Source organism: Parasteatoda tepidariorum, chromosome 7 (assembly GCF_982258835.1).
Source record: "Parasteatoda tepidariorum strain Cologne lab strain chromosome 7, Ptep-v5.0, whole genome shotgun sequence".
Taxonomy (NCBI): domain Eukaryota; kingdom Metazoa; phylum Arthropoda; class Arachnida; order Araneae; family Theridiidae; genus Parasteatoda; species Parasteatoda tepidariorum.
The window spans coordinates 71,959,805-72,062,126 of NC_141761.1; the positions used below are offsets into that span (position 1 = coordinate 71,959,805).

The 102,322-nt window shown below is 28.9% G+C and overlaps 3 protein-coding genes across 6 annotated transcripts; 2 read left to right on the top strand and 1 right to left on the bottom strand.

Annotated features, from left to right (window-relative positions):
• The first annotated feature begins 877 nt into the window (after nt 1–877).
• Nucleotides 878–26,835, top strand: LOC107444880 (uncharacterized). Of its 2 annotated transcripts, none has more exons than XM_016059127.4 (7): nt 878–1,228; nt 5,577–5,629; nt 10,637–13,399; nt 22,398–22,586; nt 23,662–23,755; nt 25,501–25,550; nt 26,055–26,835. In XM_016059127.4, the coding sequence occupies exons 1-7, from the start codon at nt 1,201–1,203 to the stop codon at nt 26,088–26,090; spliced, it is 3,213 nt and encodes a 1,070-aa protein (XP_015914613.2). In that variant the 5' UTR covers nt 878–1,200; the 3' UTR covers nt 26,091–26,835. The 2 variants fall into 2 exon arrangements, with proteins under 2 accessions (XP_015914613.2, XP_015914614.2); XM_016059128.4 differs by having other exon boundaries at nt 1,217–1,388.
• Nucleotides 26,836–51,037: 24,202 nt separating this feature from the next.
• Nucleotides 51,038–63,194, top strand: LOC107441877 (transient receptor potential cation channel subfamily A member 1). Of its 2 annotated transcripts, none has more exons than XM_016055270.4 (4): nt 51,038–51,194; nt 58,677–59,613; nt 60,260–60,558; nt 62,624–63,194. In XM_016055270.4, the coding sequence occupies exons 2-4, from the start codon at nt 58,693–58,695 to the stop codon at nt 62,808–62,810; spliced, it is 1,407 nt and encodes a 468-aa protein (XP_015910756.2). In that variant the 5' UTR covers nt 51,038–51,194; nt 58,677–58,692; the 3' UTR covers nt 62,811–63,194. The 2 variants fall into 2 exon arrangements, with proteins under 2 accessions (XP_015910756.2, XP_015910757.2); XM_016055271.5 differs by having other exon boundaries at nt 51,049–51,189.
• A 13,754-nt stretch (nt 63,195–76,948) lies between these two features.
• On the bottom strand, nt 76,949–98,573 carry LOC107441670 (uncharacterized). 2 transcript variants are annotated; one of them, XM_043055571.3, is made up of 7 exons: nt 98,351–98,573; nt 96,582–96,809; nt 93,000–93,141; nt 90,901–91,011; nt 86,708–86,767; nt 84,223–84,420; nt 76,949–77,276 (listed from the first exon to the last, which is right to left on the bottom strand). In XM_043055571.3, exons 2-7 carry the CDS (start codon nt 96,645–96,647, stop codon nt 77,092–77,094), a joined length of 762 nt encoding a protein of 253 aa, XP_042911505.1. In that variant the 5' UTR covers nt 96,648–96,809; nt 98,351–98,573; the 3' UTR covers nt 76,949–77,091. The 2 variants fall into 2 exon arrangements, with proteins under 2 accessions (XP_042911505.1, XP_042911588.1); XM_043055654.3 differs by lacking the exon at nt 96,582–96,809 and having other exon boundaries at nt 98,351–98,571.
• Nucleotides 98,574–102,322: the final 3,749 nt, after the last annotated feature.

Genomic DNA, 102,322 nt, shown 5'->3' on the forward strand with positions numbered 1-102,322 from the left:
TGGCAGAAATTCCCCTCCTACTTCTTCAGGAGAGTAACACATGCAGACTAATGTGAACGCCACAATGATAGGAAAGGGATGTATAAAAGAAGAATGCGACTTTTAACTGGCCAATTTGGTGATTATCAAAACCTCGTGCAAAAATATGCTTATTTTATTCAGCATTTTCCCCCCATTAACTTCCTCTGCGATGTGCCGCCTATTTCTTTAGCTGTTTTTTTTTTTTTTGTTTTGTCGAAAGATTTAGATCAAAAGAGATAGCGTTAATGAGTTTTAAACCTGCTCAGAGTCTGATACGTTTGTTACCCTTATCCCCTTCACAACAAATGTGGAACAGAGAGTCTTATTAAGTCCCCACAACGTGGATTTAAAATTAAGCCACTCCAACCCCTCTCCTAATTTATCAATTTATGGAAAACTTCTAAATTACTACCATCTACCATTTTTCACACAGTGGAACTTTGACCAAAATCAGGATCAAACTCAAAGGACCTCGTTTGCGATTTTTTCATAGTGTTGCCAAAACGAAATATGAAATAAATTGAGATCGTTACTAATTTTATTATTATGCTTATCGTGGATTATTTTCATTAAAAACTTCAGTTTGAAAGATTTCAAATTTTTTACTATAAACAATAATAAAAAACAAGCTAAAACTACATTTATATTTTTTCTTTGAAATACAAAAAAATTTTTTTTGTTATTTTAGTTACAAAAAAATCAACATTTTACATTCCCCCAAAACATATAAACAATACTATAATCTTCACAGAATAATTTTAATTATTGAGCATTTTTTCTTATTTTACATCATCAATGAAAGTTAAAATATATAATTTTAAATATTAAAAAAAAAATAGCTTATTTAACAAATATAGCACAATCAAAGGCTCCATTATAATTGTCAGAACCTATTATGTGCATCCTTCAACGAAAATATGAAATTAGCGCAAAATAATCAATAAATTTGGACATTTTCATAATTTCGTTCCTCCTCCCCTTCACTTCATGTCGTCCAAGCCTCACCTCGATCAATCCATCCCATGGTGAAAGAGAAAAAAAATCCACGGGATAAACAACGGTTATGAGAACTTTTGTCTTCGCGCGTCTAATTTTATATTCTAGAACCCAGATGCTTATTTGTATTGTATTATTTATATAGCATTAAAGCAATAAAATACTTTGGTCTTTTATTGCGACATGCAAAATACATCACAAACATTTCGAGGTAAGCCATTGAAAAACTTATGTTTGCAAAGATATAGCTTTTTTTGATCATTTAGGATGATTATGTCACCATAAAATTTGGCGACTTCTGCTATTTTAAGCCTTACTATACTATTAAAAAGAAAGCGCCTAGTTCTGGGGGCATTTCTTTGTTTTGTTCAGTATGTTTGTCATTATAAGTAGAAATAATTTTTATTTTCTCTGCTGAATAAAATAGTCATTTTAACTATTTTGTTATGGTTACTCATGATATCACGTTCTTTTTCCAATACTGTATAAATGAACCACATTTAAGCCGTTTAAATACTTCTATTTTCTTATCCCTTTTTATTTATTTATTTTTAATCGATCAATAATATAGACACCTTCAAATACTTACATTTTATTTATTCAAGTTAGTCATTGTATTGCCCCGTTTGCTTTTAAACGAACATTATTCTTATAAAATTACATATTTTGAGGGTTAAAAATAATACCGTATTACAAAGTATTTTCGGTTATTTCTGCTTTTTTAGTTTTTGCATTTATGAAGCTTTTAAGCAAAGTTATTTGCATTATAAAATTTGCATACTATTTTTAGACCAATATTTTATTTTATTAACGATTTTCGGTTCCATAAATCAATTAAATTATACATTGATTGCACTTAGCATTAATACAACTAGATCGTCATAGTCATAAACTTTGAATAAAGCATTATTATCCTTGTACATGCATCGAAGAATTTGTGCAACAAAATTTTATCAATCTGTAAAATATGATGACCGAATTTAAAAACATCAATAATATGATTTATTTAAAAATATATCATAAAACTACTTTTAAACTATGTAGAGAAGATTTGACAATAACTATCTTAAACTGCAACAAACACAGTATAATGTCAGCAATGTAATTTTATTCAAATGAAACATTTATGAAAGACATATAACCATCAATAGATCATTTGTACTGGAATTTCTTCTAAACATCCTTTTATTCAAATTTGTTTCAAATCTATTAAGAAGATTATAATGTTTTTATATTTATGATAATCAATATTTCTAAAATACAATAACTTGTTTTTAAGCAGATTTGTTTAATTTGCTCATCCAAGAATAGAAACACCCTTGTTCAATTTTAATATTACTGTGTACAGTAAATTAACAAGAGTACTTATCAATTCTGTCAGCCCTAATAAATTCAGCTATTTTATTTTTTTAAATAAAAAAAATTATTAAAAAAAAATTATTTTATTTACTTTTTTTTCATAAGTGACTCTATCACCTGTGCCTGCAAAATAGATAAGTACCATGTTAACATTTTAATTTTTATCTTATTAAATCCTCAATTTTGTCACTTCGATTGACAAATACTAATAACTTAAAATTATTACAAGATAAATGAATTCTTATATTCCTAGATAGATTTTGAATTCTGATAATTTTCCTAAAAATTTTATTGATTTCGAAAGATGATGTACATTAAGACAAACATCTCGATTTGTACTCACACAATTTTAAAATTTCACATCATATTAGAGTATTTTTAAAATCAAGTAACTTGATCATGTGTTACTGATCATGTTATAAAATGAAGCATGGCGTTTCTATTTAAAGTGATTTAAAATTTGCATTATGTTATTCGTTTTGACGTGATTAATTTTTAAGAGTGGAGAATACTAATCCATAGTTAAAATAGAAAGAAAAAAAAGTTTCATGTCCAACCTACTTTCATTTCAAACCATATTAGTAACATTTATTTTTAATGTTCACATAAGTAAATAAAAAATTCTAATTCTAAAAAAATTATCATTTTTAAAAAATTATTTTTACTTTTTATTATTATTCAAAGGTAGTGTTAAGAATTGTAATCTCTATTAATATTGTAACAAAATGTAGGTATTTTAATTCTTCAAAATATTAAGGCTCATAATTTTCATGCATTTTGTTCATTTAGATTATAAAATGTAAGTATCAAAATTTCATAAAATAAGATTTTTAAAAAAAACTTTTATGTAAATGTTTAGGATAATGAAGATAATCAGATATTAAGACCTACTATTTAAGATTAAAGAAAAGAAAAAAAACTGGCTAGCAGCTATTGGGGAAAAAAAGAAATAGAAAAAATCCTCATAATTCTTGAACCTAATTTTAATGCAAAAATTAATGTTTTCTGGAGAGAGAAAAAATGTATCCATAAAATATTAAAAGGGATAATGTGAATCAGGTACAATTTTAAAAATGCAGTGTTATTATAAAAACAAAGATTAATAAAAATTGATCTAATTTTTGAAAGAAAATTTAAAAACAAAACATTTCTGTTTTCCTATTACTGTATTTTCAATAAAAAAGTAAAGATTAAAGTCTAATAGAGACCATCATAATTTCATGAAAACGTAAGTTTTTTGAAGAAGAAAAAAAAGCTCCCAAAAAAAATCATTTTTAATTTATAAAAGATAAATTTAACTCTAAAAATAACCATAAAAGAATAATTTTTATTGGAAACACACTTAAAAAAAAGCGATTATAAAAAAAAGTTAATAAAAAAATCAAAAGAGAAAAAGAAAAAATATTGTTCTTAGTTCTGAAATATAACTTTAATGCTAAGAATCACAGTACTCTATGTTACTAGTTATCTGTTTTACTATACAAGAAAAAATGACAATAAAATAATACATTTTATTAGAAATGTTCCCTTAACATGTTTTGCTTATTTTAAAACAGAAAAACAAACAAAACTGAAAAAAAAAACGAATTTTTTTATTATTTTCCAAAAATTATTTGCAAGAATAATTTTCCTGATAATGCTTTTCTGTATATTCGGCAAAAGAATTGTAGCCAAATTTTCGTTTGATCCCTAATCTCAATCTTTGATTCTAAACTCATTTGCTAATAAATAATACATTCTTTCATGTATTATATATCTGAAAATTTATTGAATTACTAATATGTAATATCAGCCATTTATAAAACCATTTTACCATTTATGAAGCTATATGTAATGGGATAAATTATGCCTGTCCCTTTTATATTCATTGAGAAAAAGCTGCATTTTTACTGACTAAAGTGAAACAAATAAACGATTTTACCTGAGACGAAATGTCATTTCTGCTGAGACATTTTCTAATTTTGCTGTATCATCGTTGCTCTTAAAAAAGGTTGTGCTTCTTGATTATGTGAAAATCCATGAAAGGCTTGTAATAAAATTTTGGATGCTATGGCGCAAAATGTGATAATGCATTTAGATCTATCAAATTGTACAATGCAAAGTAAAAATGTATGAAATTTTACTAGATTATTGAAAGATAAAAAGACAAAGCAAATAAAGATTCTAGTATAATATGATGGAATAATATCAATATTAGTACATCAGGGGTGATTGTATCCCGGATGTACTCCGGAATTCCTGGTTTTTATATCATTCTTCTGGGTTTAAAAATTAGAACCAGGGCAAGTATCACATCTCAAGACCCAACTTCCGCGAAACAAAAACTTATAATCTGACAACATTTTGAAACTTGCTGATATCATCAAATCTGGTTATATAATCATTCTTACTCAGGATTTTCATATGAACCCCCATTTTTGTATTTACCTCATTTAAAAATCGTGTAAATCGTGATTTCTATTGATGAGATTTGTACTTACGCATTATTAAAACACAGTATCACGATTCGTATTCATGCAAGTTTAAAATCCAATGTTGCGATTTGTATTCATGCATTTCTAAAATCCAATATTGCAATTCGTATTCACTCGCTTGTAATAACAAACATCAATTTTTTGTATTTATATTTAGTTTAAAAACTAAACATTGTGTGTGATTCCTATTCACGCGATCAAAAAATTTGTATTTATGGGTTTTAAAAACTCAAAATCGCAATTTGTATTTTCGTGCTTTTGAAGTCCAATATTTCGATTCATATTTGTGCGATTTTAAAATCCAATGTCGCGGTTCATATTCAAGTGATTTTAAAAGGGAATATTAATATTCATGTAAGAAGTAAGTTTTCCCTTGAATTAGTTACTATAAAGATGTCATATTCTTCATTAGTAGGTAATTTAATTATAAATGTTATATCATAAAATTATGTTAAATATGCGCCACGTATTGTGTATGAATTGTTATCTTGATATTAATTTTTTGCACGTCAAATTGTAGGGTATTTCACTGTATGATAAAATTACCCATGTTACATAATATTATATATAAAATAAAAATTGTTTAGGATGTAAGAATCAAGCACAAAAATAATTTTTATTAAAGTTAGTGAAAATGTTTTAATATTTCGAATTATTTTTATGTAATTTTCTTGTAATTTAATTATTTTTTAATAATTTTAATTTAATTATTATTTAATGTTTCAGGAGCTGGAGCCCCTGGTGTGAATTTTTCTGAGCACTCGTATGATAATCACGTTGTAAGTTGTGTTTATAATTACTTAAAAATTAATTTTCACTTTATTTAGGACATTTCTTATTTTCGCTGAATTCCTTATTCTAAGTTAAATATATATATATATATATGAAATTTTATTATATTTGATTTTTCATAATATTTGTTTTGTACTTAGTTTTATATTAATTTTATGCATTTAGTGTTTACTTTTTTTGAATAAATATTTATGTATCGATTTATTTCGATTTAGTCCTTTTTTAAGATCCATTCATGTCTAAATGGTTCAGAATCCGCTCTAATAGAATGTTTTTAGGGGATTTAGAACTAGAAAAGTCCATGCATAGTTGGGGAGTATGGTGCAGAAGCTGGTTGTGTGATGACCCCATCATCCTTCCAGTTATCATTGTGGTAATGTGTGTTGAGTACGCAAAAAAAAAAAAAAGATATTACCTTGAATAACTTTTATTTTAGTGATCGGGTATTCAGTTACTAAGTGTCAATCATAATGGTTCCAAGGAGTGACATAAACTACTAATTAATGCTAACAACAGGGTATCCATGCACCTGGAAAGTCATGAATTTCGATATTGAAGAAAATTTGTCATGAAATGTCATGATTTTAACTATTTTTTAAAAAAAGTCATGGATTTAGGTCGTCGAAATATCTAATTTTTAAAATAGAATTTACCCCCCCCCCCAATTCATGGTGTTGTTGCGTATCAAGCTGTATTAAAGAACTGTTCAGTTTTTTTTTATAAAAACTTTTATTAACAAACAATACAAACAGTAACAAATATGAATTACCCGTAATGCGATAGTGAAAAGACCATAAAACAACAAGAAAAACCCGTAATGGGATATAAGGAACTCAAATTCCAAACAAAAACTAATCTAAAGAGAAAGCTAAAAAACATTATTAAAAACATTGTGTTATATATTGTTAAAAAAAAATCTCTTCTTAGTGTCTAATATTTAATTTTGGTGTTTTTCTTTGGATAAAGATTGCAAATTGCATCCAAAATCGAGATTTTTCTATTCATTCTGCAACAGATTTTCCATTTAATGTTGCTAAAAATGTAGTTGATCTAATCTCTTTATTGACAAACTTATTTTACAATTCTCAATATTGTATCAAGATAGTCTCATTTTAAGCAGGTTTCGTAAGATTCTAAGGTTCATAAGAAACTGAAAAAGTGGCAGCATAATTAAGAAAGATACATTTTATAATGTTCACATTTTTTCAACATTCAATTTCAGTAACTCTAAATATCTAATTACAAAATCTTGGGTTTCAAAATTTAATTTTTAAGGAATTAAAAAATATTATTTAAAAGTAAAATAATTAGATATCTAATATTCCAAATTAAGTATCTCCGTAGTCAAGAGTAACAATTGATCTAGTTTTCACTATATTTTATTTAACTCATTATTAAACTTCTTTTTAAAAAATAATTCTATTTCCGTTTTCCCTCCTCTTACCCTCTCCTCTTCAATTTAGTTTATATCAATCTGATTGACATAAATAACAGTGACAATAGGAGGCCATAATTAAATTTTTTTTTCACTCTTGCTAGCAATTTTGTTGAAATTTTTATTATTAATTAGCGCTAGCCCATGTTTTCTTAATTTTTTGAACTTTCTATTTGAAATTATCGATTACAGTTTTGCATACATTCAATTTGAATAATAATATTAAGAGAATTTTTGTAAATGATTCAAAATTTTATGCTTATATAGAGATTTAAATTATAATATTTCTTGTGCTGCGTCCGTGAATGAATAATTAATAAGATACAAATCCAGGAGTGACTTATTTTCTCTAAATCTTTGTATGCAAGTTATTTTTACACAGTAAAATCTCCAAACAATGGTTCCTTTGAAACTGTGCCTATGTGACCACCTTTAAGAGATGTCCACTATTCGGAGATATAAACAAATTGGTTGTTCAAAAATAAAAATGTTGCAAACGGCATCAAAGAACAAAAATGTAAAAAGAATATGTAATTACAAACAAGATAACTCAATTGAATAGTTAATTAACCTATTATTTATTATCATTATTTATAATTACTTTTTTTAAACTGTCATTGATTTGTAGAGAATTTTCACTTGCGATAATCATATTTCGATTATTCATTAACTAAAGTTCTTATTCAAATATCTATTTTTCCAATATGTAGAACAGGAAGGGGGGAAATGAAATCCCTCTACAAATACTGGCCAGGCACATGCACACACTATTTCTTCCATGTAAGTGCTGGCAATTTTTACAAACTGCTTAAATTGAAAGCTAACCTATGACGCATCAACACTGTCGCACATTGAGTCTGTTAGAACGTGATTCGCGCAGAACACCCATGAAAGTTGCAACTTTTCTGTAGTAATCAAAACTATGATTGACTTCTGCATGAATACTTAAAAATAGTTAAGGATACTAGTCAATTATGAAGATGGTTTTTCCAAATATTTATATGTGTTTTCAGCTATGGGCCTGGAGTGGTGTTAGTGTCATGTCTGTCTTGCTTGTTGAAATTATTTGGCCAAGCCACCAATAGTTATGAAACAGTGCCGTTATCCACTAGATTTCTTCTAAAATTGTAGCTGATGTTAAAGCTTGTTGTTCTGAAGCTACAGCAAGTTTTGAAGGCAGTTTAGTAAATAATATAGCTGTGAACATGATTTGGGGACTAGAGAAAGAAGAATTCAAGGAAAATTCAACTGAATTTTGAAGTGTTTTAGGCGAGACAAAATTTAATAATCTCGAATGTAATAATCTTTAAAAAATATTAAATTATTTAAAATGATTTTTTATTTATTATAATGATACAACATAGCAATTGATAAAAAGAAATCCAATTTTTAAAAAAATATTTTAGCGGCTTTGTTTTAATAAAACTAAAAAAAATAAAAAAAAATCATTAAAGAGCAAACATGCTCTTATAACTCCATTTTTAAATACTAAAAGAAAAATTCAGTTTTTTCAGTCATTAATAAAGCAAATGCAATATATTTCTTAAAATATCTTGTTTAATTACATATATTATACTCTGACAGAAAAAAAAAATCCAAACACTAAGAAGGAGTTGTGCTAGATAACCTAATTTGGTTTGCTTGTTTATACAGCTAAAACATGATGTGTATTCAAATTTTGCGCTTGGCGCTAGTAGCGCCTCTTTGAACATGCAAATCAGGGTTACTTTAAATAAGTGTTCTACAGTTCGTAAGCATTGTTTTTGGCTAAATTTTAACATACTGAGTTGCTGTTAGTCAAGAATGTCTTTAAGAAGATGAAGAAGCCATTATCAACAGCTCACTGACTTTGAATGTGGTCATGTTATAAGGCTGCAAGAAGGTGGATTTTCTTTCCGCAATATTGCAGAAAGTGAAAGACTGGAGAAAAATGTATACACTGTGCATGATTTTTGGCATCATTGGTCAAGGGAAGGTATTCAAGATGATTGTGCTCTGGGCGACTACACAACATTACTCAGAGGGAAGCGTGGCGTATAGCTGTGGTGTACCACACTGTGTCTGCATCAGAAATTTGAGCTGCAGTGCAGTGACACAAAAAACAGTTACAAATAGGCTACTTCAAGTGCACTACTCCAAGCGAGACATCCTGTAGCTTGCATTCCATTCGCTCTAAACCACTGCCGTTTATGACGTGAGTGGTGTCGAGTTGAGCTCACTAGAGGACAGGGTGGAGATCTGTTGTGTTTTCTAATGAAAGTCTGTTCTGCCTTTTTGCCAGTGATAGCTGTATATTGGTTAGAAGGAAGCCAGGTGAGCATCTGGTACCGACCTGTCTCTGGTCTAGATACACTTGACCTACACCTGGTGTTATGGGCATGGGAGTAATTTCCTGTGATAGCAGGAGCACTCTCGTGTTATTTCAGGCTACAAATATTGTTGTAACATCCGTGAACATAAACAACTGATATCGGCATACAATATGTGTTCGCATTCTGTATCATTAAAACTCTCTTTAAAGCAAACTTTTTATCTAATAATAAGCAAGTATTAAATAAAACACATTTTTGGTTCTTGTTAAAGGGTAAAATGTTAACTTAATCTCAATTGTCATGACAATTTAATTAAACTAAAAATTTAAAATATCAAAGTTTCTCTTTATTTCTATTTATTTAAATATAACAAAAACTATATCTCCTTTTCAGTCTTTAAGTTCAGTTCACGGTTTGAACTGAACTAATCTTATCTAAAATCATAGAATATTTCTTCTAGTCCATCTGTCATAAGAAAAGCAGTGAACAACTGAGTAATGAAATGAGACATTTTGGCTTTCAACCGGTATTCTAAATTATAGGTTTATTGCAAAATAATGGGTTCAATATTCTAAACTGTATTTTTAAATATTTTGATTTTTTTTTTTTTGCATAAGGTACTATAAATGGAAACAGGTACAGTTTGTTATAGAAATCCTTAAATAAAATGGGGATGTTTTAGCGTCTTCTTTTAAAATACTCTTTACAGACAATTTTTTTTTTAACTGAAAAATGTATTTCCACATTCTTTGTCTAAATGTATAATATTCATTTTGAAATGTTAGATATATACAACATATATCCGTTTATGTATTTTAAAAATTTCTGAATGCTTTACCTATGGCGCCATCTGCTATAAATCCTAAATTCTGCAAAAAAAAAATGGTGTTTTGGGGAAAGTATTGGTGAATGATTTTTTCTACTGAAAAGAAAAATATATATTTCCCTCGATCCAGGGAAAGAAAGGTCAAAGTAAATTTTTCTGAATAAATCCTGTATTTCTTTTATTATATTACAGTAATATCCGTTGGATACATTCCATTACCAATTAGAACTATGTTAAGTCCAGATAATCGTAAGCAACAAGAGAGGTTATGCTCACATGAGACAAACTACCATAAAAAATTTAAGTCTACATTGTTTAGTCATATTTTTAGTGAATATTGCTAATACCACCTTATCAATATATGTATCACCTTAAAACATTTTTTTTGTGGATATCTATATATTCTTTTCTAATATTTTAGGGAGTTCATTGCCAGCCAACTGGGTACCAGCCCTACCCAAATCAACCCTATCATCCTTTGCCTTCCCCAAGACCACATCATTATGGAAACCATCAAATGCAACAAAATATGCCCTATAGACATCATGGAGGAGCTTATGCCCCTAACCAAAATCAATATGGCTCAAATATGAGCCAGGATATGTACCGAAATCACTCTGGCTACCCAGGTGGAAATAACAGAAATATGGCAAATAAACCTTGGACTGATAATAATTCTACCAATGAAATGATGTCACCTTATGGGCAACATTCCCATTCTCAAATGATGAATAATCCTCCTCCTCAGATGCCTGTTTCCACAATGCGATCACCACCTCATGCTACTTCTAATATGAATCCAGCTCCGCCCCAAGGTCAACAACATTATCGTCAAATGCAGTCTCCTGCTCACTCTCCTCATTCATGGTCTCAGGCTCAAATTCCTAGTCCAGGAGTTATGCATTCTTCAAGGACTACTCCTTCACCCTTACCTACCCATGTTCGCTCCCCTGGACATAATCAACCTTTTTCACCACCAACTGCCCATGCCATGAATATGCAGCCTCATCCACAACCACCTGAAAATGGGCAAATACCTCAACCTATTAACTCAGTTGGAAGTAGTGATACCCCAAATCCTTCCAATCCTTTACATTCTTTACAAAAAATGGTCATGCTAGATCAAGAATCTAAGACTCTGATACCTATGATGGGGGATGGTAGTGAGCAGTATGCAAATCATTGCGGTCCTCATAACTATGTGCCAGAGGACAATTTAAATCCTGAATCAAAAGATTCTATGTTTTCCACTTATTATAATATGGATGAAAATCGTTTTGAGTCAAAACCTGGTGGTTCAAATAATAATCCTTATTCTACAGTACAGCAAGCACCAAATTGCAATTTTCCATTACCAACTCATCATGCCAATTCAGAAGAAGTACAAAATAATCAAATTTTACCAAATAATTCAGCCAATCTTCCAGATTGCTTACAACCAGATCAAAGTTTATTAGCACCTCAAGATAAAAATTTTCTCCCTGCCATTGCTCATTCCCAAGCTAATCAGAATGTGGTTCAGAGTGATAGCATTGTTCCTCTATCAGAATGTCCACCTCATGCTGAGTCAGCACCAGTGTTTACAGATCAAACAAAAGCAGCTGTTTCAACTAACTCTGAACAGGCATTAGAGTCAAAGCCAGATATAGCTTCAATAGCAGATTCTAAAGAAATCAAACCACCTGATACTCCTAGCCCTAGTGTTGAAAAGCTTGAATCTTCAGGATCAAAAGAAAATTTATGTAAAAATGAAAATGAGATTGCTAGTACACAAAATGAATCAGCTGAAGTTTCTGATATTGCTAATTCTGATGATATGCAGTTGGACTTAAAGCATAATGAATCACCTAGTGAAAAAGCTAACAGTGATTCTTCTATTAATGAACTCGGTGATTCTGCTCAAAATAATAAAAATCTTGATAGTAACCCTTCAAATGTTCATATCTCAAAAGATGAGAAAATCTCCATTGTTGAATCTGCTAAAGAAGTTCTTACATTAAATGAATCAAATCAAAATAATGATTCAATTAATAATTCTAATGTTACAATAAAAAATGAAACTTTAGATGATAGCAATGACCCTGAGCAATCACTTACAATGCAAAAAAGCATTGAAACCTCAATTAAAGAGGAAGTTTCTAAAGATGAAAATCTTAAGAAACTACCTCCTGAAGAAAAACAGAGTCCAAAAGCAGCTGGTAATTCAAATGATTCTGTTACATTGCAAGATGATGTTGAAAAGTTTGGTAACTCTTTTGCTGAAATTACACAAAACCCAGTCAAAGTAGTAATACACCGAATTAGAAAAGATGATACGAATGATTCATGGCATGTTCCTTCTAACAATAAGAATGAAAATTCTGTTAGTGTAGTTGAAACGGCTAAAGAGAAAAAATCTAAATCTAAAAACCCAAAAAGTCCCCAGATTGTTGTCCTATCTCCTGCCACATCAGAAGCAAAAACTGGTGACACAGTTGATGACATTTCAGTTGTTACAGTGAAAGAAGAAGGTGAGAATGATGTTAAAATGGAGGTAGTTTTAAAAAGGACTCCAAGTACAGATTCTGACTGTGTAATTATTAAAAGTGAGAATAATTCCCCTAACTGTAGTACTTCCCGTAATCCTGACAAAAAGCGTGGAAGACCAGCAGGTTCAAAAAATAAAATAAAAACTAGTGGATCTGTTAAAAAAAAGAGAACCAAAAAAGGGAAAAAGAAATTTGAAAGCTCAAATAAAAAACCTGGAGAGGTTCTTCAAAAAGTTAAGAAGGGAAAAGTGTTTAATGGTCCTTATGTTCACATAACAGGTAGCAAAGATAATCCTTCTTCTATCTCTGTTGTAAATGTTGCTCAAAAAGAAGAAGAAAAAATCAGTAAAATCTCCACCAAACGAAATTTTGCTTGCACAGCCAATAGAATCAAGAAAAAACCTGTTGGACATTTAAGTACATTGTCTCCTACCTATGATGCCTTCAATAGAGACAAAACATGGTTGTGTATATTTTGTCATAAAGGCAGCCATCATGGTGGACTTGGAGATTTATATGGACCTTATTACATTAAAGATAAAAACTATGGTAGTACAAAATCTTCATCCACTCCAACCTCTTCAGGGGTTAGTTCTGGTCGTTCAAAAAAGCGCAAGTCTGATCATGATGATAGAGCTTCCAAAAAGAGTCGGCAGGTGAGTAAATTTATTGTTTTGTCATTTTTTAAAAATATTATTGTAGTTGTGTATTTTATTTTTAACCTAAATGCATGCATGTTTATGAATTATATGACCTAGATAATATTTTTGTAACTACTGTTCCCATTCACAAAAATTTATTTATTTTAAATAAGAGTTCTGAATGTGTTTGCTTACAAAATGTGCTTTTACTCAAGGTAATATGGGACTATAAGTGATACAAAGATACTTCTGCAAGGAAAGAGTAAAATGTCTTAATGTTTCTTTAATTCTAGGTACCATAATCTATTTTCTCAAAAATTATTAATTAAATTTTTCACTAAATATTATTTCAAATGTTATTCTTTATGGACTAATTTATTGATTCATAGAAAAAATAAATTGTTTTCTTTATGTGGCATCTAACCACCCTACATTTTCCATGCAATTACAACTTAAAACTGTTCCTAAGTTTTTATTTTTATTGTCATTTTATTGCTGATTTGTACGCTTAAATGTATGATCTCAGTGTTAAAAATTATTAACCTTAAGTTAATTATGAGAAATTTTTCTTGATTTTTTTGAGGCAAAAGTTAATAAAGTAATGAGAAAACTACCCATATATTTATTATGGCTAAATAATAAAATGAAATGCTTTAGCAAACATTTTTTGGTTATTCATATCTGAGATCATCAGCTTCATATCTATTGGTGCCAGCTGGTTTGAGAAGTAAAGGCAGCCAGTGTGCAGTGCTGACCACATTGCTACAATCATGCCGTTACTCACAGAATTATGGAGCCTTAACCCCCATGACCCCCCTGGCCCACAACTGTCAGTTGCAAGAATACTTTTTACATATCTGAGATAATTTAAGTGGATTTCATATTTATAATTATGCAAGTTAAAAAACAGTTTAAATATGATTTGAGTTGAACAACATGAAAATATAATAATGTACAAGCTTATCGTGAATTATGAATCTGCATTACTCTTCAAATAACTTCTTCCTTGTATTAAAAAGTAGTAACTAATTTTTGACTAATTCTCAAATTGATATGAATTGACATATTGTTCTGAGTTCACAAATAAATACAAGTTGATCCCGAGTCTGTAGACTAGTTTGAAAAGTTATCGACTCTTCTGTGAATTGTTAGTTTTCTTACTGATACAATTGGAATGCTTATTAAATAGATTTTTGGGTATTAATGCAAACTGAATACAAGTTTTTAAATATTTCCTCCATCTAGAGGCTTAAATAAGATTCAAAAGTTATTTTCATCAACTTCATATTTAAGAAATGAATTAATACAAAATATACTCACTACTTCCATGATGCATTTATTTAAAGTCACATATGGCCTGTATCCAGGGTTCTGTTTAGAAGAAATTTGGGTCCATTAACGGACCCTTCACAAAATATCATTTCATAAAAACGAACCCTTCACAAATTTGCTTATCTCTGTTATTGTTTTGTTAATCGAATAAATCCTTCCCAAGGGGAAAGATGGATGTAAACGAATTAAGTTTTGTCTTCGGCAGACGCTTCTTCCTATATTCGTCCAAAATGAATATTCTGCTTTCAGCAGTATAGGCTAAATACCAAATATTTCTATGTTGCATCTCTAATTTAAAAGCAGCAATTGCTGTTTATTTTTGAAAATGTAATTTTTTTTTAATTATAGTTTTACAGTGTTGAGCATAATCTTGTATCTATTTACAACTTAAAAACACCTTGAAAAGGTGTTTTGCAATAACAGGACCCTATTTGCACTAATTCATAAAAGCAGGACCCTGGTTGAAAGAATGCGCCTTAATGTTTATTTTATATTCACAAATTACGAGTAATTTTTTCACAATTTTACGCAAACGGACCTTTAACAAAATGTCTGGACAGACCCCTGGTATCAGATACACTGATACAGGCCCATCTCTAGTATTAATATATTGGCATTATTTTTGTACGAATAATGCAACGAGGTAGTATGTAAGTCTGACAATAAAAATTTATATTGATATCTGTACTTATGACTTTTTACTTTTCATGCTTTTAAGATTTTATTGGTGCAACCAATACCTATTTGATATTTTTCAATGTATATATATTGCGTTACTGTGCATATTTTTTACAATTATTGTTCTAGACTAGATTAATACAGAATTTTTTTTTCTAAGTATGAACCTCAATCTGCCACTTTAGATTTTGAAAAAGTTGTAAAATTTTATTTACATTTATAAATTTAATTTTTGATAGTGATTTTTTTTTCTTTCTTCTTTTTTGGAGGAAGGGGGAAAAAACAGCTTTCATTGTGAAAGTCTGGGATTCTATTCCAGGCAGGGGGCAGCTTGAATCTCACTCGGCTTCAGAGGGATGGGCAGATATGTAGATCTGAAAATGTAAATTTTTAGTTTGTTGTCAGTAGACTCTAATAACTTTGTAGCCACTTTTTTTTCCAAACCTGATTAGTCTGTCAAATAACGATAGGTTCTTTTAATTTTTAGCTATGTTTTATAAATGTTTTTTGCTGATATTAAATTATATATTTTTTTAAAGTTCATTTTCGAAATAATTTAAGACTTAATATAAATAAGTGACAAAATTTAGTTAAACATACTGGATTTTAAAGAACTTTATTTAAAAATGTTTAGAGAGGTAAAATACATTTAATGTATTCATTTCAACTTGGAAATATGTGTATTATCAATTTGTGAGGATTCAAAATGTTGAATGGAGATATTGAACATTTTAATAAAAATTCTGTTTTTCAGATTCTTTTTGCTTTTATCTATTTTTATTGTGAAAAGATTTTCAAAAAAATATAGTAAAAGGTGTTCTATTGCTTATTTAAGTCTCCGTTTTTTTATTTTATTATTTTTTGTTGACTCACCATATGGCTAGCAGGGTTCATGATTTTTTAAAAAAGAAATTTCACAAATCAGATTTTTTTTTTATTTAAATCAGATTTTTTTTTTTTTTATTCAAATACACTCTAAGAACTTTAATTTATGATTAAAAAAACTTTATAAATGTTTAATCAAAATTAAATTAATATTAAAACTATATTATAACAATATTTTAGAAGCTCTAACTTACTAAAATAATTTTTCATTATAATACATATCTTTGAATGCATAGCAACCATTTTGAAACAAATGCATGATTGAAATTTAAAGACTAGGTGAAATAGAGAATTTAAAGAATACTACTATAACTATTGTAAGAAAGTTTCAATTAGCAAACCATGATTTTAATTTAAAATTGTAATTTCTTTTTTTTTTCTCTTGATTTTTAAAATGACAAAATAAATGTAACAGATTGTGTATATAAATGTAGTCATTCATCAAAAAATAAATATTTAATCTACATATTTTTATATTAAAATATTCATTTTTAATTCTAAATCAAAATAGATAAGTTACGCTAAAAAAAAAATTTTTTTTTTTTTAAATCTATGTACTCAATGGAATTTTTTTCCACAAAATTTCTTCATAGAAAATCAGATAATGTCAAAGATACTGTAAACATGTTATGAGAAAAAATAAATACCAGTTAGTAACCCTACTCCTTCAAATAGATTTTGAAAGGGAAGAATGACACTATATCAGGAAAAAATATCTGAATTCATCAGCCTTTTTTTTTCTCTTTTTTCTTTCTATTTTTGGCTTATAGGGTAATTTCTTTTTAATATAACCTCAAGCTTCAGAAATATACATTTTCCACCAGAAAAATATAATGTGAATTTTAATTAACATTATTTGCATTATTTTTTGAAAAAAAATTATGTTTATTAATTACTTTCTACAGCTATGCAAGTCTGTATGAACACAGCATTAAATGTTTACTTTAATCTGTACTTTCAATCTCAAGAATCAAAAGATTTTTAAAAATGTTATTTCAAATGTGTTGAAATTTAACACACACCAAGAATGAAAGAAATTCCGTTAGCTAAAATTAATGAATGCAGTAATTTATTTAAAATAAATTTTAAAACTAAGAAAAGAAAATAATAAAAGTATCAATAATTTAAAACACTGTTTTTTAACTTTTAAAATTAATATGTATATTAAAAAAAAAATTTGATTTAAATCAATGATTTTTTTAAAAAAATCATTTGATTTAAATCAAGCTGATTTAAATGAACAAATCGTGATGTTTAGTGGTTATTTTCATGTCTACTTAAGATAAAGATATGCATAAAAGGCACGAACACAGTTTGCAAAAAATTTGTCATAATCACTGAAAAGTTTTCAGTATTTCTCATAAGGAAGAAATTTCTTTTACACTGTCAATATTCTACCCAATTCTACACCACAGTCAATATTTTTTGTATAGCAAAATGAGTACTGCAAAAAAGCAAGATTATTTAAGCTTAAAAGAATTGCAAAGTGATTCGTACCAAATGCTAGCAATGTAATTTTTTTGTGCAACTTAGATTTTGGATATATAAAGAAAGTCAATTATAAGGTAAAACAAAGTGAGTCAATTACTTGTTATATATATTCAAAGAACTCTTACAAGAATTATATGCTGGTATGCATAATCAATGCTACAGAAAGCCTTAACTTATTAAGACATAACAATTAAGATAGGTGGAAGACAGGCACTCAAGTTTTGTTATTGAATAAAGACTGCTGGGTATTTACAGAAGGAGAAGAAGAAGAGTTATAAGTTTTAGCTACTTAAAAGGAAAACGGGTATATGAAATTCAAGAATCGTCATGCAAAGATGGAGTTTTTGACTGGTTGAAATTTAAGCGTGTTAGGCATGATAGTGGTGATGAGTTCTGCGACAATCAAGTTGAACTACACTTAGAAGAGCAAGGATTCGTGCTGAGCAGATCAGTTATTACACAACAGAAGAAAATGGTGCCTGTGAAAGATTTAATAGAATTGCTCTGGATGTCGCTAAATCTATGTTGAAAGATAGTAACATAAATGAAGAATCGTGGAATTAAGCAGTATGCTTTGTTTGTACATGAAACATAGTTTCAAGGAAGAGGAGAAAGAAAACTCTGGTTAGATACTACATCGGTAAAACCACCTGTAATGTATTTCAAAGTATTTGGATGTAAGATTTATGTTGGTATACCTAAACAAAAGAGAAATTAAACTCCAAATGCAAACCAAAAAAGGGATGATGTTTTTTCTACCAATAGTTATGCTATCTACTTACCAGAGGATAGTAAAGTTATGAAAACAAAAAATTTTAAATCCAATAAAAATTCATTTGCAGCGAGAAAATCATCGTGGTCCTACGTAGAGAACCATCGAGAAGATTAAAATGGAATAAAAAAAAAGATTCAGATGATGAAGATAATATTCATAGGCAAGAATTTAACTCAAGTTGTAGTTTTGAGAGCATCAAGAAGGTATCAGATTTAAAGTGGTTAAGAAAAGCAAGTAATCGATCAGATAAATCCAGAAATGACATTCATTTTTTATAGAAGGGTCTAAAAACTGATTTAGGTCATCAAATGACATTGAAAAATATTGTGACAGTCAGGTAATAAAATTTGAAAAAGATATATTTGATTTTAGTGTTAAGATTGGATATTCTTGTAAAGTAACCAGAAATGAAGTTGACATAGTACAAGAAGGTACAAAAAAAAAAAAGTTTACTTCAATATTATATTCCAAAAAGCTAGAAGGAAGCTGTTAAATCAAGAAATTGTGAAGAATAGGAAAGAGAAAATTGAAATGAATAAGAAAAAGAGAAGTATGGTCATTAGCAGGGAAGCGAGAAAGTGCTAAAATAATTGGTAGTAGATGGGTGTACAATCTAAAAATGAATTAGTCAAATAAAATGTGAAATATTAAGCCTGACTCGTCACTCAAGGACATAAGCAACAACAGGGAATTGACTATAGTGAAGTGTACAGTCCTGTAGTAAATTTTTCTCTTAAGATTATTTTTGTAGGCTTAATGAACTGGGTTTATTGCCAAGTTGACGTGAAAAGTGCATATTTATATGCGGACTTTGTAGAAGAAATTTATATATCACAACCTGAAGGTTTTGTCAAAGATCTATCAAAAGTGTATAAATTGAAAAGGGCTATATAAGGATTGCGCCAATCAGGACTTTAGTGGTACACTGGAGTAACTAGTGTATCACACGAATTAGAGCTTGAAAAATGAGATATGTGCAATGGAGTATTCGCAGATGTTTTTCTATTGTTATACATAGATGATAATGTATGATATTGTGACATTAGGAAAAAGTCAAGAAAACATAGATATGATTTTAAAAGAGTTGAATAAAAATTTTTGATAAAAGATTTTGGGAGAAACAAGGAAACTTTCAGATAGAATTTGAAAAGATTAATGGTCATTTAGTAATCCACCAGAAAGAATGTATAGAGCATGCCTTGAAATATATTAACAAGTGGTACAAAATACCGTAGTATCATTGCCAATAGCAAAAAGATTAAGTTTGTCTTTGTAAGATTGCTCACAGACATAGAGTTGAAATGGAAAATATTCCATACCATAGTGTTCTTAGATATGTGTCTTTTGTAGCTAGAAGAACAAGACCTGAAATATCTTTTGCAGTCAACATTTTAACATAGTATCAGAAAAATCCTGGCATCAAGCATTGGCAAGCTCTACTGAAAATATTTGGATATCTGCAATATACAAAAGAAAAAAAAAAGCTAAACTTGTCAAAAATCTCTGATTTGTCAATAAAGTGCTACACGAATAGGATGAATTATTGTATATGTTGGTAATATTCCTATTGTGTGGAGTCTTAAAACAAAAAATGTTTTGAATTTCTAACATGGAGGTTGAATATCTCTCTTTATATGAGTTAGCCAAGCAGTTATTATGGTTAAAAAATATGCTGACCGATAAACTCAAATTGAAAATACCTAGCTATGAATTATTTTGTGATAACAGTGTTATTGATTTTTCTGTTTGAAATTGAAAACCCTTGAAGCAAAACATATTAATGTACATTACCGTTTTATGAGACAATATGTTAATGATAAATTCTTTGAATTATGTTAGAACTTTGAACAATACAACAAACTTATTCATAAAACCTACAGTTAAAAAACGTACAAGATTATTTTGGCATGAAATATATTTGAAGACACATTAAATTAAAGTCAAATGAAAAAAATTTTAAAACAGAAATTGTAATCCAATTAAATCAATGTTATCCAATTAAAAAAAAATCATTGAAGGAAACATGTTGTTAGCCAGGAAACTAAACTAACTTGCAGGCCGTTGAGCTACCAAAGTCAGGAATCCATCTCCTCTACTTAAGATCAAAATTGTGATGGCATTCTTTGGATCATCCTCCAGGATATTTTCAAGGCCGTTGTCCATTATGCTACTTAGTGTGACGTAAATAAAGTGCTACTACTACCGAGAACTCGATAGCTAATTTATTTCCTGAACGGCATTCAAAATTACTATTATTAAAAGGCGAATGCTCTTTCTTCATATATACATCTAGAATGGGCTGTCCATTATTTTATTTGACAGATGATGATTAAACTAAATATAAATAAATGACTTATCAAATAAGAAGTTTCATTTTAATTAATGATGTAGATTGTTGAAACTATGCATCTTAATAATCTGAAGATAGCAATTAAAGAGCGAAGACTTAAATTTTAGGAGCCACTAAGTTATGATTTAAAGAAGCAAAACGATTTTTTGCTTTCATGAAATTACATCAAGACAATTATTCGTTTTAATTTGTCTAAAGCTAGTGACTAGAAGTATAGTTTACAACTTTAATGCATAAATAATGCATGAACAATTATACAAGCTAAGAAATACAACAATGAAGTAAATAATGTTTAGAAAACTTTTTTTAAACCCAGGAATATTCAGTTTGTAATCATTATTTAAGAAAAATGAGTTAAATTTTATTAAAACATTGGGTTTCGGTGTCGATTTTTTAGACTCTGTGATGACCGAAATTTGTTAGTCCTCAGGGATTTTTGTATTAATCATGGAAAAAAATTATTTTATTGTTGAAGAAAATTTCTGTTTCATGTAAAAGACTGTTAAGCAATTCTAGAAGTTAAAGAGTGAACAGGAAATGTGGGAAACATTTTCTGTTTCCACTTATATGAATTTCCATTCTGCTTCCTTTCTCTTTTATTCTCCTTCAATAGTTTACTGCAATTATGTACCTACGTTTGGTTTAAAATATGATTAAATTTTATTTTTGTTACTAAATATTTTGCTAATTTCTAAAATTTATTGTACCGATTACTAATTAAGCTGTTAGATATAAATTGGTTGTGTAATATTTGTTTTGAATTTAAACAACTGAGGCGCTGAAACTATAAATAACCTGGCATGAGTAAATTGAAAGATTTTGCATCTACGTCGTATGCTGAACTTATTGTCTTCTCCCTAGCACGGAAGTGATTTGCAAGAAAATTTTCACCCCTCTGCTGTGAAGCCAAAATTGCAGGAATGCCTCTCAAAATCTTTATAATATGCTTCCATATTTATCTCTTGTTTCAGTCCAGCTCTGATGTTAATCAGAGCTGATTGTGCTCCGGAAAAAATCCGGATTTCCGGAACTTTCGCTAACAGTGATCCGGAAGTTTCCGGAGATCGAAGGTCCAGACGTTTCGAAAAATCATTGATCACAGAAGTTTCTGGAAATCAAATTTTCAAAGGTGGAACTCAAAAACACAGTTTATTTTATTTGTTTGTAAGAGAGAGCCAGAGAGATACTTTATAAGCTTATATTCATTTTTTATCAGTAAATAGTTCTTATCATAAACTCAAGAAAGAAAGACATATTTGTAAATTTTAATTACTTCTCCAGGTCATTATAGGTATGTGTAAAATTTTAAATATATTTTAAATAAACTAAGAAATATTAAGAAAAAGGAAAAAAAAACCTTGTTTAAATTTTTTTTAATTTAACCTTTTTTTTTTTAACTCAAGAAATTTTCCGAAATTTTGACTTGGGCTCACAATCAACCCTGTGTTTATATTTATTATCATGGTTTATATCTTAAAATGATTAATGATTTATAATTTCAGGCTGCTGGTCATTCTGCTGCAGAAACAACCCCAGTCAGTAGGAATTTGGAAAAGGACACTTCAGATCCAGATGCACATTTGAAAGAAACCTGGATTCACGAAGATTGTGCTATTTGGTGTCAGAGCATTTCCTTATTTGGGGAAGAAATCCAAGGTTTAGAAGAAGCTGTAACTGAAGCATATGAAAATGTAAAAATTCTAAGCTTTTTTTTTAATTGGTTTTAATGACATTTGATTGTTTGCAGTTTTTATTATTATGATGCATGTTTCTGTCCTAATATATGTTTATCTTGAATACCTGTGTATCTCAACTTATGAATTTTTTTTTTTTTATTGTTGTGAAATCAACATTTTGGTATGGATCTTTAGTGCTGAACCTGAAATTCTATACACACCCTATTTATTATGGCTGGATACTCACCTTTAAATAATAAAATAACTTTAAATTATTAGTAAATCTGAGATGCTTTTTTGTTACATAATAACATTGTTCGAAGAAGCTTCATCTTTGCTTGTTGTGCAGAAGAGACTTACCTTCCTTTTCTGCTGAATGGACTTACCCTAACTTTCTGCTGAATGGACTTACCCTCCCTTTCTGCAAGCTTTGAAATAGTTGATGGTATGATGTGAGATAGGCATTTACTAGGCATTTAATAGACTTTGTTAGAATCTCAACGATGGGTTACAAATAATCTTACTGTGCCTCTACTTGAAAACTATCACCATGCATTATAAATTTATTTTTAAATGTTTTTGTACATAATGAATATAGTTATTCATGTACATGATGAAAAAATGAACACAATTTGAGTTTTAAGTAAGTTTTTGTCACTTATGTTTTAAACACAAGCAATATCATACCAGAAATTGTACTATTATTATGTGCTATTATTAAAATTTTGCTATTATATTGTTATTAAGAGTTTTTAAATTGTGCCAAATTTGAAACTTACTTTTAAGCTAACAATATAGAAAGTTTTAATTTAAATTTTGTAATTTTAATATTTAGAGCTAAAGCCATTTATATTATTTTGAAAATAACAATTCTGACTTAATTTTTTACAGGAAACTAAATATGTTTTGTCCTTTAATTAAGAAAGAAAAAAGAAAAAAAAAAAAAACTAGAAATTAAAAATTAACTTACCTTCTAATATGAATAACTGTAATGTTACAAAATAAATAACAGAAAAGACCTTTGAGAGTGTGAAATAATTTTATTTAATTATGTTTGCTGTATTATAAACCACTTTTAATTTGTTTTCAGACATGCTGTAAATGTTCTCTAAATGGAGCAACTCTGGGTTGCTGGGGGAAAGGATGTAAAGAACTATTTCACTATAGTTGTGCCAAAGAAATGGGTAAACACCTTAATCTTAAGCATTAATATTATTAAATTATATATTTGTTCAAAATATGTTTTCTTATTTTAACACTTATTTAGTATGGAATAGCTATGCCATTTCTCAATTTCTTAAAAAATGTTCATGTCTCCCTGTTTACATCATAAATTTGACAGGTATCCAAGCACCTGGAAAGCCATAAATTTCGGTTTTGAACAAAATTTGTCATGATTTTAACTATTTTTTAAAAAAAATCATGGAAAGTCATGGATTTAGATTGTCGAAAAGTCTAATTTTTAAAATGGAATCCCCCCCTCTCATCTTGTTCCGAATATCTGAATTCATAACAAAGTCATTACTCACAGTCATATTTTATTAGAATATAAAATATTTTTATCATGTTCTTTAAAAATTATGGCATTCTTTCAAAAAATGAAAGAATAAACATCACTTCTAGAGCAAATTATCTTTTAAACTTCTGTGATTTAGGAATTTTTATTATTTTATTAATTTAAAATTCTAGCTAAAGCAAACCAGTCATTTTTTTTAAATTCCGAAATGAAAACAGAAAAATCAGGAATATTTCTTTCCTTTCCAATGAACAAGAAAAGTATCTTTAGAATAAAATTCTGCAGAAAAAAAGAAATGTTTATTTGCTTTCGTATTTTTCAGCTCTTTCATTGTTTCTTTACTCTGTTTTTTAAATTTAAATTATATAAATATGAAGATGCATAGTATATCAGTTTTGGTTATACCTATCATTTCAATTAGTGTTGTTATAATGCTTTTTTAAATTTATTGTTGTGTTTTTGTGGAGAAAATAGTAACTTTGTTAAGTCATGAAAAATTCTTGGAATTAGTCATGGAAAATCATGAAAAGTCATGAATTTGAAAATCTGAAATGTAGCAGATACCCTGATTTGATTTCTTCAAAAAGGGGAAAAAACCTTTCTTATAGGGATAATAAAAAAAGTGCTTGTTTTAAAGTCACATTAATTTTGAGTACATTTGAGTTTATAAACTGGCATATCTTTACTTGGGGCAAAAAAGGATTTCAAAGTTAAACTTCACAAACACGCTAATTTGCGAAATTACTTAATGCATTGACATTTTGTTAAGAAAACATTTTAATGCTACTTCAAATGTCAAAACTAAATGTCAATACATTTCAAATTTATCTTTGGCAGTCAAATCTTGCAGTCTAATTAAATTAAACTCTAAGTAACTGTAAAAGTGTGCCCTCAACCATCTTATGCATTCAGTAAGTAGGATTTGATATAAAATTGTCTCTTTTGAATATGTAAGGCATATTTTAGTTTAATTACATTGGAGATCCTTTTGATCCTTTTTTTCATTTGCTTTGCTACTTCATACCTCATATCTGTGTAAAGCTGGTTTTTAGCTATTGCTGTTATAAGAATAAATATCACCTGAAAGTAAATTTTTTGTTTTTTTAAATGTACCAAGTAGCTAAAATATGTTAATTCTACAATTTGAAAAGTTTTTAAGGAGCCACAGGTTCAGTCAAATGCACTAAGCAAATTAACAAATTCTTCATTTAATTCAATCTATTTGCATTCTCACCATCCATGTTTTTCGTTATGTACGAAACAAACATTATATAAATATATTGCGGCAATCGAATATTATATTACTGGGGAATGCTGCAAATTGCATAAGTTGAAGAACCCCTGCTATAAGTTTTATTTTTAGACATTTTCTTTTTAATCAGACATTAACTGTTGCATTTTATTCAAATACAGGTTGTCAGATGGATATTGAAAACTTCTCATTGCTATGCCCTAAACACCAGGTATAAAAAATTCTTAACTTTTCACCTAATATTGAGTAATGCAACATACATATTTTTAATATGAAGATTTCAGAGTTCATAGTTGTCTTTATATTTCTGATTTTTGTATGTCTACATGTTCATTTTCTTCAAATACAAATTTGGAGTAAAGACCCACAGTCGGTAATAGTGCCATAAAAGAAATATATTGGTTGTGAAAAAAAGTTGTTTATTTTTAAATTTTTAACGATAGTTTCAGTCAATGAGAAAAGTAGGTAGGCTCCACGATAGGCATGTTTTACTACATTTTTTACTATTGTTAGCTTGTTTCTCTAAAAGTCTGTTAGAAAAGCATGTAGAATTTTTTTTTTTTTTTTTTTTTTTTTTTTTTTTTTTTTTTTTTGACAGGCTGAACATTTTAAAGTTTAATATGTATTGTATTATTTTGAAGTTATTAGAGCAGTTTTAAATGTAAATTATCTTCTTGAGAATGATGGTTATTAATGTTTTCACACTCTTTTTCAGAAGCGATCTCCTGATCATCTTAATAGGTGCCAATAAAAATGTATGAGAAATAGGGTTCAACTTGCCGTAGTTATGTAGATAGAAAAAGCACATCATTCCATTGTATGAATTCAGTATTACATGTCATCAGTGACTTGTAGAATGAGTCATACATGTAAACTAGCATTCAACATCTCCATTACATGTGCAAATCATGTTATGCTTTTTATGACTGTACACTACTAAATCTACAAATTTGCTACTAACGTTGTGTAGCAAAATGACCATGTTTGTGTATTTTGTGTCTCGTGTAGGTCTTGGCTTAGATAAAGCATGGATTGAATTTTTGTTTTAACAGTGTTATATGATTTTGAAGAAATTATTTTGGAGAAAATTCAATGAGAACTCTTTCCATATAAACACTAGATGTGTAAACAAAAATTGCAATTCTTGTAATTTTTATGTGAAAGACTATAAAATTTGAAACTTTTTAATTAAAAGTAAATGAATTGTGCTATTTATTGAACATTCTCAAAACTCATTTCATTTATGTATTTCTGAAAAGTGCATCTGTATTCATCAACATTGACTTCACATGCTGTATATGAATGTATAAATACCATTGCTTACATTTCATTTTGGGTATCTTTTTAGGTTATATTACATATTAATATTTTCTACTTATGTGAAGTGTTAATTTTCTTGTGGGGAAAAAAAACAACTTAAAAATATGTTTTGCATGTACACCTTTAAATTGGTTTTTTAGATTCATGTATAAGTGTTTTTTTTTTTTTTTTTTTTTTTTTTTTTTTAAAAGAAAGAAAACATTCTACAACATAAATGTACATTTTGCTAATAATTTGAAGTGCAATCAGTTATATAAAGGAACAACAAAAATTTAAAGTTGGAAGTCTTTATTTTAGTGGAAGCTTATCAATAATGTTTCACAGAAAATTTCTGGTTGATAAAATTTTAGTGGTATATTGTTTAGATTTTGTGGTAACAAGTTATAAAAAGTGTTTCACTAATTTATAAATCTTTTATAGTTACTTTTAAAAAAATTAAAATTGTATTTAATTGAATTTATTTTTAAATCTTTAGCTGACTGGTGACTTTGATATTTTCATTTTTACTGCTTCCAATTGTTCAAGCTCTTTTTTCTTTATACAACTATGGTTCAGGCTAATTCCCCTCTTCTCCAATTAAAAACATTGCTATGAAAGAGCATCCCCCCCCCCATCTAATCCCCTATCAAATTCTAGATAGTTGGGTGTTTTGGTGCAAAAAAAAAAAAAAAATCTGAGGGCACTTTCTACATAAAGCACCATTTGTGTGCAAAAAATGGAATGTGGTTTTATTACCTGCACTGTCATTTGGGAAGATAAAGAAAAGTGCAACTTTCTACATGCAGATGTGCCACTGGATTAAACTATTGAGACAAAATCTTTTGCAATATATGTTTCTCTGCTAATTTTTTTTCTTCTTATTTTAAAAAAAAATAATAATCGGAGCTTATTCTGAACCAAGTTTTGAATTTAAGAGGTTAACCAATATAAATACTGTAGAGCTTTGTTAATCTGAATGAATTTAATTTGGACCATTGCTTAAAGATTACAAAAAATCGAATGTTCGAAGTTCTGATTATCCTTCATGTATGCAAATTTTTTTCGCTACAATCCTGACTGTGGCTTTCAACTGCGTTATATTGTGATGCATTGACATTTCGATGTGCAGTAACAGTGCATTTGATTACTTTTCTCCAATGCTATATTATTATGCAACTGATAGCAAATTGTGTTAATCAGTGATCAAAGTCTATCATATTGCAAATTTAATTAAGGTGATAAACAGAGGTGTAAAGACACGTGTGAGCCATACTTTTCGTGATATGCTTTACTGCAATTCATGTGGATTATGAATCTCACATTTATATTAGTGCATTTTTGACATTAAATAGTGCTCAGATCTGTGTTGTGTACGTTGTTACTCAAACATCACTCTTTATAATTTTTTAATTTATTCTCTGATCCACTATAGCAGCGGCTCCCAATTGTTTTAGGCTGTGAAACCATTCATGATCAACCTTCTTTTGGTGGAACCCAGAGACAAATAAATTTCATTAGCGGTTGTGACATAATAATTAACAAAAGAATATTAAATCTTTTGAAAATATGTAATGATTTAAATTTTTATTTATTATTTTGGTTACAAAATAGTGAATTGATGGAGAATGAAATGTTTTCATCATATATCATTTTTAGATGAGTTTTAAAATTGGGTTTTGTTAATGTCTAGACTTTAATTCACAGGTCTAGAGCAGCATCTACTATAGTTCTTAATTTGACTTTACTATGTGGATAAACTAAAAATGAATTAGCCGAGGTATGACTTTCGTTAAAATAAAAACGAAAATGAACGTCAAGATTGGTTATCAGGAATTTGATTATTTTTATTAGATGCAAAATACTCAGGTAATTTTTCATAAATACATATCCTTTTTATAATTCATTCATTATATTGTTATAATAAAAAACAGTTTTATATTTTCTTTCTTTACAAGCATTAAGAATATTTAATTTCATAAAAATAACAAAAATATTAATTAAATATTATAAATTCGATACCAAAATAATTACAGGTCTCAAAAGTCATAACTGTATTTTTTTTAAAAAGTGTCCTAACTCCTGTGTCCCTTCCTGGGTGGTGTTCTGCAGAACACCATTTGGAAACCACTGCACTATAATTCTCTAAAAAATATTTTTAATTTATTTAATCTTTCAGGGAAGACACTAGGCTTTCAAAATCCCGGGTCCCTGGGACCCATGACTTTTAAAAAACTGGGTCCTTTTGAAAAAAAATGGGTCCTTTACATAATTTTTTAAACAAATACAGTAGAGAACCATTTTTCCGGTATCCAGAAAACCGGGAAACCAGAAAACCGGGAAAAATTTTGCTCGATTTTCCCACCATTTTAAACTAGAACGAAAAAAGCGGAATTTGGACTCATCCTTGAAGTTGAGTAGAGGAAAATGTAAGGAAGGGGAAAATTTTTTTTCCCCGTTTACCCAGAGAAACGTCATTTCCTCTGTGACCTTGAAGGCAGGGAAGGGAGGAATGTTTTATTTTTTCCTTTAGGCCGTCAATCAAACTCAAGGGTGTGGCATGCTGATTTCGTTTTCTGCTTGATTTACGAGGGGGGTGGGGAAAATGCATTGCATGCATATCAGTGAACAGAAAAAGAAAAGAGAAAAATATATTTATTTGACATCAACTAATAAAAATAAAATCTTTTTCTTTTGAATAAATTCTCATTCTTTGGAAGTGCGGTATCAATTGGTTGCGGTTTTTCTTGGTGTGGAATCACATCTGCAGTAATTAAAAATGTTGTTTTTATCAACAAAAAAAAAATAAAATAAGAGGAGAATTGTTTATTAATTTAAACATAGGATTATTTTATGAAGCAGATTACAGTTTTGTTTTTCTGATTCCACTATGTTTGATTTTTTTTCTTTTCGCGATAAATTTCGCACTCAATAAATTAATTCTTTCTATTCATAAATTTTATCATTAGGTTTTTTTTTTTTTTTTTTGAATTCCGTTTATTTTGCCTTGTTCCGGGTTTTAATATTTATGCTAGTGCCTTTTTTAACTATCGTTTAAATCATTATTTTTATTTCATTGTCTGGCAAAGTCATACTTAAATAATATGTTATTAGCTTTTTAAGATTAAGAAATTAAAAGTAAATAACTAAATGTAGCACACATACTATAATGTATTTTTATTTGAAAGCTTATCTTTTACAATCACGAATAAAATTGGGAAAGCATTCAAAATAAAATAAAAGAGAGAAAAAATCTTTAGTACTCTTGAAAATATTCCTGTACGATGCGACCGCCAGCTATGAATTTTTCGCCAAAATGGAAACCCCCATCTTGGAACAAGTTTTCAGAGCCCAAACAATAGACTAGCTCTCTCTACCCTAATATCTCCTCTAAGTGCTATAATGGTCAACATTTTGAGTCATAGAACTGGTTTCCCACCTGTGTGTCTAACATGTGTTGGTCTAACTCTGGAGACAGGTTTTTTTTTTTTTTTTTATACCGAGGATGCATACCGATTTATTTTTTGCGTCCCAATTTTTCGATTTTATTAAAATGTTTCGATATCAAAGATTAAAAAGTCTGGAAATTTATAAACTTTCTTCAAAAATTTACGCGTCCCGCGGGACGCGTAGCGATCATTTTTTTGCGTCCGATTTCAATTTTTTGCGTATTTTACGCGCTATAGCGCGTAAATGTCTTCCCTGATAGATTTTGCCTGATCTTCAACTATTACAATTTATTTATAATTATAATGATTTCAAAGTCTAGATTCGTCTTGCGATTTAATAATAAAAATTACGGTTTTTGAGAGTTTCTGGAGCTATTTGTATAGAATATTTCTTTTTTCTTCCTAAACTAACAAGAGTTGTGAAATTTTGTTGTTTGCATCTACTCTAATAAATTTTTTTCAACTCTTTAAACAATTTCTAAAACCACTAAATAAGAGCAAAAACGAAATTATTAAAAAAAAAAATGAATAAAAAAGGCTATTCTGAAACTTAATCTTTTTTCCTTTTATAAGAACATAACTTAAACATAAAAGGCCTAAATTTATGGTTAATATTTATACAGTTAAAAAGCTCCACCCTTTGTGAACCACCTATATAATAACCAGAAATTGCATTCTGCTTCTAACAAAAATAAACTTTTTTTTTTTTACTACTATTTAGAAATATATATATTATGGTTTTCTCTTTTTCTTTGACATTTTCTTTTCTTTCAAATTCTTTTGACATTTTATTCTAGAAAAGTCTATTTTGAAGAGAAAGAATTGCATTCATTAGCCTAGAGTTGTCTATTTTATTGGGAGACTGAACTGATAAGTGAAAAATTTTAAAATATTATAATTAATTTAAAGTTTTCACACAAAAACTCAAAACCTTGAAGTTTCTATTAGTAATGAGGTATTAGTTTTTAACTAAAATGTGTACCCAAAATACATTTTAAATTTTTTCTTTTTTTTGTTTCTTTTTTTAAAAAAAAACTTAGAAATTAGGAAGTATTGCTATTTTTTTACAATCTGAAATGTCATGTCCCTTTAATGTAGTAAGATTTGATTTAGAACAGCGGGGTTTATGTATGTCTGTGTTCTTAAAAAATTGGTGGTTAATATACTGAAAAATTTTTTTAACTGTTCAACAACTAAGTTGATTTTAATAAGTTTCATAATTGGCTCAGTTATGATTAATTGATATTTTAAAAATTTTATATGTCATTTCAAATAAGGTTTTAAATTTTAAAATAAAAATTCTTATTGTGTGTAATTTACTTGGTTTGAAATCTTACTTAATGCTAGAAATCTAATTAGGATTTTCCATGTAATATGAGATTCTAACTTTCCTTTTATACTCCGTTGCTAGTTAAGAAAAAACCATTGCTCTATGGGATTTAAGTAATTATCCTTGACTGCATATAGTTCCGTTTTATTTTTGTTATCAAATTATACATAATGCTTACTAAACATTATAAACGTTTTTAAAAGTTAAACTCTTTAGACAAAGATTTAATTTGAGATAAATCTTACGATATACATAGAATTATTAAGAAAAGGTTATAGTTTTGTTGTCTTACTGGAATCTTAGGCTTGGTGACATATTTCAATAAATAAGGAGAACATTTGTCCTTGGAGGGAAAAAAAAACTATGATGTTGTAAGGGTATTAGATTTGGTTGGATCGTTAAAATTGGTGCATTTTACACTGATATGCCCTAAAAAATCAAATGCGAGATAAATAATATTTTACTTTTATTTCGCTGTAGAAGAAAATTCATCTGCAATAAATAATTATTATTATTCCATCGGTTTCTTTAAATGGGAACAGAAGGACTTATATTTGTTATGAGTTTTAGATATCATTTTTAGTAATTCTTTTTGCTTATTAATTGATTATTATTGTTAATAACTTACTAGTTTGTTATCGTGTAGAAAAAAAATAGTGTTTATTCAATAAGTTTTGTTTTCCTCATTATTTAAAAAACAAAGCTGTGCAAAAGAGTTGACGCTGTTGATATAAGCTCATGTATCTTGCATTGACATAAGTTCATGTTTATGCAGAGCTTAGCATCCATGTGGTGTGCACTTAGATGCAAACAGGCTCTCTCCATAGTGATAATGGTTTTTTTCTTAACTTACAACTGAGTATAGTCAAAATCAATTCCATAAATCATAAAGTGATTTTTTGGAAACATTTATCGTCCTCGAACACCATAAGAAATTTTAAGTCTATTTTAGTTTAAATGTTAATCCAATAATATCTATTATTTATCTGAAATCATAACTGAAAACAAATTAGTTCTTGTACTCATTAGTGTGCGCAACTTAATTTTAACCCTATCGCGACGAGTTTTTTTTTTTTTTACAGCAGAACAATTTTGATAGCATAAACTATAAGTAGGGCAGAATTATGTACGGTAGTGCCATCTATGTTCTGTGAATGAAAATACCTTCAAAGATATTGGCAGGACTGGTGGGAAAGTCTCCCATTAGACAGAGAAATGTTTCTGTCCCAAAAGATTATTTTGAAATTTCCTTGGGACGTATGTGTCTCTTTGGGCGCGAAAGGGTTAAGTTCAAATGCACACCATGTTATGTTAATGTATGATTCGGGTGCATTTTTGGGGTAAGTTCTCTCATTTGGAGCTCAGCCCAAGATTTGACACTGCTGTTCGAAAACACGCCAAGAAGTTTAATCTTAAAAGAAGAGTGGCGATATTCCATCCTTCTCTATTTGTTATAGATTGTCTTCAGTTAAAATAAATGTTTAGAAAATAAACTTTTTATTTTAATACAAAATATTTTCCAATGCTGTACTGACTTTATTTCTTATTGTAACGTTTTCATCAAAATAAAAATTTAAATGAAATATGCTTTGAGAAATTGATTGGTGCATTTTAAGCAAAACTATCAAACCAGATTCTGGAAGAATGTTCCCTAAATTTTTAAAACTATTGACTTATATTTCATTATTTTGTAATATTTTAACTTTTCTTAATTTTTTTTTTTTTTTTTTGGTTGAATTATTTAAAATATGGACAAAAGAATTATTAAATAAAGAATAATGTCATAAACTACAAACTGGATAGTTCGTAAATCGCCCGTCGAATAATTTTTCACTTTTAAAAAGTTGAAGGAATTTGGAGTAAACTTCAAAAGCTCTGTATTGCAGAACTCACCCATTATATGAAAATATATCAATTATGTTGCTGCTGGGTGTTTAAATTTGGGCTGATTTATAATTAAAGGTTTTTGTATCTTGTAAATTAATAAAAAAAACTATGTGGTAATTAATGAAAAAGTCAAATTCTTTTTCTCCCAAGTATGTTAAGAAAATTACATAGTTCCAATATTCTTAAATAATCTTAATCAATAAATGTTAACTTGATAAAAATTGGAATGCACCATTTATATTAGGTATCAATCACTTTTATCATTTTTTATTGATGTTCTCTGTGTTATAGAATTACTTTTATGATAAATTAATTGAAAATTTTCCAAGTTTTTTAGTAAAGTTTACTCTAACTCTGAAATAATAATTTAATTTAAAATTTATTGATTTAAAATCCGCTTAATTTAAAAGTCATTTCATTTTTGGCATGTTTTAAATAATTTATCTAAGTATTTTTTAAAATAGCAACTTTTGAGTATTAAATATATTAGCGTTCTAAAATTTCAGTGTAATTTTTAGTAAAGGAAATTACATAATACATATAATCACATATTGTTTTAGTTTTAAAACAGTATCTTCGTATGCTGTGGAATGTATAAAAATGTGATTGACTGATTGATGAAGCCCTCTTGTTTTATTTCTGGTATTGGAAACACTTGTAGTATGGCAGCAAGCTGTAGATTTTTTTTATCTGTTTTATTTATTTTTGTGGGGCTTTAAAAATGCTGAATGAAGAAACAAGTAAGATCAATTTTATTAGAACAACTTAGTTTATAAAAATAACAAGCAATTTATTTTTGTTATTATTTCAGTTGTGTATGAATCTTTGGAAAAAGTACACAAATCACTCATTTCGGAGAACAAATGAATTGAAAGTTGTTTTATTATTTTTGTCATGCAAAACTTCAATCCACTTAAAGCAATTGTATTTAATTGTAAAAAAGAGGGATTATATTTGAATTTATTGTGAAACAAAGCATGATATAAGAAAGAACTATTACATTTAAAAATTCACAAAAAAAAATTTTAAATATATTTTAGAAACATCCTTTTAAGTGTTAGCATCCGAGCATTTTGTGTTGATTTGGAAATTTTTATAGTACTCCTACCCACTTTATATTTGTTAACTATATAACGAATCATAAATTATTTGTAGCACACATATTTAGAAAAGTTCTTTTTTTTTTTTTTTTTTAAATGCATTTCACCTGTTATTTTATTTCACTTTAATTTTATTTATCATAAACAGTATTTCTATTAAATTTAGTTAGTCAACTGTATAATTTTTTTTTTTAATAATTAGTGCTTTGATATTTGTAATCAAAATTTTAAGTTAGTTATGTACAAAGTCAAAATTTTATTTGCAATTTATCTTTTAAGTTTTATTATTTTTTTTTATTTATTCTAAATACACAAAAAAAGGAATCCATTATTGTAGAATTTTTTTATAATAAATAATTAAATATTGTATTCTACTTTTTATATAACTCTAAAAGTTGTCAATCACTTTGTAATATACCATTGATGTAATAATAAATATCTATTGACTGGATTTTTTTTTATATCTATAATGAAAAGTATTTTCTTCTTAATTTCTATATGCATTCAAACATTGCTTAAAATTATAATAATTTATTGACTAATTTTACTTTGTATCAATGATAGACATTTCTGTAAAATTTTGTTATTTAAATTGTACTCCTATCTAAATCTCTGTATTATACCTATTATTCCTTTTGAAAACTTAAGTTTAAAAAGTGCTGTGTATCTAAAGTCAGAATATAAGTGAAAATTTTGTAAATAAAGTACAGGATTCTGAACCAAAGAATGCATTTTGTAATTTTTGCAATTTAAACCATTTTACTCCTACATCATTTCTAGAATTTGTGCAATTCTTAGTTAAACATTTTGTGGGGTCTTTTTAAATGTTCTCCGATTATCCGAGTTAATGTCGACCACGACTAACTTCGATAATCGAAAAACTCGTTTAAAGCGAAGAGAATTAAAAAGGAAAGATAAAGAGTAGGTATAAATGTAATATATTTGACAAATATAAAATTTATACGAGTACACCACATACAATTCAAATTTAAAAGCTTACTTAAAAACACTTTAAAAGCATACTTTACGAGAATTGAGGAGATTTAACTTTAAAAAACTCCTTAATCGTTTTTTGTTTAAAATTACTTCGGCTCTTTTCAGCAGCAATGTTTCGCCATTTTTTCAGGGATAACAGGAAGGCTGGTGTCGCCTCTTGTTCTATAACAGGGGTTTCCAATTGGCGGAGCGGAGGCCGCATCCGGCCCGCGAAAGCCTTTTTTTGTGGCCCGCGAACTGAAATATATTAGTTGTTATTTTTTTGCGGACAATTTTCGTAAAAAATCTATATGAGTTTAAAATACTTTTCTCGTTAATAAAAAACCTAATCTCTTCGTTTCTGTGAAATTTAACATACCAACAGTGCCAAGAAATTTATTTCTCAGGTTTTGCATCCAAGAAAATATTTAATTCAAATACAAAAATAATCGTGTATGTTGCTCTTTTTTATTTCAATTTTTTGTATTTTGTGAATATAATTTAGCATGTGCGTTTCAGAAATTTTCTCGAAGAAATTCTCCGATTTAACTTTTTGAAACCACTCATTTTGGACGAAAATATTTACTCACACATTTGTAAATTTAAAATGTAAATATCTATTCACTGATGGTTGCAGCAGACAAGCCTTAATTTTCGTATTGAATATTTTGTGTGCTACCATGTAAGTTTTAATACCAAACTTTTTAAAGTTTTATATCTTAACAATTACATATCTGCTGCACATTAATTGTTGCACTGCATTGGTGCACATTACAGTTATTGTAGCCCAATTTTTTATTATTTACTTAATATTTTTTTAAATATTATTAATAACAAATATTTTTGAAAATCTTCTTATTTTAATTTGTAACTCAATACTTTTGTTTTGTACAACTTGGTGAAAGACTGACAGTAATATTTAATGTTCCTTCAAACATAAAAGAGTCCTACATAAAATTTTGATAAAGTTGCGGCCCGCCATTTGATTTGTGTCTTTAATTGTGGCCCCGGCCTCTTGTAAGTTGGAAAGCCCTGTTCTATAATATTCAATAGCATTTTCGAGTCCATCTGTATGAGAGATTTTGAAATGTTGATTTTCATCTTTGCTAGATTCATTAACGATAATTAAGTGTTGTCCGTCAGCGTGTTTTCGTGAGTGTTTGTAAGATAAAATTCAGAACTTTTTTTTTGGCGGTAATTTTAACAATAAACTAGAACAAACAAAAAAATCCTTGTAATATTTTATAGCTCAGTTAAGGTGAAAACTCGGATAATCGGGACTCTACTGTGTATGTATATATATAAAAAAAACTTTTTAATAAATTGCAGTTCTAAGTCGTTCCTTCCTGTCAGAATTTTTTACCTCATTCGCTACCATGATACCTTATCCAGGGCTCCTAGTTTTCCTGATTAAAAATATTTTGTCCTGTTTTTTCTGAATGATATGATCTTTGGAACATTTCATTTTCCATGAATACAAAAGCGGATTTTAAAAGAATCGATTTGAAAGATTAGGATTTCTAATCCAGTGTCTTTTTATTTTAATAATTAATGATAGTAAAAATCTAAATTTGATAGTACTACTAAATTATAATTGTGTGAGATATAATATAAAAACAAATGTGGAGGACTAAATTATTGTATAAGGAAAAGAATAAACTTTAAATTAGAAAGACTATTTTCATGATGGTATTTCAAACTTGGATTTATTTATTTTTTATTAAAAATTTTTGTCATCTATTGAAGTATTTTTAATCCGTCTTAAGGTTTATCTATTTTAGATAGATACGTGTCGCACGAGACCGAGTAACATAAGTTTTTTTTTTCTTTTTGTTTGATTTCTCTATTCTGACACCAGATGTAGTTTTTAACTCTCTCTGATTGTTTTTCATTGAATACACTATAACAGTTGCATTTGGAGCACTATAACCACTTTCCTCTCCTGTAGTAATTTTTTTACATATAGCCGAATCATGATTTTCCCATGATATAGATGTCGGCGTATGAAAGTTTAATAAGAATTTTAAACAGGATGAATGTATTGTGAATTTCAGAGTTGCATTTTTATAAATAAAGATTTAATTCGTCGCAAAAACATAATTTCCAGAAAGAGTAAAGATGAATAATTGTTTTAAAATTTGAAATATTGGATTTTTCAAGGAGAAAAGAGCTTTTGTTTCTGTTATAAGTTTTTAATATAAATTAAAAATATCAAAATAGATGTTTTATGAAATGTGTTTATTTTTGAATACTGCTTTTCAAGGACTTTTATCTGTTTCCACCTATTTTTCATAGAATGATTACCCTATTAGAAATAGAAAAAATAATCAATTTCGCTTAGTTAAATTTATTCTTTCTATCTTTTCGTATGTTTCTTCAAATAAAAACTTTTCGGTAACTTCCGATATAAAAGCTTAAAATCTAGGGCTGCATTAATATAAGGAGAAAAAAAAAACTTGACTTTTAAACTTTATTTTTATGTATAATTTCTTTGCAACCATATTTCAATGAAATATTTTAACTTTAAAATAACTTATTTTATTTGTTTATTAACTTTATTTTTACTTTTTTCAATATTTTAATTTTTCTGCAAGTTAACTCAAATATTTTAATTTCTCATATATTACGTAAAAGAATTTAAATCAGAACCGATTTTCAGTTGTCAATCTGCAACTTTGTTTAATTACTGTATGTTTATTACTTTATTGATCGAAGACAAATTTGTTTTATTTTCTTAATCATATGTTTAGGGTTACTGCTTTTGTAAAATTTAGTATCTTTTTATTTTTTAATTATAGTAACACGATTGATTCCTCTGACATTTTAAATATGATACGGCTTTCGGTATAAAAAGACAAGATACAAGAAATTAAAAATTTGCAAGCTTATTTTGGAAGTATAATTATGTAAAAAAAAAATTCTTGATATAGATTTTACAACATTTTTAATAATCTTGATATTTCTATGCCTTTTTACTATTTCTAAAAAAAATTACGTTTAGAGGTTTTATTGTTGCAATGACGATTTTTCTCCTCGTTGTACACCATAGTAACTGATTTTTTTAAGAATCTGAATTGAGTTTTTCACCATTAAATAAATAAACAATACAAAAAGAATAAAATAAATATAGTATTTATATCAATAAGAAAGAAAGAAGGGGTGGAGGAGAAATGACCTTGCTTAAACAACTCCAGCGGCTTCTTCCAAGGGTTTTTTTTTTTTTTTAATTTATTATTTTTTTTTCTTCTCTTCTTGGTTTTCCAATCTATATATAGAAGCCCAACACTGTGCGATATGTTATTCCAAAAACACTTTTTTATCTTAACAAACTTTGCTATAAATAGATTCTCTTTACTTATGAATATAAACGCTTGTCTTTGGAGGTGTTGATCTGTTCATTTGTAACTATTACAGAAAATATCGTGACTAGAAAAAAATGAGGGGGGAGGCATGTGTGTTGCATGTGCCCGCCCTTTCAAGCATCAAGAATTTAATTTCGGAGAGGGGTTGATTCAAATTTCATACATTTATCTATTTATATAATAAGTAGTAAGGGAGAATAATGTAATTAATTTGTAGTTAAAGGAGAATAATGTAATTAATTTGTAGTAAAGAAGAATAATGTGTGGAAATAATATAGTTATACAACAAATTCAGAGAACCAAATGTGGCGAATGTTATTTAAAAAAAATTTTTTTTTATAACCGTCGTTGAACAGCCGACTCAATTTTATGGATTTACGACTACTTATGTTCAACTCCGTAGCCTTGTAATTTTGAACCCAATCCAGAAGACAAGGAAACTCCTGGATCGAGTATTGGGAGAAATTTGCCTTCGTGGAGAACTTTTTGATGGAGCTAACCCGCATTTACGTTACATGGAGAGGAAGACCACGAGAACCTACTTCGATTAACCTGACGGCAAGGGGACTCTTACTCATGATCCGTCTACTACTGAGGATATTTCACGTCAGCACTGTGGTCGGTGCAAGCTGGAGGCAGAATTCGTATCGACTGGGATTCGAACCCGGTGCGCCGCATTGGAAGGTGAATACTCTAATTCTGAGCCATCGCGGCTCTATTAAAATTGTTTGGTCATATCTATAAATATGATAATTGCTTGTCATCTATATAAATATGATAATTGCTTGTCATATATATAAATATGATAATTGCTTGTCATATATATAAATATGATAATTGCTTGTCATATTTATAAATAATGAGGATAAGAAACTCAACCTTCTTACAAGGCAGACGATAAAAGAGGTAGACCTCGTACAAGATGTAACTTGATTAAAGCACTTAATTCACTTCAAAAATATACTGACTTGAAATAACAGTCGACATGTTTCAAGCTTCTTGAAAATCGGCACACGTTTTCAAGACTTCACGTTTTATATTTCAAATCACTTTTATTTCTTCTCATTCACGTTTGGCAAGTCTTAAAAATGGATGCCTATTTTTGTGCGTTTAAAACATGTCAACTGTGATGCCCAATCGATATATTTTTGAAGCGAATGAAGTTTTTTTTATCTAGTAATATCTTACCGTTGAAGTTTCTTGGAATTATTTATTTAATTCGCGTTCATGATGGTAAGATAATATGGAAAAGTGTTTTAGCAGTATAGAAAGAAAGTATTGGAACTAGAAAAATAGTAGTGTTTGATAAACCAAGAAGAATAAAGCTGCTGGCCATGGCTGGAAAACGAAGATTCCTCTAAGAGCTATTTTTAGTTAAAATCGCCTTATATGTATGTATTTATTCCTTCTATTTGATTTTTCAGCTGAATATTGGAACCCTCATATACAACTACATTTTAATCAATGTATTCATTATCGTAAACATATTTTTTATTTTAGCTTTGAGATAATTATTCAATAAATTTACGGATTATATTATTCTTAAATATAGCTTATTTAATATTTATTCTCTTAATCCTTTGGCACAAATGGGACACCGGTGTCTCTTTGCGCTCTAATTACAAGCAAAAGCATATTTTGGTATATTTTTTGCTTATAAAAAAACAGTCTAACTCTAATAGTTACTAGAAAAATCTGTTAGATAATTAAAACTATATTTGTACTAAAATATAAAATCCACAAAAAAAGCAGTTTGAAAAATTGTTTTTCATTCATATTCAAAAATTTATCAATAATTGATTTTGTAAATTAAAGATATTTCAATGATGAATTACTGTTTCTCTTAGATCTAAATAAGGGCAAATTTTAAAAATTATTGTTTGGAAGTGAGTAGTGTTTGAAAGATTTTACCTTTAGCTCAGAAAAAGATACCGGTTCATGTTGTATTTCATAACCATAAATTTTTAAAATGCTAAATATAATATTTTTCACTTATTTTGCCTTAAATTAATACGAAATAAAGAAAATATTATAAAAAATATATTCATCAAAAATTCTGCTTCAAAGGTTTAAGATATTTTGATCAGAGGAGTATAAAGATTTTCAAGTTTCATGTTATTCAATTCGTTAAATGATAGGAAGATCAAACAATATTGTATACTAAGGTATTCAAAAATTATTACTCGTAAAGATATCTTAATTTCATTAAAAATATTGATGACGCATGATGTCTGCTACCATTTACTGATAATTTAAGGAAAAAAATGTAGTGCGTGGAGTCCCTCCGCGCGGTAGGAGTGAAACTTCGTAATGTGGAAATGAAAATAGGAAGGGGCAGAAATTGATTTTTAGCGAAATCATATTGTTTCTTTAAGACAAACTTTATTAACATTGCTTACAATTCGCAATTGATCGCATCTTTTAATTATCATTTTCGAGTGGAGAAATATCCAAATCTATAACACTTACAATGGGATTATGATAAAGTAAGATACGAAATGTTTGAGTTCTATTTTTTCAATATTTCTTGCAAAATCTGCATCAATGGTAGTTCCCCCTGTTGGATCATTCCTACCATTTATCATTTCCAATCCAAATTTGTCTTTAAGGAAGGTTAATAATGTTTCAGGTAACGAGAAATTCACATTAAAATCTCGTGCAAGGATCACAGGCTGCTCGTTGCCATGGTAGCGTTAAACGTTTAACGCAACCTTGTTGGAAGTCGCATTAGAAGCTTCACTTCAAAAAATGAAAAGTTTTGTTTTAATAAATGAGGGTAACAGTAAAGGTTAGCGTGGGGTCAAGAAGAGAGATCAACACTGGGGAGCTATTTTGTGTGTACGTAGATTTGATCATTTCTCATCGAGTTTCTTTGTAGTTAAAAACACAGAATTTATTTTTCAGTTCGTATAGGCCTCAAAGTGTAACATACAACAGTTAAAATTATGAAATTTTCCTAAACTTTCTCACCAAAATAATAATACATAAATGAATGGTCATAAAAATCAAATTAATTTTAGGCAATAAATCAAATGATTTTTTTTTCTTCATAAATCTATCTGGAAAATATGTTAGCATACATTATTTGAGAAAAATAATCCTATAAAATGGGGGTTATTGAAATGTTGTTAGTGTCTTTTAGTCTTCTTACAGTACTGGTAATTACTTATACTATTGTCTTAAAAAGTGTTAGTCTTGGCAGAATTCGTTTCTATCTTTTTCACTCTCTCTCTCTCTCTTCCTATTGAGTATTAATAATTGGGGTCTTGTGAAATTTGTAGCAGCAACTGTTCTAAGTATTTAAGAACATTTACCTTTTATGTCATGAACCTTAAAATGAACTTTCAATTAATCGCAACAGTCGCACAACAAATGCATCTCTTTGTTTTCCGCTTTCGTAAGCACGGAAGAGTGCGAGCTAAATATATAACGAAGCAGTCTTTGTCTTTTCTCTCTTTAAAACTAAGTTTATAAAAACAAATACGCATTAAATTCCTGCGACGCTTTTAAAAAGAAAAGAAAAATAATACGTCTGAAAGCTGAACTCTTTAAGTTGCCTAATATTTCAGAATTATAATTAAATTAAATAAAAAAATATATGGTTACGTTTTAGCATGGCAGACCAAAAAGCTACCCTAAACTAAATCATTTCTTGTGGTAGAATACCATAGTGGAAAATATCGAAAAATCTATTTTCGTTTCTTTTTTCTGCCAATCCGGCTGAAGGCTCGAAATTTAAATGCCATTTTCTCAAACTAGCATACCTGTCAATTCTTTCTATTCCAATTGGATTCATTGAAAATTTATCAGCCTGCAGAAAACTCAGAAACTAAAATCTGATGGCTTCAATTCGAAAGGAAGTATATTTTTGAAAGATAAAATGCATGTTCGGATCATTCGAGTTGAATATCATCCAGTTAAAAAAAGTTTCAGGAGCACTGCAACTTTGAAATTTCAAATGGATGGCCAAATCTCTTGATACAAAGAAGAAAAAAAAATTTTAAAAGTTACACACGAAAAAAGTTTTAAGTTTTTCATCCTTTGTAAGCTAAGTTTCTTAATTCTATTTCATCGCAAATCTAGCCTTGGACGCAGCCTTTCCGAATATCTCTAAGATAATAAAATACGAATATAATTTACATAATAAGAAACTATCCGTTGTAAAAAGTCAGTAGTAAATTTGAAAGGAAAGGAATTATATATTTGAACAAAAAAATACGTATTCAATCATTCGAATTGGACATTATTCAGTTAAAAAAATTTCAGATGAACTGCAATTTTGAAATTTCAAATAGAAGGATGAATCTCTTGATGTATATATAAAAAAAAGAGACTGTATTAATTACACACGAAAAAAGTTTACATTTTAAAATTCCCCTCCCCTTGCTTGCTATGTTTGATTGCACAGTAATAATTTGTAAAAGGTCAAAAGTAAATTTCAATTACGCTTTATCATAGCAACGTTTACCTTAACAACTTATGTGTTGATGTAATTTTTTTGCTATGTTTACAAAAACAACACTTTTTGTTCTTTTGTTAGTGAAGAAGTAAACTTCATTGACTGTAATAGTTAATTTTATTGTTTTGCAACTTAAACTATTTCACAGATAGGGAAGTGAAATATAAAAAGAAAAGGCTGAAAGTTTTGTTTCGAATCCTTAAGATCGTCTGCCAAACCTTGCGCCGCAAAAAAAGAAAGAAAAGAAGAAGAAAAAACCGACGCAAGTTTTGTATACGAAACAGCTGGCAGAAGTTCCTTCAAATAACTTATGTCCAACATGAGTTGTAAATATTTTGAAAATAGCATATTTGTTTTTATCAATTTAATGTTCTCCTAACTAAAAAGTGTACTTACAGTACTATTAATTGAAAACGCAAATTCTCGAATCAATTAAAAATAGCAACCGAATACAAATTGTTCTGCAGAGTGTTTAAGTTATGCATTTCGTCAAAGTAATACTGAAATATAGACGCGAAGTAAGTGGTTATATTAATCAAAATTAAATTTAAACACGCTTTAGATTAATTATTTTTTAATTGATTAATTTATTAAAATAAAAAGCCTTAAAATAAACCAATATATGATGTTAAAAAAAACTAAATTTTTCATCCTTTCGAAATAAAAAATTCGAGAGAGGGCTATAGTGAGTTCAGTTATCATTTCATTTAGTATAATTACCAGAATTGACTTACAACTAATTTTCCGTCGTAAATTTGTTCAATTTATTCAGTATATTAGTTTTTGTTTTATTTACTTATTTTAAAATTTGAGATGCACCACGTATATAACAACTCCGAATAGTCTGCACCACATTTGGAATCGATTTGATGCCTTAATAGAGTACTGAATTAATTTATTAAGGCTAGGGGGCTACGCCTTTTGCTCTCTCCGCTCGCTTACCCCAGTAGCTGATTTTCATTCAACATTGTTTAGTTCTTCTTAAATGTTAAATGTTTTCAAAAATTGCACTATAAATGTTAAGATTAATATCTGGCAAGATGTAATTTCTCTTTTTCTCTCTTTTGCTACTTTTGAGTGACATCTACTCGAGCGCAAACTTTCTAAAGCTCCGTGAGGGGTAAATAAATTTTCTATAACAATGGATAATCATTATTTAAAGCGAAAAGTCCTGAAAAAAATCCCGAAAAAGCACCTAAATTTACAATAACTATCAAACAAATAGGAATTTCGCAAAAAACTCTTGTTTAAATTATAATACAAAATGGCCTTATCAGTAACTCAAATTTTCAACAGTAGTTCTATTTCAGCAGGAATTAATAATCGAATCGTAATTTTTTTTATTCCATCGAATTCTTAGTACATTTTTCTACACGACATACCTTCGTAATTTCAAATTTCTAAATCTTATAGATTTAGAGCAGCAAAGCAAAATGTAACATATAAAACAAAAGAAAATGCGAAAAAAAATTGCAAAAAAGCACTTAAAATTGCAATAACCTTGGAGCAAATTGGAATTGCCAAAAAATAAAAAACTCTGTGTTAAGTTCATAAACAAATGTAGCTTTTTCAGCGTGCCAAATTTTAACTCAATAGTTGTATTCCCGCGGCCTGTAGATCGGCCCGTATGGTATTTTCTCCCCGACAAATTTAACAGTTAATGATTCGTAAACTAAATTTTTTTATTTAAACGTATTCGAATTTTTATACTCTCTCACCTTATTAATTTCAAGTTTCTAAAATCTGTACTCTTTGCTCAGTTGAACACCCAAAACAGCGCTGACGGCCCTTACGATTTTTTAATATGGAGAGACATTGCCTCACAAAACTGTTAAGTCAGCATATTTTTGTAAACAAAAAAACTCAGAATCGTTTTTTAAATTTGAAAAAATAAATAAATAAATAATAATATTAAACTTTCTCTACTACTAAAAAAACTTTATGTTTAGATCAATACATGAACCACAAAGTAATTATAATATTAAAAACAATAAATGCACGTTCCACAAAATAAATGAACTAGAGGTGTAATAATTTGTGTAACTTTTTGTGTAATAATTGAAGAGAAACTTTTTCTATTAGAGTAAAAAAAAAGTGTATAGCAAAGAATTGAACTGACGTACTCTAGTCAAAAGTTAAAGCACTTCTAGTACCATAAATAGTGAAAAATGAAATAAAAAAAGTGCATGCATCAAGCTCTCAAATAATTATTTAAGAAAGGAAGAAACAAAAACGCTCTAGCGAGGGGAAAGAAAAAGGTTACATCAGTTGATGAAACTAGGAGGTGTTTCAAACAATCGTCTGTCAACTTCTCCTTGTCTCTTTCAGCAATCAAATCAGTTTTGGTGGTGTTTTCAGTCCCACCTTTCTCAGTAGTGATTCGTTAGAATAAATATACATAGTGATTGTAAAATAACTTTGCCAGTACATGACTGCCTTGCCAGGATACAATTCTAAGGAACGGATTAAAATTTTATAATTTTGTGTAAAAGCATAATATTAACAGAATTATAAACGAACTAGGAGGATCCGCCCACTGCTCGCTAACGCTCGCCAACCCCCGAGAATTGCTACGCAATCCTATGTGGTTCACGCCGTGAACCATGGCTCGCTGCGCTCGCTCGCCAATGAACACAATGTTCTAGCACAAAGACTTAATATATTGTCATCAAAGACATAGTATTGTACTTATGTAGAAGAATTCTACAAGTGTTCTTATTGGCTTTTAAAAAAGTATATTAGCTATTTAGATTGTACATGGTGAAAAAATCAAAACATTAGCTAAATAAGAAACATATTAGCAAAATAAATTATCAAATATTGCTTCACTAATATTCTGCATTTTATAGCGTGAAAATTCAATGCATAAATAAACGCGAAATATAAAAAAATTCAATGCATTCAATACAAACACTTAAACGTTTTTTAGACGTTTAGGTAGCTCCCAGTAGAAAAATATCAATTCAACAGCGGCCTTTTAAAGCATTCTCACTTCAATTCCTAATTGAGTTTAAATTAAATATTGTCATGTTTTTAGTGCATGAATCTGAATTGAACAACCTGACAATGCTCACTCTGGTTATTGTTATCTGGTTGCTCACTACGTGCTCTTGCGCGCCGAATCCAATCAATTAAAAATGAAAACTGTTGCCAGCGCGAGAAAAGAAATATCATCGGTTTTATTGATACATACATACATACGTACGTATTACCGTTTTATATAATAGATAGATATCTAACTCTCACGGTTACAGTGACAAAATCCGTCAAAGCTTCAAATTACCACGCTTACTTTTTATTTTAATTAAAACGCGATTCTAACAGTAAAAAAACTTTCCAATCGTACAATTACCATCAAATCTAATTATTTTGTTTTAAATTTGAGAATTAATCCACGCGATTCATGGTTTTCTGTATCTCAATCAAGTTTCAAGGTTTTAAATGCAAGACTCTCACGCAGTTAAGCAAAATATAAGACGATGTTAAACATTCTAAAACAGTGGCAAAACTTAGTTCTTTTCACATAATTAGAGAGAGAGAGCGAGAGATGATTAAACAATATTTCCTTGAGGAGGTACGTAAACAAGGTTACTTGTGACGTGGGAGAATTACTCATATTGTCTCTATCAAAACAGGCATTTCTTAGTAATTTAGGGGATGCCCATTAATCATTGCTATTTTCTGCTTTCTTATTTTATCTTCTCAGCAACGAATGATGAAGTAGCGGCCTTAAGGTAGAGTTAACATAGCATTATGATATTCCTAGTAAATAATAAATAATTCATTTACCTGGTTACCAATAATGAGTAGTAATGAGTTATTCTATAGATCAGGGATGGCGAACCAATGGCACGCGTGCCATTTATGGCACCCGACACAATATTTCGGGCACGCCACCGATCACATTTGTTATTACACAAATGGTATTACACTATAAAGCATATGTAATAATTAAATTAAAATGCACAAAAACACACAAAATAATAAACAATTATTAATAAAAAATTAACAATTAATGCTAAAAAAAACAATTAATAACCATAAAAAATAAGCTAACAATAAATAACTAGCAGAAAAATTAACAATCCTGCTTAAACTAACATCTTACGATCTAATATAAGTTATTTGTCATCTAATCTGCAACAACAGAAGTCACAATGATGTTACTTTAAGTTTAATTACGCGTATAACTGAGACAGTGAAAAAATTTTCCCAATGTAAATAAAGAGTTTTGAGTTGATAGTATTTAGTATTAATATTTTCCCAATAATTACGAAGTCAAAATTATTTGACGGCACGTCTATGACCTCATCAAACAATTTTTTAGAAAAAATGGCACGTTGGTGTATAAAGGTTCGCCACCCCTGCTATAGATTCTCTAGCTCAGCGGTTCCCAAATGGTGTTCCGCGGAACCCTAGCGTTCCGTAAAAGGGTAAAAGATATTCTGTCAGAAAGGGCTTGTTTTTTCCTCCCAATAATGCTTCTTGAAATCTGTATTTATAATGGGATACCGGCAAGGGCGCCGGCAGCGGGGTGCAATTGCACCCCCTGGCTTTTTTCTTAAACAATTAAAGAGATACAGAAAAACAATTTTGTTATAAAATTTTTTTATTAAAAATATTTTTATTCAAAAACAAATAATTAAGTAATTATTAATACATAACAATTAAAAAATTGTTTAATCATACAAGAATTGTAATCGTCTTGTTTGCTGTCCAAATCTGTTTATAACTTTTTCAATGAATTCTGAGTCATCTTTGATTATTTTCTTATGCACACTGAGCATACACAAACTTGGCCGATATCTAAGCTATATTTTTAAATTTTATTCAATAAAATATAAATAATATTATATTTTCTATTAGTTATTTAGTTTAACAAAGGTGTATAACACAAAATGACTTCTCACAACTGTAAAACTTCATCAACACAATAAATATCAATGTTAAGCATGCACAAACACGTTAGTATACGAAACTACTGTTCGTAGTTATTTCTGTTTCAAAGTCAGTAGCTATGCCAGTGCCATCAATTAAGTTTCTCGTGGCAAAATTTGCAAGTACAAGAAATTCATACTTTTTTTTCAATATCTTGTTAACAATGAAGAAATGTATCTTGAAAAAAATTAACAGATGAAAGTAAATGCAATAACAAAACAAAATGTGATAACAGAATATTTTTTTTTGGGGGGGGGGGGGTAGTTTGTTAGAGGGTTGCACCCCCTTTTATATTATTCTGCCGGCGCCCTTGGATACCGGCAAGTGATGTAGTGAGGGTATCTCGATTTTGATTGGTTGTTGAAACGTGACATTTGCTTACGTTAGCAACTGTTCTTTCTATTCTGTTTCGAGTAAGCCGTGCCCGACGACGTGCGATACGGTTCTGTATTTAATTAACTTATCGTTAATTAACATTCTAACTTATGTAGAGAAACGTAGCTCAACCTTAATATGCTATTTTGCTGATAAAGATTAGCTGGCGCTGACGTCATAGGTCACATGTGTAGGTATGGGAGGTGTTCTTCTTCTTGAAGTGCAAGTACCCAATTAGACCGATCTATTAATATATTATTTTTTTAATATTTTGGTTTTCTTTATGAAATTAAAGTAAAATAACAATGATTTTTAAATTACAATTTTTTTAATAACAATATTTTGAATTAATTAAGTTCTGTATTTTTATGTTGTTGTTGTTAATTTACGTCGCACTAGAGCTGCACAATGGGCTATTGGCGACGGTCTGGGAAACATCCCGGAGGATGATCCGAAGACATGCCATCATAATTTTGATCCTCTGCGGAGGGGATGGCACCCCCGCTTCGGTAGCCCGACGACCTGCGCGAAGTCGAGCACTTTACGGTAGCACAGTTTAACGAGGACCAATACCGCACACCCTCGGTCCCTACGCAGACTGATCCAAGTGGTCACCCACCCGCACATTGACCGTAGCCAGTGATGCTTGACTTCGGTGATCTGCTGGGAACCGTGTCTTAACGATCAGTCCACTGCGGGACCTGTATTTTTATGAAAAACTGCATTAGTATTTCCCATCGCACTTTCAAAATAAAATAACTAAATTCGTTAATAAAGAAATATGTTTCCCTAGTAACCATTTTTAACGTTTATAACAGTTCTTTTAGCTTTCATTTCAACGAAAGCCATAATTCTGGTCATTTATTTCATTTTCAGTTTATGTATTTGCACTAAATTAGATGCAGCTCCAGGAGTGCGAATTCAACTGTCGGACATAAAACCTAATTTAAGATAAATAATGAACAAAACTATGAAAAAATTTCATTTCCCTTATTAAATATTTTCGAAATAAAGTATTATTTTATGAGTAATACCCTCCCAATTGTTTTTATATACTCTATTTTACATTGTTTTTGTATACTTTATTTTACATCGTTTTTGTATACTTTATTTTACATAGTTTTTGTATACTTTATTATTTACAAAGTTGGGGTTCAGCAGAAAGGAGGTTTATCAGAGGTTCCATAGTCGAAAAAATTTGGGAACCGCTGATCTAGCTAATGTGTGGATTAATTAAAATGATCAATTAAAATGCCAAAAAAATAAAATGCTTCTTTTTTGAAATTACCTAGTATAATACAAAGAATCAAATGGTTTAAAATATTGATAAAAATAAGGAAATTAACATGTCATTTATTTACTTATTTTTCTTGTTTCTGAAGAATCGAGTCAATACAATCAGTAAGTAAACATATTTAATGTGGAGAAACAAGCTTTTGAACTTTAACGATACGGAGACCATTACTATGCACATTACCTATGTAAATTGCGGAAAATTCTTTTTTCTGCATTTTAACGGATCACCCTTGTTAATTTGCTGATTAGCTTGAAAATTGATCGATAATGTGCATATTAACGGCTTTCGAGCTTTGGTGGCACCATATATATAAATAAAACACGCTAGTGGTTTATTTTATGTAATTTTTTATTTATTTTATTAAGTCTGTGAAAAAAACAAGCATTTTTGTCTATTAGTCTGCAAACGATTTTATTCACAGACTTCTTGAAAAATTAACCATACAAATTAGTCAATATTTGGGTTTTGTAATTTAAGATCAATATTTTTGTACTTTAAGTAATCTTAAGTTTCAACTATCTTTTTTCTTATAATATAAAAAAAATCTTTTTTTTTTCTGAATAAAAAAGGGAATAACATTTTCCTCCGTGAAAGGGCAGACAGGGTGGGCCATCCTTCTAAAAAATGCTTAGGTACAACACCTGCATTATCTCTGCCCTACTCAGAATTTTTTGGAGAGATAATTTTAAAATATACTGCCTTTTGTGTAGTCGTACTATATCTTCAGCCGGTTTAAAACTTAGCACTATCTATGACTTACTCTTCTAAGAATTTGTTAAGAAGGAAAGTTTTAATTATAATGCCTTATCTTTACCATCTACCATCTACCATGTCACTGTTAGAGATGTTTTTCTTTTCTTCAAGAGATCATACGATTTCGTCTAATTTTTTCTGAACACTAGAGGTTAATCAATCAAGAAAATCTTTTCTTTGAAGAGTCCTTAGAGGGGGACTGACCTTATGTTCGACGATCGCATTCGATTTCTCAAGAAGCACCTTTTTACACGAGCGTCAAACTCCTCCGGGATCTTTGAAGATTCTTGCGTCACAGACCTCGAGTATGTTGCCAAAAAATAAAGCAAAGGAACAAATGAAAACTCTACACACTGCGTCACGTGTGTTTAAAATCAGCTGCAAAAACGCAACCAGCATCACGTGCTATTGTTTACAGCCAAGCAACCTTTCGGCGGAATCGCATACAAAGATTCAAAACGTTTACTGCGTCATATCAGACCAGACAAAGTGGCCAGTGGTGCGAGCAGATTTTGTATTATCCTGTACCATTGTTTCAAAGCGAACACTTTTTTAAGTTAATTTTCCGATAATTTGACTTAAAAGTTGAGGATTTACTGCAATAAGAAAGAATTTTGAAGATTTCTTTGGTAAGGTAAGTTATAGCTGTTGCCAATACGGAAATGAAAAATTAATAACTAAATGTGCTTTATTTTTGAAACTTAGTAACAGCAATAACTAAATTTCAAAAGATTCTCTCGGACTAATAATAGTTTTATGAAAGGGTTAACTCATTTATCTTTTATAATTCTATTGCAAATATAATAAAATGAATTCAGAATCATAATTTTCATAAATGCAAAAACTAATCTTCGATTTTGTTAAGTCCGAAATTAATAGCGCTGTATACTTAATTTTAAATGATAATAAACTGATTTTTCAAAAGTTAATTTAATGTTTTCATTTATTCTTTCATTTTTTTTCCTCGAAAACGATATTTGAAGGGCCACAAAAAAATAAACGTAATTCAAAACATTTTTGCTTCCAAGTATAAGAAAGTTAATTGTTGTTTAAACATATTCTTTTGGATAAATTTCTGTTATTTTTTCTTTTTAAGATACAATTTTCACTTAATATTATATATTCAGATAAAGTGGCCTAGACATAATTGTCGGAACTACCATATTTCTCTATACTTCTAAGGGCATCTATAATAATGAAATGAAGAGTTTTATGTGCCTCTCTTTAAACTCCAAACCCATTTGCTCTAACGTCCAGGTATTTGAACAGCGGCTGCAATAGAATAGAACTGATTTTATATAGCCCTCGATCCTAACGTTTCTTTGAAATTTTCAATTAGATCGTTCGGAAGAACCACTTGAAAAATGGAATTTTCTAATTGGTTTAAGTGTTTTTTGTTAAGTGTTAAGGGTTTAAGTGTTAGCCATCGTTTTAAATTAAAGTGCAGACGATTCTATATTTTTTTTTCGAATATTTTTTTAAAATAACATCTATGATGTTTGCTAGCTTATTGTTTTATTTAATCAAAAAAAAAAAAAAGGAGTTTACTGCACGTTCCTTAATATTTAATTATTTTTTATTTGCTGGGTTAAATAAATTCAATGATCAACGTGAACGTGGTACTATACGGATTACGCCACGAAATTAGTATTCCTGAAGTTGGAACCACGCGTTAATTTGTTTATAGTGATTTTTTTTAAAACAAGTTTCTATAAACCTAAATAATGTAAAATTAACGGTAATTAAAATTTTAAAAAAATTAGTTATATATTGAAAGGAAAATTATGGAAAAAATTGTGCTAATTCGTTTAGAAGAAACATAAAAAAATCGCCATAAGGTAAACTACAAAAAACGTGTTTTGTTTAATATAATAACGTAAAGACACTGGGAAGAGCAACATATATTAATAAGTAAATAAATACTTGAAATTATTTTAGCTTTATTAATTGTGTCTGAATTTTTTTATGTTGTTCAAAGCTGATTTATTGATATTTTTTTCTTCTTATTTTCCGTTCAAAGGACGGGTATTCAGCTAGTATTCTTAAAATTATAATATCACAATCTAACTTCCAAACAAATAAACACCAAAACATATTTTCTCTTAGGGGTCGTATTTCACCTAAGTATATATCTTATTGCATGTATTTTTTGACATATACTGAAGTATGCACATAAATATATGTATTGACATACTCACATTTTGGTAAAAAAAAAAAAAAAAATGCATTTTTAAAATGTTATTTTTGGAAACTTGTAAACAAATTGTGAGTTAGGTTAACATATGAATGTAATAGTAAATCAGAATCGGAAGAATGTAATAATTCATCAGAATCAGAGAAAAGAATTAATTACTTAATTCTTAGCTTGACAAATAACTTGGAACAATTAGTTATTAATTATCAATTAGTCTGAGTACCAAAGAGAGATGAGAATAAGATTCATTTACCATTTTTATACAGGGTGTTTATAAAGTCCTGGACCCATTTTGATGTTTAACAACACATAAAACAATAAAAATAGATTTAAATTAATGATATAAATGGTTAGATAGACTCAAAAAGTTTCATGACCCTTGTCAATGAACTTCCACGCGTGGATGGAGGATCTTTTTGGTAAATTCTTCTGAAATTTCTCTGTGCTTGCACTATCGATTTCGTTTCTATGAACCACCATGAATTCTGTGCTTTCTCTTGTGGTGTATGCATTCTCCTTAATATCCGCTCGAAGAAAACATCACATAGAAAAGTAATACATAGAACAAACACTTCAAAAGTAAACATAACATTGCAATAGTTGCCAAAAACAAAAGAGAGAAAAATGCAATTAATAAGCAGACGATATTTAGAAAAATACAGATATTTAGACAGGAAAATGAAATTATCTTAAATTAACCACGCGCGCAGACGATATTTACAAAAGTAAAGATATACAAACCTGAAAGGGAAAATATATGAGTTATTCCATCAATAAATGCCATAAATTTGTTTATATCTTCATTATTTTATGAGTTATTAAACATCAAAATGGGTCCGGGAATTTATAAACACCCTGCACTTTAACAATTGATAAGTAATTTTTTAAATACGTAGTTGTATAAAATGCACTTTATGTAAATAAGTAGATCATGATCAAAATGTTAATATCTATATATATATCCTCATTCACAAATTTTAAATCTAAACAAAATGTGGCGGTCTATGTGTATATGCCAGCATTGTCTTGGAATCCAGATTTGAATGACTCACTGCAGGTGTTGTGCCAAAATTTCTTCAGCGAGTGTCTACCGATTTCCAGACAAATCGACGCAAAGAGAATGGAATTTTCATTCAAATTTAAAAAAATGAGTACCGTTAATTTAAATCTTACATTTATAATTGAAGCTGAAGTTTACCAGTGGAAATCAGGTTATGAGAACTATATTACTACTAGCAATTAATATATATATATATATATATATATATATATATATATATATATATATATACATATATATATATATATATATATATATATATATATATATATATATATATATATATATATATATATATATATATATATATATATATATATATATATATATATATATATATGATTTGTTGGTGAGAAATAACTTAAAATAATCAAAAATATTACTTATTCAAAAAACAGTTGTTTTAATAACGAAATAAAACTAACTCACAAAGAATGAATTTAACTGAGAAAATTTGTTTTAGAACAATATATTCACAAAAGACTAAATAAAATGAACTTAAATTAAAACAAAACAAATAAACAAAGAGTTGTTTAAAACAATTAAAATTAATGTTGGGTAAATGTTTAGTAGGGAAAAAATTGTTGAAATGAAAATTAAAATTTTCAAAGTAATTTCAATGAAAATATGAATACCATAATGAAGTAATTCATAACATATCATTGAATTCTACATTTTTGGGTATGAAAAACAGATATGGTAACGCTGTAGTATGATTTATGTAGTCATTTCTGCCCTTAGAATGTTTACTCTTCCTTTAAGAATGAATATTAGTAAAAAATTTTTATTGCAACACAATGTGTGTGTGTTAAATCTCAATGCTACTTAGTTGAGAATTAATTTTTGTTTAATTACTTCCTTTAATGAGTTTGATTTGATTTTTTAAGAATTGTTGATAAAAGTGAAATCATTAGGAACTACATTATAGACGTCACACATGATATCGAAAAATTAAAAAAAAAAATAACAAATCATAGCGGAGGACATTTTGAAAGGACAAAATAAAATCATTAATTTTATTTTTTTATCAATATAAATCTAAAGTCAATCCCTTTAATTTCTTCTAGTTAGAATAATTAAGAACCAGCATTTACATCATTATTAAATTCAGAATTTGAAGAGCAGTTTTAATTGATTTAAATGTAACTTTAAATTGATATATTTTTATATCATAGATTTTTCTATAAAGGATTCAAATTTAATAATTCAATAATTTTCATTTATGGCATTTATTTTCGATAAGCAACCACTCGATAAGCATTTTAATAACACTAATTTATCCATTTGATTCTGAAATCTTGTGAATGTTATACTTAAAATCCACTTATATCTTAATGAATTCTGTTAATTCGATCACAAATGTGCTATTAATTTTTTCATAAAGATGTTTTTCTCATTATTTCAAATTGTGAGTCCGGCGAGTTATGAAACATGAGAGTTTTCAAGGCTGAAATGCCAAATGAAAAAATTATTTGCCAAATGTATAATTCAGATTTTTAGTAAAAACTTTTTTGAGTGCCTGATTTGGTTAACTTTTCAAAAATTATTTACAATATAAATATTTGAACAGTTACCTATCTTCGAATATTGCTAATCCATATTTCAAGAATTTCAAATATTATGTTTGAATAATAAAGAATATATTCAAATACACAAATCTTTTCTACGTTTGAAATTTTATTCTTGTATTAGCAACCAAATTAATTTTTATAAAATAATCAAAATAAAAAAATTTGAATGGTATTTTGTGGAATAATCGTTTCAATTAAATTCAAACATCTGATATTTTTTCCTTACTAAAAAAATATCTTTTGTGCAAAAAAATCTCTTCTACGTCTCATTTGTAAAAATAATCTTACGTTTAACAAATCTGTTACGAAAATTCGCTTTTTTTAAGTCTTCTAACTAATTTTTAATACATTTTTCGAATGTGTCTGGTTTTAAATCATTATTTTACGATAATTCCCCGTAATGTAAGTATTGTGTATGTGTTTAAAATATCTTATTTTTACATGTTAAAATTATTAGAACAGAAATAATTCATTTAAAATAGATTATTATTATTATCACTATTAGTGTTTAAAATGTCTTAAAAGATGTGTAAAAAAGAGAAAAAGGTTGTATTAATAGCTTAATACATATTTATGATCTAAAATTAATTTAACAAATGGAATGCCAAGCAAACTTTGCCACGTGTATCAAAAATTGATTTTGTTTATTACGCATTCGAATAGCATTTGTTTTGTAAATAAATTTAAGAACTAAAATTAACTTAAAAAAAGAAAAATAACGATTAAATACAAATTCTAATGATGTAGACAGCGGCCTCCAAATAGTGTTCCGCGGAACCCGAAGGCTCCATGCAAAAGTTAAAGGGGTTTCCAGAGTTAGCACTTTTTATAACCACTGCTGAGTTTTTTAAAACCTTAGAATATATTTAGATCCAACGTATAATTCATACTTTATTTAATCTTACTGTTGCTTTTAAGAAATAATTTCAAAAAGAAAATATAATGGTTCTAACAATATATAGAACAAATTATGAAAAGAATAAGTATTTATTAAATATTGCTTTAGTATTTTCCATTACGCTTTTCAAATTAAAATAAAATAATTAATATCTTTAACGAAGAGATATGTTTCCTTAATAACCATTTTCAACGTTTATAGGGCTTCGTTTAAGTATTCAATTCGATAAACCATAATTTATCTTATATTATTCATTTTCAGCAAAAACACCAAAAACAAATTCATAATCAGGCTAGATATAACACGACTGCAAATTCAACAATCGGACATAAAACATAATTTATGATTATTAATAATAAAACAATTAGAAATCTTCATACCTCGAAATTAAATATTTAAAAACAGACTTTTATAGGTTTTATACGTTCACAATTACCATAATAAAATCGGGGTTTCGCCGAAAGAAGGTAGATTATTTAGGAAACCGTAGCCGAAAAAAATTGCGAACCGCTGATATAGTGGTTAGAATGTCGTGTGTGATGCTAATTATATAGTGTTACGCGACGATGGTTTAACTAAAAATTTAGTTACAGCAAAGAAACACTTTTAACTTGCTTTAGAAAATAAGAAATGTAAATAACAACAGATTCTATATAAAATCACTGTCAAAACAATCTATAGCCAAACATATTTTGATGTTTTTGTTTACACATTCAATTACATAAAAAATAACATAAGCCTGTTTTTTGGATTAGTTTTGTTAACACCTGGTTACTATTTATAAATAAGAAAATATGTATGTGTTATCCAACTAAAGATTACACGTGGAAAGCACAATATACCAACAACGTCTACATTCGCCAGGAAGCGAAAAGAAAAAAAAAATGCTCAGGGAGGACTTAGCCAGGACTTGCGTAATTTCTCATCCCTTTTCATGAAAATTAATGGATTGAGGCCAAACTTTTTTCACGGAAATTTAGCGGCCACGACCAAAGTTCTAAATATATATCATTTTCAATTGCCACACCTGAATATATTGGTGCTAGACGAGATGCGTATCAAGATTTTTTTTTCTTCCCCCTTCTCCTTAGTCAAGCCAAAGGGGTTCAAGTACTGTTGAAATAAGGGGTTAGATTAAAACAGTAAAGATCAACGATCTGAAGGAAAAATCCTTTGTTTTCTCATCTTACCTGGATTGTCTAGAACGTTTTTTCTTCTTCTTTTTCTGCTGAATAAAAAAGGAGGGCAGTTACAGTTTTCTTACCTGCGGAGTAATGTTCTTTCTTATAAAGGGTCTTTGACTCCTGATGCTTTATTTATTTTTTAAATTTTATTCTATTAATTTACAGAGTATTTCGAAATTGAAAATTTCGTTTGGTAGTTGTTTGCGCTAAATATCTCATGGGCTTCTGTTGTGTATAATTTGACTTTTTTTTCAGTCTTTAATTTAAAATTTTAGTAAATTAGAAAAGAATAAAACTTAATTAAATTTAGAAATGAAAAAAGAAATCGGATGTGATAATTGAAGATAAATCTAAGAGTTTAAAGAAATAACATTGAACACAAAAGTCTGCCACTTTTTAGCTCATAACTAAGTCCTCACAAAAAATAATGATTGTAATAATAACAATATTTAATAATAATAAATATATAAATAATGTTTTTACTTTACTCGAAAGTAGTGAAATTTTGTTTTAAGATTTGGAAAATGTTAAAAACATAAAAATTAGAGAATTCTTTTTGGTATCTTTAGAAAATCATTTTGAATTATTAAATTAAAAGAAAGAAAGAAACTACTCATCATAAATTTAAAGATTTACTGTAACATTAATCAAACCACCCCGGCTTTTTCTGTAAATTGCAACAGTTCTTTTTTCCCAAAAATTTAACTACATGTGTGACACTTCTTAACACTTTGCTGACTAGTAATTTTACAATCACCGGCTATTATTCTATATCGCCCTGCGTTTCAGAAATTGAAACAAATAATGCAGTTGCAATGACGAGTTAACTTGTCATTGGTCAATATTTGGGAATGAAAAGACGAGTTAACCCGTCACTGGCCGACAATGTGTTAAGATGACGCTATAGAGCAGAGTAAATCCTTCATGGCAAATTCTCTATCAAATACATAACTTTATTGTTTACTTCATATTTACCTAAGCTCACTTTTTGCTAAATTTTTAAGTACCAACGAAGGCGAAACAGAATATGCGATGAAAAGTTTCTCTCGTAGTATAGCGTCCTCTTATTGCAAACTGCAAATGGAGCATTAAGGGGTAAGGGCAAAGTAATATTTCATTGGCCATTCATCCGTATAATTTTACAAAACTTCTTTTTAGAAAAGATTTTCTTAATAAGAAAAAAAAATCTAAATAAGATTTTATTTCCAGGCCCTTCAGTGCAGCCATGCCTTCTATTGCCTGCCTTCAGACCTTGCAAAGGGAGTTGGCAGACAGCATCATCCGATGTGCTCCTTTGGATGACATCAGGATTCTTCTGGCTTGTGGAGCCAAAGTCAACGAACCAGTGTCCCAGGGTTTGCGTCCCATCCATTACGCAGCCTTCCAGCAATATTTCGAAGCACTCAATCTTTTACTCGTCAGGGGATGCGATCCCAATGCAATGGACGAAATCGGTTACACAGCTCTGCATTTGTGCTCAGAGCGTGGATACATTGACCTTGTCATCTTACTTCTGGAGCATAAAGCTAGAGTCAGCTTTACGGAGTTTGATGGCGATGAGAAAACTCTGGGCAATCCACCACGATCCACTATCGCTGATGAGCCGCTACGATTGGCAATTGTGAACAATCATTATGAGATAGCCGAACTTCTCCTACATCATGGGGCTAATCCCAACGCTAGATATTTCCTCGGAGCTGAAATCAACCTGATTAGCCCACTGAACACTAGGTTCTTGGAGTTGTTGCTGAAATATGGAGCGGATCCTAACTCAAAGGATCGAACAGGCATTACACCACTGATGAAAGCGTGCAGACATCCAAAAGGATTACAAGCTGCACAGATGCTTATAAAGTATGGTGCCAATGTCAATGAAATGACACCAGAAAGGCACGATCACCGAACTGTTCTGCACTACGCCGTTCTAAGTGGGAATATGGACATCGTAAAGCTTTTACTTAAACATGGGGCTACGGTGAAATTTTCTACTGATTATTTGAAACCAAGTCCTCTCGACTTTTCAATTTTAAAAGGCAATCCAGAAATGGTTAAACTGCTCATAGAATCAGGTTCAGACGTGAATTTGGGGTCTCCCATCATTGGTTGTCCACTACACATAGCACTATCTGAGAAAGTCGATAATAAAGTAAGTTATAATCACCATTAACCTTTTTAAAAAAAATTAGAGTGACCTGTAAAACTTCTATTACACGGCGTAATTAAGAGTCTAGAATATATGTCGGAAAATTCAAATTTTCATGCGAATTAATGAAATCTTTAACAACTTCCACAAATTTATACAACATAGTTAAGCATGGGTCGGGAAATTGAAGTTCCATGCAGTTTTCAAACTTTATACAGTTTAAAATTAAGACAGATACTGACATCACGCTAATGGTGAAACCATGGCTAGTGTTGCCATAAAGATGGATGAATTCTACTATGCTCCACCAGCAGCTTATTTTGATTGCCAATAGTAGAATTTTTTAGCTTATGTCTAAGTATGTTCAAATACATAGATTTGTAGATATATTCAGATTTTACAAAATGAAGAAAAATATATCAATGTTAAAAAACTTATATTATTTGAAATAGCCCTATATAGGTGTTAAATTTGAAAAAAAAAAAAAATGCTTACATTTTCCCCCAATAAAATAAGTTTTTAATAACATTCCTAATGAATGAAATATGAATTTATACTTTTTTTCCTTCAAGCAAATAATATATATTTTAGCAATATTTTTTACAAATGAAACTTGCTTTGATAATTAATTGTAGATAAATTTTTCTAGATAGACATAATCAAGATGCTATTGGAATGTGGAGCAGATCCAAATGCTGTGTCTGTATTCGATGATGGACCTTTAATAAAACCACCCATCGGAGAATACTTTAACTCATGTGATCACCCTACAGAAGATGTAGTTAGGTTACTCCTCTGTTATGGTGCAAAAATTGTACTGAAATCTCAAATACATCATCCATTAGGAATTCTGAAATCCGTCCATAGACTGCATCCGGAAACACACCCGGAAGTTCTAGAGGTTATTCTGGACGCTGCTGAAGCTTTCAGTACTTCCTCGATAAATAGGTAATTGCATTATATGCTAATTGTAAGAAACCATTTTATTAATTTTGAAAGATTTACTTTCGGCTGCACAATTGTAAATTTAGAAACAAAAAACGTAATTTGATAAGACAAGATTTAAAACATCCGTAAGCATAAATAATTCTTTGGATGTATCTGATAGTCAGCCTTACTAATTCAATACGTAATTATAATACTTAACTTGCACATAAACTTTTGTTTGGATGTGTCTGGCAGTCAACCTTACTAATACATAATGCATAGAGTCGTGGTAGCTCAGGGGATAGAGCATTCGCCTTCCAATGAAGTGAACCGGGTTCGAATCCCAGCGATGGCTGATCAATACGAATTTCGCACCCGGCTCGCGCGGACCAGAGTGATGACGTAAAATATCCTCAGTTGTAGACGGATAATGGGTTAGAGTCCCCTTGTCCAAGGACCGATCAAGGCAAATTCAGGCCCAAGGCCCACCAAATTTTCCGGGCCCCTTATAAGATATTTTGAAATTAAATTACTTAAGAGTAGTCCTAATAATGAAAAAGAATCTATTGAACTGCATGATTCAAGAGTGACATTCCGAGAAATTTTGAAAGCAGACAATTAAAGATTATTTTTCGAAGATAAATTTTACGTATCTATAAATTAAAGCAAAATATAAAACAACAAAACAATGTTATATGAAAATAAAAATAGTTTGGTGGCCACAAACAATTGAAATCAGTGATTTTTGCTACAAGTCACTGATTTTTATTTAATACTGTTTGTTCTAACAGTGTTTTTTACTTAATACTTAAACCAACACAATGCTAGCCCATTTTTCATTAAACTTTTTACTAATTTTCGAAGCCCCTCAGAAATTGTGGGCCCTAGGCCCCTGCCTATTGGGTCTAGGCGATAATCAGGTCCTGCCCTGGCCGTCAGGCTAACCGTGGGAGGTTTTTTCGCTCCATGTAACGCAAATGAGGGATAGTTCCACCATAAAGTCCTTCATGAAGAAAAATCCCTGCCAATACTTGATCCAGGAGTTCCTTCCCTTGTCTTCTAGATTGGTTCAAAATTACAAGGCTACGGAGTTTAACATCGGTAGTCGTAAACTCAAAAAATTAGGTTGGCTGTTTAACGAAGGTTATAAAATAAAATAAAATACATTATGCGTAACCTATGTTTAGATGTGTCTAGTGATCAGCGTCGCTAATACAATACTTAATAATATTGGATGTGTCTAGTAGTCAGCTTACTAATACAATACAAAATAATAATACTTAACTTACGTATAAAATCTTGTTTGGATGTGTCTGAAGTCAGCTTTACTAATATAGTACATAATAATAAAAGTTGACTTGACAATTTATGCATATTTGAGAGTATTAGTATAAATTTAAACTCTCATAAAGATAGTTTAATAAAGTCTCATAAAGATGAGAGAGAGAAAGAAACCTGGATTGATTCACAATAACTTATTCATTTTTCAACAGATATAACTTAAAATTATATACAGAGTGTTCTATAATGATCGCCCTTAATATTTAGAACCCTTTTCAGAAATTAAGTCTAGCGTATACACACTCGGGGACACAACTTAATGTTTAAACGATGCAAAGCAAAAAATGAAAATAAATCTTAATTTCAACAAGCAATCTAACTGGTTTTAATATTTTTCCTTTCGCCTTTCACTTACAAGTGCAACAGCCGACTCAATTCTGAGTTTACGACTAGCAATGTTCAACTCCGTAGCTTTGTAATTTTGAACTAAAGTCAGAAGACAAGAAAACTCTTGTGGATGAAGCATAAGCATTCGGAGAAACTAAACTTCGTGGAAGACTTTTTGATGGAACTACCCCGTATTTGTGTTACATGGAGAAGAAAACCTCCTACGGTTAGCCCGAAGGCAGGGAGAATTTAATCCATGATCCATTTACAATTGAGGGTATTTTACGCCAGCACTGTAGTCGGTGCGGCAGAATTCGAACCTAGATCACATTCCCTGAGCACCATTTAACTTATATGTTAAAAAAGTGTTTTCGTTGTAGTTCAAAGACTAAGCCACTGAAATTTTTTTCTTTTTTAGGTCGCTTTTACTCACAGATCAGCAGCGGCAGACTTTGCTGAGTCACTCCACCACACCTTTACCACTGAAGCATATTTTGAGGCTTTTCATCCGAAACATCTTCGGTGTTGGTCCAGTCGTTATCAAGAGGATACAGTATTTACCTCTCCCAAAATTCATAAAAATGTACCTTCTCTACGAGATATAGCATATGTGATCCCCATTTTTATACTTGTTATTCCCTTTTTATACTTCAAAAGCTCTTCATTGAGTGATTGGGTACAAAGTTGAAAGAGAAGCAGAAGACGATAGGCTTTGTGCAAGCTAAGATCACTGTGGTGAAGATAAAACGAAGTAGGAACGTGCTTGGCGATTTACGCTTTATCGTTCTTTTATTCATCAACTTTTGTTCAAGTGGAGCACAATCAAAAATTACATACTTATAGGGAAAAGGTTCCTAACATGACTCACTTTTTTTGAAATTAAGAATTAAAGCCTAACAGTTACTATATCTAATGTACATATAAATGGTGTAAATTACAATAAATAAGGTACTTTTGAGGTTGGCAAATGTAAAAAAAAAAAAAACAAACATCTGAGGGCGAAAATGAGGTTATGTTTTGCACCAAAACTAATCTCATCAACAAACCCCCTCATTTTCAACCTCATGTAGCTCAGCGATACTTTTATTTTAAATCGAGTGAAATTATTCACATCCGATACATACATATTCGTTTGAAGTGTAGAAAAAATAACTTGTATAAAAATAACCTCTCTAAGCTGGCTGCTCTAAGGTAGATTTCTATCAACCTAGTAACAACCTCAAGTATGAATAAAACAACTCTATACACCCTGATTTGTATGAAGATATTTTATTCACACTAACCTTTGGAGGTTGATTTTTTTAGGTTGGTTTTGAACTCAACTTCAATTAAATCTCAAATTAATCTAAATACTTCACAACAACCTCAAAAACACAGTATTTTATTGTAAACACATTACTTGCTTCAAAATAATACTTAAATGACGAACTTAATGAATGCTCAACAAAAGCAATTTTTTCAAGCACCACCTATACTCGCAATCGCCTTCACACGTAATTTAGATTAATTTTGGTTGAATGATCAGACATGTAGCGGAACCTGTACGTCCCTGTGAATTATTCGGCTACTATAGGGATGTCGCATACTAGGAACCCTTCTCTATGTGCAGTTTATAAAAATATAACGTTTTAAGTATGTTTTTAGAATCCTTGCCGAAAATGAAACAAAAAATAAACGCATTCAGTGTCGCAAATAAATATTTATGAGGAAAAAAAATTTATCGTAACCTAATTATGAACGTGGAAGACGATCTTTGAATCACAGTTGCTCGCCTGAGGAAATTGAAATGTCGTTATTAGAAATAGCTTCGAATTCAATACGGTACTCAAACTGGATTTTAATTTATCTAATTACATCTTTCTAGGCAGTTATTATTCAGCTTACAATAATTTGCAATGTTTCAATCTTACTTTAGATAAGGGTTCATTAAAATATATTTTAAAGGCGGTGATCACAAAGCACCTTGCATATTAATATAAAAAATTGCATTAATTGATTTTTAAGCTGCTGCACTTCTATTAGCATACATCCAATGCGGGAATATGTATAACTTAACTTACACTAATTAATAATAAGGTTAGAAGCACTAATATACCCAAAATTATAGATATATAAGTTAATCAACGGAAAAGTTTGATGGTAGTGATCTTAGCTTTTGTGGAGAGTTCAGCTGATTCTTTGTGCAATGAAGGGAATGGTATTATTACGCGAAATCATTCCCTGAATAATCAAAGTGGCTTATTATATATGTGTTGACATATCTAGTCTTGTGTGTTTTGGATGTGTTTTTTTTTTTTAGTTTTATATTCATATTTCTTATGATATTACGTATATTGAAACATATCAGTAACATTTAAGGAAACATTTTGTTTGCACCTTCTCTTTTGTATTGATTTTATTTTAAAATAAAATAAAATTTGCATTACGGTAATGCAGAATTTCGTGGTCTTATAAATAATCCATTTTTATTTGGTAAAAAGACAGCTGTAAATTAGATGAAAGAGTCGAAAATCTTTACTTTAAAACTATTCTTTGCCGGATTTTTAATTAATTATTCATCATTCAATATTGTTTTTAGATTGGTCACACTTTTTTTTTAAAACTGAGATTTCCATTTGGAAGAAAAAGAAAGAAAGAAAAAGACAGCTGTAAATTAGTATGATGAAAGAGTCGAAAATCACCACAGGAGAACTATTATTGGCCGGATTTTTGATAAATCATTCAGTAATGTTTTTTGATTAGTCACACTTTTTTTAACTGAGATTTCCATTCAAAAAAAGAAGGTTACTTTAATTAGTAAAATAATAGAACACAAATAAATAAATTACCTGAAAAAGATTATACAAAATAAAACTTTTGTCAAAAAATAAATAAATAAGAATTTAATTATCCTATATTGTATGAAATTTTTTTTATCCTAATTTATGATTTTATTTTTCAGCTCCATTTATGTTTTGCTTTAATTGGCAAATCAATAAATAATATCTAATAAAATAAAAGGGTTATTTGGAAATTAAAGCCTGATTATCGTGGGTAATCGAATAATCCGCAAATACTGTAACGCGCATTTGTGCAGTCCCAGCATGTCTTGTTTATGAAACGACACAATTTGCACTGCCCGCAATATCGTCAGTGATTTGGCAACAGAGAATTAGCGACGTGGCTTTTTTGTGGCTGCATGACAATGCCAAACTCCATTTTGCTATTTATACCCAAAACTTAAACTGATCTTTTAGATAAGAACAAATCGACCATCTACCATACAATTCAGACATCGTTCCCAGTGTTTTTCACTTCTTCCGTTACGCCGCAGACGAGGTGAAAGAAGTAGTTCAAGAGTGTTTATCTTCACTGGCGATAGACTTCTAGAGCAAAAGTTTATGCAATGTTATGACAGACGCTTAAACAAATGCGGACACTATGTAGAAAAATAGAGAAACAAATAAAAGAATTACATAAAAAAACTTTTTTCTTTCGAAAAAATAATTCTGTAATAGTTTATGTTTTATAAGAAATCGGACGTTACTTTCCGAATAACCCTTGCCATTCTTTCGTTAAACATGATTTTATAATAAATTGCTGAAAAAAAATTTACAGTTTACTCCTTTTTTTTCCATATCAATTTGATATGCATTTTTTCCCTTAAAAATAAAGAAAAAAATAATATTTCTGTTTTTAAATTTCAGCAATAAGAGAATTAAGAAATGTTCCTTAAATATGTGTTAATGATAATGAATATGTTGTTTTTTATGATTTATTTTATATTTGTATTTTGAATTGTAGAAAAATAAAGAAATGAAATTTTGAAAGATACTTATTTTTTTTATTTATTTAATTGTGTTTTAAACAAATGGAGTAAAGAGAAAGAAAAAAAAAAGATTCAACTTTGGTTGTATATAAATAACATCCATATACTTAGAAGTACAGACATAGGCCCCTGAAAATTATTTAAATTAATATAGAGCTATACTGGTTCAAAAAATTTAAAGGATTTTTATAAATGCGGTTTTGCATTTACATTACACTCTATAAAGTATGAGGGTTATAGTCATGCCTAAAAACAAATACTCACTTCTATTGCTATGTTAATGTTTTTCCTGACACTCCATTTGTATTTAAAAATAATCACTATATTTATTAAGGCCATGTCCAAAATTAAGACTGAAAATTTTGTAAGTAGAAACAGCTATTAACTGGAATCATTTTTAGATAACCAAAATAACATTAAAAATTATATTTTAAAATGTTGCAAATTATACTTTAATACATAGTTTCCTTTTTTTAAAGAACAAAAAATAATAAGTAATTAACTTTATATTAAATTTTTTTTATTAGAGAAGTAAAAAGATTTTAATTTTTACCGTTAATTATATTTTTCTTTTAAAAAATAACACTATTTTTTAAAGCTTTCAAAGCCTTTTTATTATACGAATACAATGTAAGTTATTTATGTAAATCATATGCTTATAGTTTATTTCCTACTTACAAACTTATTTCAGTCCAAGCTCAACTTTTACTTGAATAAATTAAAATCTAAAAATAAATTTAATAGTTATAATTAATTCAAATAAAAAACATTTTTAAAACATTAATTTATTTCAGCTTTCTACAATTTTTATACAAGTCATTCTTAAAACAACAATAAAAACAATAAATTTTAGCAAACACTGGAGTATAATAAGAATATTTTAGAAAAAGTTCAGAGCATCTGATGAAAGCTTAAAACCTTTACATAATATGCACAGGCTTCATGTGGAATGCAAATCGAACATTGTAATGAAAATATCCAATATGACTATGATTATAACTTTTCCAAGTGAAATTAAATGGTACATTAAATCAAACAAGTACAAATACTGGTTATATAAGCCTATTTTTTTCTTAAAATGAAACAATAATGCACAAAAATTGTTTCAAATACTACAATAAACAATTTGTACATCAAATTAGTAAAGCAGTTAACAACTGTAATTAGGTTGGTTTAATTTTCTTTGTAAATGGTAGCTAAAAAGCAATAATATCAATGAAACATATGTTATTTGTTATCAACATTTTCAAGTAATCTCATTGATAAAAGCATAATTGCTTGATCTGGAAATTAATTAACCTGTTAACTGGGTATGGCAAAATATTTTGTCATGCACCAACTATTGTTATAAAGGGAATTGCAAAATTTTTTATCATAAAAATTATAGGTGTGATGATATGACTATGAAGAAAAAGGTCACCACTGTGAAACGAGTTGAACTAAAGTTTATTCCTTGGATAACAGGTTAAACTATATGTTCTCTAAAAAAATATTAAATTTAAATATCTAAACATTTTTAAAAAAATAAATGACAAAATATTTAAAATGTCTGAAGAATGATTTAATTTAAATGTCAAAAGATTTAAATTCAGATAATATTTAAGAAACAATAGCAAAACCATATGCATGTTGTTTTAGCTTGTATTTATGAACAGAATAGCAGAAAATGCACAGTTAATGCATCTCCCAATTTTATCTAGATGTAATCAAAGTGTTAAATGTAATCAAAGTTAAAGAAATGAAAATCAAATAGTCAAGTTATTGGTTCTGCTTCATTAATAAAAAGTAAGCAAATCATTTAGACAAATAAAATTTTGTATTTTTGGGATAAAAAAAAGAGTGATTTTTAAAAATCTCAGTTATGTAAGAATGGCATAGGAAAACACAAAATAATAAATGTTGTACAATACAAATTATGTGTTACCTGAAATTAAAATTTATATAACTCATTGTACCTATAAGATTATTAATTTTTAAAATATAAAAAAGAGCTAATAGTTTGCAGTTAATGACAAACATTGCGATTCAATTTGTTCATGACAGGATTTGTTCAAATAATTCCCTCTACATAAAAAATACAAATCTTGATAACTTCAAATGATATTGAAATCATTCAAATGATATTGGACAAAACTTGATAACATCAACTGATATTGAAATCATTAAAATGATATTGAAATCAGTTAAATGAGAATCGCCAAAGCTAAATAACATCAAATAATATTCCTATCAACAAACTGAGAATGTTTCTTTTCATAAAAAGAATAGACCTCCTTAGATCATAATATAAATAATTTTAAAAAAATGATTAAAAAAAAATGATTAAATTTTCCCTGTTTTTAAATTTGAATAAAAAAAATTCATATTCACTACCAAGCAATAACAAACATATATATAGTTCTTAAAAGTAAAAGAATAATCTGGATAAGCAAATAATTGAAAATGAAATAACTATATCTATGTTAAAACAAATTTTTATTCTCTTTGGTTAACTGTGCTAAAAAAAAACTGTTAAGAAATTTCAAAAATAATTAAATATTCCAAATTAAATGAATTAAATCTTTAGAATCGTTCTAATAATTAAAATGATAAAAATGTAAACATTGAATTAAAAATCAGGCAGCCAGGACCAGTTAATATATTTAACTTCAATTTTCTATCAAAATAAATTAACTTCCACCCAAAATTGTTATGTAACAGGTATGCCTTAATTATAATTATTGTTTCTAAATATCTGTTTTGCAGAAAATATGAACACAGAAAAATAATAAAATAAAAGTACTCCATAATAAAATAAAGCTCTAACAGAAGCATTAACAATTTTAAATGCACAGGTTAAACGAAATAATAATAATAAAAAAAACCAATGAATCATTTATTTTAAAATCAAATGTATAGCTCGGTGTTAATAATCTCAGAAACACAAAAGCAAACACATTTATAAAGACTAGATAACAATATATACAAATATATAAACAGTAGCAATATGTGGACAGGCAAAAATAAGCTATATTGAATATAGCTACAAAATGGATAGGCATTTCAAAAGCAAATCCGTAAAACATGACAAAAATATGAAAGTATTTGTTTTAATAGATTTCCAAGCTAGAACATTTCACAACATATAACATTTGAGCATTATAAGAATCTCTAAAAGCTGGAAACATTTATGCACTTTTTACTTTGAATTTTATAGACTTAAAAACTATGGTTACAAACACAATAAGGTTTGTTCATTTATTTGACAAGAAATATATCTTAATCACAAAATTTAAATGTTAGTAAATGTATGACGGCAATCATAAAGGAAGTTTAAAAACATTTATAAAGCACCATTTCATACATATCCTTAAAAATTACATCTATTGGGAAGGGGGAACAAAATATTACTTTAACACTATTTTTACGTTGTTTTATACATGCCGGTTTTGACGAAAAAGTATCTAGACACTTTTCATTTGGAATGCAATTAACAGTCAGCATTGTCAGGATTTTAAATTCAATTTCTTTAGAATTAGTTCCAACACTAAAAATTAAGATTACGAAAACAAGAGAATGCCTACTAAAGTATGGAATAATTAATTTAGCTCTTGTTACAACTACAACCAAAAATCAGGATTTTTCAATGTGATTTTTATCATTATTATTGTGATGATGACCTGGGCAACAGAGGCATAGGTGTTATGGTTTAGAAATTTTAAGAATAGATACATTTAGCAGCACTAGGCTTAGCTACAAAGTGTTTAATAAACATTTAAATAAGACCTAAGTCCAGCACACCATCACACATATAAGAACTTAATTATGGAAAGCATAAATGTTAGTGCAGAAAGTAAACAAGCTGGAACAAAATTTATTAACCAAACAGGGAGCACATTTTTTTTTATATTGATTAAGCTAAAAACAAAACATAGATTTTTGAACTCATTTGGCCAACAAAAGCTCATTAAAACAACACTATTAGTATAAGAGGTTTTGAACCAATGGGGCTAACAGATCATTATAAGACACTATTAAATTATAGAATTATGCAAAGGTAATTAAACTTGGAATAATTTGAAGTTAATATTAGAAATATGTCTTTTGATATAGCTTCACAGTGTTAAAAAAGTCTTATTCATAGATATTCAATAGAAATATTAAAACACAGAGATCTAAAGTTTACAAGCAAAGGCAAGCCTTTTAAACTTTAGTATTTTTACAAGACATGGTTTTCATTTCTAAAAAAGTGCACATCATGTTAATTGCAATTTCATTACTGTCTTCTCAATTTATACAAAAAAAAAAAGTTTTTCAAAATACCTTTATACATTTCTATTTTCCCTAATTTATTATCGGACGAATTCACAGCAAACTTAATGTTATTATTCAGTTAGGCTTGATTAATATACATTTAGCCACTAGTAAAATTGAAGAAATAATTGATAAAGACTTAAATGAACTCTTTGTCCTGATAATTTAACCCACTGACGGTTCTGCACGTAAAAAGTCGCATTTTAACATGCAGTCTTCTCTGCATAGCAAAACCGGTTTTCCCATTTTAATAGATAGGGGAACTGTGTGTAGGGGATAATCATTCTCCCAATTTTGCCCATTTCCTTAACCGCCAGTGGGTTAAGAGAATATTCTAATCATAAAATAAAACAATGACTTTATAAAAGGATGATATTATCAATAATGAACATTTTGTTAAAAGTGAGAAAATGAAACAGGCAAGATTATAAATTGAGAAAGAGACACAAGCCATGAGAATCTATGCAGCTAAATTAGCAGAACACTTTATGAAAATATATAAAAACATATGATCAGGCCAAGAGACAGGAAATAAAACAATATTCAGATCAGTATAAATATATTAATTATTTGTTTCAAACTCAAGTACAAAAAAATTAGATTTGGTGCATTTTAAAATTATAAGATTTTAGAAAAAGATTTTTCATAACACTTTGCAAACATTTAAATTAGTAATGAAATCATACTTTTTACAAACAAACTATTATTTTTTCAAACAAACATTATTAACAAACTATTATTTTTTCCCAAATACTACCAGATTCAAGTTTTGAACTAAGTTACTTTAAAAGCGTATAAAAAATATTGAAAAAATAATTAAATTGGGGGTTTTCCTATTTTACTCAATAATTTATACTATATAATTTTTTTAATAATGTTAAAATACAACAAATGTTTAAAATCACCGGTGATTAAGTCTAATAAGCTCAATTATGATAAATGATACCCCAAAAGATGATTTTCAAAAGGAAAACATCGATTAAAAACATTTTGTGAAATATTAAAACACTTTTATAAATGTAAACAAACTAAATCTACTATAACAAAAAGGAATAAATGCGAAATTTTATACCCCTATTATAGCATCAGTAAAAAAGAGTATTGCAGCACTGGTAATACAGTTAAACTGTTTGATTTTGAACCCTGATTTAACTAGACCTCTGGTTTAACAAGGATAAATGGGTCCCTTTCATGATAATAAACTATTTAAAATTTTGTTGCTATAAACATAAATTAGATTTTAAGAAGGATTAGATTTTTAAAATGCTTAAAAAAAAATTATTTTATTGAAGATTCTAGGAAAAAAAATAGATTTTTTTTCTTCAAAATCCAAAGAATCAACTTATGGTGGATTTTAATCTAAGATAATTGTAAGGATGCTATGGTGAATTATAAACAAGGCTTACTCATGTTTATCTTTCATGTACTGAAAAAATAAAAGTTATACATTATTTATTTACTTATTTGTATGGGCTGTAACTTTTATGTTTGATGGTTTTAACGAAATTACTTTTAACGAGCACCCTGATTTAAGGAGCAAAGTTCTCTTTGCAAGTGAGTTCGACAAAGGCGTTGATAAGAGCTCCGTTTGAGACATTTCTTTGATCAATTTAAACAAAGTTTCACAACGCAAATGACCTCAGCAACTTTGAAGAGCCTGCAATGGGTATTAGCAATCAAATATTTAAGAATGGTAAGAAGTTTCATCTTTGAAATTGCTGAGTTTTAAATTAAACCACATACACTTATCTAACACTGCTACATAGTTAAACTACATAGATTATTGAGTCTCAAATCAGAGGCACCAGAAAATGTTTCGAAACCCTATTTTGATTTATTATAATAATCGAAATAAATAAGCATCTAATACGTACTTTATTTTCTTTATGGTTTCGGTCATCAAAAGGTTATTCATATTACTTCTGTTAACGTTTTGAAAATTGTTCATATTTTTCAGGAATGTAAACTAGCAATAAACAAGAGTTTTAGTCTGGCTAGTATCTTTAAAATTAAAATTTCGTACCCTAATATATATATATACACCGAAGAGCCATTCCATTATGACCACGCTCCATCTATAATTATGGGCTCGCCCAGGTTTTCATGGTTTCTCGCCTAGAAACAATGTTTTCATGGGGCACATTAGGACCCATAATCCTCATAGAACAATCCCTGACGCCTGTAAGCTACTTGAACATAGTTGCAGACCAGGTTCACCCATTCATGGCAACAGTTTTTCCTGCGGGGGATGGTGTTTACCAACAGGATAATGCACCATGTCATAAGGGCCGAATCGTCATGGATTGGTTTGAGGAACATTCCCGTGACTTTCAAGTCATGTCTTGGCCCCTAAATTCACCTGACCTTAATCCAATAGAGCATTTGTGGTCCTACTTGGAAAACCAAATTCGTGCGGCCACACTACCCCCTCACAATGTGAGGGAATTGCAGGACCAGTTGGTGAGCGCTTGGTACCAGATACCTCAGACTACTTATCAGCACTTCGTGGAATCAATGCCAAGGCGGGTACTAGCAGTTTTGAGGGCTAAAGGTGGTCCTACATGTTATTAGCAGGGTGGTCATAATGTAATGGCTCTTCGGTGTATATATAAATTGATAGTTTATTTATTTGCATGAAACAAAAAATACTATTTCTTGCATTGGTAAGTGCTAAGATTTCTGACACAAATGTAAACTTTTACTTACTAGTGATGCAATATTTTTTTCTTTATTAATAGGGTAGTTATGACAAAACTGGCAGGATTTTAAATATTATTAATAGATAACAATCTGGCCAACTTTTTTACAGTAATAAAGAGATAAATGGGATTTTAAAGAAAAATGTAATAACATTCTAAAGTATATGATGAAAAAAAATGGCATCAATAAAATTATCAAATGATACATATTATACGAAAACATAACTATTGCGTTAAATTTGATTAGTACATGTGTCTTAGAAATTGAGCTCCAGAAATATTAGTTAAATATTAGTCGCCCTCTAATAAGCAAGATTTTTTAAAAAAATTAATGGCTTATGCAATAGCAATCACTGTTTATGCAGCTCGAAAAATACAGTGAAAGTCCAAAGTATCAGGAAAGAAAGAAAATTTTTTTTTTTTTTTGAAAAACAAAAATTTTAAAATAATCATTTCTACTTTTTGCCCATTTGTAAGCTTATGGAATTAATATTTTTTACAGAAAACATGGCTTTTATACAACACCTAGTCTAATTAATAATCATCTTATACTACCAAGCTAATCATTTTGATTTACAATCTATCAACAATCAAATCATTAAAAATAATGAGAAAAAAACATAACAGACAATGACTATGTTCTTTTCCTGACAATCAAAAGTACATTGGTACACTTTAAAAAATTTTCATAACTTCAAATTAATTTTTTTCATTTCGTATTTCAGACTACAATATGTTTAAGACATGAAAAGAAATTCATATCTTTAACATAAAAAAGTAGGACTTTCGCAGAGAAAAAAAAAAACAGTGAATTCTATACTCATCAGTAAGGATATTCCTCATAGAATAATACTATACATTGAACTGTGAATACTATAGTTTGATATTAAAGAAAAGGCTGCAGTCAAAAAGAATATGTTTAAGACATGAAAAGAAATTCATATCTTTAACATAAAAAAGTAGGACTTTCGCAGAGAAAAAAAAAACAGTGAATTCTATACTCATCAGTAAGGATATTCCTCATAGAATAATACTATACATTGAACTGTGAATACTATAGTTTGATATTAAAGAAAAGGCTGCAGTCAAAAAAGTAATTTACTCTGACTTTAATGACAGTCAATAATTCAGTCAGTCATTAATGACTATCAAATAATTCAGACAATGCTATTAAAATAATCTTAATACTTATTTATATATATATATATATATATATATATATATATATATATATATATATATATATATATATATATATATATATATATATATATATATATATATATATATATATATATATAATAAAAAAATAAATACAAGAAAACACTAAGAAAATTAAGAAAAACAATAAGTAACATTTGTTACAATACAATAGTGTGAGTGCTCCTCACACTATTGTATTAATATATTTTGCTTTGGCTTTATTGATACAATATCAGAAAGCACTCTGTTTTGCGGATATAATCGTGTGGGCTGAAGAAAAGATTATATCTTTTTTTTTCCCGGCTTTTTTACCGTTTTTTTAATTAACATTTCACTTTTTTTTTTTTTTTTTTTTTTTTTTAAAAAATAAAATATTGTTTGTTTTTTTTTTTTTTTTTTTTTACTTATTATTTCCCACCCCCTTTTTTTCATATGTCTATAATTTTTCTTTGTTTTATTCTTCATTTTGAACTTATATATATATATATATATATATATATATATATATATATATATATATATATATTAGACTTAAAAATGTCCACCAGAAACCTGGTGAGTGAACAAAAAAAAAAGTGGTGGCTTAAATTAAATAAACAGTCAGTTACTTTTTCTTTTCTTTGAAAATTGTTTGATGGTCTAAGTACATCAACTGGGTGCGTAGTCAAATCTTTCAACAAAAAATAATCATCTTTTAAGTACTTTTTAAGCACTTATATACATTAACAAAATGGAAAATATTTTTCAAAGACTTTATATGGTCATGATAAAATAACCAGTATTTGACAAAGAACTCTTTTTTTGATTATACAAGCCAGTACGAAAAGATGAAGAGGTTTTCCGATTCGATATCAAGACGGTGAAAAAGTTACCCTGAAATTGGGAACATATTGCAAAATGAGTTCCACATGAGAGTGCAAGAATCTCACCGAAACCCAGCTCAGTAGATGCACATGTGTACTCCCAAGTTTTTCATCAAATATGTAAAATGATTGGCGCTTTCATACGCCGAAATAGATTGTGATTGAATGAATTGTGAAAACGTTGAATAGGACAACTTTTGCATAATTTGTGGTGAAAATCGACAGGGTAAAGAAAAAAAATTTCATTTTCGAAAAGGGAAAATTAAGCACTTCTTAGAAACACCCAATGAAAAAAGCACAAAGGTTCTCTTTTCATTGGCTGTTTTAATGGCTTTTAAAAAACAAAAATAAGCACCATTAAGCACTTTTTAAAAATGCTGCGCTCCATGATCAATGCTGAAAGACTCTAGAGAACAGAATTTTCTTTAAAGTGTCCAATGCTTCTATTCAAAATTTTGATCCTTCAGAATCTACCAATTTTGATGGAAAAATTCATGTGGAAGAAGAACTCTTTAACAATTAGCATATTTCAAAGTTGTAAGATATACATTAACTAATTTTACCTCACCAAATATTTTTAAATAAATTTCTTTAAAGTCAGTATGTCTAACTAAATTTTGTATTATTTTCATTGTCGAATTAAATTTTTATAGCTGTAGATCATTTTTAATATATATATTTATTTACAAATGTAATTTAATCCTAAAAATGGTTTGCAAAAATAGGCTATTAAATGAAAATGATTGATCAATCTCAAAATCATTAGGCTTGATAAAAAGGGGGTTACAAAGTTATAAGAGTCTACAGGCCACTGGCTACTAACTGAAGCTCTAAATTTTCAGGTCTAATTAATATATATATATATATATATATATATATATATATATATATATATATATATATATATATATATATATATATATATATATATATATATATATATATATATATATATATATATATAGGAGAGTCCCAATTATCCGAGTTTCTGTTTTAATCAAGCTATAAAACATTTAAAGGATTTTTTTTGTTGTTCTAGTTTATTTTTTATTTTAAAAACTACCCCAGAAAAACAAACAAACTGCATTTTATCTTCCAAACACTTAGGAAAATGAAATCAAACAACTTGATTCGAATTAATGATTGTTAATATTGTCAATAATAAAAATGCATATAACAAAGACGATGAAGACAGGGCAATGATGAAAATCAACATATAAAAATCTCTCATACAGATGGAATAAAAGCTATCAAAAGTGTTATTGAATATATAGAGCAAGAGGAGTAAAAAAATGGCAAAAAATTGCTGCAGAAAAGCGCCGAAGTAATGTAAAACAAAAAACGATTAAGGACTTTTTTTTCAGTAAAACTCTTTCATTCTTGTAAAGTATGCTCTTTAAGTGTTTTTTAATAAGCTTTTTAATTATAATATGAATTGTGTGTGGTGTACTCATATAGATTTTGTATTTGTTATATTACATCTATACCTACTCTTCGCTTTAACCGAGTCAGTAGCGGTCCACAGTCGGATAATCGGGACTCAACTGTATACATTATATGTTATGTATTTACCTCATCATGTTCTCAATTTCTTTTATTTTTAAAAAGAACTTATGGTAGTCAAAGTTACAAAGTTCAAAAAATAATTAATAGAAGTTAGTACTGAACTATGAAGTAAAACAATAAAAATAGTTATATTATTAATTATGTACTGATAGGATAAAAAATTAAGGAATTAATTATGTATGACTAGTACAAATTAAATATAATGCATCTCATAACAGTATAAACTTTAACAAAATTGTTAACGATGAAAATGTAACTAAATAAAACTGTAACCATTTTTTACCTGTACAACAACCTTTTTGGCTAGAGCACTTTAAGTCTCTAAGGATGGCAACAATTTGGACTTTCACTGCAACCACCAAGAGTTGGCAAGTGTATTTAAAAAAGGTAAAAATTACTAGGCATATCATCTTGAGATTCAGGATTATGTACAACCACATGCATTTGCTGTCTATCATTCAATGTTTGTAACTACAGAAGAGACGATGAAACATGTGCAGAAAATGGTTAAAAGGCCCGACAGTATAAAGGAAGCTGTCACAAGCCAAAACGCGAACAGATATAATGTTTTGTTACAGTAAAATGGGCTGGTTATATCTTCATATTCTGGTTCATAAACTCTGTATGTCCATATGCATCCTGTTGAAGGATGAAAAAAAAAAAAATTTAATTGCACAAAATAGGTACAGTCAACCCTGCTTAAAGGAATACCATTGGTTCCAGCCAATACTATTCAATTAAGTGGGTCATTTAATTGAAAGGGAAGTGCATTATTCAATTTTAAGTGCTTAATCTAACGGAAATTTTACTTTTTAATGGTATCTAATGCATAGTACAGTACAGAGCGAAATTCGATAAATTTTCCCGCCAATTAAAAAAAATTTTCTTTTTTCATCATAAGATTTTAGGACTTTTCTTTCTTTTTTGAAAGATGTTTACTTTACCATCATTTTGGAAATAATCATTAGTGTATTACTTCATCGTTTTTTCTTCTTTTTAAGATTATTTCCAAAAATTTTTCTTAGTTGGGCTTAACAATAAAAAAAATGGCTTTTGTAGATATTCAGAAAACCGGAAAAATCAGTTATCCGGAATAGCGATGGTCCCAATCGTTCCGGATAATCGGTTCCCTACGGCATAGTGTTTTATCTTAAACTCAATTTTATGATAAATAAACAACCACAATTTAAACTGTCTGTGTTAGTATTATAAAACATAAATCTCATTTAAAGTTATATAAAAATAAATCTATGCTGATGACAAATAATTATATAATATTATTTTGCTCCTTTCGAAAAAATTTGTCAATTTATTAAAATTCGATTTTCTCTTTCTTTTTTACTAAGAATTTTCATTACTTGCGTATTCCTTTCGAATACTTTAAATATTTTTTTTCTGTCCTTGAAATTTAAGAAACTCCAAATTAGTTAGCTATTTCAGTTTGAGATTTTTGAAATTTATTTCTCCCAAAACTTTTATTTCTTTTCTTTTCTGATAATTTCAAATCATTCCTTTTCACACTTATCTGTATTCACTGGAGCAAGCAATGATTATTCTACTTTAAAGAAAGATGCTATAGGCTAGTGTGTTAAGATTTTTGAAACCTTTTCTTATCAAAACTAATAGCACAGCAGGAAGTGAATAACCATAAGTGAATAACTGTGCTTCACTGTGAAAGAAATCATTCTGTACCTTTTTACATTCTAAATAATGTGAGAGTGAATTAAGTCAAGGATGGGGGTAAAACCCCTTCTTCCACTCCAAAGTATAACTGCCAGCAAGATATTAATTCTTAAATTATATTCCTAGCACCTATTCAGAGCAGCAAATGAACAGTACCTATTGAAGTGACCACTAATTGCATTCTTATTTTGACTTAAAATTTCATGCTAGCTGGTAAAACATTTCTTCAAAATAAACAGATTTTTTTCATTTCCGTACCTCTTCTTTATGCAATTAAGCGAGAACTAGAAACAACAGATATAAATTTAAGTGAGGAAATTTAACATTAGTTTCATATAAAATGAATTGGTTCCATTAAATTTTATTCGTATCAACGGATTATTCGATTATCCGATATGCAACTAAGTGGGACGAAGGTATGTAAAAATTGATGAGGAAAAAATCATTCTACAAAACACTTTCACATGTACTTTTCCAAAAATGAAAAATCAAAAATAAAGGTTAAAATTAAAAAATTGGGAAAATAGTGTTAATGCAATAGAATATAAGAGATTGGTTTTAATTTATTTTTTACATTTCATAAAGAGCTCATGGGATTCAAATGTTCATTCCATAAAGTTTTTTGATACAATAATTCTAAAAAATTTCATAAGGAAATAGCATGCTTTGTAAATTTTCTTCAAAGTAAAACTCATTCTATCAATAATATCATAATAATATTTCACATTTTCACTCAACTATTTTGAATGCAATAAAAAAAAAAGATCAAATTAAGTGAACATTCAGATTTAAGGAGTAATTTCAATGTAGTAGTGTTTTATACTCAAATTATAAATGGGAAAAATATGTATTTAGTATTTTTATCCAGTCATTAATAATTTGATATTTATGAACAATAAACTTCCAAATAAATGCACAAAAAATAAATCAGCAAACAATTAAACAATTTTTACAGGGGTGTCACCAACACAAAAGTTTTGGTTCAACTTATCTATCTGATATACCTAGTTATAGATTATTTATGAATTTCAGGAAAAAGGCTCTAATTTAAAAATAAACAAAGCTCATAAATATTTCTTTTCAGTGTAAATAAAACAATTAAAAGGTAACCCAATTTTAACCATTTCCTAGGTCATTAGCGAATATTTCAGCATGTATTTTAGATAATTTAATGAGCATCTCAATTTAATGCGTGGATTGCTTCTTACCCATGTCTACAGATGATTTCAGTTGAATTTTAAAAATTAATTGCTTTACCCCCATTCAAGGTCCGAGGTCCAGAATGATTTTAAAGTTAATAAAGATTGCATCACTGATGTTTCAATTTGAATGGTTTTTAAACAAGAAATATTAACACTAGATTAACAACAACAGATTAGAATCAGTATTTATTGAGATCATCATCAACAAGATTTGCAGTCTGCCGGCCAGGTGGCCGAGCGGTTAGCGTGCCTGACTGCGAAGCCATAGGCTGCGGGTTCGAATCCCGCTCTGGGCATGGATGTTTCCCTCTCTCTTTGTGCTGTCCTCTGTTGTGTGTGTGTGTATGATGTGTGAATGTGGCCCACCCTATAAACGGGTTTGTGGCAGTGTGGCGTGGGCAACGGTGCTCGCCTCCGTGACTTTGGCTCACAGGTGCCCACTGGGTAACGCGAAATGAGCAACAATTCTGGCATAGTATAGGCAAAGATACAAATTCAGTGCCTGCCATTGGAAAAAAAAAAAAAAAAAAAAAAAAAAAAAAAAAAAAAAAAAAAGAAAGAAAGAAAAAGATTTGCAGTCTTTATTCAGATTTGTGACGATGCCTAAAATAAAGTTCTTACACCGTTTCTAAAAAATTGGAAGTCACCCAACGGTATAAGGAAAATGGTTCAGTAACACACCGAACTTCAAGGCATTTCGGCATTGACAGAAAAACGATTTGAGAGTGGATTACTAAAGAAGTTTCATTGGCTAACGATTATGGCGAACAAAAAAATGAGGAAACTGATCACTGGGAGAAAACTTTTATACGAGGAGTTAGATGATACAGTGCCCGCCGCTAATAAAATCACCGGATAATAAAATCAGCCGCTTTATAAAATCAAATCGGCAAGACCCGAATCGTTACAATATTAATACATGTTAAAAACATCCTTTAATAAAATCAACACCGCCGCTTTTTAAAATCAAAATTTTGACTACATAATAAATCAAAAGTGCAATATTTCAGATTTTTTTGTTCTTATTTATAAAATTTTATTTTTTCGAAGTTTAAAGATTTTTTTAGAAGAAGCACAGTTACTCACAAACCTGTGAAACAGGTGTGGTTAGCACTTTCCTGTGATATACATAGTGTAAGAGTTAAGGAAAAATGTGGGTGGTAAGTGGCGAGTTCATAGAAATCAATTTAACAATGTCAATTCCTTGACTTAAATGAAGTTTGGAGAAACCTATCTCACTCAACAGGGGGTTGAATTCTTATCTTACTTCGTATTGAATGAACCATAGAAGGGAGAGAAGTTTCTTTTCTTATCTATCTTAACAGAGAACATGAATAGATTTCCAAAAACTGTCTGTGCGCATGTTCCATATTATTTAAGCCATTTGAGTAAATTGTAGTTAGAGTTAGAGCACATATCATTTTTAAGTTCGTTTGGTGTTAAATTTTATCAGCATGCCGAAAAGGAAGGATTTGAGTCTTAAAGATAAATTCGAAGTGTTGCAAAACTATGATAAGCTTCCTAAATGTAGTCAACGTGAAGCTTCAATTAAATTAGGGATTTCTCAAACTGCTCTTTTCAACATTCTGAAACAAAGGATAAATATTTCAGAGGAAATAAAAAAGAATGGAAATCTGTCAAGAAAGCGTAAGCGTGAAGGAAAATCGGAAGAAATTGAAATGGCTCTGTTAGAATGGTTCAAAAATGCACGCGACCGAAGAATTCCAATTTCCCGTGGAATTTTATTTCACAAAGCACAGGACTTTGCTAACTTATTTGGTGATTCTGATTTTAAAGCTACAGATGGGTGGCTAACCCGATGGAAAGAACGCAACAACATTGTCTATCGTAAATTGCATGGTGAAAAGCAAGATGCTGATTTTAGCTCTGCCGCCGATTGGGTAAACGACGTGTGGCCAACACTCATCAAAGACTATAAACCAGAGCAAATTTTCAACACAGATGAAACAGGATTATTTTTCCGAGCACTTCCTGAACACACACTGCTGTTTAAAAATGAATCGACTGGTGGATGTAAAAAAATGAAGGAAAGACTAACCGTGCTGCTAACATGCAACATGACAGGAACTGTGAAAAAAAAACCTTTAGTGATAGGAAAGAGTTTAAAACCTCGATGTTTTAAAGGAGTAAAACACCTGCCCACCAGTTATGCCAACAGCTATAACGCATGGATGACATCCAGCATCTTCACAAAATTTCTTCTTGAATGGGACAAGGAGCTGAAAAATGAAAAGGTCGTCTTACTTTTAGACAATTGTTCTGCGCACCCTGCTGATGAGGACTTGAGTTTGAAAAACATTAAATTAGTGTTTTTGCCACCCAACACTACAGCTATTATTCAACCCCTTGATCAGGGAATCATAAGATCATTCAAGTTTCATTACAGAAAAATGGTTGTTCAAAAAATCATTAGTGACATAGACTGTGACAGCTCTTCGGAACTCTTAACTGCAAACAAACTATCGAAATCCCTTACGATTTTGGAATCAATGCATTTGATTCGTAACTCATGGGACATTGTTTCAACCCAAACAATATCAAATTGCTTTAAAAAGTGTGGATTAAGCACTGGTGATGGAGCTGATAACTGTTTCGAAGAAATGCTCAGCAATGAAAAAAATGAAATGGACGAGAATTTTTCACGTTACGTAGCTATTGACGATAACTTACAAACATCAGGAGAAAAATCTGATTCTGAAATTGTTACTGACATCAAAAATTGCAAAGTTATTTCCAATCAAGAAATGGAGGAATCAGACTCAGAAGATGAAATAAACTCATCAGTGCCATCTTCAACGGAAGTCAGAAAAGCACTTAATGTATTGCGGCAAGCTTTAGAACAAAGAGGAGGAAATATCGAAAACTATGAAAACTTCTATAAACTCTCAAATGATGTTGAAAAGTTAATTTCAAATAGTGCAACTCAAGCATCCATTGATCGGTTTTTTGCAAAAGTTTTATAAATTTAATTTTATGTAGGGTTTTACTTTATTAAAATAATTAAATTAGTTGAATAAAGCATTAATGTTGTCATTTTAAAGTCTATGCATTTAGAATATATCGTAAAAATGTGATTTTTTTTTTCAAATGTTGAATCGCCTCTTAATAAAATCAGCCGCTTAATAAAATCAAAAGAGCATAAAACGAAATTGATTTCAATAAACGGCGGGCACTGTACCCTCTTCGAATTTTTAGAAAAAGTATGGTAAATTGGCTTTACTGTATCCAGCAGAATATTCAAAGAAGCTGTGAAAATAGCAGCTACTCTTGAATTTTCAGATTTCAAGCCATCGTCGATGTACATAAAATGAGGGGGGAAAGATATGGTATTTCAATGCGAAGAGGTCAGCTGATCACGTGGAAGCTGCAAATGGCTTCATTCAAGCTATCCGTTCATTGAAGATGAAAAATGATTACATGCCATATAATATACAAAATAAGGATCAAACTTCGAAAGGGTTTGATGAACCATACACTCGACAAATGATACTGTCGGAAAAAGCACCGTAAGAATCTCTAACAGCAGATGCAAAAAGCAAGGATTTACAGTCCTGCTAGGAGCAACTGCACCTGGACATCAACTTCCTATAAATGTGATTTAAAAAGAACCGACAGGACACATCCCACCTTGTTTGCTAAAGACTTAAATTCCACATAATGTTAAAGTTACCTGCTCTCTCAATTGATGGATGACGACTAACCTTTCGGGAAGTTGGGGTACAAATGAGAATGACATAAGTAGATTAATTATCTTGGATCTCGGTTCAATTCATGGAACCTCAAGTCTCTGTAAAAAATTAAAAAATCTGTACACAAATATAGTTTTGATTCCGGCAGGGTGCAAAAACCTTCTGCAGCCAGCAGATGTTTCCTGGACAGCATCCTATAAAAGTGCATTGCGAAGAGAGTAGGTGGTCTAGGAACAAACAAAAGAACCTTGCCGGGAATTTAAAAAATCAACTCGACAAGATGTGATTGGTTTCGTGTCAGCCGCTTGGGAAGCCGCCTCCAAAGAGGCGGTTTCAAACTCGTTTAAGCACTGTGGTATATCCAACGCATTGGATGGAAGCGAAGATGGGCTATTTAATTTCCAATTAGCAGAAGTTAATGTCACATCTATAGACAATGATGTTACTGATGAACTGAATGAAGAGTGCATTGACCTTATTTTGGACCATGACTCTGATATTTCTTTCGATGGATTTTCATATTCTGATTAATGTAACTAAATAAATTATCTTTCTTTTTATGAAATATTTTGTCCTCCATATTTTTCACCAATTTGCATGTGCCGAGATTTAAAAATAAAGGATAGCTGTAAAGGTAAGATAGATTTACTAATTAAAGTTTACATTTACTTTCTTTTGCTATTATTATTTTTACTGTATATTTTGTAATTCCCACTTAATAATGCCAGACCGAATATAGATAATTTTTTTTAAAATGGCACTCTTCATTACCATTTATTCCCCCCTCAACATCGCGGTGATTATCAGCAAATTTTGGGGTGGGGATGCTTTATCAGTATCTTACAGTACTCGTATTTCAATCGGAGAAAATATTTAAATAATGATAGTAATAATTGGAAGAAAATCAATTTTATTTTAAGTAATTCTACAGATTCAATATAAATAAAAGTAACTAATTAAAAAAACACAAAGCAGAATAATATAACTCACCAGTAATGAACCAGGCAAATAAAAAGCAGTTTATTATACTGTCTCGAGATCGATGGATAATATGTTCTTGCTCATCATCATTCTTTTTACAACGTGCAATGTACCCCAATAAATTTTTAAATATTCCAAAAGCTCCCCCAACAATTAAATAAATAGGAATAAACTGTTCTACAGGACATTCTCCAAAATATTGAGTGCCTGTAAATGAAAATGAGAAATTATTATGACTAGACAAACATTTAAAATAAATCTGAAATAAAAGAACTAAATTATTTCAACTACTACACAGGCTACTTTTTTTTTTATGATTAAAAATATACTTTTTTCTAACATAAAGATTGCTAATAAAATCGTCAACATAATCTAAATATAAACTATTTAAAACTAATTTCAGTTCATTGTAACTTAATTAAAAAAAAAAAAGATAGTATGTGTATTTCAAGATTGATAACTTTAATACCGGTTTGGAGGCACACACACTGCGATTAGTTTAATTATTATTGTAGGGTGACCTGGGGTAGATTCTATTTTGCAACATCTATTTTGTAAGAAAACTATTCAAGATAGAATTATAATATTTACTGGAAGTTTGAGGCTATATGAGATGAGTCCTAGGATATCTTGTTTTGTTTAAAAATCTAATTAGAATTTAAAATATTTTAAATTTTTAATGATCAGGAATTACCCCTTCTTGATCCTTTCTGGGGTAATTCCTGATCACTTCTGGGGTACTTACTGATCACCAGTTTTTATCATAAAGGGGCTGTTTAAAAATAATTATACAGTGGTAATTAACAAATAAGACATCAAGATCAAACAAGTAAACCAAAAATATATGCTTAAGCAGCTAATAAAACGATTTATTTAAAAAGCAGAAATAAAGGTTAATACTTTAAATTTTCCAAAAATCTTTGAATCGTGCCATACATTTTAGGCAAGCAGCCAACTCATTTTCATGTTCTGCTGGAATATAAGAAAGAGTTCCCACATGGGGTACTTTTGCTGGATTTTGTAACTTCATTAAGGGAGAGTGTAAAGTTAAGTAAGGTATGTCAACAGCTCTGGCAGCAGCTCTCACACTGAAATTTTCATTTTCAATCATTAAAAGAAATTTACTAATTAAGAAATTTTAATTACTAGAACTAATTTTGCTTTCTTGAAGCTGAGTATCCTTTTTAGGCTTATAATTTCTCACCATATTTATATTAGGCTAATTTATTAACTTAAAAATTATTCTAACAATGTACACACGTAAAATTAAGATAGAAGCAAGGTAAGACAAATCGGAACACATTTGTCTAGCATACGGTTAAAAACAAATTTTTTGATTAAATTGAGCTAAAATATATTTTATAGTCGTTCCACTTGATAAATATGAACTGTTACTTAAGAAAAGACAATTAGCTATTTATTAGCTTATTTTAATACTATTTATGAAAAGAAATGACAATGATCAGGAATTACCCCAGTGATCAATAATTACCCCATCTGTAGGGGGCAACATTTGATATAGTTTCCTATAATCAATTATAATGTTTACAGTAGATGTGAAACAATTAAACAAGAGCTTACACTATTTTCATATCAAAGAAAAAGAAAGTATCTCAAAATATTTATTATTAAGAGAAGGAAGGATATCTTTGCAGAAATGTGCACTTTTTGAAACCCATCTTTGAAATGGAAAATACAGAAAGCAGTTTAAAAGATACTTATTTTGTTAGATTAAACAAAAATTATTATTAAGTAAATGTAGTTATACCTTAGTAAAGGGTACAAGCTTTCTTGTCCATGTTTCAAATTTAGAAAAAAATTATTTTTTAAAAATAAAACTTAGGTGATCATTATTTACCCCAGAAACAGAGTGATCGTGAATTACCCCGGGTCACCCTATTTGAAAAATTTATTTTGCATCATAAATATTTAAGTACTAAAAAAAAATAAATAAATAAATAAAAACAGATCTAACTGGGCATTAGCATGAACCAGTGGAAATATGTACAAACCAGTGAAAATGCCAGTGATAAAATTTTCTTAGGATATTATAGTGCTTAAAATTTACAATAAAATAATATTCTTTATAAAGCTTTAACTGTAATGTTTCGCCAACAAAAAAAAAAAATTATTTAACTAAGCAAATAATTTTAAAATGTATTATTTGGGAGTAAATGTTATTAGCTGTGAAGTTTCATTTCAAAAGATTTTATTTTTGCAAAATATAACAATGAATATTTTAAAATGTATTACATTCTTTCATATTAATAAAAAATAAATAAAAATGAAGAATAAATCAGAATGTAAACTAGAACAGTTTAAACAGAACAGAATGTTTCAAAATAAAAATTTTATTTAAATTTTAAAAAAGAATATACAAAAGATAGACAATTGGATTAATTAAACAATTATTTAAAATATTAAAATTTGATGAAATAAAAAATTTTAATGATTTTATAAAACAATCAATAAAATAAAACAGTATGCCACTTACCAATTATGACCATTGAAATTGGTACAACTATAGTAATACCCAAAATTATACTGCATCCAACTAAAACAAAAATACATATAAATCAATTGACGTCTTATTTTTTAGTTGCTCTAGATTTTAATCAAATATATTAAAAGAGTTTTAAAGTTCAGCTATTTTTTAAACAGCTAACTATTATTGCTGTATATTGAAATATAAAATACATAATGCTTTACTTTATATGATAATCCAATCATCATATAAAGTAAAGCATTCCCACAACTAGGGGAGCCATTGAGGTTAAGGCTCCATAATTTCATGACCAATGGCATAATTGTGACACTGTGGACAGCATTAAGTACAGGTCGTCTTTACTTTTAGACAAAATGGCATCCATTGATCTGAAGCTGGGTGGGCTTCAAGCCGCCATTGGGGATCGAACCCCAGTCTCTCCCAAACATCATATACAGTAATAAAATTAGGAGCTCATCTGTATCTAATTAATGAAAATTTTAAATAAAACTGTTCACCAAAAAAACTAGTAATTAGTTTTATTTAAACGTATATTAACTATACCAAAATTAAAAACTCTTGATAAAAATTTCACTGTGAATAAAAATGCATCAGTTATACTACAAATGGGCTAACAAGTAATCTAACATGTAAGAATTTTCAAACATTTAATCCTTCATTTGCCACCACATATTCAAATCTGCATTAATGACATTTGGGCTTATTTACATAAAGAGTTTCTTTATCCCTCTATCCCAATTTAAAAATTTTTTTAAAGGCTACCACTAGGCTACAAAAACAAACAGAGACATTAGCGTAGATTGCAGTCTTTGTGTGATGTATATTTAGTAAATTTCCCTCTTTATGTCTAAAACTATTGCTCTGCATTTTTAATATTTGTGAACTGAAAACTCACAACTCTATAGTAGTTTGAATTGAGACACATATTTTATAAGATAAAACTTACTTACCACAATGAAATATTCGGTCGTAAATGGAGCATTTGCGAGAGGTAATGTCTATGGCTATTAATGCTAATATCTGAATTTCGCGTTACAGATTACAACTTTGAAGTAGACACCCTCAAGAATGTATTTATTTTATTAAAAAAATTTGCAAATTATGAAGGTAAAAAAAAGAAGAGGAAAACAGTCACCAAAAAACAGAGACGCCCAGGGGATACTTTTGGAGAACGCCATGTCCTTTCAAGAAGAGAGAATCTTCAATAGCTGCTTTTTCTCTCATCTAACTGTGAAAGATGTACAATTGAAAGATGCCTTTATATTATAACTAAGGCTTGATTGGTAAAATGCAGAATACCCCGCATTTATAAAAATTCTTATGCTGATATTGCTATGCTTTGGTCATCTATTTTTAAGGGCTTTCTGTGTAGACATCTACACTATAATTGCATGGCTAAAACTCCAGTGTTTTAGGCTTTTTCTGTGAAGCTATGAACTTTTTACAACTGACAAACAACTTAGTTATGATTTATGCTCCTCACAACTTTTATACTAAGAAGGCTAATTATTTATTGAGCACCAAGAAGACTTATGGGTGTTATTACTATAGACTGTTTTAAAATAAAAAAAAAAGAAAAATTAAGCAATAGAAAATTGATTTGCATTTAGTAGTGGCTTGCTTAGAAGCTCATTTAATGTTTAGAATTTCATATAATGAATGTGTTTTAAACAATGAAAGAATTTGTATTTTAGTTTTTAGGTAACAATTGTGAATACTAAACTGATTAGAAATAATATTCAAACACTACATTGCAAATAAGAGGTAACTATTTAAAAGATTTTTGTTAGATTTTGATAATCACAAAATTTAAAAACTGAAAATGAAATATTATTATTTCCAGGTACAGCCTCATAAAGACAAGTCAAAGTATTAACTGTAATACATACTTTTTGATATTATTATTGAGGTTTACTAATATTTATGTTAAAATTCATTTTCTACAATGAAACTTTTTGTAGAAATATGTCTCAATTTCAGATTCAGTTTATAGCTATCAATAATTTAATTTACTTGTTTAAAGCAAAGTGCTAGAAAAATTTGATCTTCCTTCAAAATTTAAATTTGATTTTTTCTTTTAAAGTGAATTATTGAGTAAAAATATCCAATACTGAAGATTTCAATTTCAGATTTATTTTAATTAATTTAAAACTTAAATTGTATAAATTTTAAAAAAGAATCTGATTTTTGTTTATTTTAATATTTTTTTTTCGGACCTGAAATATTGAGTTAAAATATGAAAGATTTAAAATTTTAAAGTTATATGGTTATGGAAAGATTATTCTCTAAAATCAAAAATTAAATTTATATAATATATGATTCTTTTAGAATAGCAGATAAAGTTGATTTATAGCTTTTATGCTCTTTTTTCCATTTCAATTAAAATATTATATAAACACACACAAAGAAATACAAGAAGAGACTGAATTGCATATAACATCTATTTATATCTTATTTAATTCATAGCATTAAAGTAATATTTAAAGTTTAAAATATGATATTTTCATGTATACAGATGAGAAAGGAAATCACTTTGTTCTCCTAAGCGTTCTTAGAAGACAGCCTGCCCTTTGATCTCTATAAATGCACCCTTCTTGTCCTTTCTGTAAAAATCAGCCACCATCTCTTAAAAACACAGACCTTTTATTTTATTTTCTTCAGGAAAAGGTTGTTTTCTTAAACAATTGTTTGACTGAAAAGTCTACTTATGATTTATTAAATTATTGATAATTATTTAACTTTAATTTCTAATTTCATTCCTTCGATTTTTTAATTTCATTTTTCTTATGTTGTCTTGCTATACAGTTAAAATTTCAGAGTTAGTGCCCAGAGATCTTCACATCTTTTATGTCGGAGGAGTGGTTATTATTGAGTTTTTTAGTGATTTTAAATTTTACCATTATTTTTTTTAATAAATAATTTTTATTCAAAAATTGCACCTTTAAATGTTTATCTTCTCACAATTTTCAGTTTAAATATAAAAAAAAACCTTTCAAGTTGTTTATAGCTTATTATTTTTTTTTGAAGAAAATTTATGCACAGAAATTGCTTTTTAGCTTGACTTCTATTACTTTTCAAAGTTTCAAATTATTGGGTTATTTTGATAAAGAGTGAGATTAACTTTGTGAAATATACACATAAAATAGTATAAGAGGGTAATTTAAAAATTGAGGATAAAATTCAGTTTTTTTATAATATTACACATTTTGATAAATTTAAATGGTAATAAGTGAGTGTTGTTTTCTGTGAGGAAACACCTTGCCCTTTTTAACGCTTAGGGTGAGCTCTGAAAATCACTCTAACGCACACATGCATTCTGACAGTAAAACAAAAATATAAGAGAAAGTTAAATATTTTTATTACTTATCTTTGTACTGCCTTGGAAAAAAAAGTTTGCAATTTTTTTTTGTTTTCAGAAAATATGTATGAAAATGTTATATGGCTTATGTAAAATTTTCAAACCATTTTGTAAGTTTGGAAGGAACTCTTTTCTTGCTATTCAAAATCTCTCAAAAATTAAATTTTAAATTAAGGAGTTATAAAGAAAAAAAAATATCCTAATAATCAAGATTAAATTGTCATGACTTAAGTTAACACTTATTTCAAGAAGTCATAGATGACTTCTTAACCTCTTCAAGCAAGGAGGGAGACCCTGTTTTCCCTTTAGATCGAAAATTTCACCCAAGCATGCCTTTTGCCCCAATATACATAAGTTTTTAAATTAATATTATGAGTCTCTTAAGAATCGAGTAATTTTTTGTGAAATACAATGACCTCTTTTTGTGTGGATAGAGTGCCCTTTCAAATTTTTAGCACCCTGCCCTTTTTAAGGTTAGGAATGAGCCCTAGACATTAAGTAAAATATAACAATTAAAGAAATATATATGCATATAAAATAGATTATATGCATACTAAAAGCCATCCTATTTTATATTTAAAAATATCTTTAAATTTCCAATAAAAATATATTAGACAATAGATTGCATAGCAAACAATAACTAAGAATTAGCATTTTTAATTTGTATTTTCCACAAGCAATTAGTGAATAAGACTTTCAGAGAAAACAAAGCAATTGGCTTTAATAATTCTTTCTTAAAATAAAAGAAACTTTTCTTTTCTGTGTTACCATTATGTTATGTTTTTAAAGTAAAACATTTTGAATAAAGTAAAACAATGCTTACTTGTCCCAAGTAAAATAACAATAACTTTGCGCAGAAAATCTATAAAATTGCTTGAATTTTTTCGAGCTTCTCGTACTTGACCAAAGAGAGACTGATAGGTTGGAGGAGAAGCTATATTTTAAGAGAAAATAAATATTAAATCACATAATTATTTTTATCAAAATAAAGATCAAAAGACCAGTATTAATAATTAAGAGTTTCATGGTAAATGTTTACTAATAACATTTACTACTTAACAAGAAGCATTTTGAGCGTAACTTACGACAATTAATTTTTTTTGCAGTCATAAAAAACTTGTTTTGCACTTTATATGGCTACAGGTAGAGAACCTTGTTATTTCTTTAAAAAATAATTTTTTTCCCTTCCTCTAACATAATATTTCATCACAATCTAAAGACTGAAGTTTTCCATAATAACATTAAATTGGGCAAAATATAATGAAGCATCATCATTTAGATATTATCAAAAACTAGATTGGATTGATTGAATGAAAAATTAGATCAGAATTACTTTCTTTTCTTTATGACTCAGGGCAAAATTTTCTTTTTTGTGAGCTCATTTTTTTATAGAATAGCATGTAAGAAACAGTCTTATTTCAGGAAAGTCACCAGCTTTACAGCCATGAAAAGTTATGACTCAATAATAATAAAAAAATTCTTTGATTTATGAATCATCCAGGTTTTGCAAACATTTATTTTGGAATATCAAGATTTGTGAAAAAGTTTGCTTCTCTGGACCACATTTTGAGAAGGATCAACTTTCAAAATTTGCAAAACAGTTAAAATTAATTCAGAATTGCTTATTTTATAACATAATTTATGTCAATTATTTAAAATGCGTATAATTATTTGTAATATTAACAATGGTAAAAAAATGTGCTGCCAAAAGAAAAACTTTCTTTATAAAAAATTAGAAATCAGTCCTTAAATGGTAAAAATAGGATTTTTGTAAAAGATTCATTTTTTAAGTTTTAATTCACAAGTTTTTTTTTTTTAAATGAATTCAGAGTTAAAAAGATACACAATTTGATTTCTAGTTTTGTTAAAGTAGTTTTCTGTTTAACTATTAAAGGAAGCATATATCACTAATAAAGAAAATTAATAAGTACTACAGTCCATACTGAAAATGTTAATATCTGATATATTAGTCCCAGTTCATTGATTTACTGTTATTTCAGGACAGATTTTAATGCCTTGTTCTAACCGTTGATACCAATATAGTAACCCAAATTTATATAATGTTGTATTTTCTTTCATTTTCAGGAGAATAACTTCATTGACATTAAGTAAATTAGTACCAAAGATTTAAATATTTAAACTACCAATTTTTGATGTTTTGACACATATTACATGCATCTAGAATTATCTTTGCATGGCTTGAAATTAACAGTAGTCTGGAATCGATAAAATTTGACTAACACTAACATAAAATAAATTATGAATAGTCACCTGGACTAGCAATTCATGTAAAGATCTTGTATATTGCTTCAGTGTCATATTTTTGTCAGAAAATAGAATATTTCGTCGGAATTTGATTTTATAATCAGCACTGAGCTTATGACTACCAGCATTCAACTCAGTCACCTTATAATTTTGAACCCAATCCGGAACACAAGGGAACTGCTGGATCAAGTATTGAGAGAATTTGGCTTCATGAAGGACTTTATGATGGAACTAACCCGCATTAGAGAGGAAAACCTCCAATGGTTAGCCTGAGAACAAGGGGACTTTAACCCATGATCCATCTACCACTGAGCATATTTTAAGTCAGTAATGTAGTCGGGGTGAGCAGGGTGTGGAATTTGTATCTACCAGCCATCACTGGGATTCGAACCCAGGTCACCTCATTGGGAGGAGAGTGCTCTATCCCTTGGACCACCCTGTCTCATTTTATCGGAATTGTGAATATTTCTCTATTGCACAGATTTTCAATAAAATTTAACTTTTTCTTAAAAAAATATCTCATAGAGATATGTAAACAGCATAGTAAGAATGTGTACCTTCTGAGCAAATTTTACTGGTGCAAGACCACCATTGATATCGAGCTGTGATATCAATAAAAGAATTTTTTTTTTTTGTATTAGTTTCTAATAAACCAACCTTCAGGATCAACAACATCTTCATAAGAAGGAGGAGGACCACCTTCAGCTCCGGTGTTAAGAGGTACAGTACCTGGGATTTCAGAGTACAGGGGTGGTCTCACATTCACAGATAACGAATCAGATTGATGATTCTCAGATTCCTAAAAATATGAAGATACCATAAGGAAAAGTTACAAGGCTCTAGATATTTTAGAATTTTCAACGAAAGCTTCAATTTTAATATCTCTCAAAATTTTATAACTATACAAGTTCAGTATCCACTATTAATTTAAAAATTGACAAAAATAATAATTTTATAAAATAAGCATTAAAAAATAGTTGAGCTGCTACATTTCAGGGGTGAAAAAAGCCTGGGTTTCTTCAAAAAAGCCTGACTCAGGTGGGCTTTATTAGGGTTTAAATTTTTTTGGTATATAACATAGTGTATTACTATATAATTTTATTACACAGTATATAATTTTATTACTAAATCTATAATAGTATACAGTTCATATATTGGAAGATAAATTAAAAATAAATTTTATTTTAAAAAGCTTGACAAACAAATTAAATTATTATACCGCTTTATTTCATTTTTTATTGGATGAGATATAGCCAAAAATGTTTCTCAATTTCAATTAATTAATTTTATTTAAACTCTGTCTTATAGATATTTCAAAATATAGTTATGTGACAACTAAAAGACAGTCCTATCAGAATAAGTCCCAATAATCTTTCCAACCCAGTAGCTCTTCTTTTTTCACTTTTTACAATTTAGTTTTGACTATTATCAGCATACAAAAAATTAGATGGCCTTTAATTATTACTTATCAGTCACACAAAACTTTTTATTCTAAAAGTAACACAGAACCAGAGCTTAAACCAACCAGAGAATTGAGAATCAAAGTCCTTATGAAAGAATTATTGAAAAGCGGAGAAAAGCCCGTACCCCTTTCCAATTTTTAGCTAATACGCTGAATACGAAATACAGTACAGAACCCGTTATTCGGAAATCAGAAAACCGGAAAACCAAAAAAACGGAACAAAATTCGATAAATTTTCCTGCCATTTTTTTAAAAAATGTTTTTTTCCTCATAAGATTTTAGGATTTTTCTTTCTTTTTTGAAAGATGTTTACCTTACCATCATTTTGGAAATAATCATTAGTGTATTCCTTCATCGTTTTTTTCTTCTTTTTAAGATTATTTCCAAAAAAAAATTTTTTTTGTTGGGTTTAACAATAACAAAAAGGCTTTTTGTAGCGATTCAGAAAACCGGAAATATCAGTTATCCGGAATAGCGATGGTCCCGATCATTCCGGATAATCGGTTCCCTACTGTACAATGTAAAAAAACTTTCTAAACACATGAGGAAGGAGGCAGAGGTTTGGGTTTCTAAGAAAAATGCTGAGTGGCTATTTCTAGTTGCTTCAGAAAAAAGACTAAGCACACCCACACCACTTATTATTTAAGGAAAGTGTGGTGGAGGAGTACAAAAGAATTTGCACATTTTATGGTTGAGTTAGCTGACTGTTCAGCCTAATTGCAGCAGCTATTGCATGCAGGTTTTCTACATGTGGACTTGTTTGGTCCAAACTGCAAAACAGTTTGGGTCACTAAAAAGATTGAAGTTTATAGACATTTAACAAGTGAAGCAGAACCAGAAGAGACTATTACAGAACTTTTAACTCAATGTGGCATTCATTTTATTTTTACTTTGCCGATGTAACATTAATTAATGTAAATTACAGAATTTTCCTATAAAATTAATATTATGTGAAATCATTGAGATTAAAATATTTTGGTAAAATGCAACAAATGTTCCATTTCTGCTATGTTATAATATTTTTTATTTTTTAAAACGTAATATATTTCCATAAAATAAAAATTAAAAAAAGATATAAATTTTTTTTGTTGCAATTTTTTAGCGTTTAATTAAGATCATTTACTTAAAAATGATAAAATAATTTGAGAAAATATTTAAAATTGTGTGAAATTATAATAATTACTGTGGTAATAACAAGGAAAAAAAAGGTTGGCAAACCAACTCCTTTTTTTGTCATTTCTTAAAAAACTCCACTTAAATATGGTTTTTATTGGGTTCTCTTTTGCAGGTGGGTGGGTAGATAGCCCAGCTAAATTTATTCATATACATATCTACCAAAATTTCCCTATACCAAAAACAAAATAATGTAACCAAGGCAATTTTTTTCTCTCCATAAAATTTGCTTTTTTTAAAATGATCAATATATAAGGGTAGAATGAAAATAGCAGCGAGAATTTTTTTAAAATCCTGGATACTACTTATTTTAGTTAAATATTGTATTTTGAAACAATAAAAATCATAAATTAAAACACTTGCATATATGCAGTTAATATTTGTTCAATACATGCACGAGATGGTTAAATTAAGTAATGAGACTGGTGATGTAACAATCGGTGTAGAAACTCTAGTTCCACTAAAATTTGATACATGTATATAGATAATCTGTTTTACTCCGAATCAGAGCATAGGACTTGTATCATAGCTTTCCATCTCTCTCTATTTGCAACCAAATATTTTGCCTCTAACCATGTTATTCCTATCGTTTTCAATTTGTTTAAAATCGCCCTGAGCCGTGTACTTTTAGGTTTTCCTCCCTTTCGATTGCCCAGAGGGTTCCAATCAAAAACTTGCCTTACTTTAAATTTTTCAGGCTTCCGTAGAACATGACCGAACCACTTCCATTTTTTAATTTCCAGATCAATCAGTTTCTGTCTTACTTTTCTAAGGATTTCAGCATTATAATAGTAAGATTACAAATTTTAAGGAACCACTCAATACGCAAGATTCTTCTTAAACAGTTGTTAATAAACACTTGAAGATTTTTCATGTTATTTTTATTGCAGTCTCAGATTCTTATAGTTGGACAGATTTTTGAAAATTCTAATTTTTGTTGATTTTGTTTTTCTAGAATTTATAGAGTATATCAAAATTAGATAGGTGGTAGGTGAACATCTCTTACACAGTCAGTACAAGTGAGAACTTGATAGATTGGCATGATTGTCCGAAGTCATCATTCTTGCAAAATAAGTTTTTGCAGTCTGTTCTAAAAATAGGGGACATCAATATGGAACAATGGTCTGCTGTTTGGGCACATTGCAATGGAAATATATAAAAACTCCAGTAAGCTTACAGACAGTTTTTTTAAAAATCAGAAACCCAGCTTTTTTCAGTAATTTAAGCCATTTTCAAAAAGAAGAGCAAGCAGCAAAAAGACTTCAACTTCAAAAACTGATAAAAATACTGACTGATTTTGAGTTTCCATATTATTATTGATGACCAATCTAATCAAGAGAACAGTTTAATTTTACCTTTCATCAGATTGCAAAAAATAAATTAAATCTGAACTAAAAAACAAAACAAAAAGAGACCAAACATTAAGAACAAAGATCAAACATAAAGATCAATAACCAAACATCAAGAACAAAGATCAATCATTAAGATCAAATATAAAGAACAGAGATCAAATATCAAGAACAAAGATCAAATAGCAAACATGTCAATAAATGTGTTTTAGGCCAATAAATATATTCATGTGGCTCCTTAACCTTATAACTCACCTGAATAAAGTCTTCCTGTCCTTTTTCTTCTTCCCGAGATCGATAATTCATATCAAGGGATGTCATTTTTGAATATTGAAGAACCTTTCAAAGGCAAAAAAAAGGACAGATAAAGGCTATTCCAGTATCCAAGTTCCAACACTGCTATTACAAGTGGAACAATTGTCACTGACACAGTATGGCTTCAGAGAAGAATTATTTTGAAGGAGACAATATTGAATTGTAATTCTGTTTGAATGAAAAATATTTGAAAAAATCAGTCTCATTACTTAGTTTATATACCTCATATGTAATGTGTTTTTGTTCATATTGTTGAATTTTAAATATTATTTTAGTGAAAATAGTAATTTAATATCATCATTGTTCTAAAAACATTAGAATAAAAACACACTACATACATATGTTAAAAATTTGTTTACACTGATAATATAAAAGAATTCTAAAAATAAACAGAAAAGTAAAATATAAAATAGCACTTCATTCATGCTTTTGATTATAGCAATTATAATGCATTATTTAAAGAGATATATTAACAATTTAACTCAAAATTAAAAAGATTTCTACATTAAATTTGACTATTTTTTCCTTTAGTAATATCCAAACTAAATCTAAAAATATCTATAAATGAACTAAACAAAGAGTATCTATAAACTAAAATGATTTAAAAACAAAAAATTGAGAGTTCTATTTTTAAGTCATTTGGTTTTAGTCCCCCAATCCTGAAATATGAACCAACAAAACTTTTCAAAATACAACAGAGCCCTGAATTGACAGTTTGAAACATTCCTTTGGTTCTGACGTGAGTATTATATTAGCACACTAGACTTGCCAACTATTTCATTAGGGTATATTTCCATATCGTGATCTGTCACGTCAACAACAATCACCAAGGGGCCAAATAGATTTTTAAACTTGCAATTTCTTAAAAAAAGAATATGTAGATGTTTGCCTGGGGGTGAATACGAGTTAAACCTTTCGAGTTGGTCCCTTTCTATTATTTTTTTTTTTAGTTTCTAGCGGGCGGTTGTCCAGAAGTTGCCAAGACTTGGCAATTATTCAGCCACAAATCACAATATGGAAATCTTCATATATTATATTCATTTTTATTTTTGAACACACAAAAATTAAATTAAATTAATAAAATTAGTTGTATTTGCTAAAGGAAAAGTACTAATTGTCTTAAAAAAGTACCCTGATGGTCCGATTTTTTGACATACCCTTGATTCCAAAGCTCGAACTTCCAATGCATGATATTAATTTGTATACATAAATGTGAAGTCATGAAATATAAATTTTATACTCCGTATTTGAAAAAGTTAAAATAAATATTGAATAGAATTGCAATTGTCTGTTTTTCAACAATAAATAATTGGAAATTAAATTCGAAACACCAAGAGAATATTAGTAAATTCCAGTTAATTATCTTGAACGCAAAATCACAGATAAAATTCTCAAAAATAATATTTGAATAATTATACAGAAAAAAAATGCTCATAAATAAACAATACGCATTTTAATAACAATAAAAAAATGCCAGATGATCGACAAATGATAAAATATTTAAACTATGAAACGAGCCTTTCCGATTACACAATTAATTAATTATTCAAAACTTGTTGAGTGCCAAGGTTGTAATCTCATCCCTAATAATATATCCAATAACTCGAACTTTGAATCACAAAATGTAATCTTATATCAACAACGAGCAAGCGCGAGTGAATTTAAAATTAAAACAAAATGTTAATAAACATAAAGTGATTGAGAAATACCATGTCAACTGTTGAATGTCGTAGAGTAAATAATTCGTTTTTTCAGCAAAAACATTGAATTTTCTGGTTAACAATTACATTTGCCTGGTTAAATAATTGAAGAAAAAACTAAACTAGTGTATAAATAATCTTAATTCCATTCAAACAGACACACTAAACATTTACTTCGCTTTAAAATAATTTCAGCCATGATGAAAGCAAAGTTTCATTTCTTTTTGTTTACATCCAATACTGATGCTGCCAATGGTAACCAACACAAAGCTGAAAACGAAACTACAACGGTAGCCGAGTAATTTTGCATCTATTGTATTATTCTCGTGATTTCGCCATCTCGCGGCAATTCAAGGATATAGCTAGTCAAGTAAAGCCTAGTGTCTTGCGATTTACAGGTTGTAGTTATACTATTGATTTTATGATTAAATGTGTGTTTTTTAATTTCTTATGTTAATCAAAAATTCTTGACGTTATCTTTACTAACCTGTATTCTAGCCTCACGTTACATTAGCTATTGAAAGGCGCCTATTAAAAGTTTATCCTCCTTATTGACATTTCTGAATATTTTTGCATAATCCTACTATTCATCTATTTAATTAATTAAACCAACAATTTAATAACAGGAATAACAAAGTACATTAGTAATTTATTTAAACTACACCAGAGCTGCACAATATGCTATTGACGATGGTCTGCAAACTCGAAGGCATGCCATCCCAACTTTAACACTCTGCAGGGAGGTTTACTTTCACGCTTTGGTAGCCTAACGACCTGCGAATAAAATGAAGGACTTTCGGTAGAACAGCTAAACAAGGACCGATATCGTTCCCCCTAGATCCCTCACAAGCTGATCAAACTGATCACCTACTAGTGACACAGTGATGCTTGACTTCGGTGGTCTACTGGGAATCATATCTAACGTGTTACAGTGGACCAAAAATAATTAAATTAAATAATAAGAAAGACTTTCGAACAAAACATTTTAAAACAAGGAAATTATACAATGTTAATCTTTATTTAAATTCTTTACATCAAATATATGAGCACTAGAGGAAAAAAACGTAATTTCAGAGCTCAATTAACTTTGCAACTTTTTCACATCAATTATGAATCGGAGTAAATTCAATCTGAACCGTAATTAGCATTATTCATAATTATTTGAAATAAAATTTAATACTTCAAAGGTAAATATAATTTTTAATTTATTGGATTTTCAAGTGTTTGTAAGCTCACCGGCATGACTTCCGTTGCGTCCTTGTGGCTATTACGCTTTTATTTTGTTTTTAATGAGAGACCCATAATTTTTTTTTTTTTTTAAAGTATTTAACTCAGTAACTTAGTTTCCGTTTTTAATCTAGAGTCTCCAGTAGGAAGTCTTCTAAGCATTTCTCTTTCGTGTTTGAAAAATTATGAATTTAGTAGTTTTTTTCTATTAAATTTTTTTCATTCGATATTTTTCTTTTTTTGTTTGGTTTTAAAATAAAAACACCGAATTATTTTTCATTTTTGCATTGGATAAATAAACATTTTATAATGTGATTGCACTTCAATCAACACAATTAAAATTCTTTTATTTTTTTCCATTATTCTCTCTGAAAGGTAGATCGGTAAATTGCGCGTTTTCATTATCTCATTTATAATTAAATGCATAATTCTGTGTTTTATTTTTATTATTCCTCCCTCCCCCCAATTCACACTTTAGAATTGATCAAGTGTGAGCCTCAAAGCAACAATTCAGAGCAAATGTTTAATGCTACCGATGGCTGCTGGAACAATGATTTTTAATGGCGGCGAATTCCAATGTGATTCTTACTTCTTCCAATTTGCACTTAAAAGGTTGGTAACAATTTTTTTTTAGTCTACAGCAATGAGCAATGATTCTCAATTTGTTTTCGGATACGGAACCATAAATCACCGACCGCCTTTTAGTGGACCTCTTAGAAATTTTATTAGCAATTGTGCATAATATTAATCAACTAAAGACACCATTATTTATTTTCAAAATATTAAATAAATGTTTTTTTTTTTTTTTTTGATTATCGCGAAAAAATTTAGTGAGTGAATGAAATTTTACATGGTGTAATTTCAACTATACTAGTCTTAAAATGATTAATTTAATAAAATAGCTAAATTTACTGGCCTAAAGTAGCGTCTAGTTTAGTTGATAATTTGATTTTATTGTATGCATATACTGAAAATGTCTAAGCAGAAATGCGTTTTTTATTTCAATAAAAATGAACAAAAAGACGAAAATAAATATTGAGAACAGTTAGACCAATATTAAATAAATAATAAAAAACTGATAGGATGTAAATTTCATTAGTGTTTCGCAGAGGATAATGTTTACTTTCGGAACCCCCGTTACCTTTCCACGGAGCTCAAGGATTCTGCGGAACATTGATTCTGAGCACCGCTGGTCTGGTCTACGGCATAGATTTAAAAAGTATTGTAATATATATATATATATATATATATATATATATTCTGTTTTTACATGTTATTTTTACTTTTTGTGATCTATTTTATTTATTGTTATTTTTATAAAAAATTTTTTTGAGTGCTCCTCACACTATTGTATTAATATATTTTGCTTTGGCTTTATTGATACAATATCAGAAAGCACTCTGTTTTGCGGATATAATCGTGGGGGCTGAAGAAAAGATTATATCTTTTTTTTCCGGTTTTTCAAATAAAATTTCATTCTTTTTTTTATTATATATAAACTGTTGTTTGTTATTTTTTTACTTATTATTCCCCCCCCCCTTTCTTTTTTTCTTCATATGTCTAATTTTTCTTTGTTTTATTCTTCATTTTGAACTTATCTAATGAGTTCTGTTTACTTGCAGCTTGAGCGCAATAGATGAAATTTATTGTTTTTCTTAACTTTCTTCGTGTTTTCTTGTATATATATATATATATATATCTTTTCGATAAAAAAAAATTTAGAAAAAAATATATAGGCACACTATTTTAAACTTCCAGGATTGTTTGAAAATGTATGAAATATTAGAAAATAATCGTGAACATCGAAAATTTCGATGCCCTTATAAGTATAAACAAAATATTAAAATTTTTGAATTTTCCTTATTTACACTTTATTTTTCATCAAAAATTATTAGTATCATAAATGAATTGAAGAATTTTAATATTAAGTTAAATTTTTATAAAATGTATAAAAAGGCCTACTTTAATTATTTTCAGTCAAAAAATATTTTCAATTAATAAAACATAGGGAAAAAACTAAGTTCTGATATGTTAAATTCAATTAATTAATCCTGTGGTTACGGTTTGACAGGGTTACGGTCTGGACAACCTAGGGAATAGATCGAAAGCTTTACTCCGATGCAACGCAATGCGATGCACACAACACAGAAAATAAATTGGGCAATGACAAACGTGTGATCAAAATTTTGACTGATTTTAACATTTACTTTTTAGATCTGCGTCAGGTTACGGTCTTGACATCGTTACTGCTACCTCACCGAATGACAGTTTGGGATAAATTCGATTAATTTATAAATACTGCAAATAAAAATATTCATCTATAATAATGATACAAGTTTGCTCTACTTTAAATAAGCTTTTGGAATATCACTAACATAAAACTCGCAGAATTGGATTGTATACCTTTTTTTTCAATTTTTGATGGTTACGGTTTGACGTGCGAAAATTTCGCGACAAACTTTAAGTGTTTGCAAACGTCAATATTTACGAAAAATATCATTCAAGATAATATTATAGTACAGCTGATACACTTAATTATGTTTTTAGTGATTTTCAGTTTTCTTTAAACAGAATACATATTGAAAAAAAAATAAAAAGTATGTTAAACTCTCTAAGCGACACTCCTGAAAAGTCGTCAAACGTAGGATTGAAGTAAGAAATGAAGGTCAAAATCAAGTTACTCGCGATCAAAACTGTACGTATCTTAAAGTTAGTAATGCATAGTTACTCCTGTAATTTTATTAGAATTAATTT

Coding starts and splice junctions, on each gene's coding strand:
- LOC107444880 (XM_016059127.4), top strand. CDS start 1,201: ATGCAAAATACATCACAAACATTTCGAG. Junction 13,400..22,397: donor CTTCCAAAAAGAGTCGGCAG/GTGAGTAAATTT, acceptor TTATAATTTCAG/GCTGCTGGTCATTCTGCTGC. Junction 22,587..23,661: donor TAACTGAAGCATATGAAAAT/GTAAAAATTCTA, acceptor ATTTGTTTTCAG/ACATGCTGTAAATGTTCTCT.
- LOC107441670 (XM_043055571.3), bottom strand. CDS start 96,647: ATGACATCCCTTGATATGAATTATCGATCTCGGGAAGAAGAAAAAGGA. Junction 91,012..92,999: donor AGATGTTGTTGATCCTGAAG/GTTGGTTTATTA, acceptor CTTAAAATATAG/CTTCTCCTCCAACCTATCAG. Junction 77,277..84,222: donor ATTTGCCTGGTTCATTACTG/GTGAGTTATATT, acceptor ATCCTTCAACAG/GATGCATATGGACATACAGA.
- LOC107441877 (XM_016055270.4), top strand. CDS start 58,693: ATGCCTTCTATTGCCTGCCTTCAGACCTTGCAAAGGGAGTTGGCAGAC. Junction 59,614..60,259: donor CTGAGAAAGTCGATAATAAA/GTAAGTTATAAT, acceptor AAATTTTTCTAG/ATAGACATAATCAAGATGCT. Junction 60,559..62,623: donor AGTACTTCCTCGATAAATAG/GTAATTGCATTA, acceptor TTTCTTTTTTAG/GTCGCTTTTACTCACAGATC.